This window comes from Girardinichthys multiradiatus, chromosome 14, assembly GCF_021462225.1.
Source record: "Girardinichthys multiradiatus isolate DD_20200921_A chromosome 14, DD_fGirMul_XY1, whole genome shotgun sequence".
In the NCBI taxonomy this organism is placed as follows: Eukaryota; Metazoa; Chordata; class Actinopteri; order Cyprinodontiformes; family Goodeidae; genus Girardinichthys; species Girardinichthys multiradiatus.
The window spans coordinates 20,957,460-21,074,209 of record NC_061807.1 but is presented as its reverse complement, the minus strand read 5'-3'; the positions used below and the strand labels follow the sequence as shown (position 1 = coordinate 21,074,209).

Below are 116,750 nucleotides of genomic sequence, written 5' to 3'. Positions count from 1 at the left end.
ACTTTCCCAGTAGCCCACAGATATCTGTTACCCAGCCAGGAGGGCTGGCTCGCCGCCCAGATCACCTAACTGTCTCAGAGGGCACAATGGAGTTGATGGATCTCCAGCCCCTAGGGTACAGACTCTGCTGCACCCTCTGTTCCAGCTGCACACCGGCAGAACCCTCAGGAAACCGGCTGATAAAAACAGATTATACTTGACTGCATTTCCTTTCATTGTTCAATGGTCTGTAGCAAAGGAGCAAGAGACTAATCTGTTCCTCAATGTGTTTCACCTTAAAAAGCATCTGCATATCTAAACCTCCTGAGATCTAGACAGCCAGTGGGTCATCTCCAAGATCAGCGATGAACCCGCTTACCTTAGTATTGTAGTGACCATCTTGCATCTAAGAGGTAGGAGTACTGCAAAACTAACATTTGTGTCCAAAAGGTTTAAAAGATGAGTAACCTATGTAGCTGTTTGCAGAAACTGGCAACTTTGGCTCCATCTACTGGATTAAACTTGAAAGTACTATACTTTACGCTACAGCTTTGCTTTATTTGAATACCATATATATTAAAAGCTCTGTATAAATTTGTATAAAAACTAACTTAATTCTAGTCAGAAAGAAGAGGTTTTATGTTCTGTCCCACAGGCTCACATATTCCAGCTCTTGTTTTTTTTAATTTTATTTTAAATGTCTGGTGTAGTGGCAGACAACTTGAAAAGGGTTGTTTTTTGTGCACATCACAGAGTCTACCAAAGGAATCCATGTGCTGCAAATCTGATGCACTGAGAACTGAGGCACAAGTTAATGTCCTTCTGCTGGCCTGTGGCAATGTTGGCGTGATTTAAAGGAAGTCAATCGGGGACAGTGAACCAAGTACCCTAGATGATGTGACTGAGTTGTATTTACTCAAGGTGGAAAGTCAAACAACTTTGACTTCAGTCTGCATGAAAATGTTTCACAACCAAGGATCAGGAGATATAAAACATCCTCACATTCTGCGAAACTGAAATATGGTGCAAACCAGCTTTTACAAAGTGATGAAGAAATAAGAGCAACCAAACAATCCAACAGCTTTGGAAGCAAATGTTTAAAGACAAAGGTCTGCATTATGCTTCGCAACTCAACTTCAGTGAAAAATCAGCCAGTATTCAACTCTTTAACCTCAAAACGTTCATACACCCCCATGAAAATGCCAGGTTTTTGTGTTATAAAAAAATTAGATCATGATAAATTATTTCCACGTATAGTATACTGCGAATTTATCTTGTAAAATTCAACTAAAAAACAAGCAAATATGTTTGGAACAAAAAAAAAAGAGATAAAAAGAAAAGCTGCAATATCTTGGTTGTATTAGTGTACACACTCTTAAACCAAAACTTTGTTGAAACACCTTTTAATCAAATTTCAGTATTTTTTGGTGACATTCTATCAGTAACCTATATCTTGTCTTGGTAGTATCTGCCCACTCTGCCTTGCAAAAGGTCTCCAAATCTCTCAGACTGTGAGGACATCGCTTGTCCACAGCCCTCTTCAGACAAACCTCAGATTTTCTGTCAGATTTCTGGCTCTGCTATTCAAAAACCTGGAATTTTCTCTTTTTCAGTAATGTTTGTGTTGATTTGGATGTATGTTTGGACTCACTGTCATCCTGACAAATAAAACCGGTCTTTATCTTCAGATTTTGTAGCACGCAGCTGAAGGTTTTCATCCAAAACTATATTTGGAACAGTTAATATTTTTTTCCACTTTCACAAAAACTGAAAAATATTCAACATCATAAATGAACATGGAAGTGTTTTCAGGTAGAAAGAAGAACAACTCAGTTTATCAGAACAACAAAGGCTAGATGTCATGTAATGTGTGGTTGAGAGCAGGACCAAAATGTAGACAGGAACTTGGGACGATCATGGTGGAGGTTTAATGAAGGAAACAGAAAACTTACAGATCTTGCACGAGGAGAACAGGACATGGACTAACACGAGGAACCAGGAAAGAACAATGGAAACTAGTGAACATATATACTGAGGTGAGAGTGGAGAATGACATTGAATTCAGGTGAGATAATCAGGGAATTAAGAACAGCTGTGGAGGAGAGCAAACAAGTAGATTGAGAGAAGGTGAATGATTAACACAAAGGAAGCTGAACTAGACGATAAAAACTACAAACCAAGAGGAAAAAGACTGACCCAAGACAAATAAATCGTAATGCACAAGAACAGAACACAAAAATAAACTAAGAAACTAAACATAAAGGAATGAACTAATATGGCAACACCACTCTAGCAACAATGAACACAGAATTTGTTTTTATTTAATACAGCAATACCTCTTAAACATCAATAAATAACTCAGAAGTAACACAAACACAAATGAAAACCAAAACCCAAACACAAGGGATCATAACATCAGGTTGAAGTCAGACAAAAGCTTTTGAACTAAAACATTCAGGGACATTCATCTTTTGTTGCAAGTCCCAGCAGAAGGTCCTCAGAAGTTCCAAAAGTTGAGAAAACCTATTCAAGGCTTTTCTGAATTAGCTGCAGATTAGCTCCAAGATCAAACAACTGTAGGTAAGGTAAACTTGGAGAAAAGTGTTTTGATTTTAAGATTGAGCTTTTTGGTCACAAAAAGTAATTATTTCAGATCGAAGAAATTTAACAACTGTCAAGCACGGTAGTGGCAGCATCATGCTGTAAGGCTTGTTTTGCTTGTGTAAAGAATTAAATTTGTCTACAAATTATTTTTCAAATCAACAGCTAGATAAGACATTTAACCCAAAAACATATCAAAACTGGTCTTGAAATGAATGAAGCAGGTTAATAAACGTCTTGAATGGCCTTCCCAAAGCCCTAACAGCAAACACACTGGAAATCTGTAGAAAACGTTTAAAGGCGGCATCAGGAAACCAGGAAACCAATTAACAGAAATCAGTTTTACCAGTTCTGCCAGAACAATCTTCAAACGTTCAGCCACTTTTATGACAGATGATTGATGGAGGCTTTGAATCAACATATTATTGAAAACCCACATGCAAAGGCATATCTATCCCAATATTAGTAGGGCTGTTACGTACATGTTTGAGACTGTATGTACAGTACTGGGCAAACATTTTAGGCAGGTGTGAAAAAATGCTGTATACAAAGAATGCTCTCAGAAATATAAATGATGATTGTTTATTTTTATCAATTTACAAAATGCTGAGCGAACCCAAACATACAGCCAAAGTCATTAAGAACTATCTTCAGCGTAAAGAAGAACAAGACTTATTGGAAGTGATGGTATGGCCCCCACAGAGCCCTGATCTCTATATCATGGAGTTTCTCTTTTGTTCATTCACTGCATTTTGTTGATTGATGAAAATAAATGATTAACACTTCCATTTATGAAAGCATTCTTTGTTTACAACATTTTTTCATACCTGCCTGAAACTTTTGCACAGTACTGTATGTAAGTGAAAAAAAGAAAGTTCACAATTTATTCAAACGTATGCATCCAGTCCCTGTTTTTAACACTGACTCAAGTCATCATGATGGCCCTCACATTTCTCAGACCTGGAAAGCTTTGGAAAAATTAAGCACTCACAGCAAAGCTAAATAACTGCTGCATGTCTAACATGTGCAGATCATTTCATCAGTGACATCAGTATAAAAGTCAAAGTAAGAAAAAAAAAACTTGACTGAATATTAGAGCTCTGAACTTTTCAAGATCTCTTCTCGCCATGCAGTCACAATCAAGTGGTTGCTCTTTGGTTCACATTTAAATTGGTCTGGGCCATAAAGTGACGTACACAATAAAATATGATCCGATCAATGTCCAATCCAACGTGGAGTCGGAGTGTGCATGACCTGCAACATGTTCATCAATGAGACAGGAGTTCTGCTTTGGATCGTACAGAATGAGAACCAACTTTAAACCTTTGATTCTGACAGAGTTTCTGGGGTTTATTGTAGCCAACATTTTCATAAGGGATTGATTTGATCCACTTAAAGCCTAATAAATCGAGCCCAGTGGTCTAGTGCGTTCGCCAGCTGGTGAATCTAAAATGCAAACACGTGTTTTATCATCTGGCCTCCCAATGCAAAGCATCCAATGATTCTGCATACATACTCAACTCAAATTTAATTAAAGTGTATGAAAACAGAAATATGCATAGCAAAGAGGAAAGAAATTAAGCCGTTTTCAGCGGCGCTACTTGTACTACATTAATATGTCCAGAAATCATTTTTACAATGTGGTTCACAGTGCATCACTGTCCGTTCACTTCTCTGTAAGGTCCTAACTACGCTGAACTCCCTCCATTCTCAGCAACTAATCATGACCTGAAATAACTCTGGTAAACTCTAGTCTGTACAGGATGTTATACATCTTCAGTCATTGAGAAATAAAAGATAAGCTTAACCCTTAGACCCTTAGACCTGGAGCATGAATCATGCTGTCATGTGTTTTATATTGCACCAGCTAACCTGCTGTCATTCTGGCACACAGCTAACTGGGCCACATGGACAAGAAAAGGTCATCTTTCAAAAACTTTGTAGCCGCTGTCCCTTTTACTGCAGCGTGACTGAAAGGCAAAGGTCTCAAAATCCTTTTTTGCACACTTGACTATGGGACTTGGACTTTATACATTTTTTGATACATTATAACCCCCCTTTACTCTGCTACCCCTAAATCAAATCTAGTGTAGACAACTGCGTTGTGAAATCATTAGTGATCAGACGCAACCTGTGTGTCATGTAATTTCAGAAAGAATCCAAAGAAAATATATCAGACAGGTCAGGGAGAGAGATTGGGTGATGTGTGAAGCAGGGTTAGGTCGTAAAACAATATGCCCAGGTTTGAACATCTTCCAGAGGTCTGTCCAGTTCATCATCTGAAAAGAGAAAGAGTATGGCACAACTGCAAACCTGCCTAAACTGATATGCCGATATGCAAGGAAAACATAAATCAGAGAAAGCCCCATATTAACTCTGGAAGAGCTGCAGAAGTCCACAGCTCATGTGGAAAAATTTCAGTCTCCAGATGTGCAAAGAGACACCCCAAAACACTTGCAGATGTAATTGCAGGAAAGATGCTATGACAAGGTATTGACTTGGGGGGTATAAATACAAATGCACAGCACATTTTCAGATTTTCTTTTTTTTTTTTTTTGCTATTTCCCTTTCACTTCAATGGTTGCTTAAGGCATTTTGACCATAAGTGTTAAAACAAATAAAAACTGTGGGGGAAAACAGATTTTTTTTTAGAGCTGTGGAGATGAGTTTGAGCTTTTTAAGTTATTAGCAGTATTTGCATGATTCAAACCAGCAATACATGGTATCTAGTTTTTCTTTCTATTATTCTTATTGGTCAAAGGAAGAAACATTTGGAAACCAAACTATTATTCTTAGAGCATTGTGTCTTAAGGCTTTGTATTTGGAGATTTTCGTCTGAAACTTGTGGAATTAGGAAGCTCTCAAGCTCAAGGAGGAAAACTAAATCCCTAAAGAAAAAGTTTCTAGAACCTTTACTTGTTTACACAAGTACAGCATCCCAGACCAAAATCCTTTGTTACAATTAGAACTCAGTCAGGAGGAGAATGAGCCAATGACGGCCTTGACAATGAAAATGTTTAATTGTTTGAGTCTATTAGATTTTATTTATGATTAATTATTAAAATATATTGGACAAATGAATAGGGGCAGTGATTTGTAATTCTTAACTGAACCCACCTGTTCCGTTGTCTGAGGAGAGAGTGGGTCCCCATTTTTTTTTTGACCGCCTCTCATTATGATTGCTGTGATTATTTTCGATCAAGTCATATTTTGTGAGTTCTTTATTTTTACTTTAATAAAGTTACTAAAAGATTTTTTGGGACCTCAGGAAATCTTTTAACCAGTGCGTTAGACAATAGGAACGGCCTGACTTCTGCCTCTCAGCTCCCTTTTGTTTTTCTCCTGAAGTCACTATGGTCAGCATAAGATCAAACAATAAGCAACCATTAATAATCATGAGACCACCCAGCTCCAGTATGGCACACAGTAATAAGAAAGAGCTTCAAAGCTTCATGCTCCATAGCAGATAAAATTTACAGTGTGTCGGCAATGTGAAGAAGCAAGCATATAAATACCATAATCATAATTCAATAGAAATGCAAAAGCTCTTTTCTAGGGTCAGCAGAAGGACATCTTAGTAACTAACATTAGCTCATTATATTCCATATTGTATAAATTTAACCTCATCCTAGTTGCAATGCGAGTGGCTGTCTGATATTTTTCAAAATACAAAGATTGTTTCCACAGAGCACCGTATCAACAGAATAACATGTAGTAAGATCTAGGCCTACACTTAATAATATATAAGAGACGAAATTAAAAAATGAAAGCATGCAAGCAAAAGGGATGAGGAAGAAATGAATTCGTAGTTCATTATTGCTTATGAGGGTCTTCAACGTGGAGTAGTTTTTAGGGTCTGTGCTTAAATCCCATTTTGGGCTCTGTCTGCATAGAGCTGGTATGTGCTTCCTGTAAATTCTGTGTCCGCTGCCTTTTCCTCCAACAGTTAAAAAATATGCATGATAAATTGGTCTACATTTGCTTTGAGAGGTGTAATGTAGTTGCATGATTGTTTGTCCTGTGTCAACCTGATGATGGACTGGCAACTTGTCCAGGGAGACCCCTATTCTACCACATGAAGGCTGGAGCAAGGCGACAGTGGTTAAAGTGAATCAAAGATCTTGAGACATCTGCACATTTTTGTCTTTGTCTATTATAACATAACTTGTTAGAAGTTGAGAAAACAAAGGATGTCCAAATATTTCTAGGCTATAGTACTTCATTTAATTGATTGTGCGTAGTAGTGTTTTTGTTAAAGTGTTTATTGCATATATTTTATATAAGCAGGGGCTCTAAAAAGTGTACACACCTGTGTTAAAATGGCATAATTTTGTGATGTACAAAAATTAGACCATTATAAATAATATTCAACATTTTTCCACAATAATGTGATATTTATTCTGCACAATTCAATTCAATTAAACCCAACGAGACTGAATGCAAATATTGAATCAAAAGGTGCTTCAACAGTGTTTGTTAACAGTAAAACTTTATAAATCTAACATAAAATATTTTACAACCAGGGTATCACAACATTTTTATCTGTTTGTTTTTGTTTATTTCTTCTAAAAGATTTAATTTAAGAAAATCAAATTCTTGAACCATGGTTTTAAATTTCTTACATCATTAAAGTCTGTTATTTTAACAGGGTTGTGATCACTTTTCGAAATGATATGTGGTGACTTCATTGACTTTGATTTTAAACATAGAAAATACAATTTAAAACAAAAAGGAAAAAAAAACTAATTTCTGAATGTCCCTCCAATGACACTTCAGGGTTGGAATTTCAAATGTATTCTGTCAAAATATTTCATTATGTGCCTTAAAAAAGGGGGAAAACACTTTAAACGTCAAAGGAAGTCCCTCACTGGTGTAAATTTATGAAAACAACCTGCTGAATCGCCAGCGCTTCAGAGGAAATCCCCGACCACACTTTGAACTTTCACCTTCTTTCCTTCACCTCTGTTCTAGAATCATTACGTCACAGCACCACGCCTCATCTCGCGAGATATTTGTATCTTCGAGCGAATAAATACAGCAGCCGTTGGCTCCCTCACATCATCGGTGAAGTCACTGACAGTTGGGTTTTATCTCTCCATTACTCGGTAAATGTTTTAGGAATATCTGCTGAACATTTAACGAGAAACAACCTGTTTGTGGCCGTGGTGTCTGTAACTATAGGTACCGGAACTACTTAATAAGTGCTCTATTACGGAAGTAACTGCTTATTCACTATATCTTTGCTTTTCTATATTTCTTCTGAAGGAAAGTTGATACAGTGCCTCTAAATGTGTTTTCTTCATGTCTTTCATAGGTTTTGTTTTGAGCAGAGATGGCAGCAGCTGAAGTTATGCCAAATCAGGTGAGTTTAGTAAAGACTGTAATGATGCTTCTGCTGTAAAATAATAAGGCAGTTGATTTAACTGCTGTTTGTATACTTGCTCACAGAGTGTGGTGGAGAGGGTAACCAGCCTCCCTCTGGTGAGCTCCACCTACAGCCTGGTGTTCAGTGTGTACTCAAACACCAAGGACAACCACCCTTACATCAGGAGCATGTGTGAGGCTGCAGAGCAAGGGGTCCGCACCATCACCTCTGTGGCCCTCACCACAGCCTCGCCCATCATCGGCAAGCTGGAACCTCAGAGTAAGACCCCTGCCCGAGCTTACTTCGTCCTACACCTCTGTCGGCCTTTGGATCACCCCTTGGAGAAGGGTGACAGAGATTAGAGGAAATGCAACACGTACTGAAACCTTCAGGGTCACTATGTGCTGTTCAGCTGAGTCACGTCACTGGAATTTGAAACAGGAAGGTTAACCCAGACTGCTGACGCTTCAGCCACTCGGTCTTTCACCTAATTATGAGTCACCAAATCAACTTGCCTTTAAATTCGGTGTCTCGCATAAGTATTTACACCCCTAGAATTTCTTAGCATTTTGGATTTTATTTGGATTTTTGTGATGAAACACAAAGTGGACGGTTTTTCAAAATATTTTACAAGTTTTCTTGAGTATTTAGCTCCACCCAGCTTCCGTGTCACTACCAAGGAAAAGCATCCCCACAGCATGATGCAGCCACCACCATATTCAACCTTGGGGATTGAGCATGGAGTGCAGTGTTAGTCTAATCAAGTAGTTGATTTTATTTTGGGGTATGAAAGTGAACAAATGCATGTGACACCTTTCAGATTTAATTTCTAAGAAATTTTGAAAACCCTGTAAAGTTTTGCTTCCACTTCTCAGTTATACAGTACTTTGTGCTACACATATACATTAAAGTCTGTGGTTGTAATGTTACAAAATGTGAAAAGTTAAAGGGTTACTTAAGTAATTTTGACTTTTTTTTTTCGCTTCAGGACGTCTCACATTTAATAAATTGTCTCTTTGTTCCATTGACAGTTGCCATTGCCAATGACCTGGCCTGCAAAGGTTTGGACAAGATCGAGAAAACCCTGCCAATCCTCCATCAGCCTTCTGACCAGGTATGGCACCAAGCCCAGTTTCACAATACTGATGTAAGCTAATCTCCCAAAAAAAAAAAACATCCATCATGTTGACCCACGCCCCATCTTCCGTAAACCTTCCACTTTTGGCTTCAATAGTAAAGAAAAAAAAAAAACATTCCCCATTTCTCTTTTCCCCCAGATTGTTTCCAGCGCCAAGGATGTTGTAACCACCGCTAAAGATGTTATGACGGGGAAAGTGTCTGGAGCCAAGGGCACCGTCTCTGACACTCTGAGCACCGTCGTGGGGAAGACCCGGGGTGCGGTCCAGGACGGGATGGAGAGGACCAAAGCAGCTGTCAGCGGGAGCGTGAACACGGTGCTGGACAGCAGAGTGGTGCAACTGGTCAGCAGTGGAGTGGACACGGCCCTCAGTACATCTGAGAGTCTAGTGGAGCAGTATCTGCCTCTGTCAGAGGAGGAGCTTGGTGAGTGGAGACAGGGGAAATAAGATGCTATTGGGGCAGTTATTGTGGTAAAGAAAACAATATGCAGACTTCCAGTTACATTACAACCAAAAACCTAAATCTATTTTTTGGGGATTTTATGTGATAGATCAACACAAAGTCTTTCCTGAGTTATTTTTACAACTATTCCTGAAACATGCATCTGTATTCAACCCCCTTTCACTCTGATGCCTCCAAATACAATCTAGTAAAACAAATCGCCTTCACAAGTCGCCTAATCAGTAACGTCCAGCAGTGAGGAAGTCATTTTCAATATAAATGCAGCTTTTCTGTGAAGGCCTCCGAGGTTTCTTAAAGAACATCAGCAAACAAAATGGCACCATAAAGACCAGGGAACCCAGCAGACAGGTCGCTAAATCAGAGTTAGGTTATAAAACAATGATGAAGGTCTCCAATTTCCAATGACTGTTCAGTCAGTCGTTGGAAATTAGAACAAGTATGGCACAACTGCAACAATGGAAGCATCATGCTGTGGGGATGCTTTATTTCCAGAGCAGTTAGATGGAGTAAAATACAGGGTAATTCTGGAAGAAAAGCTCTGAACCTGATAAACTGTGAAAAAGTTACCTTTACAAGGCAGAGTATATTATAATGCACATTTTCATTCTCCAAATACGTACGTGAAATAAAAGAAGTCTTACTTTTTATTTAAGTAAGTTGTCAAATATGAGTAATAAAGCTTAGAAGTTGCATAAAGCTGTATCATGGGTCAGATGTGAACAGGCGGTTGAAATCAGTTCCCAGAAAACTTGGCTTATCAGATTATGGATTTTTAAAATCTTAATTAAGAAGAGTTGTTCAGACCGATACACGGCTACTGATGGATTACAAGCTCAGACTTTCCTGCTATTCCAACAGATTTTCTTATTCTCATGCCTAAAAACATCACATACGCAGTTCCTCGTGACACGTACACCATCTAAATATACCCTGTTTTTGTTTCCCCTTGCCTTGTGACAGAGCTGGAGGCAAAAGCAGTGAAAGGCTTTGATAACAAAGAGACGAGCTACTACGTTCGCCTGGGCTGTCTCTCCACCAAGCTCCGAAAGAGAGCTTACACCAGGGCCGTGGCAAGGATACAAGAGGGCAAGGAACGCAGCATGGGAGTCATCTCGGAGCTCAACTCCACTGTTGACCTGGTGAGTCGAACGGCTTTTACTGTAAGATCCTAAGAGAATCGATGTAAATGATTCCCTCAAAGTGTTCAGTGTCAAAATGCTCCTCCTAAAAGGAAATCTTTGCTCTTCCTAGATTGAATATGGCAGAAAGAACATCAACAGTGCTAACCAGGTGGTGAACAACAAGCTGAACACCTTGGTGCCATGGAAATCTGGTGGTCCAACCCAGGAGAACGGTCACCATGCCGAGGTAAACACCAGAAGAGGGTCAAGGAGCCACCCAATTATGATCCCTGTTTTGATTCGAATACATTCCTTTAAATGTAACCAATTTAAGCCAGCGTGCTGACAGGAGCGGCCTTCAGAAAACATTTGTTCTGCGTTGGCTGCTCACCACTGGATGTCTGTTAATATAGGACTTCATGTTAAAAAAAAAAAACTCTACCCTACTCAACGGTCTGTCCCTGAAACAGTTCATTATGCTAGTCATTCCAAAAGGATTTAGGTCCAGAACGGGATGCAGAGCCAACTCCCTCAGAGCCTTTAAATATAACATAAAATCCTGCTTGAAGGGGTTATATTTAATTAGACACTGAATTTATTGCTGCTCCTGGTAAAGATGTGTAAAAAAAAAAAACTAAAATATATTATTGTAGTAACGTAATCTAACACTGGAAATTAAGAAAAATCACTAATGGTTATATTAGTGCTGTTAGGAAAGAAAATTATTTTTTTCCAACATACAAATAGGGTCTAATAGTTATTAAGGACACTTTGTGACCCCAGTAGGCCACTGTAGTTCTCTAACGGTGAGCTTCGGAGAATGTTTTTGTCTTCTTACCATCTTGCTCTCTCTATATGAGGAAAGATAAATATGGGTCCTCATCCAGCCTACTGTTTAGGGCTTCAGAGAAATGACCCTCTGTCACACACACATTATATTGCCAAAATGATTTAAGTCACTTCTCTTTACACACCTGAACTTTAAGGACGTCCCATTTAATACAAATGCTTTAATGTGATGTCAGTCCACCCTTTACGGCTAAAGCAGCTTCATCTTTTCTGAGAAGGCTGTTTTCAGCGCTTAGATTTTTTTTTACCATTCTTCCAGGACAAAAATTGTGAGGTCAAACACTGATGTTGGCCGAGTAGGCCTGGCTTGCAGTCTTAACTTGAGGGTTCCTTTTACTGAAACTTAGAAGCAGAGCAGAACTCCCGATGAACAGCTCTACACCATAATCTCCTCTGCATCAACCTTTACACTAAACACAATGCAGATAATCAAGTGATGTTCTACTATAAAACCCAGACTGATCCACTGGATTACGAGGCAGAGAGGAACGCTTCGTCGCTACAGAGGACACGTCTCCCTGCTCCTCTACAGTCCAGTAACAGCGTGTTTTACACCACTGCATCCGATGCTTTTCACTGCTCTATGTGATGTAAGGCTTGGATGCAGCAACTCAGCCATAAAAGTCAGTTCCCTGAAGCTCTCTACACAATGCTTTGGAGCTAACGTGAAGGCCAGGGGAAGTTTGGTGGTCTGCAGCTGTTAAACTTTGCAGACAGTGGTGACTTCATCACACTGTGCGCCTCAGCATGCCCTGCCGCCGTTCCTTTTCCTTCATGACTGGATGTTTTGCACAGGTGATGTCCTTCACGGTACCACGCTGGAATTTACTGAGCACCTGAGGGAAAAGGTGGTAGAAGCAATCTTAATGCTGGATTTTATACGCCTCTGGCCAAGGAAGTGGCTGAAAAACACCAGAACTCAGTGATTTGGGGGGTGGCCCGGTACAGTTAAAGTCATCAAATTCTAATTCAAAGTTCCTAAAACTTATGAAAAGCTAAAATAAAAGATCCACAGTTACAATGAGCTGAAAGTGATTGTTGGTACTATTTGTTTTGGGATTTGGTAAAAAAAAACAAAAAAAACTCAAACATTGTGTTTCTGCAGTTAAAGATTATGTTAAGGCTTCTACACATCTCTGCCACGGCTGTCAACAACTGTTTCCATTTCTTTAACTCCTGCTATTTAAGCAGCACCTTTCTTACTCCCAGTTCAATATTTCACATGGTCTTACTCATTTGCAAATATTCGTTCTATCCTTTTTTAATTTTAGGCATTCTTATTTAAAAATTATAAACTAAATAAAATGGAAGTTAATAGCTCAGAAGACTGATTTTAAATGTCCATCGTCTTGCTGCAGGTAATTGAGTCTCGCACCTTGGTCCTCGCACGTTCCCTCACCCAGCAGCTCCAGACAACCTGCCTAGTCCTTGTCTCTGGCCTGAAGGGACTCCCCAACCACATCCAGCAGGAGGCGCTGTCCCTTAGCCACTTGGCAGCGCAAATCTACAGCAATTTCAGCAGAGCCAAGGTGCTGGGAGACATGCCGGACAGCGTGTTAGCCGGCAGCAGGGTCCAGCTGGGCAAGATGAAGGAGTCCCTGGACAACGTCATGGATTACCTGGTCAACAACACACCACTCAACTGGCTGGTGGGTCCCTTCTACCCAAGGATGACCTCTCACACGGAGTCCTCCGTCATCAGCAGTAAACAGCCCGAAAAGAGAAGCTCCCCGCTCAGTCAGCCGCAAACAGAGGGGCCCATGGAGGTGGAGATGGAGTCACTACATTCCCAACATCAGTGCACCTCAGATTTAGATTCTGAGCTGTAATTTTACTACTATGTCCGTTATTGATTCTAAATGCTTCATGTCAGTGTTTAGGTTAAACAAAATACACAATTGCTTTTTTTAAATTCTTGCAGAAATCTGATATTTTTACCCACATGAATGCCTTTATTATGCCACTGAAGTTAAAGTAATCCTAATCCGTTTATACCTTCATAAACTGGACCCATGAATATGTGTCTTTCCACTCAACATAATTAAAAATAAAATTTTTAGGAACTTTTACTGAAAAAGATTCAACTTTTTATCCTGTGAAGATGTGTACGATTAAACACTCGACCATTACGACAATGTCATGGTGTCTGACCATAAAACATTACATTCATTAAAAATGGTTTGTTATGGTATGTTTGATACAGGAAAACCTGCGGTTTAGCAGGTCCCACAGCATGATATTACCATCACCTGCATTATTACACAAATCACTAAAGATCTTTTACATTTTACAGCACTGCCTTTATGCAGTCTTTCACACAAAAAAACAAAGACATTTCTGTATCGCTACTTTTTAGGCTATTTTCTTGAGCCTTGTAGATTAAAAGGTTCTAAACTGGACTACAGGTTCCTAAAACTGGATCTGGGTGAGGGGCCAAACAAAGTTCTGAAACAGTTTGATGAATACATACATCAAAGATCATCACCTCTATTTTAAAGAATGTGAACCACAACATAATCCAGTCGTTTGGATTATCTGACCTCATTGTACAGTTGATGCAAGAACCCGCAGGTCTAGAAGCCCCACATCATGCCCGAACTTCTACCCTGCAATGCTGTGCATTTCATAAAAAATAAATAAATAAAAAATCTGTTACTCTGATTGAATTATTTGATACCAGAACAGTCCTTGAGGCAACTCATCAGTCCCACAGCATGATATCACCACCATCATGCATTAATAAACAGTCTGTAAAACGTTAAAATTGAAAATGAGACACTGCAGCTTATAGCATATCACCCTCCACCTTGCATTACAAGATGCATGCTTAATACTAGGGATGCACCAATATAAAAATTGGGCCGATACCGATAGATGCATTCCCCGACCCGTTCAACAATGTGAAAAAGAAACCACACCGCTGACATTCCTTCTCTGCCGCAACCCTGCGCTGCATCACTATTATTGTCACATGTCCAAACAAATACCACATTGCCATTGTATATTAACTTTTATTTAATCAAATAATTTCTAACAAATATAAGATACTAATTAAATGGTAAAACATTTAGAACAAAAAAAAATTAAACATTTCCATTTAGACAGGACAGATTTAACAATCATATAACACTAGTAAACTTTATTACATAAAAAAAAAACACCATGATATTTATATTTCTTAATATTACACATTTTGTTATAACTCATCTTGAACAAATTACTAAATATAAAAAGCGAAGCAGGTGAGCAGGCTCAGTCCAGGTCAAAAGTGGACGTTGAGACATTTTTATCGCTGAGAGCGACTCCGCTGAGATAAATACTCCATGAGACCCTGAAATTCCCAAATCCAGGAATAAAGAATCATTACTAATGCACAGGGTTTCAATGTGATCTCACAGAGTGGAATTTGCTTCTGTCATTTTTCCCCAGATAAATAAATTAAAAGTGTTACAGATTTTTAACTTGAGTGGACTTAAGTTAGCTAAAATGCCAAAAAATAGAAAAAAATATAAGTGAACTTTAGCATCGAGTCATTTCAGAATCAACCAACTGGTCAGAAAAATCAAGAAACGTGAGTCTGGAAAAATGTGGAACTTTGAAATGGAAAATGTCTAGAAACCCTGAATGCATTTTTCATTAAATGAGCTTACCGTAAGCTTCTGAATCTGGCACCAAGCAACGTCATCAAGCAACTCCAAGTTTATTTCATCCTTTTTCTCTTCAGAAAAACTTAACATCTAGAAAAAAGAAAAGGTTTCTATACAAGTGCCACACCTTTTAATAGCTATTACAAAATTTCTAAAGAATTACATGCTGAAAACAAAAACAAGCCATTTCATCTGAAAGAGCATTTTACAGAGTTCAAGTACTGATAATATCATCTATGCTGGTTATAAATGAAGACAGCTGCAGCATTTAAACATCCAAAATACTGGAACCTTAAAACAAAAGATAAATGTTACGTAACTGACATGGTCCTTTATTCCAGCATGTTTTCACCATTTAAAAAACAGCTACAGAAAATAGAGTTACTGATAGCAACATACCTACTTTTACAGTTTACTCAAGTTTGACTTTTTCTTCCATTGAAAGGAAGACTAAACCAACAAGCAGTCTGGATTCAGGTACACCAGGTTAACAAGTTACCATACGTCTTCCTCTACAGCTCAAACTATTTTACTTTTACCTCTCCCTGCGCGGTGGTCACAGTGATGTGGGCTGTGGATTCTCCCATTGAACAATGCAGATCACCAGCAGACACAACAGACCTGCAAAAAAACAAGGCTCCCTCCATTAATCATCTTGTTTTGTGGTATGGCTCAGCCTGCAGGAAGACCTTTCTTTATAAATTGTGATTTGACAAAAAGAAGCCTTGTTCACACTGATTTCATCTTTTTTAGATGCCAACCACAACAGGTCCAGCTATTCAGCCCCAAAGCATGATATTGTCTCCACTGTGCATTACTACACATATGCTCATTACATTTAAAAACGATAAACTTGACAATATTTTATTTTATTGCTAATTTGATGCAAGAACACGCAGGTCTAGATGTTATGGCATGTTATTGCCGCCACCATGCATTATTATGTGCTTGCTTATAATAAAAACAAACACCTTGGTTTGGTCTAGAGGCAGCTAATCATCCCCACACCACCATGCATTACTATACGCTGGCTTCTCTCTGTCTTACAAACCATATTTTATCATCTATGCAGCACTGTAACAAAGAAGAATCCTTTGGATCCAATAGATGTGGCCAATCACTGGTAGATTTGTTTTCCTACTATTGCTATATTGATAACATGGACGGACCTGAGTTTACGCGTTTTCTGGATCTGTACCGGCTGTTCAGCAGTTTTGCGACTCATCAAACAGCTCTGGGGTCGTTTGGCCGTCACCGAGGAACCCCTGCAGGAAAAGGAAACAGATGTGACTCCATGACCTTTATTCTTAATCAGGTTTACAGAACTTCACGTAGATGTCCGGTCTTACATGAGATTTCCAGTGCTGTTGCTTCCAACCAATTGTCTAGTCCTTGTTTTGGCTTTACCGGTCTAAAGATAGAGAAACCAAAAAAAAAAACCTTGTTTGAACGTACACTTTTACATTTGATCCTCCATATGTTACCTTTGGATTCCTGGTAGAAGACCTCTGGCTTGGGGTGGACAACACTGGTGGAGAGTCAGTTGATTTTACTTAGAAATAAAAAACATTATTAAAATGCAGCAATTAGCGCACCATCTGTCATGCTTTAAAAAGAATAAACAATTACATTTTTTACTGGGGATTCGCCTGAGCGGCTGAGCCATTTCACGGGACTCGCTCTGTGAAAGTTGAGAATTTAAGTCATTTAAAACGAAATAAAGGATCCTTCCCTATCAAGCATAGAGTGGGGAATAAAAACTCACCATTATGGCAATAGACACCTCACTGGCTGAGACTTCCTCCTCTAACACAAAAGACACAATTAAAAACAAAAAAATCTATTAAAAAGGTTTTTTGTCACCCTGCAAAATAAGGGCATGACATCAGGATGTAAAAATAGTTTGTGTGGTTGAGCATCTTAAACTTTTTTTTTTTCCCCAAAAAAAAATGCCAAATCGCTGTGTAACCCAGCTCTCTGTGGAAATACTCAAGCATGGTTTGACTAGAGATGCTTTCCAAAAGACACCCTGCTCCAACTTTAAGAAGACTTTAGCAAAACCGAGGCACTACTTGTTGGCACAACTCACCAGATCACCAACTGCTTCATATCCAAGCTCTCCTTTGACAGCCAGGTCATTGCTCTCTCCCCCTCAGTAATTACCTATGAGGCAGGTTTGACCAACAACTCACCTTTGACGACCACATCAAGAATCTATCAAAGACCTCGTTCCACCTCCTTCTCCACATCTCTATAATCTATCCACTTCTTTTCTGACGCAGAATAACTTATCCATGCCTTTGTTTCCTCCAGACTGGAATACTGCAATAGACCTTTTAATGGGTATCTCCTTCAAAAATCACACTATATTCAAAACAGTGCTGCAAGAGTCTTCATGCAAGTATGAGCATATCACATCCATCCTATACTCCCTCCACTGGCTCCCGGTCCCATTCCAGATCCAATTTAAAATTCTCCTGCTCCCCCATCAATGGATCAGCAGCCATGGTCCATCTTATCTACTGGAACTCATTCCACTCCAAACCTCCAACCTCAGGTCGTCCAGCGGCCGGCTCCTCCAGGTCCCCCTCTACCAGGCTCAGAACCATGGGGGACACAGCCTTTTGCTCAGCTGCACCCCAGCTCTGGAATAGACTCCCTCCAGAACTGGGAGAAGAGCAGAGTCTGGATTCTTTTAAAGTTGGACTTAAGACATTCCTGTTTAGGAAAGCTTTCAACTGCTAAATATCTCTATTTTACTCTAGTGTTGTTTTATTCTTGTGTTTTAATTGTAGAACTCTGAGATTCATTGGAATGAAAAGTGCATTAAAAATAAAATGTATTATTTTTATTAATAAAACAAAACGTGGGAAGGTGACACCATCTGGGTCCAACATATTCAAATATTGTGCTAAACAAAATTAACTCGCATTCCACAACATTCGTATCTGTTCAGCTATATCTGGTCTACCTCCATTTATTTTAATAAAATCAGCCAAACTCACTTTAAAAAGGGTTGCATATGGCGAGATTTAAATGTTAAACTTGAGACTCAAACACTCACCGCTGATCAGATCCCTGATGAGAGTGTTTTGAAGAGAAGGAGGCATCTTCATCAGCTCCACTTTAAACACTTTGTCCACTGTTGCCAACAGGCTCTCCAATTTGAACTCCAAGTAGTTAATGCGGTCTTGTGCTGTGAAGAAAAGTTTAAAAAATGATGATCTATGTAGGTGTTTACCTTTAACCCCGCCCCCCCTTTTTATTACATCTACCTTCTTTCTCAAACTGTTGGATAAATAGCGTCAGTCTCTTGTGTCGCATTTCCTGACTCAGCTGGTGTTTATTTTCAATATTTCCTTCCAGTTTGGTCCGTCGGCTCGGCATTTTGTCTTCTTTTACCGTTAAAATTGCAATAAAATCCCAAACAAGCAAACCTGACGTCAGGTACGCACACCTGTGGGTCCTGCAGATTTAATCTATTCACGCTGACGTCAGGTACGCACACCTGTGGCTCCTGCAGATTTAATCTATTCACGCACAAAGCGTAACTGTATGGAGGACCAGGAGAGTCACTGAAAAAGAAATACAACCATTTAAAATTTAACATTTAAATGATTCCGTTAGAAATCCAATTTGAAAAGAATTTTGTAATTACCTTTTTAAATGTTTGATAAGGAAAGGTATTTATAATCAGATTTATGAATTTTGCTTTTTAAATCTCCATTTAGAAATAGGATTTCAAAATATATTTTCAAATTGCAGTATTTAATAATGGATCAATAAATACAATTTACAATTCCTCTTTAATAATTAAATTTAAAATGTGCAATTACAAAACGCTTTTCAGATTAGATTTCTAATTGTATCATTTAAATGTAAAATTTTAAATGGTTGTATTACTTTTTCAGTGACTCTCCTGGTCCTCCATATACTTGAGGTGATGAGGCTAGCCAGCGGAAGGACACAGCTGCAATAAACCAATGACTTGCTTTTCATATAATTTATATTTTGATTTCAATTGTTACAGCAAATAAAAATCAATTAGCCACAGATCACAATTTATTGCTTCCAAGTTTGAAACACTGTCGGTGGGATTTGCTGGGTGATAGCTTTCTGATACTGGCTAATAAATTTGCCAAATTTAATATGCTAATTATTAATTTTCTTGTATCATGGCAGATGATTTGACTTCATTAATACACCTGTGTGTTTTTTCCTCATTCAGGTGAAATGTTTATACTGGATTTAAGTTCAAAGTGGGGTTAAGATCTCCTGGCTGTGGAGCAAAAATCTTGGTGGAATAAGACACTTCTTTATCACTTTAGCCTTGTTACGCAATGCTGGAAAATACTCACATCATCCCTAAACTGAGCTTGGATTGCTGGAAGAAGTCCTTCCTGGAGCACATTTTGATCGTCTACACAAGGCAGTGCTTTCTGGCAGGATTGGGAGTAGGCCCACTCTCTTGGATGAGAAGCAACTCCACACACAGTGTATCAGGAGGCTTTACTGCTGGCGCAACACACAACATGGTTTTACTTTTCCTTCTACAGAAAAATGATTTTTCCAGATGTTCCAAAGAACCAGAGGACCTGAGAAAATATCTTTGCACCATTCTGTATGGGGGTATTTATGGGGTGTAAACTGAAATACTAATGTGTGATTTCTCACTGGTAAAGTTCTTACAAAGAACTCAAAATTTTCCAAAAGTTGATAAAATGTGTGATTAAAAGAAATTACATTCACTTTCTGCAGAATTTGAGTCAATCACTTAAATTTTGTTTGGGCAGAAGTTACTTCTCTGCTATCCTTGTGGCCATGAGACTGTTTTTCACCTTACTGTGTCTGGAGATGAACCCACAAACACACACACATCCTGCTACTGCAGAGCAAGCTATGCACTGGTGGCAACTGTGGCTCATTCCACAGAGGGAGACCGTTTGAGCTTTCAAGACATGTTTGGCCTTTTACAGTCATTGGCCACTAGATCCTCTTCAGTTTGCCCATTAGGCAGGCAGTGGTGGTGTGAAGGACGCAGCTTTGTCTTTAAGAAACCTCTTAGTGAAGCATCCACAGGTCCCTAGGACACATGCAAGGGAACTGTTTGTAGATTTTCTTTTGTCTGCATTTTAGACCATCAGCCCCATTTTGCAGCAAAACATTTGTCACGGTTTTATTTGAATTCAAATCATGTTGGTTGTTACACTTTGTCAGATCAGTCACAATGTGTGTGAGTTGATGGTGTGCTGTCATCCAAGTCATTTTATAATAGGTCGTTTAAACAACGCTGAAACTGAGCATGTTGCTGTAGTTGATGACTTTATAACTTGGTACAATGAATGTATCAAAAACTAAAGATATGCTTATTGGATTTAGGAAATCCCAATCTAGCAGCACCTCTTGCACAATCATTCAGAAACACAAACAAGTCGAAATTGTAACTGAGTTTTGAATCAAACATGGATGCAGTGTACAAAAAGATCACTGCTGGACCATTTTTCTTTTTTTTTTTTCTTTTTGAGAAAACTAACTTTTGTGGCTTGGTTTGGTTTCCTTGCCTTGTCTAGCAAAAATAGGCAAATGAGGCTTATTAATGTGGCAAGCAAGGTCATTGCAGTGCAGCAAGCCCAGCTCCAGAACATATATACTCGAGTAAGAACTAAGGCTAAATTAATCCTGAACTGTCCTGAACACCCACTGTGTAGGTACTTTGACCTCCTTCCATTTGGCCGCTGTTTTGTGATGCCTAAGATGAGAACAAGACGTGCCATGGGTTCTTTCATTCCTGCTGCCCTCTCCCTGGCTAGGACTGCACTACCCAGACCAAATCACCTCTCAGGTCTTTTGAACTGTAATGCACTCTACTGTTCATGTTATTCTTGAAGCACTATGCACTTAATGCATTATGTGCAATGCCTTTAGTTTACTGTGTGCCAAGATGTTTCAACAGCCTCTGAAAGTGATATGTCCTCATGATCGTTGGAACTTGTAATTGTGTTCTGCTAAGGGAGTGATTGTTGATGTGATCGTGTTTGCTTTATGTCTATGATGTCTGCTGCAAATCAAATCTCCTTCAGGATACCAATAAAAACTGAACTGGATGCACTGAAACCTCAGTCATTAGAACCGAACCTCTCCACTTGAGGTTCTGAACATACCATTTACCAAGTGATGCACACACTATAAGCAGATTGTTGAGACAGATTTATGCAGCCAAAACTCCAAATATTGTCAGACTCAAATCTGCAAATTTCTTTGTACTTTTTAGACATTTTTAGGGTAAAAACAAAAAGTACATCATGATGTTATGGGAGATATTTCTACAATGGTAAGGCTTTGAATATGCAGCCTGCATAAACTGATGGATGGATGGGTGTAGAAACAGATCAAGGGGCACATGTATGGTAAAATGGAAAGACAAATGGATGGATTGATAGATGGAGGGAAGGAAGGAAGGACACATGGACCAATGGATGGAGGATGGATGGATGGATGGACAAACGGATGTTCACACAGCGTGAATCTGTAGTCAAAGATGAGTGATTTTCTTTCTTTTCCAGACAGCGCATGAACCGTGGCTTTATTCTAAAAGTGTAAAACACTTTTTACATGTAATTTTAAACATGTACTTGTAAAACAAACTTTAAACCATCTAAAAAAAAAGGAAAAAGGAAAGTGATTACCTTATTTCTTCATATACAGTTTGTGATTGTTATAGTGTTAATGGCAATGATAGAATATATATATATATATATATATATAACATTTATGGAAATTCTAGGCAGAAAATGTGTGTGTGAAGTGTTAAATGCGTAGGAACCGTGGCATTAACGAAGCAGACAATTTTATTTCCAGTCAGTTCACAAACTCATTTATTGCAGCGCTTTTAAGGACAGATATTAATTTCTATTCCTCATTTCCACAGGATGGTAAGAGATCAATTCATCTTTTATTTAAAAAAAAGTCTTCTCTGTACAACCAAGAAAATCTAATTTACAAAGTCAGTACAGGATGGAATCCCTTAAGACCCATTTAAAGGGAACAGGACGCTGTTAGTTATAAAAATTCTACATAACCAAACCGTCTGCAATCCAAATGTGAATAATACAAAAATAAATAATCGAGAATTTCTTTTTGTTTGCTCTACAATGTGGCTTAATCTTATAGTCACACTGGATTAAGTCCAGATCCTACTCTATGCAGTGCAAATGGAATATTTTACATTATTTCATCTGTACAAGTCATGCTCCCAACTTACATCTAAAAATAGCTCAATCTACGACCCATTCGCCAACGGGTTGTTGCAGCACTAACCTGGTTTACCTTGTGCTTCAGTGTTTAGTGGAATGTCACTTCAAATTCCCCTTGCAGAGTATCAGCAGAATTTAACAAGGCCTGGTTTCTGCAGCTAGTTTCAAAACAGACTAATGTTAAAATGACTCCGAGTCTATGTGTGCTACAGCGCCTTGCAAAGTATGCAGAACCCTTCGACCGTGGTCCTCTTACAACCACAAACATCGAACTGTTTCTGTGAAATGTTATGTGATAGACCTACACAAAGTGGTACATATGTGAAGTGGAAGGAAAAGGATAGTTTCAAAATGTTCGTACAAATAAAAATCTGAAAGGTGTGGCATGCATTTGTATTCAGCCCCCTTTTCTCCAATAAAACAAAATCCATCTCCCTTCAGAAGCTGCCCATTTAGTTAATAGAGTAACAAAAACAAAATGCTACGAGTAGCCGAAAACTTCACATAGCTCTGATCACACCACCCCAGAGTGAAGCACAGTGGTGGCTGCATCATGCTGTGAGGGAAGCTGGATAGAATTTAATGCAGGGCAATCCTGGGATAAAACCCATTAGAGGCAGCCAGAGCTGCAGTGGAACGGTTTAGATCAAAGCATATTCATCTGTTAGAATGGCCCAGTCAAAGATCAGACCTAAAGAAAACTAAGAATTGGTGGTGCTCTCCAACCAATCGGACTGGGTTAGAGCTGCAGTTCACAAAGAAGAATCGGGGGGAAAAAAATCAGTCTCTGAATGTGCAAAGCTGGTACAGACACACCCCAAAAGACTTGGTGATCCTACAAAGTACTGATCGAGGAGGGCGGAATACAAATGCAGGACTTTAAAGAATTTAAACTGGAAATATGTTGAAAAACCCACGTATCTTTTTCCTTCCACTTTCCACTGAAAATCACTATATTTTTATTTTAAAAACATCTGACGAGGTTTAGTTTGATGCAAGAAAAAAAAAAAAAAAAAAAAAGAATAGCCCAAGTAGATGTAAGCTCCATCACAACAAGGCCTGTTAGCATAAGGAGAGCAGCAGGCTACTGCTAAAAAAGGCAGATATTAAAAGCAAACCGAGCTGCTGTTTAGCTTTTCTTGCATTAACATGCTTGTATTGTTTATGTCTGGAAATCAGTAGTGTGGCACTCCCGCTTTCAGGTGTGTTAGGTGTTGTTGCAGAGATCAGAACTCATGTAAGACATGCTCTTGCCGCAAGGCAATCTGGAATGTTGCGAGTCCATTTTAGCCATGGCCCGTAGCCTCAGTCACTGAAACAGACATGAGCTTGTATATTTACACTTGAACATCTCGAGTATTCGTTAAGACTTGGAAGGACCTAAAAAGAAGAGGCAACTCTGGCTTCAGATTTCTCACTTGAATGAAAAAAAAATGTACAAACAGTTGGTGAAACTCAGTATGTATGTTATTCTCAGGTTTAGAAAGAGTGCATACAGAACAGTCCGGTTCTGTACCCTGGGACATATCCCACTGATCTGATCTGATCTGATCTGGGAAACGTTACAAGACAAACCAAGTGACTGCAGAGGTGGCCGACAAAACATTCTGTTCGATAGACGAATGTTTCTCAACACCACATATTAAGGAATGAGGCTCATGTTGTCTCAGGAGGAAAAGACATTTCCGACTGAAAGGCACGGCTCGGAAATATTCAAGAAAAAGCAGACGACCAGCAGCTTTAAAGTACCATGATTAGCTATGGGAGAACTTTTAAAAGGTCCACTGTTTTCTGCCCCTCCACCCTCTGCTGCAAAAGGACCAGTGAGAACGCTACAAGCTGCAGCCGTGCTCAGATGATGGGGGCCCCGAAACATTTAAGACACCACTGGATGCTGGGGCTGGGCGGGTGATCCATGCGGTGCAGAAACCCGAGCTGCTCCTGGCTCAGCTGGTCGTAGGCCTGCCGGTACTCCCTGTCGAAGGCCTCTGCAGGCGCCAAAGAGAGGTGGAACAAAACAGAGAAAATGTCAGTGTACAAAAAAACATTTTTTCAATGCAAAACCAAAATCTCAAAGAAACATTTTCAAAAATCCAACCTCTGATTCAAGTACATTTGAGTGGGGAAAAATAAAAAGACATGCTATGAAATAATTGTTTTTAACAACAAAAACAAGTGGAACAAATAGTCTGCATAAAAAAAAATCTGTTCAAAATAAATGTAAATTGGACATTTCTAAGTTTTCCTAAGTGCATCCTGCAGTATAAATATAAAGAATATGGATGCCCATATCTTATATAATGGGAAATGGGAAAGACAAGAGTATATGCCATTTAAATAAGACAGATGTGTGTTCATCTTCATAATTCAGACAATGGCTGTCATAGACATATTCATTCATCAGATATGTAATATGCAGCACTCTCTTGTTAATTACGTTTGTAAGCGTCCGTGTGAATAGTATTTGTTTAGGTATGTGAATTCATAATTTCCTTGGTGGATTAAAATCATTTAACAAATTACAGCAAAGTGGAAGAGTGGAACAGAGGACCAACATGTGTTTGTTCAACGTTAATCAGCCAATAACGTAACTACTTATAAATGTATTATGCTAATGTAATTAGCTCAAACACTGTTACATTATTGGGAGGTCGAGAGATATCGACTAGAAATAGTCAGGCTCGCCTCCGTGCACAGCGTGTTCTCTGGAACCCATCTCCTTGAGAGGGGTTGGAGTCTTTCCTATTCTGGAGTGGCCCCCCGGGGAGAGGCGTGATCGGGAGGAATGGCCTCCCCGATCTGAATCCGAATGGTGTTTTGTTATTGGACTTCTGTGCTAGTCACAGATTGTCCATAATGAACACCATGTTCAAACATAAGGGTGTCCATCAGTGCACTTGGCACCAGGACACCCTAGGCAGGAGGTCGATGATCGACTTTGTTGTTGTATCATCAGACCTTCGGCCGCATGTTTTGGACACTCGGGTGAAGAGAGGGGCTGAGCTGTCCACTGATCACCACCTGGTGGTGAGTTGGATCCGAAAGCCGGACAGACTTGGCGGGCCCAAGCGCATAGTGAGGGTCTGCTGGGAATGTCTGGCGGAGCCCTCGGCCAGAGATGTATTCAACTCCCACCTCCGGGAGAGCTTTGACCAGATCCCGGGGGATGTTGGAGACATAGAGTCCGAATGGACCATGTTCTCCACATCTATTGTCGATGCTGCTGACCGTAGCTGTGGCCGTAAGGTCTGAGGTGCCTGTTGCGGCGGCAATCCCAGAACCCAGTGGTGGACACCAGCAGTAAGGGATGCTGTCGAGCTGAAGGAGTCCTATCGGCTGTGGTTGGCTTGTGGGACTCCTGAAGTGGCTGACAGGTACCGTGAGGCCAAGCGTGCCGCGGCCCGGGCTGTGGCAGAGGCAAAAACTCGGGCCTGGTAGGAGTTTGGTGAGGCCATGGAGAAGGACTACTGGTTGGCCTCGAAGCGATTCTGGCAAACCGTCCGGCGCCTCATGAGGAGGAAGCAGTGCTTCGCCAACACTGTTTATAGTGGGGGTGGGAGGCTGCTGACCTCGACTGGGGACATTATCGGGCGGTGGAAGGAGTACTTCGAGGATCTCCTCAATCCTGCCATCACGCATTCCCTGGTGGAAACAGAGGCTGGGGACTCGGGGTTGGACTCTTTCATCACCCAGGCTGAAGTCACCGAGGTGGTTAAAAAGCTCCGCGGTGGCAAGGCTTCGGGGTTGGATGAGATCCGCCCTGAGTACCTCAAGTCTCTGGATGTTGTAAGGCTGTCATGGTTGACACGCCTCTTCAACATTGCATTGCGGTTGGGGACAGTGCCTCTGGACTGGCAGACTGGGGTGGTGGTCCCCCTTCATAAGGGGGACCGGAGGTTGTGTTCCAACTACAGGGGGATCACACTCCTCAGCCTCCCTGGTAAGGCCTACACCAGGGTATTGGAGAGGAGAGTCCGACCGATAGTCGAACCTCGGCTTCAGGAGGAGCAGTGTGGTTTTCGTCCCGCCCGTGGAACACTGGACCAGCTCTATACCCTCTACAGGGTACTTGAGGGTTCATGGGAGTTTGCCCAACCGGTCCACATAGTGTTTTGTGGACCCGGAGAAGGCATTTGACTGTGTCCCTCGTGATGCCCTGTGGGGGGTGCTCCAGGAGTATGGAGTTGGGGGCCCTTTATTAGGGGCCATCCGGTCCCTGTATGAGCGGAGCAGGAGTTTGGTCCGCATGTCTCTCAGCTGGCCTGGGAACGCCTTGGGCTCCACCCGGAGGAGTTGGAGGAGGTGTCTGGGGAGAGGGACGTCTGGGCGTCTTTGCTGAGTGTGCTGCCCCCGCAACCCGGTGCCGGATAAGCGGAAGACGACGAGTACGAGTGCTCAAACTGAAGGTTGGGTTTTTCTAAAACATTCAGAGTGAGATCCACAGCAGTGAAACATCTTTACCCAGCGTGTCAATTAAAGGTGCTACACCTAATGTAATCGTTAGTAGAAAGTAAAACTACGACTCTTTCTCTTAAAGGATTCACTCACCTATGTCAATGTTCTCCCGTCCCAAGGCCACCAGTGAAAGAAACAGTATTTCTCTATAAATACTCCTGAATGAAATTCAGAGAAGAGATAAACAGTCAGCAAACAAACAACTCGGAACCCTAATGAGAAGAGCAACGAGGCCGACCTCTGTCGTTTAACGCCGTCTGGACGGCGTTTGATCTCCCGTAGGAGCAAGTTGATGGGAGTGTAGACGTCGTTGGTCTGGATGCTCCGGACGATGGTGTTGAGGAGGGTACGGATCTCCTGGTGATCTGTTGGAGCCAAAGTCCCCTTTTTCTCCACTATGAACAACAAACATGAGCATCTTTTAGAAAAGGGACTTCTTACCTCTTTGGATCATTGTCATTGTTGCAGGACATTAAACATGAACATTTTATTTGTCCACATAAGGCCTTTAAATTTTATAGTACCGTTGGTTTAAATTCAGACACTGTCCAGGAAATTCTAACTGGGAATTTAAACCAATATAGTTGTCTTTTGGTGCTCTCTAGTGGAAGCTGTACATTTCTACAAACAATAAGGTGCATCATGAAACTTTGCAGGCACTCACAGAAGGACCTCCAGAGGAGATAGAGTGGTTCTTCAGGTTCCTGATGCAGGTTGATGTTGTCCCACAGCAGCTGGACGAAGACGTGCTTGCTATCCTGAGACAGTGACGTCAGAGGAAGCTGCAAAGACGACATATTCTTGTTGTATAAATAACAGCGCTTTCAGAAAGTATTCATTCCCTTTCAGCTTTCGCACATTAGGTCACATAACCACAAACGTTATTTTATAGGGATTTTTCTGACTCTGACACCCCTTAAATAAAATCCAGTGCAACCAACTAGCTTTAGAAATGACCTGTGTGATCTCCATACAACCTATTAAAATATGAAAAGGCTGAAAGGGTTTAAATACGTTTTTAAGGTGGTCTACTCAGGCATTCGTGTGGTTAAACTGTGAGAGTTTAATCAGTTCTGTGTGAGACTGATGACAAGAAAGTGGAGTAGTTTTTAACCTGTACTCCATTGTTGCAGTGTTCGGAGGTGAGGATGAGGCCAGGCAGGTGAGACGGGAGGTCCAGGCGGCGGAAGTACCACACCAGGTTCCAGAAAATGATTGGATGCTGACTGAGGAACTTGTGGGTGTAGATGACCTGGTCAGACAACATCCCGAACGTTTTAGAATCAAATGTCATTTCAAGATAGAGGACATGTGAAACATACTGTTAGGTCTTATTTGCACCTGGTCTCCTTCATTCTCCAACAGGGTCTCCAGCTCCTTGCGCAGGACTAAAGGGCTGAGGTATGGTACAGACACCGGCTTGGGATTTGGACGTTTTTTGCCTATACCATCCTGATGAACACAGAAAGATCCAATCAATAAATTCCAGTGCAAAAAAGGAGGGAAAATGCTACCTTTAGCTGCGTGTTTTCATCATCACAGGCCAGTGATGAGCACTGACCGACACTTCTTGCAGGCTGCAGGGCAGGCTGGTGGTGGAGACACCATGTCCAGGTCTCAGGGAGTAGTCCAGGCTCTGCAGGGGACCTCCAACACTGTTGCTGCGAGTCAGTGAAGTCCCGGTGCATCTCTCCTGTTTCCCTGCTGCCTGGTGCTCCAGGAGACCCAGTGGGTCTGACTGGACTGGTTTTGGAATCAGACTGGAAACGGAACAAGGATAAAAGGAGTCAGGTGGAGGGATCTGCAGTCCATCAGTCATTTTTCACAGGACACCTCTACTTTTTAATGATGTTTAAACACATAATATCTACACGAATGTACTACAGATGTTCCTATAGAGGTCAGAATTCAAACTGAAAAAAACAGGATGGATGGATACAACGTTTGTAAGTCTGGAAAAATAATTTCCAGACTGTGCATTTTCCAAGCTTTTTCAGGAAACGAAAATACAATTTCCAGAATCTTTTGTGATCTCCAGACCAAGCAGGAACCCTGATTGAATATATAATGTTGCATAGATGTATTCCAGATTATGTTGTACCTTTTGTGAGTACCAGGGAGACTGTCTGGATTCTCATTTGACTCCTCCTTGGAGAAGGTGATGAGGTCTGGGGTCTTTATATCAGCGAAGCTGCTAGCTGTGGGCTGAGTACTGCTGCTGTGAAGACTTTCTCCCGAGGCACTCGGATTCATATAAAAACTGAAAGAAAAAAGGCCTTTCGAATTCAGCTTTTTACATTCAAAAAGAAAAAAGCTGATGATCTGCATCAAGGAATTATTCTGAGGGAGTCGTACTCGGGCATCGTGCGGAGGTCATGAAACTCTATGTGGAGTAACGGGAGGAAGGCTGTTCGGCAGAACGGACAGTTTGTGTTCAGATTGGAGTCGTCGGCTGTCCAACCTGCCATGATCTCCTCATCATACACCAGGGCCTCACAAGAGCGGCACTGGGAGCAGCTGGACATCAGCACCTGAGGAGGGGGGGGAAGTTTAGCAATTACCACAGAGAGCAGAACATCATCCAAGAGGGGGTTTGCTCGTGTGGGCCCAACCTCCAGTGCACAGTTCTGGTAGATGCTCGAGGAGGAGGCGTGATGTGAGGAACTTTGCTCAGAATCAGGACCTCTCCCTGCACGCCCTGGAGTTGCATCTGCAAACACAAACGAACAGCGTCAATGGAAACCTCCGAATGAATATGGAATCTGTATTTTCACATCGTTTTCGGAGATGAGCGCTTACGTGTTTGCTGTGTCCCTCGGCCTCTATCGCTACTGCCGCTGCTGCTGCCTAAACTGGTGCTGCTCTGGTTTAGACCATTAGCTACCAAACCAGGGATGGTTCTTTTCTCAGGACTCTCATCCAAGTCGTGTGCAGACAGCACATGTTCACCCAGACGTCCTGGGAAGCCGCCTGCACCCTGAGGTTGTTCATCCTGCAGCAAAACGTCAAAATTAGGATAACATTTCCTAAAGTTGCTTCTCATGCTGCCATTAGAGATGGTTTTTATTCAGAAACATTTATTCCCACAGCTGCTAAAATAATATAACGCATTGATCCACATCACCTCAGCAAGGAGTGATGGGTGGTTCTCCTTTACTTTCCACAGCATGACTGTCTGGTTTTTTGTAACCAGAAATATTGTCAAACAGCAGAAATTGTTGTTCTTTTGGAGAAAAAAAAAAAAGTGTAGCAGCTTTTTTTTAAGCCAGCTGACCAGCAGTACATAGCAACGTATAGGGTAGGGGGAGGGCTGAGTTACTGCACTCCCCTCAAGCAGGAGGAAACTCTGGTCACATGGGTACCTTGTCTGGCATCTCAATTGAATGACTTTAACCTGTAGAAACGTTATAAAACTTTTTAAGACCTCAGTCTAACTTTGATACCAGTAACATGCCCATGCCTCATCTACCACTGGATAAAACCAATATGCTGGTTGCTAATGTTTGTCATTTTCTACCCCTGTTTTACTGACTTCCTAGCAATGTTCATCACTCAACCGTTAGTCGGGGTCATAGGTCTCTTCCCTCGTTATTTTCCAGGACGGAACCTAAAAAGTTTTGGAACAACTGTCCTGGGGGAATACAGATCTTTACCCAACTCCAAGATTTCCAAAAGGCTGCCAACTCTAGCCGAATCCAGCATGTTCCATAATACACCGGTTGAAAATTCAAAAGAATAACGTAGAGCAACTTTGATGTGATCCATTAAGCCTTCCTGTTTGCTGAAACTCTTGCTCTCTCTAGGAGCCAAAACAGCAGACATGTCTCAACATGTCGTAGGAAATTCACTTTCCTTTTGAATAGCTTCTTGCATCTCTGCCTTAATTTTCAAACCCCTCGGTTAAACTGAAAATGGCTCACATTTAGTCTTCTTCCCACAATAACAGCTTCCACACCGAAGAATGTTGTGGCCAACATGACCTATTAGAGCTTAGGTTTGGTATATTCACTAAGAAATAGGCGGATCTTATTTTTCATTGCTGATTGGCCAGGCTAATCAAGCTGAAAATCCCGTCAGCAACTGATTTTTCAGAGCTACTCTAATTTTAATGCATCAGAATGAAGCAGACTCCAACATAAAGGCATGGATACCAAAAAAAAGTTTAAAAAGATTGTTTATCGGCACTCACCTCATCATCAGAATAAGTGAAAGCTGATGCCACGGCCCCCCACATTTTACTGCCCACGTTCGCTGCCTGCTTCATGCTCGACTTGAGCACATCAATTTTAGCTCCAGACAGCAAAGAGTCCATTTTGATGCCTGAAATGGTGTTAATGACTGAGCCCAGTGATCCTGCCTGCGAGGACTTGACCAGCGCCGTTAGTGAGGAGGATTTAGGAGCGGGGCTTGCTGTGGTGCTCGAAGAGGTTTTTGTCTTCACTGCGAAAGTCTTGGAGCGAGTGATGGTGTTCGGGCTGCGTTTAGGGGTGTCGGCTGGCGAGCTGCCTGCACTTTTGGCAGGAGGTACTGGGAGACTGGACCTCCGTTCCAGAAGCTGTTTGGACTGATTGCCATCAGTGGAGTCTTCCTTGCCCTGCTGCAGCTCCATGCTGGAGGATTTTGATCCCAGTGGACTCTTCAGACTCATGTACATTTCGATTTCCTCGGCCAGGTTGCGGGATACAACAGTAGGCACAGAGCGCGGCGGATCTTGACTGCTAACAGAAGCAGACTCTTCATGCTCTGACACCAAGATGGAGAGCGGGTCAGCCCCCACCTCCACATCGGCCCTCTCTAGTGTAGCTCCTCGGACTCCAGACTCCTCCTCATGTGATTCAGTGCGCTTCCGCTCACGTTTCTCCTTGTTTACCTCAGCAACCTTCTTCTCCTCTGCTTTACTTTCCTCAGACTCTCTGTGGGCCTCTTCCTTTGAAGGCTTTTTCTCCTCCCCAGCCTCCTCCTCCAGGTCTTCAAAAAGTGCTTTGGACTTGCCGTGAGGCGGTGGACTCTGAGCTCCAGAGAGCGCTGCGGTCAGAATACGAGCGTCTGCGCCCATTTGGCTGGCCATGTGGTCCACACCTTTCTCCAGGAGCATCCCAGCGCGGGTTTCAGCACTGAAGCTGCAGCTGCGCTCCGAGAAGGCTTTCTGGCGCTGAGGCTGAGACTGGTGAGATGCATCTACGGCTTCCGGCGAGTCGTCACGATCACGAAGGGACACACTATCATTCTTACTGAGACTCCGGAACAGCTGTCCTGTTTCTGGAGAGTGTGAACGAATGCACAGTTGGTCAACTGAAGTTGCAACAATTAAATCAAATACATTTTTTTTTTTAGGCCTCAAAGATTGCAATAATTACTAAAGTTGGACTTTTGACTTACTCGTTTCCCTGCCACCATCAAAGCTTCCTGTGGACAGCCTAACAATACTGGGGACAGGTGAATGGACATCAACAGGACTCGGGGGCTCTACCACTGCTACTGCACTGTTCACTGAGCCTGCAATGTCGCCTCCTGGTGGTAAAAAGAAACACTGACTGTACAGAAAATCAGCCTGGAGCATAGACATCCTCTTGATGTTATGAACTGGGTGGCGTTCTTACAGGTCAAAATTCTATACTTCCTCTGATTTAAATGTACAGACGTCTCAGTCCTTTGTGTCCCATTTTTAAGGTAGAATGGACGGATGAACAGGTGGACAGATTGACAATAAAACCAAATTGCCACCTGTTCACTAATTTGTGGAGTAAAAGTCACTGAGTTCGCCCTACTTTTTTAACCATGAGATTTTTAGATGTTGGAGGAGGAAGAACCTTTGGTTTTACAGTCAGTAACTTAAAACACCAGAATAGTTCTGCCTGACATGATAAACTGAAGACCTGTGGAGGTCGATGAAGGTAAGACACAGCTGACGGTACTGTGACTGTGTGTATCTTTTGTATTAAGGTTGGTGTAAAATGAACAAATCTGAAATATCTCCCTTAAAAAGGTTCCTTATATTAACAATGATGCCATAAGAATCTATAAAAACAAGTATTTCGTCCTACTCTATTTTGCTTCTCCATTCTCACTCAGACCAGGAAAGCAGATTCAATCCAGATTGCAGCATGTGAGAGAAGAAGTAGCTTCTCTTACCATTACGGTCCATTTTATCAGCGTTTCTCTGGTCTGCTGAATGCTCATCTGTAGGTGAAGGCTCTGCCAGCTCCTGGTGTAGCTCATCCTTGGACCCGTATCCTTGATCCGACTGTCTTCCTGTAGGAAAAAACACCAGGCTGTTGTCAAAACTTACTTGTTTTTGCTGTTCTATTTTTAACACAGTGATAAGGGGATGGAGAGTCCTTTCTTTCTTCAGATTAGGTGAATCTGTACCCGTGTTGCAGCTCTCTGCTGTGTCCTCATTGGGCTCCTCGCCGTTAACTTCGCTGGAGCTGTGAGCGCTTCCGTGACTCACATTATCAGCATCTGTGGCTACGGACCCCTCTCCTGATGCTCCTAGAGGAGGACACAGAGAGAAGCATGATCATAAAAAACTTTTCCAGACTCGAATTTATGGATTTTTTAAAGCATTTTTGCACAAACTCTGTCCGTTTTAGTATAAAACACCACTAAACCTTTTGAAAAGTGGTTTGGTTTTATTATCTGCAGGTCCCACAATAATGAAATAACTGCTTTAGTTGCGTACAAACAAACTTAAAATAGCAGTTTTAGAGTATGTTTAGCATATTAGCTCCAGCTTAAGAACCACAAGTAGAGTGCAATTTAAATTTGAAAAAAAGACAAAAAATAGGTAGAAAGATTACCCTTTTTTTGATTTTAGAATGAGCATTCAATCAGTAAGTCTGAAACCAACTAAACAATAAAACACAAAATGGTTGGTTGTGTAAAATGTTACAATCCAGGTGTGATTCAACAATGTAAAGATAATGCATCCCAAATCAATAACTCCAAGTGGAAACTATTGGATTTATTAAACTTTGATTTTTGACATTTAGAAAATGGAAAAGGGGACAACTCTGGAAAATCAAACATTTATCCATTTTCAATTTTCATTTTTCCATACTTTTCCAGCCCTGGAAAATGACTGAAGCAGATTCCAGACTTTTCAAGGCTGTGGAAATCCTGAGAGCAGACAGAGCGGAAGAGAAATGTCCCGCCTTTCTCACCTGTGGTCGTTATCGTGGGGGTCTTCATCTGGGATGATGTGTGGGTCTGAATTTGCTTGAACTGGGCCACTCCACGGACTACGTTGCGCAACTTTGTCCACATGAAGAGACCACTGCGGTTCCGACTCGGCCAAGGGCTCTCTAAGACAGCCTGCAGTCAGAGGGATGAGGATGCTTTGTTTTGTCTGAATATAACGAGCCAGGAAAACCAGAAGAGAGATTTGTGCAACATATGAACGGTTTTCAGGAATAAAAAACCTTGTTGTAGTATCCGTATGTGATGGCGTTGGGATGAACTCCAGCTTTCTTCATCTCCACCAGGACTCGTACAGCCATAACAGGAAGACCCCACACACCACAGAGCTGCATCACCACTCTATAACACACCTAACGCACAAACACACAAAATCAATCTGCAGCATCTGATTTCAATCAAATATTTACCAAAAACACCAGAACGTTGGAGCGCACCTCATCCAGTATCTCCACCTCTGTGGCCCGCATCTTAAGCAGCACGTTGTAGGCCTGCTGCATGGCTCGGCTCTTAGACTTGGCCAGTCGCACGCCTGCAGGCAGGCAGATGAACCACATACTGTAGCAGTGGCTGAACAGGCATCGCGCCCACAGCGGCGGGTTGGTGTAGAAACGCTTAGCCTGCTTGTAGGCTTGTTTGACCTCCTGTTAAATAAAAAAAACCAAAAAAGCATACCAAGTTGGGTTTCAATCAAAACAATGTAATAAAAAGTACTTCAGGGTTTGTAGTACAAGTACCTGCTTGGTTCTCTTAGCCAGCAGTGCAGGGCTGCTGGACAGACTCGCCCCCGCTGCTCTGGTGCTCAGCGCAGGACGCAACTCTCTGGGACGGTCAAACAGATCCAGCTGCAGCTGGGGGAAGCCTTTATAGCTGGAAAATATGAAAGTGAGCAGGAGGGGAAACGTATTTCAGAGTGAATTAAAGTTAACAATGGGTGGATTTCCAGCTTCAAAAGTTACACTTTTAAAACCAATAAAACTTTCTCATACTGCTCCTATAAAGCCTAGTTCTTCCAATGATTTGCTACAAAGTGATGGAGTGGCTGGAGTGTTCTCCAGTTGTATATAATGCAGAGTAGCATTCCCCCTCCCCCACCTGCTGCTGTGCACTGTCAGTTGGATGGCTGAACAAAGAAAATTCTAAAAAGACTGGGAATATAACTGGTTTCTAAAAAGCAGTCAGTGATGGCTTTAATATTAGACACGAAACAGCATTTCGTCCTTTTTAAGCAACACTTTTGAAACTAATGCTATGAGTGTTGGCATGTCTCTCTGTAAAATAAACAGTTTACTGCAGTCTCGCTGATGCTGTGGATAACACGAGCTTGTCTGGTTCCCAAAATTAACCCTGAAATGAATGAAAAGAAAGAAATGAATTGAATTTGTAATAATATTTTGCACAATGAGCACATTTACTATAGCACACTTCTATTTATCTGGTGTTTACTTGACAAATGTGTATAAATGTACAGTGGGGGTCAGGATTCAAAATAAAGGAACCTGGAAAATCTGAAGAAATGAAGGATGGATGCAAGGATGGATGGATGCATGGATGGATGGATGGATGGATGCATGGATGGATGCATGGATGGATGGATGGACTGATGTATGCAAGGATGGATGGATGCAAGGATGGATGGATGCAAGGATGGATGGATGCAAGGATGGATGCATGGACTGATGTATGCAAGGATGGATGGATGCAAGGATGGATGGATGGATGCATGGATGCAAGGATGGATGTATGCATGGATGGATGGATGCATGCAAGGATGGATGGATGCAAGGATGGATGGATGCATGAATGAATGGATGTATGGATGGATGCAAGGATGGATGGATGGGTGCAAGGATGGATGGATGCAAGGATGGATGGATAGATGGATGGATGGATGCAAGGATGGATGGATGCAAGGATGGATGGATAGATGGATGGATGGATGCAAGGATGGATGGATGCATGGATGGATGGATGGATGGATGCAAGGATGGATGGGTGCAAGGATGGATGCATGGATGGATGGATGCAAGGATGGATGGATAGATGGATGGATGGATGCAAGGATGGATGCAAGGATGGATGGATAGATGGATGGATGGATGCAAGGATGGATGGATGCATGGGTGGATGGATGCAGGGATGGATGGATAGATGGATGGATGGATGCAAGGATGGATGGATGCAAGGATGGATGGATGCAAGGATGGATGGATAGATGGATGGATGCAAGGATGGATGGATGTATGCAAGGATAGATGGATGTATGCAAGGATGGATGGATGGATGCAAGGATGGATGGATGGATGCAAGGATGGATGGATAGATGGATGGATGCAAGGATGGATGGATGGATGCAAGGATGGATGGATAGATGGATGGATGCAAGGATGGATGGATGCAAGGATGGATGGATAGATGGATGGATGCAAGGATGGATGGATGGATGCAAGGATGGATGGATAGATGGATGGATGCAAGGATAGATGGATGTATGCAAGGATGGATGGATGGATGCAAGGGTGGATGGATGGATGCAAGGATGGATGGATGGATGCAAGGATGGATGGATAGATGGATGGATGCAAGGATGGATGGATGCAAGGATGGATGGATAGATGGATGGATGCAAGGATGGATGGATGGATGCAAGGATGGATGGATAGATGGATGGATGCAAGGATGGATGGATGGATGCAAGGATGGATGGATAGATGGATGGATGCACAAACAAATATAATAAAAAACTGTCATCTATTGAATGGATATGGAATGAAATTGAGAATAAAGTCCATAATCCATTTTCTTTTGCCCTAACCCAGACTTCATGGTAACCTTGGATTCAATACTTTGGTTAGGTCTTCAACCATCTATGTACAACTGGTTATAACCAGCCTGGTGTTTTTGCTGAGAGCCAATTTAAATTTAATCTTATTAATGTGGACTCAGAGTTCCGCTTTGATCTTCAAAATATTTTGATTTTAGCCCGACTTTCAGTCCTCAACCGTGCTTTCTACTTTAAAACACGCCTGCATCAAAATTCAATAACTACAAATAAACATTTTAAAGAATATTATTGTAACTATAATACAGTACAGCATCATGTGGGCATTGTTTTAGCAGCAAAACCAGAAGCTGCTGATCATATCATGTCAACATGTTTGTCTTTGGTTTTAGTGAAGCTGTGATATTTTTGTATAAGGTTATCACTGTTAAAATCTCATACCGACATGTGCCCAATTACAGCTCAGAGTAACTTACGTGTACCGAGGAGCGGGTTCAGATCCGGTGTCAGCTGGAGGTTCTGGAGGCATTACGAAGACTGTGTGCTCGCTTTTTTGAGACTCATCCAGCTCCAGCAGCTTGGTGTCCTCGGATGAATCTCCTTCAACCTGCAGCCAAAACCACAACCAGATCAGAACCAAGACCTCTGCATGTTCAGTTCTTTGCAGAAATTAAACATCATTCAGCACTGCAAAAATCGATCTTATTAATTTCGCATTCGATGACCCAGCGTTATCTTTTAAAGTGATCTTCAGATCAGTTCTCCAGACTTTCTGAAGCAGTCAATGTTTTTGGACTTTGGCTGCTTTCTCAGTAATCTTTTATTCCCTTTATCATAGTAACATATCTAATCGTAGGTATAACAATCCTTCTGACAAACGACTTCAAAATTACAATAAAGTCTGAAGCCTTACAGGCAAGAATTAAACAGAAATGAGGAATGACAAGATTTCTGTACTGTACTGTTGGACAGAATGCTTTTCTGATCAGTCAGTAAAATGATAGTTAGGATTAAAGGATAAGGAGAAAAGCAGGAAATGTCCATGCCCCTTGTTGTAAACATTCATCAAAGAAGGAAACGTTAAAACTAGCTTTTAAATGCAAAACCCGCTGCGGAAAATATGATTAAATATTACCTTGGTACCCTTGTCGGTGATTTTATCAGAGAGAAAAAGCTGCAAGAAGAGGAAAAAGAGCAAAGGCAACAGAATGAATCAGAGGAAGCTTGTTCTCCCCGCCCCTCCAAACGTCCCAATGTTATTTGGTCAATAAAGCAACGTAAAATAAAGGCATTCTGGAAGGAAAGGAAAATAATAGCGGCTGGTGATTACCTTCTCCACACAGTCATCAAAAAAGGCCAGGCCGGTGTCCTTGTCGCTGACAAAGGTGCACTCCTCAATGAAACGGATGAATATCTGGGTCTTCGTGAGCTGGGAGTAAAACTTCTGATGGGCGCGGTCTCTGCTTTTCAAGAAACCTACAAGGAGACATCATGGAGTCGGTTTCATGATCATTTCCCAAGTAATTGTCTCGAGGCTTGTTGTTCTGTAACATCCATGATTTCTTCATAAATACAAAACGCCCTCACTAAAATGTCGCTTTTTATTTTACATGAGCGAGCGTCAATGATGAATGATAGGGGAGCTATTTAGAGAGTTGCTTAAAAAAGCAGACGTGAGAGGATTCTGTTCGATGTTTGGGAATAGAGAGCCAACTGGGAATCATTTTCCCAGCAACAAGAATTAATGAACTTTTATGACACCTGATCAGACAGGCTTGCTGAAGGTCCTTTGCTTACCTTGCAGGTCATAAAGGGAGTCTGCAGCCGTGGCCTTCTCAGAAGGCGCCTGGGTGATGGGTTTGAGGTAAGAGCGGTAGCCCTTCAGGATGGAGGCCATGAACCGAAGGAAGGCTTCCTGGATCTCCATCTCCAGGGACATCTTTTTCTTGTGCCACGTGAAGTCCGCTTCGATGGGGGTCAGATCCAAAGCAGAGTCCTCATGTGGAGCTTGGCAAGCTACCACTGAAACAGCAGCAGGAAACAGATGGCTGAACGTGTTTGTACTCACCTTGAGTCAGAAGGTTCACCTCCACAGTTAGGTTGAGCTTTCCTTGGCCTCTTTATTTCAGGGATTTTAAGATTCCTAAACATTTTTCATTTCAAAATTCTGGACCATCCAGGCTCAAATTTCACCAAAAAACACCGAACTATGAATTTAATTAACATTAAAATAATTAAAAACAAGGCGTTAACAGGCGAAATGTGATTTCGGCTTTGCTTTCTGTTAATGTCATAATACATGTATTTGTTTGAACTCTGTGAATTTGGCTCCGGATGTTGATGTTGTGAACTAGAAACATAAATTCATTCAGTTTTAACCAGTGATCTGAACAAGAACTACGAACTACAAACTTTGTCCAGAGGAGTTTAGGTTTGACTGTGTGATCTGCTGCACTAATGTTATTTGTTATATAACTTTTGAGCAATACAATGCAATACAGAACTTAAAACCTGCAGTCCTTAAAATACAACAAAATCAAAATCCAAGTTTCAAAAGCTTGTTTTTGCCCAGTTTCTGTCGCTTCATCTTTGATCAGCAGGTAAATGAGTGGCATTGGGATGTTGTTTGTACCTGTGACCAGCTGGTGGTGCAAGTGGCTCAGAGAGCTAATCAGACTCTTGCAGGGCTTCTTTGGGAGGTACTTCCAGTTGCTGTGTTTCTTCTCATCAGACCTGTGACATAAAATACCACAGAGTCAGTCACCTGGAAGTAACATGAAAAGCTCCATGAACATCTGAACTGGGCTCTGGCTTTGGGAAATTGTTTGCTTCAGGCCTTTCTAAGAGCTGTAAATGACAGTGTGGAATCAAAGCACCACATACAGATAGATGGTGTTGGTGTCCAGGTCCACACAGACAACATCTGGCGGAGGGTCGTACAGGTCAAAGTAACGAGAGTCGACACCCACAATGAATGGACACGGGGCGTTGAGGACGCCTGCCAGAGACAGCGGGCACAGGGGGATGTAGGGACACTGCCACTGGAAGGGGAAAATCATCTGAAGACACACAGAGCACAGCTGGCGGTTAGGAAAACAGCATCTGGATGTATAAATATTTACATGCTACACTCATGACATGTGTTTTTCAACAGGGATCCACTATAGTGCATCAATGATTTCTAAAGACCATTAGATCACATTCTCATTTTCGCAGCCATAGAAAATATATATGATATGACGTGTGGCTGAGGTAGAGAAGTCCTTTTTGATGTAACCGATTTATAGCAGCAGGTGGATTTTTGAGGATTGCGACAGTGCTGAGAGTTTAACATGACGACACACTTAAGTCCTGGAAGTAGAAAGGTAAAAAAAAGCTGACATTAGAGAAAAAATAACAGGTTAAAAGAGCTAAAATACTACCAGAACATTTTATTGTTTTATCTTTGAGCACCGTTTGTTTCCCAACAACATTCCACCATGAGAACAAGATGGAGCAGGTCAACAAGTCAGCTCATATGGTGGTTAAAACTACTTTATAAATGCAGACAAACAAGGCTGATATTTAACTTGCTTGTGAAACATCAGAGGCAGCTGAAAGAAAACGTTTACTGGGTGGGTTAAGCAACAAAAGCGCTCCGTTTGATTTTCAGAGTATTTGAGCTCAAATTAAATATTCTCTCTACTTAGAAATGCCAGGAATAACAAAACAAATGTATATGGCATTTAGTACTTACTGCTGACAGAGTGAGAAATGAAAACATCTTCTCGAGCATAAAATGTAACTTGCGGGATGCTAAAGCCCACAGTGAGTGGTGCAGACAGCGTGATGACGGAAACCAGGAGAAGAGCTAAATCGGATTTAACTGCAACTGGTATCACAGCTGGAGGTTTTCCCTTGTACTGTGCTACTGAGGACCCAGAATATTCTTCAATTTTCTAAGTGGTATTGAGCAATGGCTCAAAAAGCTGTTTGAGTCTTTTCTTCAAGTCCTCGTATTTTAACATTTTCAAATTAATTTATCTGCTGGTTAAACTGCTTAGAACAATATTGAAGTTTAAAATTAACCGTCCATGAAACAAGAAAACACATCTGTGAATAAAAATGCTCTCTAAAGTGGTGATCCACTAATTTTGTGACCATTTCGGCCAACAGAAAGTGGGTTCTTTAGGCTTACTTAGTTTTTCCCCTCCTCTTTAACCTGTTTTCATTGATTTAGTGCACGCAGGAATCCTCCCTTCCCTCGGACATCCGTTTACTCTAAATGCTGGACGTGCAGTTCAAAACATTTGGAGAGAATTACTGAATGTATTTAACTTTTTGTATACCTTCCATATGTAACAATCAATCTGTCATTTATGTGCTAAGTGGAAGGAAAAGGACAGACGGTACTTTTGTTTACACATGAAAAAAAAATCTGAAAAGTGTGGCGTGCAATTGTATTAAAACCCCTTTAATCTGATACCTCTAAATAAACTGCAGTGCAACCAATTGTCTTCTCTCTTTGTTTATTAGTCTAGCAGTTCTGTGAAGGCCTCAGAGGATTGTATGAGATGATTGGTGAACAAGCAGCACCCATGAAGACCAAATAACACAGCAGACAAGTCAAGAATGAAGATGTGGAGAAGTTTAAAGCAAGGTTAGGTTATAAAATATTATCCCAGGCTTCGAACATTTCACTCAGCATTGTTCAATCCATCATCTGAAAACGGAAAGAGTATGGTGTAACGGCAAAGCCGACAGGTCGGGGATAAGAGCTGCCAAGAGGCTCATGGCAACTCTGGAGGAGCTGGAGAGATCCACAGCTCGGTTTGAGAGAATCTGTCGACATCACATCTATTAGCTGGGAACTCCACAAACCTGGCCCTGCTGGAAGGGTGTCAAGAAGAAAGCCACTGTTGAAAGAAACATGTAAGAGGTGTAAGGGACACAACAAACATGGAAGAAAGGGCTCTGGAAAACTAAAGCTGCACAATAAATATAGCTAAATATAGGACATTCCAGAAAGAAAACCCATCAGAGGCTGGAAAACACTTGAGACTGGACTAGAGGTCCCCCCTCCTGCAGGAGAAAGACCCTAGAAAGAAATGGTTTAGATCAAAGCACATTCATCTGTTAGAAAGGACCAGACCTGATAAGTTGAAGCCTACAACCAAAACAGAGTATACTTTCTTTTAGCCATTACTGTATTTTCCAACCCATATATACAGTAGAGCTTATGATAGCTATAACTCATGCGACTCAAACAATCTCTGATACATCAGCAATGACACATCAGACACAACATCACACAGGAAGTTTCCATTTACTGTTACACTTTAGTTCTCTTCATTTCCTTGGGTAAATAACCAAACAATATCAGAGTTTACTCACAGCCACCACTGCCTCAGCCACTCCGGTAAGCACGGCCGGCCTCAGCGAGTGCAGCAGGATCTTGCTCTCCAGTAGGACAAAGTGCAGCAGCGTGGCACAGTTTTCTGCGCCCAGATTCATCAGCAGAGTGCCGTAATCTGCCCCACTGACAGACAGGGAGAGAGCCGAGGTTCAGGCGGTGAAAAGGAAACAAAACAAAGAGAACAGGAGTGGAAACATGAAAGGTGGAAGGAATGAGGGGAGAGTCTACAACTGGGCATTAATTAAAACAGTCAGTCAGTCAGTCATTTTCTACCGCTTATTCCATAGTGGGTCGCGGGGGAGCTGGTGCCTATCTCCAGCAGTCTATGGGCGAGAGGCGGGGTACACCCTGGACAGGTCGCCAGTCCATCACAGGGCAACACACAAACAACCACGCACACACTCATTCATACACCTAAGGGCAATTTAGAGTTACCAATTAACCTAACAGTCATGTCTTTGGACTGTGGGAGGAAGCCGGAGTACCCGGTGAGAACCCACACATGCACGGGGAGAACATGCAAACTCCATGCAGAAAGACCCCCGGCCAGGAATCGAACCCAGGACCTTCTTGCTGGAAGGCAACAGTGCTACCAACTGTGCCACCGTGCAGCCATTAATTAAAACAAGAAGTCATTTTTTTTTATTTTGCACTATTGTCCTAAAAAAAAAAGAAAAAAGACCCATTTTAGTCTAGAACATAATCCAACATTTTGTGTAGAACAGCACGTAGGGCGCTGTTCAGTTCAAACTGAATAAAAACTTGAATATTTTTTTATTTATTGTAAATTGAATTTGCCAATCCAATAATCTTGCCATGTCATACACAACCTGCTACCTTTGAGCTCCTTCACTGAAAATAATAGTTTTGCTTTTCTGTCCTGTCTGTCTTTTTCTGTGAGTGCATCTATTTTTTTATTTTTTTTTTTATTTCAGACAATGATTTCAGACAATGACAAACAACAGTAAATAAATAAATCAATTTCAGAAATGCTTATAACAAACAAACAAATATCTAAATACCATACAAAGAAGTGTTTGGTAAACATTAAATTAAATTAAATTTCCAGTTCCAAATAAATTAAATTAACTTAAACACAAATAGAAACCAGTAAAATAAACATTTTCCAACAAGCAAACTTGTCAGTATATTTAACCTGAGATCTGACATTGATTATTAATTAATATAAATTGTCTGAAAAGGGGTATGAAGAAGTAAAACTTATTTTTCATACCCCTTCTCCCTCTAATTGCACTTAAATTAACTTTGAGTAACCTTCCTAATTAACATCTATGTTTTTGATCCAGAATTCACAAACCAAAAACTAATAAATAAATATATATACACAATTATTTATATATATACACATACATACATATACACATATATATATCTACATATATACACATACACACATATACATACATACACATACAGACAAACATGTACCTCCACATATGTACATGTAACTGCACACATGCATACCTACACACACAGAAACACAAAACACATTAGGCCTAAATCCACATTCTTGTATATCGGCACTTAGAGACCCCCCCCCCCCCAAATCATCAGAGCCACAATCCAACACCACAGCTCCACCACCAATCCCAACCCCCCACCCCACAGCGCAAAGAGGCGGACAAGATCCCCAGGACCCCCCTGAACTACCAAGCCGTCCACAAGAGTCCCCTGAACCCCGACCTGCCCCCCACCACCACGAGGCAAATAGATAATTGATATGTAGTACCTGAGGGGTAAAGGAGTACACACGGGCTGAGAGAGTATCAAAGTGTCATGTGCTGAGAGCTGCAAAGGAAATGTCAATATTAGGAAAGTATAGAAAAAACATTCAAAACATATTTCTCTTTGTGATCAAACAAGCTGATAATATTTAAATACACTTCATTCAGGAAAAGAAAAATTTTCTACTTCTAGATACACTTTTGTACACATTTGTACAACAGCAAAGAAGTTACCAAAACTGTAGAAATATGGCAACTTACAGTAAACACATGGTAAGACAATAATATATTTTGTTAATCTGATTTCTCTTCACCGGTCTATTAACATGCCTTACATAGGTGCCTTTAGGTCACACTGACAACACTCTTCAGTGTGGATGTACAGGGTTTGGACAATGAAACTGAAACACCTGTCATTATAGTGTGGGAGGTTTCATGGCTAAATTGGACCAGCCTGGTAGCCAGTCTTCATTGATTGCACATTGCACCAGTAAGAGCAGAGTGTGAAGGTTCAATCAGCAGGGTAAGAGCACAGTTTTGCTCAAAATATTTAAATGCACACAACATTATGGGTGACATACCAGAGTTCAAAAGAGGACAAATTGTTGGTGCACGTCTTGCTGGCGCATCTGTGACCAAGACAGCAAGTCTTTGTGATGTATCAAGAGCCACGGTATCCAGGGTAATGTCAGCATACCACCAAGAAGGACGAACCACATCCAACAGGATTAACTCTGGATGCAAGAGGAAGCTGTCTGAAAGGGATGTTCGGGTGCTAACCCGGATTGTATCCAAAAAAACATAAAACCACGGCTGCCCAAATCACGGCAGAATTAAATGTGCACCTCAACTCTCCTGTTTCCACCAGAACTGTCCGTCAGGAGCTCCACAGGGTCAATATACACGGCCGGGCTGCCATAGCCAAACCTTTGGTCACTCATGCCAATGCCAATCGTTGGTTTCAATGGTGCAAGGAGCGCAAATCTTGGGCTGTGGACAATGTGAAACATGTATTGTTCTCTGATGAGTCCACCTTTACTGTTTTCCCCACATCCGGGAGAGTTACGGTGTGGAGAAGCCCCAAAGAAGCGTACCACCCAGACTGTTGCATGCCCAGAGTGAAGCATGGGGGTGGATCAGTGATGGTTTGGGCTGCCATATCATGGCATTCCCTTGACCCAATACTTGTACTAGATGGGCGCGTCACTGCAAGGACTACCGAACCATTCCTGAGGACCATGTGGATCCAATGGTTCAAACATTGTATCCTGAAGGTGGTGCCGTGTATCAGGATGACAATGCACCAATACACACATCAAGACTGGTGAAAGATTGGTTTGATGAACATGAAAGTGAAGTTGAACATCTCCCATGGCCTGCACAGTCACCAGATCTAAATATTATTGAGCCACTTTGGGGTGTTTTGGAGGAGCGAGTCAGGAAACGTTTTCCTCCACCAGTATCACGTAGTGACCTGGTCACTATCCTGCAAGAAGAATGGCTTAAAATCCCTCTGACCACTGTGCATGACTTGTATATGTCATTCCCAAGACGAATTGATGCTGTATGCCTAAGTAGCAGTTAAAACGAAGGCCATGTTTTCTGGGGGACTGAGATTACCCTCACTCACACAGTGTGACATCTCTTCTGGTCCTGATATAAATAATTATTGATTGTTTACAACAGAAAGGCCACTCGAGCCTCCTTTATATGTATACACAATAAATCAGTGGATCATTTAACAATCTGAAGAACAACAGTAAATCATAGCTTTCCTCCAACATTAAATTAGCAAAAAATAAAATCTTAACAGGAACCACAATCAGTGCTTGAAGATCGAAAACTGGCCACAAAATCTCTGATTGGTGCATCTCTACCGAAGAGCATCACAAATCTAACTACAGGTAACACTTCTCCGAATTCTGGTTGCTTGTCCACAAAAAACATTGGGAATGTTTGCTGGGATAAACATGGGGAAACTTAGCTCACTTTTTTCATGGTAGTACTTGCATGATAGAACGCAAACCCTTCTTTAGCTGCATGTTCCCAGTGTGAACAGTGGTCTGATAACAGCTCTAGCGTTATAAGCGCAGCTTAGTTTTTGTCTATTCCTTGATGGCCTATATGTGTTTAAAAAAAAAAAAAAAAACAATGTAAGGAAACGACTCACCTGGACAAGGATTCTGGGCCTTTGAGGGGAAGGAAACGACACGTTGTGCATGAAGTGTGAGATGTGCCTGTGGAGAGGAACATGCTTAAAGTAAAAAGATTTGCTCTGCTATGATGTGGCTGACAATGCCTAACAAATTAGAAACAAGATTCCTACTTTTCAATGGGCAGTGGGTGCGGGCCAGAGACTGAGAGCTTGTAGATAAACATCAGGAACTTGCGGAAGGACTCAAAGAAGGGCCAGCGAGAGAGCAGACAGATGCATTTGTTGGTGTTTACAAAGCGGTTGGGGATCATCTTCTTGTCCACGACGGTGAGTAGACCCAGCTGGATCTTCTGCTTCTCACTCAGAAGATCGACAGAGTACGGTTCGAAGAACTGGATAGCTGATCCGTAAACCTGGCATTACAAATGAACAAATCAGTAACAGAATCTGGTGGATTTTTCTTACAGAGTTATTGCTGTTCCTCTGTCTCACCTTTTCACCAGAAGAAATTGTTAGGACAAATGTAGAGAAGACCGGCAAAGGGTCACGGGTGTTTGGGGCCCAGCATTCGATCTTGGCACCCATGGGCAAACAGAAAAGAGGAACAGACTTCGACAAAGGAAAAGACTCATAGTCCTCTTCTGGGTAACGAAAAATTAAACCTGCAGAACAAAAGAAATACAAAGGTAATACCTACGATGTGATCTTACGATACAATAACATCATAACATAGATCAGGTCTGACGAGGTTCCCTCATTTCCTTACCTGAGCTCAAATAACTTTCAGAAAATAGAAATTCATATTTTAAAAGATCAAATTTCTGTATCGTGAGTCATCAGATCAAATACTCTCGTTGGTTTACAGGATATTACCAATGAGGTCAACTTAAGTGCTGGTTAAGACACCATTATGACAAGACAAACCTCCGTGTGCCGACATGCATACGCACAAACAGACCTGCAGGCACACAGATTATGGGCGTGGAAGGAAGTGCAGTTGTCTGAGAAGAATCAACAGCTCCTTCACAGGAAGACAGCGGGCCCAAAAAGATAAAGCCGGGCTGCATGGGTGTGTTTGTGTGTCAACAGTCTTTATACGAGTGTCGCACAATATAGCGTTTCAAAGGCCAAGCCGTTCAGGAAGCATTCAGTCAGTGAAAATGTCACATGGCGGAGGAAAACAAAAGCAGTAACGAAGAGTTATGATGCAGATAAACAGTGAAAGAAAAAAAAGCATCAGTGTGGTTTAATGTAAAAGACAAGGCAGTTTTAAACTAAAATACATTTTTCATTTATACATTTTTTTTTTTAACAGGAAATGCAAAAATATTTTTATTTGTTTTGCATTATTCTCAAAAATGTTTTGCACCAAGTTGCCCTATTTATATTTTTAAAAGCACAAATAATGTTTGCAAAGAATTTACCTGTACTAGGTGGAAACACACCAATTTAAATTTCCTGGACCAGTTCCAATTTCTGAAAAGCTCTGACCAGCCAATTCCACAATTGTTTCTCTCTGAAGAATTCATCTTTAGCAGCAGAAAAATCTAATTCTGCAAACTGTGGCAATTCAGTGTGCTTACAGATGAAAAATTAAAAGCACAAAAATAAAATTATTCCAGCCACCTGGAATTGTTTTGGAAAAACCTGTGCTTTGATGCTGCAAATCAACAATAAAGGAAGTCTTCTAAAACGTAATTTAGTAGATAATAGGATTTTTATCTTTCAGATAATAGAACAACATCTGGAAACTCAAATCATTTTCCACACTCAATAATCTTTTTGCATATTTATCCAGATCTTTCAAGACTATAAAAGGAACCATGTAATCAGTATAAATAAGACATACTGAATGAAACTGAAACAATCAGTTTACAGTTACTCACCTGCTGTGTAGCCTATAGAATTGGACGCAGATACTGATTTCTTGTAACAAAGGAACACATTGGAGCCCCACTGAAAGATTTTAAAACAAAGTTTTATCCATCCACTCAGAGCTTATTAGAAAATGATGGCTGAGGAGAAAGTTTGTCACCCACCATGCCGCAGTTGAGGTTCCTGTCCACTTTGCAGAAGGTGTGTGGCGGCGTCTCTCCCTTGCTGGTGATGATCACACAGATGTCCGTCACCGCCAGGGAATACTGAGGCTGGACCGGAGGGGCTCGGCGGAGAGTGACGAAGATGCGCTGTGAGGTGGCGGAGCTGTTGTTGACGTTGGCGCAGCGGCCGTACGGTGTGGCATGGATGACCTCGCAGCCCTGGATCAGACGGTCCTTACCCTCATACAGCACACTGTGAGAAAAAAAACAAAGAAATCACAATGATGCTGGGATTTATGGGCCATTTTTGTTGACAATGAAGGTGCACAAGAAAAGGTAGGAGGTGACTGAAATAAACTGCGGAGGATGTTTGGCATCCTCCCCAACAGGGCTGTTTTCAGGGTAGATTCGATTTGGCCCTTGTTCCTGCAACAGAAACACAGGGAGGGGGGGGGACCTACCCTGGTTACTAACAAAAGGTTATTTTTCAGCCTAAATGAGTGGTAGAAATGTCTTAAAATATTTCATTCTGTATCTTAGTAAATTAACCTTTCCTCACTCGTTGATTTAGGCCATTTTATTTCACTGACTCATTCAAATAAGAGTTAAGAGATCCTCCAATTCATAACAAATTGAAAACTTTAAAACCTCCTTCATAAATACTGTGTGTCTCGCTGCTGAACATCTTGGATGCAGTCAGGAAAGTAATCGATGCCCCACCCAGTTAGATTTTTTACATGACTCTAGGGCTTCTATAGCAGCATGCTTCATGTCCTCTCCTTCCATCTGGACAATAGCACGTGGGAGGCCAAAAGATCTTACAGCAGCCCTCTACACCAAGAATAAAACACACTTTTTATGTAACCGTAAGCCAGCATGAAAGCCCGCCTTGGCAGATATAAAAGTCCTGAAACACCCCATTTATTCTGAAAAGAGTGCAGGACAAACCTAAAGAGGCCAGGAAGGAACAGTTGCCAACAAATTCTCATTTAGGCAACAAAAATGTGCTCCTAATGGGCAGGCAGAATGAGATTCTCCGAAGCCTTGGGGCTGGGAATGCTTCACTGAAAGGAGGGGTAGCAGACGGAGGAATTAATCATTCAGTCTGCTAAATTTTTATGTATTCTTTTACAGAAGAACTAGTAGAAGGTTTAACAATTGTCAGCAGATGATAAAGAACTATCAAGTAGAAAATGTATAGCCCCTTTATAAGTCCACCATTGACTGGTAATCTACTAAATTCTATCCTAACAGATCGAATAGTTATTGTTGATCCAAACTCTGTCGTTCCAGCAGCTTCAGAGATAAGAGAAGCTCGTTCCTCCCCACAGGCTTCTCAGCTTGTTTCACAGCGGTTACAGTTTAAAACCAAAGCACTGTCACTCCACAATGTAACAGTTTTAAATAAACTGCATGGATCAGGACAGCTTTTAAACTGTGAAGTATCAGACCAACCCAACACTGATCTCAGATGGTTCTGTAGGTCTTACAATCTACAGGGCTCTCACCAATGCAGACTCTGTTTCTACTTTATCAAGATAAGCAAAGAATTGTTAGCATCCTTCCTTCACATAACGGTAAATCAAAAAGCACCACCTCCTTACCAATGGATTTTTTGGAGTAAATTTCTACCCTGGTAATCTGTAGCCCAGTGGTATCCAAACTTTGTTCTGCAGGGGCCAAAATCACCAAGATAAAACTATAACATAACATAAAAGGGGTTTCTAACATTTGTCTTATTTGAAGACATTAAGTTTTAAATGTTTTGTAGATATTTTTTTATTTTGTTGATCTCCAAAACAAATAAAATAAAATAAAACAAAATCTGTCTATTCTTAGCAACAAAGATGTGAGTCACTGCCTTTAAAAACACTGCTACATTTAGCCAAGTTTAATGGATGAATGCACCCAGATCTGCTTTTAAAAAAGTCACTATAAAATAAAAGTTAAAGCAAAAAACAAGTTAATAAAACAAATATCTAGTGCATGCCTGGGTGATAAACTGAAAATTTACCGACACCGAAATTTACGACAATGACCGACGTCATTTTGCCCATGTCGGTATTTGGAAAAAAATCAAAAGAAAAGGTCGGTTTTTCTTCTTTAGCTGTGTATAGGTAGGCTATGCTCATGTCTCTTTAAAGACGCTGCGCTACATGTACAGTCTGTAGTCACATGACTCCACCCAGTCTGAAACAAGAAGTGACGGAGACTGTGAGGTTGAGAAAATGGAGGAAATTTCAAATATTGAAGTGGCGGCGGTAGAGCTGGTCGAGGAGGAATAGGAGGAAAGTTAAGTTATTTTATACTTCTAAACTTGTCCAGTCGTTCTTATTTGTTCAATTAATCTTAAAATCTAAAAGTACACATGGTTACAGATGCTGGGTGGTGGTGGTGATTAGTGTTATCGTCTATTGATCGTTATCGAGGTTAACGGCTCAATACGTCATGATATTGATTTTAGGCCATATCGCCCAGCCCTAGTGTAGTGGTGTATCTAACACTTTCCATTTAATACAATTTTTATTTGTCAGTAAAAATTTTAAGTGTCTATCTGCTTCAAAATTTTAAGTGGCTATCTGCTTCAAGTCAATATTAACATTGTTGACAAGTTTTTTCTGAATGAATATACATGATGTTGGACCAAATTTGTCATTGGGGATCTCGCAAAAACATTCAAAAGGCCCTGGGGCTGCACCTTGGACAGCCCTGCTGTAAAACATTAACAAAACATTTCTGTCATAGACCCACGCAGACCAGATGAAATCCCACAGTTTAAACGAAACAAAGACAATGTCAGACAACAGGAGGGGTTGAGCGCGATCTACGCAGCACTACGTATTAAAATCTGCTTCCTAAGCCTCCCAATAGAGTTCTTCTCAAAACAATAACGGCAGACGAACTCAATGTAGTGATCCTGTTAGGTGAGCAAATGCTTTAAAATTAGATATATTTCACATTCCTACACCCTCGTCTAATATGATTTCAGAGTCTGGTTTGTGCTTTCAAATCCTGCTGCTGGCTGGTCGAACAAATCAAACGTCATCCCTGCATCACTTTCTCGACCCGTGAAGTTGGCTCACCCCTACAGAGGTCAGCCGATGTGTGCCTATGACTACAGACTAAAACATACTCCGCAAGAACAGGGAAATTTGCTCTATTACTCTCCACAGAATAAAACATTATAAAGTACCTGCTTTTGCCTCTATTTTTTCCCCATTGTACAACTTTACACAGCAAAAATGGTTTCACAATTCCTGAAAGCAAACATGGCATACGATGTTTGGCTTACAGCAACTGCAGGTCTAAGGTAGAAGGGAAGTCTGAAATGTCACAATGGCTGAGCACCATGCCGCCATCCCTAACTGGAAACTCCAGTTTTTGTTAGTGGGACAAACAAGCAGTCTTGAGGCAAAGTCTTAGGTGTGGAGAACTTGGACGCCTCAAACTGTTGTATTAATGTTCGAAATGTTCTAAATTGGCATGCAACTATCATTCATACAACTAGAATGCTACATTTGATACACAGCGTTTATGATTAAAGGTGTAGTACATTCCTTCTCCTTTGTGGGTGGAACTCAATATTAATTAATGTGATTAAGTCAACCGCAAAGTTCCCTTTAAAAAGGCAGATGGACAAAGACATAAAGAGGCATGGCTGAGAAGGAAAAACCTTGGATAAAATAGCAGAAAGGAAATACCAACCTCCCCACAGCACTTTAACCTGAATGTGAAAAAAAACTGCTTTGCTGTGTCATCACACTCGGGTTTTTCCATAAACTAAACGTCAGCCATTGAAACAACCCTAACAAAAGCACATAGTTATTTTCTGAATGCAGAAAAGATGAGGATTTTAGATCAGGATGTTATCTAGGGCTATAAGAGTAAATGAAAAGTCAGGTAAATAAAAATTCACACCACTCTTTTCATATTCTTATTTGTAAAATATTTTGCACATAGAGTACAGACCAAACGTTTGGACACACCTTCTCATTCAAAGAGTTTTCTTTATTTTCATGACTATGAATATTGTAGCTTCACACTGAAGGCATTAAAACTATGAATTAACACATGTGGAATTATATACTGAACAAAAAAGTGTGAAACAACAGAAAATATGTCTTATATTCTAGGTTCTTCAAAGTAGCCACCTTTTGCTTTGATTACTGCTCCACACACTCTTGGTATTCTGTTGATGAGCTTCAAGAGGTAGTCACCTGAAATGGTTTTCACTTCATAGGTGTGCCCTGTCAGGTTTAATAAGTGGGATTTCAAGCCTTATAACCATCGGCTGTGTTGTGCAGGAGGTGGATACAGTACACAGCTGATAGTCCTACTGAATAGACTGTTAGAATTTGTATTATGGCAAGAAAAAAGCAGCTAAGTAAAGAAAAATGCGTGGTCATCATTACTTTAAGAAATGAAGGTCAGTCAGTCTGAACAATTGGGAAAACTTTGAAAGTGTCCCCAAGTGCAGTCGCAAAAACCATCAAGCGCTACAAAGAAACTGGCTCACACGAGGACCGCCCCAGGAAAGGAAGACCAAGAGTCACCTCTGCTGCGGACGATAAGTTCATCCGAGTCACCAGCCTCAGAAATCGCAGGTTAACAGCAGCTCAGATTAGAGAACAGGTCAATGCCACACAGAGTTCTAGTAGCAGACACATCTCTAGAACAACTGTTAAGAGGAGACTGTGTGAATCAGGCCTTCATGGTAAAATAGCTGCTAGGAAACCACTGCTGAGGACAGGCAACAAGCAGAAGAGACTTGTTTGGGCTAAAGAACACAAGGAATGGACATTAGACCAGTGGAAATCTGTGCTTTGGTCTGATGAGTCCAAGTTTGAGATCTTTGGTTCCAACCACCGTGTCTTTGTGCGGCGCAGAAGAGGTGAACGGATGGACTCTACATGCCTGGTTCCCACCGTGAAGCATGGAGGAGGAGGTGTGATGGTGCTTTACTGGTGACACTGTTGGGGATTTATTCACAATTGAAGACATACTGAACCAGCATGGCTACCACAGCATCTTCCAGCGGCATGCTATTGCATCCGGTTTGCGTTTAGTTGGACCATCATTTATTTTTCAACAGGACAATGACCCCAAACACACCTCCAGGCTGTGTAAGGACTATTTGACCAAGAAGGAGAGTGATGGGGTGCTGCGCCAGATGACCTGGCCTCCACAGTCACCGGACCTGAACCCAATCGAGATGGTTTGGGGTGAGCTGGACCGCAGAGTGAAGGCAAAAGGGCCAACAAGTGCTAAGCATCTCTGGGAACTCCTTCAAGACTGTTGGAAAACCATTTCAGGTGACTACCTCTTGAAGCTCATCAACAGAATGGCAAGAGTGTGTGGAGCAGTAATCAAAGCAAAAGGTGGCTACTTTGAAGAACCTAGAATATAAGACATATTTTCAGTTGTTTCACACTTTTTTGTTTAGTATATAATTCCACATGTGTTAATTCATAGTTTTGATGCCTTCAGTGTGAAGCTACAATATTCATAGTCATGAAAATAAAGACAACTCTTTGAATGAGAAGGTGTGTCCAAACCTTTGGTCTGTACTGTATATGCACATACCAGTTGTCTAGGGCCGGTGTCCTGACACTTTTCAAGTCCTTGGTCCAACACACCTGAATGAAATGGCTGAATTACCTCTTCAGTAAGCAGTCCTGTTAATTATTGCATTTGATTCAGGTGTGATAAAGCCGAGACACATCTAAAAGCTGCAGGACACCTGGGAGTTGCGCAACCCTGTTTTAGGGACGTACAACACATTTCAGACTCACCCGATGTCAATCAGCGGAGATTTCCCCCGACCCCTTTTGTAGCACAGGAAGAGCTCGGGACTCTTGAGGCTGCCATGGTTGAGGTTGGCTGGCTGGCCGCTATAAGTGGTCTCGATACAGGTAAAGCCCTCAGGGACAGTTTCACCGGCTGACCTGTTGATGACAGCCAGGTCGGTGATGGGTGCTTTGGGCCCACTGGACTTGGTTTCTGACAGATCCTGCTCCAGGGGCGTTGACTCGTCAGTCAGGCCTGCAACTACGAAGTAGTCGGTGACACGGTGACCCTTGTCCTCGATCATGGCTGGGCGTACCTGTGATTTGAAAATAAGAAATTAGTTTGGTGTGACATTTACATAGCAAAGTTTTGTCTTTCTAATGAGTTAAAACCTCCTTTGCCACAATCCCGGGAAATATTTAAATATGTATTAAACATTCTAATGTTGGTAAAGCTGCTTGCACATCACAGAGCAGTACATCCATCTACATAGATACCATTTATCCATAACACAGATGAAGGTATAACCAAGAACCCAACAATATGTGAAACATAAGAAGCAATGTTCTCAGACCTCACATGGACACAAACACAGAATGATAAATACTGTGGCTAGGGAAATTAAAAGGAGTCTTGCACATCAACGAAGTAAACAAACCAGAGCAACAAAAGCAGTGACGGGAGGCCTGGATGTGCAAACACCCACACACACACACACACACACACACACACACACACACACACACACACACACACACACACACACACAGTTGTCAGTGTATGTCACGGAGCTGCACCAAAGCAGTTAAAGCTCTGGTGGCAGCAGAGAGCCAAGGAAGAGTCATCAAACCAGGAGGAATGCTGAGAAACTTTACCAAGACTTTGAATCAAACACACTCTAAAGACTAAAAAGCTATAATACACTCCTGAATGTGGCTCAAAATATCAGAAACAAAAAGGTTATGGTTTGATTTAGAGAAAAGAGTAGCTACAACAGGCCTCTAGCTGTGAAGCAGTGAATATTTTAGTTAACTTCTATAGGAGGTTCCTTGTTCTTAGTTAAAACTTCTGAGTCATGAGATGAAGCAGATCACCCCGCCAGCAGTCATGAACCAATTGGCCTTAAAAGCAGGATGTTTAGGAGTTCCTTAAATATGAGAAAACATTGTAATCTAAGCCAATTAAATCCTTTTCTATGGCCAGAAGCAGCACAGTTGTAATTCCCAGCATACTGAGAATTATTTTTTTTTTTTAGTTGAGACACAAAACTGTCAGCCAAACAACATGGAAGGGTGGTAAAAAACAGCTTCTAGGACTGAAACGCAGGAAACTCATCACAAATGGAAATGTGTCTTTATTGTTAATGTTGTGACCACAGGGAAACATTTCAATGATCCCCGTCATGGTATTGACCATGATACCAAAAAAATAAATTAATAAAACTTAAATCTACAATTTGGGAGCATTTCAAGCAAAATACAATCAGAAAATACTAAATTAATTCATTATAACAGACAAAGCATCAATGATCAGCACCTCAGAGCAGACAGAAGAAAAACTTATTGAAGACAAAACCAAATTCAGCTGAAATTATTCTAAATTCATTCAGCTGAAATCCAATTACATACCATCCAATCAAGGTCTAGTATTGCAGGAAAGCACTTCAAACTAGATTTAAAAAAAACTAAATTCACTCTTTAAAGCCGAAGGTTCTCAACATAATGACGAGGAATGGGACGGTTTCAAAAGTTTAGCTTTAAAAAGTGCTGAAATGATCTGTCGCCTCCTACCGTTTAAAATTCTTTCATGAGACTTCAGAGAACGTGCTGGAGCGACTGGAGGTTTCTCCAGCTGTAAGGGGCGTAGAGTAATGCCTCTGATCACAATCTGTGATTAAAAAATTACAGTTTGTGTATTTATTTAGCAAAGCTTATCCCAGAATGCAGAAGCATTGTATGAACAGCTAAGAATAGACTTAAAGAAAGTCCTCAAAGACCTCTCTAATTATTCTTCCTCTTTGTTAAAGTACTTCCTCTCCAGTTATTAAATTTATTTAAAACAACAGACGCCTCTTAATTTGTCTGTTCATCTGCCTTTTCTGACAGGTTCTAATTCTCCTTTTGTCCGGGATACTTTCAATTCTTCTTATTGGTGCGAGACATTACAGACATAAATGTACATTTCTGCACCGTTATTGACAGTGAACTCACCTCTGAGGTGAATTGTGAAGCTGTTTATAAAAAACGGAACCAGCGCCTGTTTTGCCTCAGAAAAGTGTCCTCCTTTCACCTCGACAAAACTATCTTGACTCATCTTGACTTGTTTCATCTGGCTTTTATTCAAATCCATTTTATCTTTCTGCTTAGTGTCCTGGTTTGGCAATCTCTGTCGAAAAACAAGAACCGCCTAAATTTTGAAGAGGTCCAGTAAGCTGAGGGGTGAGATGCAACTAAATCCAGAATCTTTGTATTTCAGGCAGGTACAGGGGATATCTGGATCCATTTTAAAAGAGGAGTCTTATCCTCTGCACGGCGAGTTCAGGCCCTGCCGTCGGAGCACAGGAATCTAGTATCAAAATGTAAAACAAAGTGCTTTAATACCAGCTTTGTTCAATCTTTGAAATTTGATATAGCATTGTCTTGACATTGTTTATTCCTTAATTATTTTTATCTTGTCTTATTTTATTTTTTCCCAATGTTTGTTACTTTTACCGTTTTTAAGGCGGGTATCGAGCACCTGGTCACTTATAATTACTGTATGCCTTGTCTAATGTATGTCTATGTCTTGTTTTTTGGAAACAAAGCAGACTCACCTCGCTGTAATCAATTCTACCTACATGTATAAATAAAGCTGATTGATTGATTGATTGAGGAAATGTGAATTTCCACGCACTGGAACTCAATGAAAATCAAGGTGCAGATGAAACCTCATTAATACCAGTCGATACAACAGAATTGCAATAAAACCGTTTCCCACTGCACTAATTAAGCCAAATGTAAACAGGTAACATGAAAATATCCACAATTTAAAAACAAGCTTCAGAGTTCAAGAAGTAAAACGTGGGGAAAATATTGCTGTATGGCATTTTCATGCTATATTGATAAATGTGAGTATGGCACACTTTTCTCAACCTGTTAAACCCTTGTAGGGTTGTGATCTCCAGTGTTGGAGGGAGGTACACCCTAGACCACTCACCAATTATTCCAACACTAATGTCTCTGGACTGTGGGAGGACTACAAAGATCTAGAGAGAACTCAAACATGCAAACTCCAGAATGAAAGACCCTGGAAAAGATTCAAACCCAGGACCTCTTTGCTACAAGGTAAACTGTACACTGCACGATTTTTGCCCAAAGCATTTGGCCTAAATCACAAAAGTAGTAGTCTATGTTTAATGCAAAATAAGCAACAGTGTATATTAAACAATATAGATTATGTTAAAATGATTTAAACGATATAAAAATTTCCTTAGCCACAAGAGCTGCTTAGCTATTTGTAGATGGCAACAGAATATGCAAGAAGGAAGCTTTTAGAAACTATGATAAAAAGTACAGAGTATTACATAAATTGTGCAATAACCCCCAAAAAAACAAAACAAAAAAACAACCATCACTGTGTATAAACTCAGTATAGACAAGTGGTCGACTAATGAAAGCCGGCAACCAGAAAATAAAATGTCAACGTTTATTCAAAAGTAAGAACACAAGTGGAGCAGCTCTTGAAAGAGCTTTCAGAACCACCGCAGGAAGTTCATTTTTTCCACTGGTGAGTCAGCTGCACCAGGAGGACAAAAAAGGAAAGAGATTTGGAACGGCCACAGCAAGCTGGACGCCACAGACGTCTGGATGTACAATCAAGTAAGTGTGACATTTGGAAAGGTGACTTAGCTGATAGCATAAATAAGTAAATAATGAAGGAGTCACGAGTAACTACTAATGTTTCGATAGTGTTGCCTTTAAGCTGGGGACAAGAATGAAGGGGAGGATTCCACTGCCTGATGTTTGCAAACAGCTTTTCACTTTTTAGCCTTCAGTCCCTGACTCTTACATCAGTGTTTCTTGCCTTCGATCTAGAGTCGACCCCTTGCCTGTACGTGCCGGCCAGATGGGTTAAATTAAAGCCGGCTCTATTGTCCTTCCAACAATTACCAACCTTGGAGTTTCTGCCCAGAATTAAGCACCTGTTTCTTTCCAAATCAAAGAAACAAACCCATAAAAGAGTGCAACAGAGTTGTAACTGTGTCATTAAAAGTAAACAAAAGCCCCACTTAGCGCTGCTGAAAGTGGAACGGATCACCGGATCACTTTCAGACATATCTGATGCATTTGCATGAAAGTCCATTATTTAAATGACATCCCGTCATCTCTTAACCGGGTGCTTGTTCTGAATCCTGCCTTTGTTTTTTTGCATGTCTTCTTCTAATTGACTCCAGATGTTCTTTTCCACGACACAATGAAGAACCCTCTCAGCCACACGCTAGTTCTGAATGGCTCCAGCTTTCATTTTATCATGATGCACAAGTGCCGTCTGAGAGCAAAGACTTGCTCCCCTGAAGAGATTTACTGCAGTATATCCATGGTAACAGCTCACCGGTCAAACCCCAGTCAAAGGCAGGCTGCTTGTTAGACCAGATTTTCTCTGGAATAAACAGTCCTGTTGAATGTCCTTTAACCAAAGCTAGATATTTAATGCACATCTGATGATATGAGCAATGAATGTTGGGTCTTCTATATGTTGGTGCATAAAACAGTCAGTCAGTAAAACAGAAACGGGCAACCAAGTCTATTCTCATCAGATTCTGAATTACGACAGGCAGGAAGAAAATCATTTTTCAAAGCCTCGATAAGTTCTCCCCATATACAAATTTGACAGAAATGCACAGAAAGATTATGACCAGAGCCACACAACTTTCAGCTTGACCCACCCCTTCCAATCAACCGAGTGGAAATTCAAAGGTCTTATCGTTTTAAAAATCGGTAAAAAGCACCAAATCGAGCTGAAAATGCTTGACTTTGATGAGGAAGTTGTTACTGTAGAAAGAAAGTTTGAAGTTTTGCCAGTTAGAGGAGCACATAAGGTTTGGGAAACTGACAAGAGGCACATCAGCAGTTCATTGAGGCTGCTTCAACTGAGAGCTAGGCTTTGGCGGGGGCTAGTCAATTTTTTGCTTTTTGCAGCTTTGGTTGTTTAGTATCTGATATCTTCTGCCACAGAACATGAATTACTCACTGGGTTGGGGACTTTTTATCCAATTAGCAAAGGGCTGAATACATTCAAACCAAACTTTAGTAGATAGCAGGAAGGCTAAAAGGCGCACAGCAAGCTTCAACCTCTGTCATGGAACATGTTTTATTTTGGGAAAGTTGGCATATTTTTGGAAATCTCAAGAGTTAAAGTAGGGTCTACATTCTTGAAAGAACAAGAATGACATTTACAGCGTAATTCGCTAATCATGCTAATATAAGATGGTAAAGATGCCTTAAACATTCAATCTAGTTTTGGTTTTAAAATAACCAAGATTCATTCTAGAGCTATTATTTTCTCAAATACACAAACGGAGGAAAGCTACCTCTATTCCCAATATATTCTGATAGGCAATTATTTACAGTAGGAAGGCCGGAACACTGTAAATTTTTAGCACTGATAGAGAAATCCAAAATGGCAAAAAAATCTGCATTGACATATCAGAACTTTACTAAACCTATACTTAGAAATAGACCATAAATACCCATGAACCCATGGCACAAGGAACCCAATAGCATTTAACAGTGTTGTACAGCAGAATAACATTAAACTGAAAGGGCACAGAGTATCAAACCAGCCAAGGCTAGTGTCTTATAGCGCTGTACGACAGGGCACTGTGCACAGAAAACTGCATCTTTCCAGAGCTTTTAGTTTTCTAATAACATGGTGTTATTCTGCTGCTAAAAAGGATGCACCAAAATCAATGAAAGACTGGCTAGGAGCATTTCTAAACAAGTAAAAAGCATGTATATTGTCATCACTGTTGTTCTGGAAACAAGACATATGCTCTTTTTTTTTTTTTATAATCAAGCAAAACTATAACCGAGATGCTTATTAATGTCAAATGGAAAGTTGCAGGAACCTGTAATCTGTACAAAACCTGTATTGAGCAGCAATATTAGTAGCAACATTTCACCTTCCCCAGAATGGTAATGACAGTATGAGAAAACATCCGGACAGTGAGTCATACAGCTTTCTCAAAGCAGGAACGCAGCTGACCACAAAGCACCACGACAGGGGAACAACGTACAGTTGGCAGGAGAAAAAAAGATCTTTCACTGGGCAGTGGACATTTCTGTTGCCTTGAGGACTGAAAGCCAACAAGTGTTCAGAAAAACAATAAAACAGAACATACTTAACAAGAGGACATTAAGCAAACCACAAAACTGATTAATGTAGCATTTTAATTATATAAGCAAAGCAGAACTAATTGATTTTATCATGCAATTAAGGGATTATGTTTACATAGGCTGAAAAAGATGTAAATAATGAAATGTCAGCAATGAGCTAGACATGTCATTACACTTACGACGGATGTTTTTGCCTCATATTCAGCACCCTCCACAATGATAGACACCCTGATAAAAGAGGAATAAAGAGCCAGTAGAGAACAACAATGAGTTTTTGAGCAACAAACTCTCATCCCCACTGTTATGTATGGTGGAAGATCTGTGATGCTTGTTAGGAGGTCTGGCATCAGAAACTCTTTGAAATACCAGAATGTTTTAAAAAAAGAAAAATCTGGTGGAATCTAGCAAAAAGCTGAAAATGGTCCATCACTGGGTCTCTCAACTGGATCATGATCCAAAACATATGGCCTAATCAAATCACAGTTTTAATTTAATAAATAACATGCATTTCCCACTCATGACAGATAAGCTGAAGATGATTGATGGATGGAAGTTTGATTTTTTTACATTTTCATAGTAAGATTAAGCTACACCAATAAATCAAAAAATTATTAAAAATACATTTTACACATCTCTTCCATGTGTGTTCTAGATTTGCTGAAAAAAAAAATGCAGATTTAATAATCCGAAGACAGGACGTAAAGTAGAGCTACCTACCCTTTGTGAAAGCTGCAACTAGCAACATCATTGGTAAAACACACATTAATGACTCGCATTTTACAAACTAAAGCTACATTTTCCTTCTTACTGTCTTTCTCTTCCGTCATTGTGATGCTCAAACACCAACGAAATCAGGTTAGTGCAGTGAAGGTCCATCTGATAGGCCAAATATATTACAGCACATCACGTAATACAAAACATTTCGTTTTACAAAACATTGTGTTTGATATTAAAATGAGAGAAATGTGTTTTAAAAAATGCCACAAAGAAGCTTATTATCATTGCATTATTTTGTGCTTTTCAAGGAAGAAAATTTTGACTCTTTGCTGAAGACGGAACATCAGCAGGGACAACCCAGACGTGGTGAACTAAGGAATAGATCATCTGTCATTTGATTCAAATTGGCAGTATTTTTTAATGGTAAATGGACTGAACTTAAAGAGAGCTTTCTAATTATTACTCAAAGTGCCCTTCAACTACAGCCACGCTCACCCAGCCGCACTTACATTCACATGCACCCATTTGCAGATCGGCAGGTTGTGGTGTTGTGGGCCTTGCTCAATGGCACAGATGACAGGAGGAGGAAGCTGGAATCAAAACCTAAAACTTTCTGATTGCCTGACTCTTCCCAGTGAGCCCCAGCGGCCCACAATAAGGTCTACTATCCAATACATCAGTAATTACCTCCACTACTAATGAAGTACATTATAAACCTCTTATGGGCTTCACGAACAGACACCCAGTTGAAACCATGTGACAGCCCCTTGAGTCTCCACCAGACCCCCCACAACCACAAAAAGCTCTCTCTCTGAGGCAGCCCATGACAAATAAACACTGGCGCTGCCATAGCAACCTGGCTCCAACAATGCCAGGCTGCTCGGCCCTGAGCAGCGACTAGTGTTACCCTATCTCAGGAAATCGATCTCAAAGTTTACCCTTAGCGTAGCTGGCGTTCTCAGCAGTGTGCTCTCAGACTCCAAGGACATTTAGACGCACTTAAGTTGCAGCTTTAGATGTACAATAAATAAAATAGTAGACATGGCTTCCATTGGCTGCCCACTTTAATGGGGACAGGAGCAAATAAACCACAGTTGTTCCCAGAAACGGAATGGGAAATTAGACCTAAAAGCTTTAAAGGGGATTGTAAACAGAAGCGCAAGCATAGGGAATCATTTTCAAGCCAAAACTAGGTTGAAGGGTAAAAGAAACCGAGCCAAACTAGCTCATTACATTTCACCGATATAAATGTCTGTGGTGTAACTTGAGCCACGGCCTCTAAAAGTTGTGTTGTGCGCCCCCTTTGCAACCTGTTCCAGTGTAGCTGGTCAGGCCTGATGATCGAGTGTCACCCTCTTTGTCTGGGCTGCACTCAGCGTTGCTGGGTCAGGACAAACGACCACAAGATACACAATACAGCTTTCATTGACAAGTACTCGGGCCAGACATTTTCCTAGATATTAAGAGGAAATGTTTGATGGGATACTGATGCAGTTATATCTGCCATAACACAACAATGATTAGGTTGTTTAATTCAGTTCCCTGCCTGAGCATTTATTGAGAAAACAGTTGTTTCTTTGTAAAACAAATTTATACAGAAAATGAATCCTTGAAAAAAGTAGACATGCATACGTACTTTCAGAATTAGAAGAAATCTTTCATGTGAAAATTTAATACTTGCTCAGTCAATCCGTTTTTAATGTTTGGATCCAAAAGTTCACTATGAGGCACTTTGGCCCAGCACTGACTGTTGTAAAGTGCTTTACAAATAAAATTCGATTGATAAACGTTTGGTAGATATGTCTGCAGTGGTCAGACTGTAAATATGGAGCCTGTAAAACCATAACCTGTGAAGGACAGGTGGACAGAAAACTGAAGGATGAATGGAAAGATGGGTGGACAGACAAATGGATGAACGGAAGGACAGGAGGATGGAAAACTGGGTTTTGTGGACAAATGGAGATACTGATTGACACGGGATGGACAAACACATCAATGATAAAACAGATCAAAAATGGATGGATAGACAGATAAAAGTATTGGATACAAATACAAATATTTTTCTATGCCGAGCCTCCATTATTGCATATTAATCCAGCCCTTAATAAATTTCTAAACTTTTCCAGACTTCCTATCAGCCCTGTATTTAAATAATCAGCAGGCCAATAAAATCAGCTTATATGCTATAATCCCCTGAATCTAGCTTTACAATTTCTCCATTCAAATTAAGAAACTATTATTTTTAAACAATAATTTTCTAGATCAATTAAGATTTTAAATTGAATTGTTATTTCTCTGCAAGATCCAGGCTATGATCTCAGCCAGTTGAAGCCAAGTGCTGAGGAGACCACGCTCAGTTGATGTTGCACTATTTTACTCATATGTAAATATCTGGACAAATAATGCAAAAATATGTCCAAGATGTGTCTTAAAATCAATGATTTGTAGAAAACTGTGGAAGCCAAAATATTTGAAGACCAATGGGTTTGCAAAAATAGCAGCTGGAGTTTCATGCCTAAGCAGACAGGAAAAAAACATCTAAAGAAACTTGAAATAAAAACATTTAGGCTGGTCCATGAGCAGTTAAAGGACAACTCAACAGGACAAGACGTGTCTGGATATCTTAAGATGAAACTAGAGAAGTTGTAATGGGAGACAGCAACATGAAATGAATCATAACTTCCAGTATAATCAGCCTTTCAGCACCAAAACCTGGAACTGGTACAGAGAAAAGGGTGAGGAAAACAAATTAAAGCAGTTCAGCAAAAAGGAAAACCACCTGACATTTAGGCTGTAGGAGTCATAGGAGTGATCAAACCCTCTGTCCAAGATGTTTCAGAACCGCTCCCGGAATGTGGTGCTGTTTATTGTCTGAGACCCCTCATACCTGCTCCAGGGCCGGAAATCAGACCCCACTACTGGCCAAATGTGGGTAAATTTGTGAATTGGCAAGCACATTTCACCAAGCTACAGTGATGGGTTTAAAATGTGAACCGGACCACAACGTTCAATTTCAAATACTGACCTAATCTCTGGTATAAAACCGTTAGGGGAACCACCAACCATTCATGAAGAGTCAAGGGATGAACCTTAAATGTAAAGTCTGATATTTTAACAGTAAAAACACATACCAGTGAAGAGCATTCAGTCAATACTTTGTTGAAAATGCTGCCTTTGCCATTCCATACCGTCGCAGTTTTAGTCATTTTACACCCAACCTTTTCAAAAACATTTTGCACCTGCTTTGATAACCAATGAAAGTATTTTATAATCCATTAATGTCTACTGTAAGGGGATGTTTTCATTTGACTTCAGTAAACAGGACTTAGCAGAAAGCCACTGAGGGTCATTTTAGTTTAACCAGGGGTTGTAATCTGTCACATTTCGTAAGAGTCAATTGTGGTAATCAGGGATCAGAATAGAATCGCCCAACTTAAAATAACTAGTTTCAGCACAATTATTCATTTTCTAGTTTCTTTAAATAATACGTAACTAGCTAGCTAAATATCCTGGTATACAATGTGAAGATACATTGGAACAAACTGGTTTGTTTACAGCTATGAGATGGCAACACGTGGACAAAAGTCGGTGCAGAAAATGTCAACGTGCGCAGCATGACAATTATGGTACATTTTTGTATTTCTTTTACACTAAAGTGCTTTTTTAGATAAGCTTTTTATTTAAAAAAAAAAACATACCCTGACCATGACCTTCTATAACTTTCTGAACTGCTGCCATCAGGCGAATGGTTCCACGACATCAGCAGAACCACCAGTCTACTAAACAGCTATTGAAATACTGAACTGGTCTTAGGATTATGCATTTTACATTACTGAATTTATTTGATCTGTTTTCTATTTTACCATCTTTCCCACTCAAATGGACCCCTGAGAAATGCTGTCCCATTTTGCTACATGCTGTAAGTTGTGGAGAGTAATGACAATAAATTGATATGAATGACTGAAATCCTGACTGAAGGATACATCACATCAATTTCTTTCTGCCCTAGAAAGTTTTAATTCGTTGTCACACCACTCTTGACTTGCTTGAAAGCATTTCGAAGGCTGGCTGTGGAGCCCTGCAAACCTTGAGGGCAGGCTGCCATCTTTAAAACTGATGATCTCATCCGTTTCACACAAAAGAGCCTGGAGGCTCGTTCCCCAGGGGTGAAAGACGCTCCCTCTGTGTGTCAGCGTGCAAGCAACAGATGACGGCATGTTTACGTTATTTCTGCAGGAGCTCCGCCATGAACATCTGATCTCCTGCAACAGCTGCTGAAGATGACATTCAGCGAATGAAAACAATGCAGATACTGTAAATACGCTGCTGATCCATCGCTGATCCTACAACCTTTGGCAAAAATGATCGAATCACCAGTCTTGAAGGTTGCACTTTCAGTTGTTTAATTGTGTCCAGAAAAAAAGCAATCACAGACATGACACAAAACTACAGTCATTCTAAGTGGCAACTTTCTGGCTTTAAGAAACACTAACAGAAATCAAGAAAAACATTAGGGTAGTCAGTAACAGTCACGTTTTTAGCTCAGAGAGACAAAATTATGGAATCATAACAAAAGAACACTTCAACATATCACTTGTACTTTGTTGCACCACCTCTGGCTTTTACAGCTTGCAGTCTCTGAGGCTTGGACTTAATGAGTGACAAACAGTAGACTTCATCAATCTGGTTCCAACTCTCTGATTACTGTTGTCATTTTCTTCAACTTCCACCACAGATTTTTATTGGATTTAGATCCAGACTATTTACAGGCCATGACATTGACCTATGTGTCTTTCTTCGTTGAATGTTTTCAGTATTTTCTCTCTAGCAAGATGCATTATCTTGAAAAATGATTTCATCAACCCCAAACATTCTTTCAATTGATGGGATAAGAAAAGTGTTCAAAATGTCAATGTAAACTTGTGCATTTATTGAAGATGTAATGACAGCCATCTCCTCGGTGCCTTTACCTGACATGTGGCCCCATATCATCAATGACTGGAAATTTGAATGTTTTCTTCAAGCAGTTGTCTTTATTAATCTTGTTGTTTTCTTCTGTTTAGGTGTTAATAATGGTTTACATTTAGCTTTTCTGTATGTGAATCCTATTTCCTTTAGGCAGTTTCTAACAGTTCGGTCATTTGTTTTGCTGTACATATTCTGTTTTCAAGACATTGCTTTAAGTTTTCCATCTTGCTGTTTTGATGTCTTCCTTGGTCTACCAGTATGCTTGCCTTCAACAACCTTCCCATGTTGTTTGTACTTGGTCCAGATTGTGGACACTGAACAACCAACATCTTTTGCAACACTGCGTGATGATTTACCTTCTTTAAGAAGTTTGATAATCCTCTTCATTGTTTCAATTGACATCTCTTGTGTTGGTGCCATGATTCATGTCAGTCCACTTGGTGCAACAGCTCTTTGAGATGTTACCACTCCTTTTTAACTGCAGACTAATGAGCACATCTAATCTGATGTAGGTGTTAGTTTTGGGAATTAAAACTTCCAGGGTGATTCCATATATTTTTACCTCTGCTTTAGCTAAAGAAGTGACTGTTACTAACTACCACAATGTTTTTTCTTGATTTCTTTTAGTGTTTCTTAAAGCTAGAAAATTGCCACTTAGAATGATTGTAATTGTGTGTCATGTCATTGATCTGCTTTTTTTTTTGGGACAAAATTAAACAACTGAAAGTACATCCTCCAAGACTGGTGATTCCATAATGTTTGCCAGAGGTTGCATGTAGAGCCCTGACAGCTCTACATAAATATGCACCCACAATTATTTCTGGAGGACCGTATTAATGTTTCAGGTTTGTCTCTGCAGACCCAGAGTCTGCTTCAAGTGGCACTTTGCAGCTTTGGGCTTCAGAGGATCTGAAGAACAAAGTGGCACTCCCTGCCACCTGTCAACACAATATGGTGTCAGCAGTGGTGGTCCGATTCAGTGCAAGCTGCCAGTGAGGCGGCAAAACGCAGAGAGAACAGACAGGCTTGAGCTCTAACAGGGTGGGAAAGGGATCTAAGGAGGAAAAAAGCTAAAACTGTAGATGTTGCAGCCATGTGGTGAACCAAGAGCTCAGGTTGGTGGAAGAACCTCATAGCTATATGTGTTACTGAGGCACTAAAGACAGCATGAGACGGGAAGCATGTGCTGTGTGTTTGCCGGGTGATAAAGTTGAGCGATACCCTGATGTTATCATATCTATCTGTTAAAAGCATTTAACATTTTGCAGCGTTGAGCAAAGGAAATGTTTCTGCTATCCACAGCAGGTCTTTATCTCGGCAGTTTTTTTTTTTAGACCCTGGCAGCTATTTTACCCACACATATTGGTATATGACCATTTATTTGAAATGGAAGTGGCTGTAATGGTCAAAACGCTTTCTGTGTTAAACAGATAAATTGACACTTTTCCTACAGATGAGGTATTAAAAAATACCTCGCAAAAGTATATTTTGGTTTGGACTTTGACTAGACCATTCTGCAACATGAATATGCTTTGATCTGAGCAAGGCCATTGTAACTCTGGGTGTAAGTTTAGGGTTGCTGTCCTGCTGGAAAGTCTTTTGCAGCCTCTAAACAGGTTTCATTCATTATATTTAGCTCCAACCATTTCCCCTGCTGAAGTAAAGCCTCCCCATAGTATTATGCCCCCACCACCATGCTTCACTGTGTGGGTAGTCTTTCAGAGTGATGTGCAGTGTTAGGTTGGTGTCAAACTTTGGATGTAGGCCAAAAATAGTTACATTGTGGTCTAATCTGACCAGAGAACCTTCCTCCACATATTTGCTGTGTCCCCTACATGGTTTGCAGCAGACAATGTAGGGGACTTATTTGGGCTTACTTTCAACAATGATTTAAAGCTTTCTAGTCTCCCATAAAGGCCATTAGTTGTGTGAAGTGCATGCCTCATAGTTGTCCTTGCAACAGATTCTTCAGAATCAGAAAAGCTTTATTGCCAAGTACGTTTTTGGACATACAAGGAATTTGTTTTGGCATAGTCTCTACAAGAAATGTGGATCTCTGCAGCTCCTCCAGGGTTACATGGTTCCATCTCTTGCCTGCTTCTGAGTTTAATGCTCTCCTTGTCCACCAGTTTAGATAGACGGCCAGTACAGATCGAAATGTTCAAATGCTGGGATTTTGTCTTAGAACTTTACCCTGCTTTAAACCTCTGAGGCCTTCACAGAAACGCTGGATCTACACTGTAATTACACATATATGGACCATCAAGTGACTTCTGGAGGCAATTGCTTGAACTGGATTTTATTCAGGGGTGTCGGTGAAGGTGGCTGAACACATATGCATGTCACACTTCAAATTTTTATTTGAAAAAGACAACAATTTATTTGAAATACTTTCAAATCTGTGGTAGTAATGTGGAAACAATTTGGAAAGCAATTTCATCATGTGACCAACAAATACTATCCTAATATTTCCAAGGCAGAACTTTATTTAAACAAAAATGTAAAAAACAAAATATTAAAGCTGTAATAAAGAAGATTTATTCATCTCTTCTGCAGTATGACAAACATTCCAGACCCTTTGCCAACAGTTTTTGCTCCCCTCTGTTATGAGTCTAAGGTTAGTCCAACAGCAGGTTTAACATAATAGCAACAAAGCTAAGCGCAGCGTCTAAAAGCCAACCATGTTTGATGCCTGCGGTCAAGCTGCACAAGCACATGTTTCAGGGATAGGTGTGGTTATTAAACAGGAAAGTGACGCACTTCAAGTGTTCCGTTGATTTATATCAACATCCAACAGCTACCGGTAGGCTAAGCTTGGCAGCAGATGACTCCACCAGGACGGGGGCCCAACTCTGTGATTACAGGTAAATATGAGGTTTTGAAGTGGAGCGACAATGCACCAGGAGCTGCAGCTAAGAGCAGAAACTCCATAAGACGGCCTCCTTCTTAAAGCGTGACAACCCCAGCAGACAGAGAGCATTCTTTCCACTGCGAGCAGAAGAGCCTTGCTAACTAGCTTTACTCCTTCCAGCTCAGACAGCACTGCAAGAAAATAACTGGCATGCCACCGCAAGGGCCAGAGGAGGGAAACCGGTGGGCTAAAGGATGTTTTTTCTGTTTCCTTTCCCCGATCACAAGATCCACCTTGTTGATCTCTGACTAGACGCAGTCTCCCTGAAGTTCATACGTATTAGGACAGGCAAACAGGTGGTTGAACCTTACGCACTGAGCGGTTTCAGGCACATAATGACAGCAGAATCACAAAGCCTGCACTGCAGCATCAAATCTGTAATCTATTTAATCATTTAAGGGTTGCAGAATCTGATAAAAGGCTCTTAAAGGAGCCTTAAGTGGAACACCTCATCTCTACAGACCTCGGTACTCAATGTTGTGGAAAATGTTTCCCGACAGTAGTAAGAAATTAGTGCATTTCTCTGGAAAAACATATAAAACTTCCCTGTTTAAAACAATAACAGAACAAACGAGCAATTACAGCTAAAATACAAATAAAGACCCAATTAATACAATAAAAAATAGCTTCTTTCTACAAGGCGCCGAGTAACCAGAGGATGTTTCAGAGGCAAATGTCAGGAGTGACGTTCTCAGCTTGGAGTCGGTACAGGTGCAATTTGCATATTTACAGCAAACGTAATAATCAGTTCAACGTCTACAAAAACAAAAGGACTTCACAGTACAGACAGAAACTGGCAATTGCCCAGCATAAGCTGAACAAAACAGTGGCATAAGTAAAACTATTAGATCATATTTAACTGCTGTAAATATCAAAGAAGAATATATCATATTACTGCTATATTGGAGAAAAACTACAAAAAACGGCTTCAAAGCAATCTTCAAAAAATAATTCAGATTTGATGATTTGGTGGAAATAACTAATGGACACGCCGTCAGCTTTGTGAAGCCTGTAAATCTGGGTGTAATACCTGATGAGCACCCATCGTCTTCAACCGTTGAGAAACGGCATGATCAACTCAGACAGAAATGAACAACAACGGTGCTACAAAATCAAAAAGGAAAACATTTAACCTTATGTGCACCAAACTTATGAGCTGAGGAGATATTTGATTGTAGGGAACAAGATCGTTTTCCTGCTGATGAAGACCCTGGATCCACATTACGAGAACTCCTCTTCCACCAAAACTGGTTCCAGTGCTAAACCACTTCTGGTGTTTGCTTATTTACCAGTTCTTTGTTTTTTGTTAACAATCAGAAAAATGTGGCTTCAGATTCCCCCCATGCTGGACAGATTTTGACGTCACAATGCATGGATTGGCAGGACCAGAAAACCTGCATCTGTGGTCAGATACTTCTTGTTTCCAATACCAAAGCACAGACTCTGGCACTGAAACGCTGAACTTTGATTGGCAACTAGCTACGTTCTGCTTTCGTCAGGAGTTGAAGGGGAAAACCAGACGCCTGCTGGATCACAGTGCCTTATAAATGTATTCATACCTCTCTGATACCCCTAGATAAAATTCATTGTGATCAACTGTATTCTCAAGTCTCCTAATTAGTAAACAGCCGTCGCCTGACCAAGGAACACAGTAGACAGGTCAGGGAGAAGGTTTTGGCAACTCTGAAGGAGCTGCAGCTGTACTGACACAGTTATTACTAAAAAGAAAAATACCCCTGCTTGCCATTTTCCTGTCATTTTCCTGCTTTGTGTTGGTCTATCATGGAAATCCAAAATATTTGACTGATGTTTGTGGTTTAAACATAATAAAATATGGAAACCTTCAGGAATTTGAATTACTGGTGACATGAGTTCTACAAAAAGGGCTGTTTTTGAACAAAAATAAAAAAGGAGAGACTGACATATTTTCACAATAGAAAATGAACAAAGTGCTTAAGAATTCAAAACAGTGAAATGCATCAAGATTAATCAGATTTGTTAACAAATTTATCATAAATTGAATCACATAAGGAGTTTGGTTTCTTTTCACACATCATGAAACCATTAGAGCAGCCAGTGGTTTGAAAGCCCCTTTACAAGCACATGTTTTCTTGGTAAAAACCATGCTTAGTAAAAGCAATATCCGCTAAACTACTTACCATTAGATGGTCTTGTTCTGAAAGGGTTAATATAGGTGGGTTTTATTCTTTTTAAACCTGTAGAGGCTAATTTGGTCTTGAACTCAGTGGTTTGCAACTTTTATCCTCCAGAATTCTCACCTGCTTTAAATGGAAATAAAATCAAAAGAAAATATAATAAAATATGAGGAATCCCTTTACAGAACAATTTCTTTAAGCCAGCTTCAGCTTGGATCAAGTATTTCATCTCCACTGCGACCTGTTTCGGACTTCTGATTTAAAGATCTCACCCACCTTTACAAAATATCTTTACTGTTTGTTAATCTGGCGGGTTTGAACTGCTGGTGTAAACTTAAACTTCCATACCAGATGTTAGGATATCTGTCGATGCTTTTTGCCATTTGAGGGACAATATCTGAGATCTGACAGTTATTGCAACAAAGATTGAAATGTGAAGTAAAAATTAAAATCAAACACTTGTAAAATCTAATTTTCCTCTCTTTATCAAAGGATTGGCAGACACCTCTGAAGCTTTAACAGAAACGCTCCTCTCACCTCCCCTCCAACAATGACCTCAGGTGTTTCTCACATTCATTGAAATCCTTATTTGACTTGGCAACTAGTCAGTCCTCCAGCTTGATCCTGTTGCTTCATTAGCCAGCCCGCATCATTTCCTTAGTCACCTGACAGAGGCTTGGGACAAGCAGTGGTGGTGACAAAGTGCAAGTTCAATGTACACAAAGCGACAGCTCAGCCACAGTTGACCCACTTTATGTCTGCAGCCTGTAGCAGAACGTAGGAGCAAAACCTTCCCTGCGTCCACTCCTTGTTTCCATCTCCTGTCGAGCCAAGCCGAGGTCAGCCGACAAGTTACTGCTGTGTGTCTTTCTACGTGGCAAGGACTCTGAATTCTGCCGGAGCAATTTCCAGCATTCCTCACACTCCAAATGCCCCGATTTATCCAGTTAGGATGCAACATTCCTGCAGCCACCTCACACTACCCAATTAGAAAAATAAGAACGCTTAATGCACAATATGTAAGGAGGTGCCACGCACAGCAGTAACGATGCGCACACACGAATCAGCAAAGCCGTGATGGGAAGATCAGGAAGGAATTTACCCTTGGGACTTACACTCCTGCCGGGTGGCATAAACTCAGTGCTGAGGCATAGATATGTGAGCACCTTGGCTCTGGATTCAATAGCATTTGTCCTCATTATACACCCACACAGCCACAAAAGGGGAAAAAAGCTTCACATACTCATGTGATTACACAAACTCCCTTCTGTCAGGCTATGTGCATTAACAGTACAAATCAGAAGCCTACACCTACCAGCGTGAATGGCATGTTAACTAATGAGGCCCTTGAACCCTTTTCTCAAGGTGGAAGGATGAAAATAAACAAGTCATAAATAATTCACCCAGGGTTGGGTATATACATTGACTCCAGCTAATATTAGGATAAATGTCTCCCAAGTTGTAAAAGAATCTCACCGTTTTTGTGGAAAGCAACAAATTCCTGTTATATTTCTGGCTGGATACTTGGCCACTCAATGGTGGATCTCATTTAAAATGACTTTTTTCCTGGCATAAAGCTGCCCTTTAAGCATTGCTCAGACTTTTTAAATAGAATTGAGGTCTGAGTCGCTCCTGAAGCTTGACATTTGCCTGCATTGTCCATTCTAAAACCCATTTTAATCAGCGTTAGTTATGGTTGTGTTGCCGGAACCATTAACTACTCAAGCTTCAATCACCAAGCTATTCATTTGAGATAAAGCCAAATTGAAAACAACAAATTGATGGTAATCCCTCAGCATGATGCTGCCACCACCATGCTGGAAGATTGATGCAGTGTTGTTAAGTTTAAAACCTTCATCTTTACTCCTTTAAACATTCTTCTTCTCACTGTAGCCAAAAGGCTCATTGGTTGTCTCACATAAATTGGGTGTTTCTTTGTCAAGAGGATGGCTTTTGAGCATATTGTTCTGTGTTTAGGATAACTGTCCGGTTGGATCTCATCACTGTGCCCAAAGTCTCAACCATCCGATCCAAATTCTTACTCTAAAAGCAAAGGAAGCTAATCAGGATGTTCAGGAACAACAGAAGAACCAACTTCTGAACACCATTGCCACTATAAAGCGAGTTTAACATCAATGTGGACTCAGAGGGTGCTGACCAAATTAAAAAGTCAAAATCAACACCTTCAAGCAGCATCAAAAATTTCAAGCTGCCCACACTGACAAGCCAAATGCCTTCTGGAGAAAATGTCTATGGTTAATTCCCAATAAATGACAAGAAGTCCATTTGGGGTAGTATATGCAATGATTTAAAACTCAAGAACATTGTACTAACTATCAGACATGGAAGTGGCAGCATCATGCTAAGGATCTGATAGCGCTAACTGGTCAAAACTGCAAGTAGTATGTTTGGAGGCATAAAGATGAGGACTTGCAACCTAAAAACACTGCACCAAGTGTCAAATATGGTTGTAGCATTATCATACTATGTGTTTGTTTGATTGAGCTGATTTTTCAGAATGACACCGTAAAATGTCAAGGATGGTTGTGGCTGCATTATGCTGTGGGGCTGTTTGACTTCCAGTTGTACTGGTGCAATGAAGGAGGAGCACATACACTTTCTTCAACATCACCTGAAATCGACATCTTGATTGGAAAGTTAACAGATTATTGGCTTTTGAAAATGGATAATTATGCCAAACACACAGCAGAAGGGTTTTTTAAGATGGGATGGATAAAGCGGACCAACATTAAGCTTTTGGAATGACTGCAATGTCAACCTTATTGGTTAAAGTGTGTGATTTCTCAGCAACATGCTGGGCATTTCTAAATATTACTGGGTGGGTTGAGCTTATCGGTATATTTTTAGCCATGTGTAGATTTGAAAATAAAAAATACAAACAAACTTATATACGTCAGCATTTGTTCCAGAACACTGACAGTGCAACAATTACCTGGAAAAGCTAGCCGGCTAACTTAAAAGGAAGTCGGGTTAACAGTTCCTCATCTTGTGCTCAGTCTCTACCAGAGTTAAACATCAACGCCTCCCTGATATAAATGCTATGTTTTACAAGATTGCATTCAAATTCAAGCAGGAAGTTCAGAGGGCGATCGCGCCTGAGAGCAGACACCTGCGGAGGTTCAGCCAAGCTGACTATCAGGCGTCAAGGAGGGCCCAAACAGGAGGAGGAGGAAAGGAGGGCTCCTGTGTTCCCAACTGTTGCATCCGAACCCACAACTAGGTCAACGTCGATGCGGGAAACACACACCACCGCTGCCACAACAAAGCCAGTCTCCTCGCCCCCCAGTGATCCGCCCGAGCGGAGATACGTGGCTCTGCCTGCCTCTCTCTCTCTCTCTCTTTCCGCGGTCAGTTAACAGCTCCGCGGTGAAAAGTGCAGACGCAACACCCGAAGTCTGTCGACACGCAGCTACAGTCTTCATAAAACACTTTCATTACAATGTATAATCCCCACAACTTACTCCGTTTAGTCATCAGTTTCGCCATATTGTAAAACGTGAGAACTCACCAGCTGTTTACGCTGCAACAGGAGACTATGTTGACATGAAGGCAACTTGCTGTTTCACCGCTTTGTGTATTCCGTTTCGACGAGCACTTTGCGCGCAGAGAAAAGCGGCGGCTGGTTCTTTTACGCCTCTTGTCAAACTTCAGGCCACTTCTTCTCACACTTTCATCTGAAGTTGTCGGCGGAGGCAGGCGCCATGTTTTGTGTCTGCGCTGATAGTTTTGTAGGAGATCTAAACCTCTCTCTCTTAGCCTGGAACCGCCCAGCGAAGAGGAGCGGCCACAGCTTGCCCCCTCTTTAACTGACACGGGCTGGCTGCCAACGCCGTTAGTAAGCCGGAATGCGTACTTCCGGGTGCTTCCGGAAGCTCTTTTCAAAATAAAACTTAGACTGTATAGCGGTTTATAAAATAAAAGCACCATGGATCTGGAGGAATTTTTTTTCAGTAACCCAATTTTTATTTAAACATTCTTCATGGGTTTCATCTCACAGAACTTTTAAAAGTTTTATTTTTAAATATAATTTTTTTTTTAACATCTGTCCTTTGTAGTGTACCAAGGGACAAAGTTGACACAGTCCAATAAATTGTTAAATATTAATTTTACCTAAAATTAAAATGTGTCGAATGCATTGAATACATTTCTTAAATTATATTATCGTGTTAGTAATTGATTATCTAATTACATGTCACAATTACTCATTAAAGCATGAATTCCCATTATGTGTTTAAATCAAACATGAATTATAAAAAAGCATAAGAAATAATAACATAGGTGTACCTCAGTTGTGGAAGTCTTTTAGAGCCGTCTCCAAAGAAGTACAGGTTCCAAGATCTTCAGTAATAAGGTTTGAAAGAAAGCCAAAATGTTCTCCCACAGGTAAAAGGAAGTTTGTTACGATGTTCAGGAACGAACCAGGAACCACCAACACTCAATCCCACCATTTACTGGAAACTTCTGGAACACTAGTATCAGTATCACGGTGAAGCAAGAATATTGTTGTTATAAATGAGAGGGTACTGACCATGAAAAGAAACCCATGTTCCAAAAATCAACGCTTGTAAATTCTACTGATATTTGAAGGTGCCCACATGGACAAACTAAATTGCTTCTGGAGAAAAATCATATGATCAGATGAGACAAAGCCTTGGCTATTTGGGTAAATCACTGTAAGGCAGTTGAACCTAATTACACTGTGCTAACTGCCAAGCAAGGTGGTAGCACCATCATGCTGTGGGACTGCTTTGCTGCAAGTGGGACTGTTGCATTGCATAAATAGAAATCATGACGAAATAACTCCAAATTCTTCAGCTCGACAGTCAAATTAACTTTTACACAGTTGGGTAAACATACAAACTGGTTTTGAAATAAATTAAACGGCAACTCTAGCATTTCTGCCAAGCAGAGCAATCAAATATCCAGCCAGAATCATGCCTGAAGCTTGTTGGTAGCTAAAGAAAAGGGTGTTATTGGATAACTTGTAAGTGTAATTTAAACAAATATTTGTTATCTTTCCAACCTAGGAAAGCAATAATTAAAAAGCTCATTAACTCATAGTTGTGCGTCCTCTGAGCTTTTGTCTACTAATCTTTTGCCCTAAATTCGAGTTCCTATGAATTGTTCATCATTTCCCTACTCCACCAGGGCAGTTTCTGCTTCCTGAGCTTTGGGGGGAAAAAAATTTAAATTGGGATTTTGCGAGTCTTGACGTCCACTAATGTGGCCGTTAAATTAAAAAGAAACTTTCAATAGGTTAAAATTATGGAACATTTGTGATATCCTACTAAATTTTAAATTAGGATTACAGTTTTTAATCATTTCTAAACAGAGAAATTGCCTTGTGGTTAAATGTGAAAAAAAAAAAAGCAGAACCATCAGAAATAAAGTTCTCATGCTCATCTGGACCCAACAAATCAAACATCACCAGAAAGTCCATGGTCCTGTTCCATTACATCAGCTAAGTCTGACTAAATAATTTGAAGTCTCAGTAAAATATCCTTCACTTGCACACGTTTAATAGTTCTCATGCAAATTTATAAACAGTCGAAGAATACCTTTTGCATATGTCCTGTTCCGATTAAAATAGCTAAAAAGCAAACTAAGGCCCAATAAAGCGGTGTAAATGTACCTACTTCCTGTTTTCTCTCGGTTTTAGCGCCACCTTGACTGATTTAAATGCTGCACTTTGTTTCTGCAGCTTCTTACGCCCCCTGTCATCAAGAGGATGAAACTACAACGTTTCAAGGCTTGTTAAAGTAGCTTTATAAACGAGTTTAACCTTGAAACAGTTTTGTTTTGAGATTTAAAATTTAAGACTTATGACAAGCCATCCAAGCTTCAGGTATGAAAAAAAGTGCTGATTGGTTGGCTGATGTTCCAGCTTCCTGACTACAGATGAGCCTCCATATTTGTTCCTTTATAACTAGGGATTTACACAACCTGAACCCATGTTTTGCTTTGCAAAGCTTACTTTATTCAAGTTTACCTCCATAGTGAGCTACACAGGATTAGACAAGTTAAAATTTATAAACAGTGACAATCTTTATTTTAATAAACCAGTTTATGGATTATTCACATAAATCTAAATCAGAACTAACCCAGAGTGCAACAGATGTGGTTTATTTTCCACAGTTATATACATTTGTTACATATTTTAAGCACAACACAAATTAGACTCCAAAATAAAAAAAATAAAAAAGAAAGATTCCCTTCAATGCAGCTAACATTTCATGTCATCTATATAGGGGAGAAGGTGATCAGTGTCGGCAGGCTGTACTCTTGGTTCTTTGGAGGTGAATCCAGTGAATCCAGATCCAGTGAAAACGCCTTGGTATTCTCTTCTGATGTTGCAGGTTCAAGCAACCAGCTTTTCTCCATACTAGAGTCCCTGTAGCCTGACAAACCTTCAGCTGTCCCGACGCTTTCCATCAGGGGGACTTTGTTGCTCCCTCGATGAGGTGAGGTCAGTAGGGTCTGCTTTAACTTGGCCTTTAAGGAGGGGATGAGCACCTCTTCCTCTTCCTCGCTTGTCATATCTACAGCTTCGTCCTCGAGGTTCAAACTGTCGCAGCTCGGCATTTCAGGCAGGGTTTCGTGGTCTAGGCTAAACTGAAGGGCGCTCATGCCACTGGGGTTGTCATGGGCCTCAGTGTTGAAGGTATCCCATAAAAGAGAAGACTTGAGGAAGACTCGCTGTTGGCAGACAGAGGAGCTGTTCTGAGCCGTGAGAGTGGGGGCAGGCGTGTGGGATGCAGTCTGGGAGGGAGCATCAGGGCTGATATTTTGCAGCTGATTGTCAGGGCAGAGTCGCCCAGTTATGCTGTCGTTCAACTCAGTTGACAGGCACCTTTCTTTGGCTTCATCCTCTTGGACGGCCTTTCTCCAGGAGCTTTTCACATCCATTACTTCAGAAAAGCAGAAGAAATGTTTGATTAAATATTTTTAAAAAAGACCATCTCAGAGATAGACATGTTAACAGAATCTAGATGTAGATAACCGCATTGGTCAAGTATTTTTAGTTTCATAACACCTTAACATTTTGTCATGTCATTAACTTCAATGCATTTTTTTGGGCACTTTATATAATGGACAATAAACAGTGGTGCATAATAGTAAAGTGGAAGGAAAACATCGTTTTCAAATCTATAAAACTGGTTTTCTAGTCAGATCTCTGTACACCAATAGCTGCGAATAAAATCTAGTGCAAAGGCAGATTTCAGGGGTCATCCGATTAGTCAATAAGTCCATCTGTACAAATCACAGCAGCACTCTAAAGGCCTCAGATCTGTTAGGGAACATTAACTACATCAAGTCCAAAGATGACACCATCCCCATAAAAAAAAAAAAAACATAGGTGGTGGCAGCATCATGTTGTGGACAGTGTTCTTTTTTAGCAAGGACAAACCTAATGGGAAGATTGGATTTAAAGTCAAGGCAGAGGTTCACCTTCCAGTGGGACAGTGACCTAAACATACAGGCAGAGCTACAATAGAATGGCCTAGAGTAGAGCATATGTGTTAGAATGGCCCAGTCAAAGTCCAGACATAAAGCCAATTGTTAAGTGGCAAGATTTGAGCTACTTTCCAACAAATAGGCTAAAATGTCCACCTGTACATGCAGCAGTACAGTAGCAACAGACCTACAGATTCAACTGTATTGACTCAGGGCGCTGAACACGAATGCATGTCACTCGTTTGGCATCTTAATTTCTAAATAAACCTTTTAAAAAAAAATAACATCCATTTCCTTGGTAATTTGTCACAAAAGGCCCAGTTAAATACGTTGAAGTCTTTAATATTTTCCATTGCAATCAAAGATCATGAGGTGTGAATACGTTTCACAAGGCGCTTTAACTCACTCAAGCTCTCAGGTGTACGAGGCAGCTGCTTTCTAGCAGAGAAGGGATCCTTCTGAAGGGTGCCGAGAAGACCCTGCAGATCCAGACCTTTCCCTCGGATCTCAGAAGGACCAGTCGCAGTTATAGCGTCTGCAAACTAATGAGAAATTCTTACTTGTACAGCCATTACCCCAAATTACTCATTATAATTAGCATTTCTGAGAACAGCCATCAAACTACCTGATCAGCAAGGTTTTCATATTCCAAATCTAAAATCTCCGTTTCTGTCTTCAGTGGAGCCGTCTTCTGATGGGCTGTCTTGCGAACGCTGGCCTAGGGTGAATACATACACACACACACACACATATGAAACACACCAAGTAAATCCAATAATGCGTAGCTTTAAGCAGCAGTTACCTGAAGTGGTGGTTCAGCTGTGGCCTTCCGAGGAGGGGATGGCAGCGTGTCAAAAAGCCAGTCCAGAGATGTATTTGCTCTTGATACTTCAGGGACAACAGGATGTTCAGTTGTGCTGGACACCGTAGGACAACTGAAATAATCATAAAAATTAAACAAAATTGATAAACTTTGAACAGCAATTTCCCCAAACCATTTTTAAGCAATTGCATTCCAGCTCAGGAGGAGTCTACCTGCATTAAGGTAGCAATATACCAGAAGAAGGCAATTATTCATAATTATTTGAGATACAATGTCAAATTGCCTACATTTTAATGACATCTTTATCATTTCAAAGAATTGATTTGATGAAGTGTACATCTGCTTGTTAAAATGAGATCTTGCATTTTCCCAGACATTTGTCCTTCAAAGTCCAAATAAAAATCAGAATCTGTTGCAGGGGCGAAGCAAAAAAGACCAAGTGGCATTTTAGGAACTGAAAGTTTCTCCTAAATGTATGAAAAATGTTTCAAGACAGAAAAAATCCAACCCTGGCTAACATCTCCCAAATCCTTCAGGGAGGTGGTGTTCTGGTCTGACAAGGTCAATCCTCAGCTGTGGGCTCACAATTCCAGTAGACATGTTTGGCACATAACCAAAAGAAAAGCCATAACACAGGTGACACTAGGCAGGGAGAGCATCTTGCAGTTGACTTTTATCCTTTTCTGATTTCTAAATCGTTTCCAAATAGCATTCGGTTTTGACGCAAAACCCTTCTGGTTGCGTTGTAGAAACCTGAAGATTCAGCATCACCGAGCATACAATACAGAAGAACGTCATCAGAATAAAATCTATCAGTTTTAGAACAGCCTCAGCAGAGTTTTAGAACCAAATCTGACAACCATGAACAGGACTGAACAACAGATGCTCTCACAATCTGACCAAGTTGGAGCAGATTTTCTGAGGTAGATTACCAAATATAACCAAGTCCAGATGTAGGATGCTGAAAGATTTCTGTGAACACATTTTAATGTTTCTCTCACCGATTTGTTCGTATTTTAGTTTAGCCGGATATACTGTATGGCGCATTAAAAGGAGGGGAACGTATTGAAACGATTTGTGCAAATTTTTTTTTTTTTTTAAATATAGAATCACAGCATTTTAAAACAGGTATGTGTACACGTTTGGGATCTCTGCATCTAAAACTATTCACCACAAAGAAATTTAAATAAAATGTAAAAAAAATAAATAAATAAAAAAGGGGACATCATGCTTTTAAATCCTTCCTTTTAACCCTTAAATCACTCAGTTGTGGTCTATATAAAGTACAACTGCAATGCTTTGGCCTAAACTGCTTATTTCAGCTTCATAGGCCCCTCTTTTACCCCTGTTCTGAGACCAACTAATTTTGGTGCAGTCTCTTTAAAAGCTACGGAGGAAGTTCACACCTCACACCCCCTCCAGGTCAAAGAGCGCTCCACTTTAACCCATTCAGCCATTGTTGTAGTTTTATAGAAAGTATCTAGGCACATGGAAACAAGACGAAACTGCAAAAACAATGCTAAACTGTTTATGTAATAATAATCATAATATTCAAAACACTCAGTACGGTTCTGTCCTCAAGAAGCTAAAAGCAGCACCCAGCGCTAACATAAGCAGAAACCAACAATGCTACTGCTATCAGAACAATGGCTACGACATGTCAACACAATAAATTCAGGTCTAAAATAAAAGTTTGCTGTCATTGTAGCATTATTTGCAGCTTACTGCTTTGCTGCCTCCATCGTTTTTAAGACAGAAGGAACTGACCCCTTAATCAGATGAAGTCTTTCAGCAAATCCTTCTTAATGCTGGCGAATGGTGCTCAAGGCTCTTGTCCTTGAATTCAGGAAAATAGGAATTTCCCCAATGATGTGGGAACATTTCCATAAAAACAACCGAACTTATCCTCTTTCAGCGTAGGCATGACTTGAGCTTGGACTACAAAATCGCATCGAGAAATAAATATGGTGGATACACAAAATTGATTGAATTATTTAGCTGTTCCGCAGCAAAAACTGACGTAACTTAGAGAAAGCCGAACGGAATGAAAAATATGACCCAAACAATATAAACATCTCTGCAACACCTGGAGAGACTAAATTCAACTTTTCTGCCCTCCTACATACACCATGTGCACAGCAAAATTTATTTAAGGGCTAAAAAAAGTGGATTTTGCATGATATATCCCCTTTAAATGATCAAAGTGTCTGCTTCGTATCTGTCCGTGGCGATTTCTCTCAATTCGCCGCGGTCATCAGAAAGCAGGGATGCTCTCGGGAGGACCAGTGACGGGCAGACCACTGCTTTGGACTGTCCAGGTATCTGCCTCCCGTCAGGAACCAAAACACCAACCACACAGACTTATCTTCATATAAAAAGATATTGATGTTAAGGTTCAAGCTTCCCTCAATAGCTGCTCCAAGAGATTACCTTCTGATATGAAGACGTGTGTTCACACTTTCTGCTGACTCCATCTCTGCAGGCTTTTCTTCTTTAAGAGGAAAAAGCATCATTGATTAGAACACATGCAGAGAATTAGAAAGCAAAAATAAATTTAAAAAAACAGCAGTCCAACTCTGCTCACCAAGGAGTTTTGCAGGAAACTGAGCAAAGATACTATGCCTGTATGTAGCTTCAGGAGCCGGTTCGAAAGACAGTGGAGCCATTGGTGAGAGGAAACCAAGAGCCTAGAAGACAAAAAAAACAAACAAATCAAGCTACAGGTTCAGTTTAACTTAATAAAATGCTTGTTTAATCCTGACTAAAAGGGCCAACTCACAGGATCTTCATTCAGGAAGGACACAAGGGGCTTTTCTTTCAGAGTATGCATCCACCTCCGGTCCCAGTCCGCCTGAAGCTCTCTGATGGCTCTCCTGACTTCTGGAATTTCCTCCTTGGAAAGTTTCTGCCTGAAGAAACAACAACAAAGTAGAATGATGTTTAACCTTTAGATGCGGAAACACACAAACAAAGTTAAAATGAACTACAAAAGTCATTCCGTGGTAGTGTCAGTGCAAATTTATTTATACGGCAAGTAAAAAACAGAAGCTGACCAAAGTGCTTTACAACTCAGTCAAGCACGATCAGTTAAACAGTGAGCTAGGCTAATGGTCTACCTGACGAGGTGGAGCTCCTGCAGCACCCGGGACATCTGGTGGCACTTTTCCTGAAGGTGCTGAGCACCAGGCTGGGACTTGGGGGCAGCAGAGACCTGACAACGTTCCTCTTTCAGAAGCTGCAGCGCATGAGTCAACAACTCCATCACACAGAGGAGGTTCAGCTGGCCAGCCTCATACACGTTCCCTGAATTTAACTGGGAAAACAAAACAAAAAACCTTGTAAAATCTGACAAGACTGGTTAAAAGACGTGCAAATTAATAAACAAGTACATCTCAGCATAAAACATGTCTTAAACTTGCAGGCAATAGGACAGATACTGTTTGAAAAGTTAAAGCAACTTTTTTTTTTTTTTTAAACGTGTGTTGGCTTTGAGTGACATCTGCCATGTTTGTCAAGTAAAATGTTCATTTCTGTTTATGCCATATATAATCAACACACTCCTGCGGTTTGACATTAAATCAAACGTTCCTGTTTTTGCTCTGCTAGGATTACCAATATTGTTTTTATTTACTAAAAGGTTCTCTTTTCTTATCCATAGATTTTGGTAGAATTAACCTTTAAACTGTCTGACTTGGGTCAAACATTTTTTTGGTATTGTTTCACAAGCTTCTCAAGGTGAGGTTAAAACTTTGGTCCATTCACCCCAACAGAACTGCTGTAACTGAGTCAGTTTTGTAGGCCACTTTCTCACGCAGTTTTAGCTCCGTTTATTCATTTTCTATGGGACGAGATCGGGGCTACGTGACGGTTGCTCCAGAACAACCGACTGGTTGTCCCCATTTAGTAACCAATTTAGCGGTGCGCTGCAGGTTATTGTCCATTTTAAAGACCCATTTGTTCCCACGCTTCAACTTCTCCATTGATCTCTTAAGATGTTGCTTCAATATAGTCCTTCCTCTACGTTGTGATGTGCACCTGTCCTTCCTGTAGAAACATCCCAATAGGTTTGCTGTTCTCAGGCATCCAGCCTCTTTCCTCCTAATATAATTATGATCATTATGGACACATGACCAAAATTAAAAGATCTTTGTCTCCCAAGTGAATCTGCAAACTGTAACATATTGCCTATGCTGCTTTGATGAATTCATCGCTCTCACCTGATGTGGAAGATGCTCGATTCTGTCCAGTAGACAACGAGGAAGTTTGAGGACGCGATTTGTCCCATCCAGGATGTGCTGATCTACTTCCCCTTTTAAGACACTTTCCACTGCAGTTTGCTCCTCCTTGATAGCAGATAGCATTCCTTCAATGGCTGACCACAAAGTACGCACCTTACAGACAAGAATGAGGGGAAAAAAAAATAATTGCTTCAGTACAATTTTATTAATAGCACTATTCATACAGTGAAATGTAAAAATGCTCAACAGAATTAAAAATAAAATCAAAAGTGTGCAATCAAAGAAAATGCTCAACTAATAAAATAGATTTAATCATGGAAATGCATTCACAAATGAGCCCCAGAGACAAATAAAAATTGTAAGACATTAAAAACAAATGTAATTCAACCATAAGGTTATAAAATACAATTCCTGCTTAGATAAAAGTAAAAACTCCAAAAACAAAAAACAGAATTTGTGTATTAAGTTTTTTTAAATAACTTCTTGGAAAACTGAATCCCACAGGCTTCTATTAACACACTTTATATCTGGAAACATTATGACCAGATTCAGAAAGGCAGCGTTTGCACCAACATGCTCCAACTGTGCCAAACACCACAAACCTTCCTGATCTTCTCAGAGAGAGAATCTGCATCCTGATCAGCTTCAGAAACGTGACGCCTGAAAGCATAAAATGCTGCTGATCAGCGTGATGCAGGAAATTAGTACAAAATATCAAGGAAACCAGTTCAACATACTTGAGGAGCTGATCGTACTTGGCACCATCCGCTTTGATGTCTCTCATGGACTTAACCAGAGCCCTACAAAGACGAAAACATAAAGTAAATAACGCAGTAAATAATATCTTGCATGTACAATCAAATGTATCTAAAGCGAGTCAATGGTTTAAAAGCAAATAATAGATTAGAAAACAGTTTCAAGGCAACAAAGGAATAGATTTTCTTGTTGGTTAAGCATCACTGACTTCTCCTAAATTTGATTCTCCTTCCCTGCTCCTGCTGATGGTGAATCAAAATGTCTGCTGTAAAAGAGCAGGTGGGTGGGGTTTGCTGATTGAAAACAGCTTCAGCTGCGACAAAGTGACTCAGCTAACTCATGTGAAACAGGCGAGGCATGGAAGAAAAAGTAAATCTAGTCAAATTTATATGACTAACTTCTCTAATGCGAGTGGGAAAAGACTTACTGAGCTCGTCTTTGGTAGTCATGGAGAAAACGGTCCTGATCCACTGCAGCTTTCAAGAACCTGCTACGGGCGAGATTTAGCCTTACCACTGCCATATCCGAGGTGGATGCAGGCGTGGCTGCAGCCTCCGGAACCCAACTCCTATCTGACAACAACGAGAAAGGAAGTTATTCTAAGAGGAAGCTTTGTGGCAGATCTGATTTAATGGAAGGAAAACTGCAAACTGTATGACTTCCTGTGTCAAGGTTCTTCAACGGGAGGCTAATTGTTGACAAGCTACAGGAACTGAAAATAAATAGAGTTCTCCTCAAGCCCCACCTGTGGTGAATGTTTTCATGTCCTGCAACATCACATGGCTGGCTAAATGAAGCATCAAGCCGATGAACTTGGGACCACCGGGGGACAGGAACAATGACATCACCACTTTAGATCCAGCATTGGCGGTTTCATCCTGGAACAAAGCATAAAAGCAAGGAAATGAGAAGACATTTTTATCCCTGTGCAACATCAAGTCAAGGCAACTGGCCCTATGCCGCGATAAACTACCCTAGACATGATTTATGACGTATCTATATCTAACTTGCACCTGTAAAAATATTTCATTGGTCCATGACATAAAACCCTGATAAAATGCAGCGAGACAAAATATGAAAAAGCTCAAAGTGTACAAGTTCTTTCTTTCTGAAAGAGCTGTATGAAATAACCTTGCTTTCCTTGCAGCCACCAGTTAAAATAGAAAGGCATTAAAAAGTGAAGATCAAGTGAATAAAAGGTTCTCAGTTTAAAATGTTCTTTGCTAGTGGAAAAAGAAAACATTTTGAACAAGGACTGAATGCTAATTTAGCTAACATTTGTCAATGTCCAATATTGAAGGAAATAAAGCTCCAAACCCAAGAACTGCCATTATTTAAATGTTTCACCATATGAGGGAAAAAAGGAGAGGAACAAAGAAAGGTTGAATGAGACCATGATTTTTTTCTTCTCTAAGAAAATGTTAGGTTCACATTAGTACACTAGAAATATATCACAAAACTACAGGTCTTACCATGATTTCCCGCAGCCAGGTACAGGTAACCTTGCGGAACTCAGCATCTGCTTTGTGGTCCAAAACCGGCCAGCAGTGCCTACAACAAAATATGCAATGCTGCAGAAAATCTGACGAATCGTGAGTATCAATAACTGAGCACACGATCTACCTTTACCTGTATGCTTCATGAAAGCGACCAGGATTGAGTTTCTCCAACAGGAAGTGGGTTACCAAGTAGAAGGCGTCTTTGTTTGGTTTGTCGAACATATTCCTGCTCACCACAAAGACAAATCATTATAAACATGACGAGAACTGTTAAAGAGCCCACTTAGCATCATATTCAGAGTTGTTTTACTGCTTTTAAGAAATTCTTTAAATCAGTGCCTAGTTTGAATCTAACCTGGACTGAGTTATCCTACAGTACTGTGACTGATTTGTAAAATGTTTATTCTATTTGTAAAAACAAAAACCATTTGATTTGACTGTGTTTGAGGGATTTTAGACCACCTTAGAATGTGAATAGTTAATGTTACACACACCGCAAACTGTGTTTTAAGCAGCATTCCTCCAGTTCGAAGATATTAAAAACTATTATTTTCCATCTAATGTGGTCTACATAAAAAAATATAATTGAAATAAGAGTAAAGACTAGGGCTGCAACTAACGATTATTTTACTAATCAATTAATCTGTTGACTATTTTCTCAAATAATCGATTAATAATCAGATAGCAATAGGTGCTTTGCAGGATTTGTACCAGGTGAAGCTAAAGCTTTGTCACCTGAGTAATTCTGGATAGAGCATATTTATAGACAAAGAAGGGTTTTCATCTTAAATGCTCATATATATATAGTACAGTTTTGGCCCAATTACTGCTCTGAGTGCGTGGTTGTTCTTTCAGTTTGCATGTTCTAACGATTATTTTATTACTAAATTAGTTGACGATTATTTCAGTAATTGACTAATCCGATTAACTGTTTCATAATACATAAACTGTGTTCAAACAGCCCATCTCTCTGGTGTAAATGTAGAAAAAAGTACAGAAATCGTGACAAATGAAAGCATTTTAAAATATCTTAACACAGTATAGAACTATTCAGTCCAGGTTTGAGCGAGCTAAGTATTTTTATATTTAAAACTAGAGCTGGGCAAAGGTAGACTAGAGTAGTTAAAAACAGCGAAATAGCCCTTTATTCAACCATTGATCCCGAGGCTGATGAGCAACTTAATCTAAAGGGAAAACAGTTCCATCTGCGGAAGTCTAACCGTGTTATGCTAAAACATTCATAAACGCTGGTTCTGATAACCAACAACAATAAACTCACGGTCCAAGGCTGAGATGTTTGATGTTGGTTTTGCCTGCTAGTGAAGCAGCCGCAGCTTCCGGTTGGAAGCCCTGACCGAGGAGAGCAAACCACAGATACTGTCCGTTCTTCTTCTGCATCAGAGTCGGGTTCGCCATAACTCAAGAGCTGGAAGACTCTCCGTTTTGTCTTCTTCTGTAAGCACCAGCGAGCTGAGGGGCTAGCTTCCCTGCTAGCTAGCTATGACTTAAACGTTTACTCCCACGGTAGCTGCTGGAAGTGCGGTGAAAACATTTAACACCACCATCAAAAAGACAATAAAAGCCGGAAAACAACAGAGTTGTGCCCTGTAAGAGTCATAACCACTTAATAAAGTGACGTCTAAAGAGCCGTTTGTTTCGATATTTATCGGACAGAAGCAGGAAAAGGACAGCAGCACGAACACAAACCGCCAATTTTTCCAACAGTGACCTGGATGTTGATCAAAAATACATCCGGTAGTGGAAGAATTTCTAAAATAAGAGCATCCAACTTTTTTGTTGCACAAATTAAAATGTACTTAATTATATTTCATTAGGAAAATTTCTAATTGAAAACGTTTAAAAATCAAACGTTTATTTTGAGTATAATTATTCAGCATGGAAATATAGAATAAGGATAAAATAGCTACTTATGAAACATGTCCATATCAACAATCAGTGCAATACTAATCAGGTTTAAAACAACTGGAACTAAGGAAAGAAAATCAAAAGATTTCCAAGGCACACATGTTGAGACATTCGGCAAAGTCTGGCATCTTGGGGTCAAGTTGCTATAAAACAATTTATTTTAAGTTAGCTGTAGACATCTTTACCAGGGGTAGCAATAAGTGTGAAGGGTGATGAGTGTGTGCCCTTCTTCTTCAGGCTAATCCTTTTTGAGACGCCACATAGGATCATCTGGATTCATCACACTCCCTCGTATCTTACTCAAGCCGAGTGGGTCCTAACTTGGCCTGGAGCCACATTGAGTTTCTTATATGGAATCTACTAGGGTTGACTAGTACAAACCATGTTAACTAAATCAGTCGGCACCCTAGGAAGATTTTACCTGGATTTTAAATTGAGTATTGACAAAATTAATTTAACTTGGACAGTGGATCTAGTATCCATTTGGGTCCCGGTTTTATGCAGTTTTCCTGCATAAAAACCATTAACTAACTTGGGGCTATTACATACTCCAGACAATCCCATTTGGGAACCCATTTTTAGCACATTTTCTACCTATATGGGCATCATATGATAATGTTGACTGGGATAATATCCCCAGCATCCTCCTCTGCATGCATGTCCCTCATTACATCTAAGAATGTTCTCTTTGGTCTTTTCTCCCAACCTAGCAGTTTCTTATTCAGTACTATTTGTTCAGTATGTTGCTCATGTTCACATCATGTTAGTCCATCCTCTCCAACCGTGTTTCTAAAAAAAACGTAATTGTCCTACTAATACAATTAATTCTACTTCTTTTCATTCTACCCATGGGGGCCTTGCCTGAGCTCATCTGTCAACCTGCCAGCCACTATTACAAATAATGAGGGGCTTAGAGCAGATGAACTCCTGACCTACCCTCATATACTTCTGATACACCTGACTTCCTCAAGCAGCAGTTTATCTACAGTTCCTTTGCCAAGTCCTCCCATCATGTTCAGATTCACAGGGGTAAAAGACATTCTCTACATACAGATCACATCTGTTGTGCTCTTTTTCTAAGCTTTATACTGCAGTACTTCACCTCTCTTTTTAGCCTAGCTTTAACGACTTCCAATAAGAAAATTAAATGGCTTACATATCTCTCCGTAGTTACTACACATTTTATATCCCCTTTGTTAAAACAAATGATGGCAATGGACATCTCCATTCTTCAGACAGCCTCTTTACTCTCGAGGATTGTGTAAAAGTACACTTCTCTCAGTCCCAGGCATTTCCATCCCTCCAGTCACGTACTGCACCACAGAAGAAGACGGTGACAAAGGGCAGCAATTACAACATTCAGGTGACTCAGTGGACTTCAACTCCACTAAAAATCAGCATTTTCCTTGTGCTGCATGTATGTGTGATCAAAGTTAAAGTTTAGCAGGATAAGTGAGGTGGCTTACAACAGATTTGAACTTCATGAAGTATATCTTTATATTTATACATATTACTATAAATAAAACAGGCAGGGGGGGGGTGGCGCATGAATAAAACACAGACTAAGCACTTAAAGAAAGTTTGTCGTTTTTATTGCAAACCTTACAAGTGTAATATTTCTGTTTCAATCAGACTGTTTAAGGACAAGAGTAGTAGAAAGACGTGCTCATCTTATCTCTAGTTATTCACATCAGTGTAGTGCTTTTAAAACCAGCTGGCAACACTCGCCCACCTTTGACGGCTCAGACACTGTGGAGTACCTGGAAATCTGTGAGCCGACACCTAGGGAGCGTGCCAAGTCCTGGGCTGTCTGGTCCGAGGCCACAGTGGTTCCCAAGGCCACCAGCAGCCTAAATATAGCCTCCTTGTCCTGTACCGTCTCCAGAGCCCTGCTGGCCACAGACAGACACTGAGCCTTGGCCTCGAGGTCGGGCTGGCTGTGAAGGCAGCCTGCGTAGTTCAGCACCAAAGTTGCTAGGGCGATGTGGATGTTCTTGTTGCAGACGGCGGCCAGGTCGGCAGCGCGCGACAGTATCGTTTCACGCTGGGACATGAGGAGAGCCCGACCGTGTCTGCCGCTGAAGCAGTTGCACAGAGTGCGCAGCGCCAGCAACTGGTTGGCAGGGCGGCCCTCGGGCCTCATCAGGCTCAGCAGGTGGTTGCACAGCTGGACTCCTTCTGCCTCACCGCAGAGGCTCTCGTTAACCTGCGGGTGGCGCACTGCCAGCCTCAGGATGTCCAGGACAGGAAATACAATTTCTATAATGTACAAAAAAGTACAAGATAGTTTTGTTTTTAAGGAAAAATAAATCAAAGGGGAATAAAAACTAGAAAGAAGATGTTTTTTTTTGTACCTTCAGGCCAGTGCGAGACCTTCCAGAGGAGGCTGATCTGCTGAATGGTTGGTGGAGGCTCAGGTGAGTTGGCTTCACACACCACCTGCAACAGTCCCTCAAGACTTTCCATGGTTTCCTCAGAGAGCTTGTGCTCCTGAGGGGCACCTTCATTCAGCTCCTTTAACTTGGCTTTGGAAACAGCAATACAATCGACACTCAGAAAGGTAAAAACAAGTCTCTCCTATGAAACAAGAGGTGATTTTTAAGGACTGAATAGTTTTATAAATCCTGGGAGACTTCTAAGGCCATGAAGAATAAATATTCCACTTGAACCTCAATAATTCTGGTGTGATTGGCTGGTATAGTGTAAATATATCATTGTTAAAGTTATCAACTACATGCTTTATAAGATTCTAGCCAAAAGATTAAATAAGCCCTGACCAGTGCATGCAATTTCCTTAAACAAGCATCATATAAAACTGGAAAATCAAACACATAAGCAATTTAAGCTTTCATGGTAAACTCACATTTTGATACAGAAAATTCAACTCTCTAAAATCCCAAATTAGGCAATGAAGTTACTGTTCCAAGTTTTGACTTGATTCACAAATGACAACAAAATTTTTAAAATCTACTCAGCGATGGACATTTTCACATCTGTGTTCAGGTATCTCACCAATAATCTGAGGGGCGTTGGCTTGCTCAAAGGTTACAGCATCGGTTTTAGGGAAGTAGACGTTAGTTTGGGTCTGCCTCTGGGCGGCTGAGGAGTAGGCGCCTTTTCCTGCATGGTAGAGAGATGGATTCGGTAAATGCAACATCAAACTTTAAATCTAGCTTTCAGACTTGTCCTAAATTATGCCAAAGCTGAGTTAGATTCACATTACTGCAGCTGTGAAGCATTCTTTCCGCATTGGCTAAAGTGATGATGTTTTCCATGAGTCTGTTTGTTTTTAAAAAGTAATTCAGCAAACAGAGAGCCCTGTGAACGTATTTATGGCCCTTTAACTGTTTTGCATTCTGTCACGGAAGAACAAATGACCAACACAAAGCAGACTACGACTGTCAATTGCAAAGAAATGTTAAATAAGTCTCAAAGTTTTTACAAATAAAAACTGAAAAATGTGGTGCATATTCAGCACCCTTCTCACCAACGTCCCCCAAATAAAATCCAGTGCAGCAAATTGCCTTCAGACGTTCTCCAAATAGTAAATAGTTACATGTAATTTAACCTCAGTGTAAATCCAGATGTTCTGCGAAGGCCTCAGGGGTTTGTTAGACAACATCAGTGAACAAAAAGCTTCGTGAAGACCAAGAAGCACAGTAGACAGGGCTGGGATGAAGCTGTGGAGAATCCTAAAGCAGGATGAGGTTATACAACAATAGCCCAGGGATAGAACAGCTCATGGAGCACGATTCAATCCATTATGTGATCATGTAAACGCTTAACTCCAAACCTACAAAGATGTGGCTGTCCACCTAAACTAACAGGCCAGTAAATAACCAGAGAAGCAGCCAAGAGGCCCATGGTAACCCTGGAGGAACTGCAGTGAACGGCAGCTCAGGTGGGAGAATCTGGACGATTAGTTGTGCACTAAAATAGGCAAGAGGAGAACCAATGTTGAAAGAAAGCCACCAGCAGCAGAATGCAGCAAACGTGGAAGGAGTTCTGGTCGGTTGAGACCAGAACTGAACTTTTCAACCTGCTGGCAAAGAGGTGAGAGCAGCAGACATCCCCATGATTTGGATGACTTTTTTCACTTCATGAATTAAATAACTGCATTTTTGATTTTCTCAGGTCACCTTTGATAATACATTTTGTTTAATGATCTAAAAAGTAGAAGTATGACAAATCTAACTTTATTTTAAAAGCATCCCTATTCATTTTATTCTATACCAAAATAAACTAAAATGAAGGAAACCTCTCAGTGATTTTCCAGCCATAGAAAAACGCTTACATTTAGTGAGCGTTACACTGGTGACCTGCTCATTTCTTTTGTTTCTCATATTGTTTCTTTGTGCGGTGCAGTGAGTAACTCACCAGTAAATGGATCTGCCATGCCCGATGGAGCGCTTTCGTTGGAACTTGAGCCTGGGATGTAGCGACCAGCGCCTGTGAGAGTGGGAAAACATGGCTGAGGATCCACTTTCTCGTGTAATGCTCATGCTGTGAAAAGCCCATCAGTAAACAGTCTGACCTGTAAAGGGATCTGCTCCGAAGCCCGAGTCATCATTACCTAAGCCAGGAACATATCGAGATCCTCCTGTCACAAGAATAAACAAACAGCTTATAGGGATTTCTGTAATAATAAGTGAACCAGTCCAAGACATTGGGCCTCATTTAAAAAACAGACATAGATTGATGTGAAAAGTTTTGCTTGAGATTTATGAAACCATGTGGACCGGGCAATCCCTCAGAACCACTCGTTAGGGATCGATAAATCTGACAGCTGGACAAAAACCTCATTTCGTTTAGTCTTCGTTCACTCGGCTTGTCCACAAAACCTTCAATATTGATGATAAAATGGCGGTTAAAAAAAAATAAAAAATTTAAACCTGAAACACAGTTTGGAACACTAAAGTCTCTACAAATGTTTAAAGTATTTTTAGGATAATGGCATACTTCACAACAACAAATATTTAGCAGTCACATTTTGGAAAAAGCAGATGAGGTCTTGTCTTCGTCAGACAGCACCACATTTCCTCTCCATGAATAGGCACAGTTGCCTTTAAACTGACTTCATCTCAACTCATCTGTTAGCCCCATTTGTTCGATCGCAAAAAAACCCCCGAAAATAATCCTTCTAGGGTTAAGCAGAGGTTCTCTTATAGAGCCATTGATAATGTTCTTATTTATTTAAGCGTCTAACCTAACACTCTGTGTTCCAGAGCTCAGTCGCAGATGTTTATAAATACTTCCTAAGTCAGGTTGATTTTTTCTATATCTTCCACCCTGTCAAATTTTCTGCTTCAATCTGCCATATTTAGGTTACTGTAGTGACACACCTCGGCACAAGATGAACAAATAAAAGATGAGAAACGGCTTGATTTTCTCTGCTCTTTGACAAGTCCACACCGGCGTAAATTTACACACATGATGTGAGAAGTAGGACGGTATTTGAATGTATCCTACTCTGACGTCCAAAAAGAAAAAGCTTGACATCGTACTCGTAGTCTTCCGTTTATCCGGGACCGGGTCGCGCGGGCAGCAGACTCAGCAGAGATGCCCAGACGTCTATCTCTCCAGACACCTCCTCCAGCTCCTCCAGGGGGAGCCCAAGGCGTTCCCAGGCCAGCCGAGAGACATAGTCCCTCCAGCGTGTCCTGGGCCGTCCCCTGGGCCTCCTCCCGGTGGGACGTGCCTGGAACACCTCCCGAAGAAGGCGTCCAGGAGGCATCCGGTATAGATGCCCGAGCCACCTCAACTGGCTCCTCTCAATGTGGAGGAGCAGCGGCTCTACTCCGGGCCCCTCCCGGATGGCCGAGCTCCTCACCCTATCTCTAAGGGAGTGCCCGGCCACCCTACGGAGGAAGCTCATTTCAGCTGCTTGTATCCGGGATCTCGTTCTTTCGGTCATGACCCAAAGTTCATGGCCATAGGTGAGGGTAGGAACGTAGACCGACCGGTAAATTGAGAGCTTTGTTTTTCGGCTCAGCTCTCTTCACCACAACGGACCGGCACAGCGCCCCCATTACTGTGGCAGCCGCACCGATCTGTCTGTCGATCTCCCGCTCCATTCATCCCTCACTCGTGAACAAGACCCCGAGATACTTGAACTCCTCCACTTGAGGTAAGAACTCCCCTCCAACCTGAAGAGGACAAGCCACCCTTTTCCGGTCGAGTACCATGGCCTCGGACTTGGAGGAGCTGATCTTCATCCCAGCCACTTCACACTCGACTGCGAACCGCCACAGCGCATGCTGTAGGTCTTGGCTAGAGGGGGCCAGCAGGACAACGTCATCTGCAAAAAGAAGAGACAAAATCCACTGGTCCCCAAACCAGACCTCCTCCGGCCCTTGGCTGCGTCTAGAAATCCTGTCCATAAAAGTTATGAACAGGACCGGTGACAAAGGGCAGCCCTGCCGGAGTCCAACATGCACCTGGAACAGGTCCGACTTAGTGCCGGCAATGTGGACCAAACTCCTGCTCCGCTTGTACAGAGACCGGATGGCCCCTAATAAAGGGCCCCCGATTCCATACTCCTGGAGCACCCCCCACAGGGCATCACGAGGGACACAGTGGAATGCTTTCTCCAGGTCCACAAAACACATGTGAACCGGTTGGGCAAACTCCCATGAACCCTCAAGTACCCTGTAGAGGGTATAGAGCTGGTCCAGTGTTCCACGGCCGGGACGAAAACCACACTGCTCCACCTGAAGCCGGGGTTCGACTATCGGTCGGACTCTCCTCTCCAATACCCTGGCGTAGGCCTTACCAGGGAGGCTGAGGCTCTGTTTCCACCACGGAATGCGTGATGGCAGGATTGAGGAGATCCTCGAAGTACTCCTTCCACCGCCCGATAATGTCCTCAGTCGAGGTCAGCAGTCTCCCACCCCGACTATAAACAGTGTTGGCGAAGCACTGCTTCCCCCTCCTGAGGCGCCGGACGGTTTGTCAGAATCGCTTTGAGGCCAACCGGTAGTCCTTCTCCATAGCCACACCAAACTCCTCCCAGGCCCTAGTTTTTGCCTCTGCCACAGCCCAGGCCGCAGCACGCTTGGCCTCACGGTACCCGTCAACCGCCTGAGGAGTCCCACAAGCCAACCACAGCCAATAGGACTCCTTCCTCAGCTTGACAGCATCCCTTACTGCCGGTGTCCACCACCGGGTTCTAGGATTGCCGCCACGACAGGCACCTCAGACCTTATGGCCGCAGCTACGGGCAGCAGCATCGACACTGATGGACACACTTATGTTTGAACATGGTGTTCGTCATGGACAATCCGTGACTAGCACAGAAGTCCAATAACAAAACACCATTCGGATTCAGATCGGGGAGGCCATTCCTCCCGATCACGCCTCTCCAGGTGTCACTGTCATTTCCCACGTGGGCGTTGGAAGTCCCCCAGCAGAATAATGGAGTCCCAGGGAGGGGCACTATCCAGCACCCCCAACAGGGACACCAAGAAGGCCGGGTACTCCGCACTACCACTCGGCCCGTATGCTGAAATGATAGTTAGAGACCTGTCCCCAACCCGAAGGCGCAGGGATACGACCCTCTCATCCACTGGGGTAAACCCCAACACGAGACGGCTGAGCTGGGGGGCAACAAGCAAACTCACACCAGCCCGCCACCTCTCCCGGGGGGCCACTCCAGAATAGGAAAGACTCCAACCCCTCTCAAGGAGATGGGTTCCAGAGCCCACGCTGTGCATGGAGGCGAGCCCGACTATTTCTAGTCGATATCTCTCGACCTCCCGCATAAGCTCAGGCTCCTTCCCCCCCAGCGAGGTGACATTCCACGTCCCTAGAGCCAGCCTAAGCATCCGGGGATCGGGCCGCTGAGGTCTCCACCTTCGTCTGCCACCCAATCCTCTTTGCACCGGTCCCTCACGGTTCCCCCTGCAGGTGGTGGGCCTACTGGGGGATGGCCTCGCGACTCTCGTTCGGGCTTGGCCCGGCCGGGTCCCGCGAGGAGCAACCCGGCCACGAGGCGCTCTCCGGCGAGTCGCGACCCCAGGCCTGGCTCCAGGGTGTAACCCTGGCTCCGCCATACCGGGCGACGTCACGTGCCTCGATATTTTAGTCCTCATGAAGGATCCTTGAACTGGCCAAATATATTATTAATGTGTGGAGCGTCAGTGGGTGACATCTGAAATTTACAATCATGCCAAATATTGTATTAACTCTATCCTTTGCGATCACGATACAGCACCTACCGTTGTCCGTTTTATGCTTTTGAGCTTTCAACACCTTTGTGTTAAGGAACATGTTGGATTTGGAAATTCTGGCAGCTTTTTGGAAATCTCAGATATGGCAAAGATCTACATTCTCGAGGGAAAACACACAGGGACTGTTGTTCCCAACAAAATGATCAAACATAATGGTTTTGTGTTTGTTTTACAGCAATTGTAAATCACTCTCTCACAAAAACAGTGTGAGGGTCACTGAGTTCCAGTTCAACATAATGGCCTCACCTGTGAGCGGATCACCACTGCTGGGCTGAGCAGGACCCACCTCGTGTCCTTTAGTGTTCTCAATTATAAACTTAGCAACTTGGTCGAGGAACATGGGGCTGAGATCATTTTTCTGCAGGAAGTTGTGCGCCGCCAGCCAGGGGTCATCTGACACGTTATAAGGCAGCTTCATGGATGGTCCTCCCTCGTTCACATCGATGGTGAAGACGTAATCGTACTCCTGAGGCCAGATAATGACTCGCTAGTGAGAGCTCTGGTGCAGCATTCCTCTCAGCAGCGCTGAGCTTGTCGTCTTACCTTTCCTTCATACACCACACTCTTAGAGGTCTGTTGGTTCGAGCCTCCGACCACATCCCCGATTTTCATCCAGCGGCCATCGCTGACGCTCCACTGATACGCCTCCACCTTCTGTCCATCTTTGATCAAACGCGTTTGACCGTCGCGATTCCCTGCATGACAACAATAAAGCACCGTTAACTACACGTAGGTTCAACATATGCACCGATGTGATCTGATAAAAATGTTATTAACCAGGCTCATTGAGGTGCTCTCTTCCAGGCAGGTCTTCCAGTTTGATGTCCCCAAGGTCCCCCGTTTTAGGGTCTATGGTAGCTTTGGAGAGCTCGTCTTCAAAAGCCTGTAGGTCTTCGGCGCTGGCCATGCGGTCCTCAGCTTCCGTAAAGATACGAATAATGCCATCACTGCGGGCAAAGGGGAAGCATTGTTTGTTTAAATTTTATTGTAAGATTCATAAAATAAAACAAACAGATGCGCAGTACTGAAAAAAAAAACGTGTGCATTTGCTTTACCTGGCACCAACAGCTATATCGCCGTTGGGTAGAAGACAGCAGCACCAGACTGACTGGGCAGGGAGACGGATGGTCTGGCAGCACTCTCCTTTCCTCCATATCCTCAAACTCCTGTCCTCTCCTGTGCTTATGAAATCTGAGACGAAACCACATCAGCACCAGTCAGGGTCAGATAGATAACATCCTCCCAAGTGCTCCTGGTTTTGTGCTTCTGCTTTATCTGTTTCTCTTCTGTGGACAGTTCTACTGACGACACATTTGATGTCAATAACTGTGTATTCTCTTTGGTGTTTTCCCCCCTATAGAAAGTACTCCTAGCCCAGAATTACTGTATTTTGTTCCGTGTTTCCTTCCCGTCCTTTCAACCCCCAGTTGGTCAAGACAGAGAACCGCTCATACTGAGCCTGGTCCTGCTGGTCGTCCTGTTAAAAAAGGAGTCGTTCCTCTCCACTGTCACCACATGCTTGAACAGAGCAGGAGATTGCTTCAAACTCAATGACTAGAAAAAAAATCGCCTGGCATTCCGTAGATTCTTATAATCCAATTCGGTCCAAATCATGAAACAATATCAAAGAAAGGAGATGAATTAGGGCCAGTTTGTATGTGAACGGACCTGAATCTGCTTACATGATTGGACTATACTGCAGTGAAGTATATTTGGAATCTTTTTAATTTGACATGAATTTGACCTGTTTGTCTTGTAAAGATGAGATTTGTTGTGTATTAGGTACATCTGATGCTAGTTCATTAAAAGCGCCAATAATGAGCCACATAAAGCTTACTAAGCATAAATCTAGTGAACAAACCTTGACTATTGGGGAAGACAGCTAAGCTGTAGATGTAGTTGGTGTGACTGTAGTAGACCTGTACACATTCGCCTGTCACCAGCCACCTTCTGATACTGGTGTCATTGCTGCAGGAGAAGAACTCTGTGCTGCTGATCACTGCCAGTCCTCTTACACAATCCTCGTGCCCTAAAGTGAAAAAAGATTAGTGTGCTTGGAGAAAAGCTTGTAAACATTAAACCCGCTAAGCACTATTAAAATAGATACATGATGACTTTATCGATTACCTAGATCAGTCCATTTATTCAGAAAGCAACATGTACATCTACCTTACTTTTATTTTCAATAGAATCGTTTTCTTTTCTTAAAATTGACAAACATAATTTGCCTTTTGCTGCTAGTTTTAACAAAAACTGGGAAATATAGTTTATAAAATATAGTCATTTACGACAAAACAGCAGTAATTACCTGTAATAGGAAGTTAACTTTCCAAAAACCTTCATTTTCTTAACAGTTTTTTTAAATCAACTACATCCAGTTTGTACCTTTCCTATCTTGCAGTAATATTATATGGTTCAGCTGGAATAGTTTGGAAAGTTAATGTCACTATATATATATATATATATATATATATACATGAACCACGGAAGAAAGGAAAATTAACCTGGAAGTAATCTGTAAATATTTCATTTGTAGCCAAAAATGTGGCAGGTTAAAAAAGCACCAGCACTAATTAATTATGTAATTATTAATGTAATTTCACGTTTAACTATGCTGTTGTGAGATAAAAAAAGAAAAAAAAGAAAAGATATATAATGCAATTAGTAAAAGAAAGAGAGATCAAACCAAAGAAAGATGGTTACATAAAAAAATACTCACCTGTAAACGTCCTCTCACATCGGCCAGCCTTCCAAAGCTTTATGGTCTTATCTGCTGATCCAGAGAGCATCAAGCCTTGCTCAGGTAAGATGATTACTGCCCACACAGCTGCAGTGTGCCCCTGTAGTGAAATCAGCAAGCACATAATAGGCTCCATGGACCGATAAAATAAAATTGTTTAAACAAAGTCACTTTTACACATCGTCAACAGGATTTTAAACAGGGAGTTAAATCTGTGCTTGAATCTTTCAATATTCCAATCAAAAGGAAATTGAGGAAAACAATTGTTTGTTTTATGAAATATCTCCTCTAGTACTAAATATTCGAACCCTTTAATCAACTGGGTTGTTACAGCGAAATATTTGCCTGCTTTTGTCTTCTTGCTTTGTTTTTTTTTTTAGAACTCTGCAACCCACCTTCTTATTTACATATAATTAATTTGATTGAGATGAAATTCTTCTTTAATCTACATAAACACAAACTTAATTAAATCTTCTGTTTTTCGAGCACATGTGCACAGCTCAAGCAGAGTTCCAAAAACATCATCTACATAGCACTGAAACTGCATCGATGAGGATATTAAATGATATCCTTTAAATAAATGATTCTGGAAGCTCTGTGATGCAGACCCAACTGCATCATCTGACACCGTAGAACATGATATTCTTATCGCTTGTCCAGAGCACTGGGTTGAAATAAAAGGTGCAGCACTGAATTGGCTTTGTTCGTACCTCAGAGTGTCTGAGTTAGTATCGAAAACCGTAGGTCAATTAAATGTCTCTTTCCATTAGAGTTCCTCAGGGTTTGGTCCTCAAACGTCTTCTTTTTTTTTTTTTTTTACTGTACCTGCTTCCTTACAGGTGTTTTCTGAGAAAACATGTTATCTCCTTCCACAATGCAAATCATTTAACATGCATTTAACACCATGTAATTCATCCACCTAGACCCTACAACATCCAGGAATAGATGCCACTGAGTTTTCTGTGCTTCGATGAAAGGAAAACTGAAGTTTATTATTTAGCCCTAACAGTGTCTTACAAATCCTTTCTGGCCATACTTGGTTCTCCAGAGTTGTAGCTCAACAACAATCTGAGGGTGATTCTGGATCCAGATATTAAATTTACTAAAGAGAGCAACTCTGTTTTGCAGAAATGCTTCCTTAAGCTAAGGTGGACAGTAAACCCTAAGCCAGTTCCATACAGCACAGGTTTAACAATTTTACTACTAAAGTACTAAATAATGATTCTTTCAAGCATAGTTTGTGATCTTTGATACCCCTCCATAAACACAGAAAATACCCCTTTTTATGTTTTGGTGAGCATTTAAAACCAGACCCACTTAAAGAACCACAGATGTACTTTTTTTTTCATTTTCAGGCGTGTAAGTACTCAAAGATTTTACACTGGGAGGTGTCTCCCAGTGTAAAATCTGGAAACTAGAAACTAAAACCTGCTTTTCACACTCAGTTGCATTTTTAAACCTATTCATACCTGGGAAATAATAAAGGCACATTTCACACTCTTCCAGAAATGTTAAGATCTTGTGGGAACCCTATTAAAACCACTGACCAGGATAGTACACTGCACCAACAATGATGCTTCTGCATACCTGCAAAGTCATCATGCACTTCTCGTTGAGCCAAATTTTGGCCGTCGTGTCCCAGGAGCCACTTAAAAGCGTTCCAAATTTCCCAGAGGACAAAGTGCAAACTGTAAAAAGAAAAAATATTCCGAAGCTGAAGTCGGATGCATGGTCAACATGTTTGATGCGAACAGATGAGCAAAACCTTACCTGTATTTTTGTGACCTTGCAAGGTGTAGAGGGGCTGCGGTTGGTCCAGAGTAAAAACACAAATGTTGTTATCATTCCCACCAGTGGCAATCAGACCCCGGGGGTACGTTTCATTGGGTGCAATGACGCATACACAAGATACAAAATTTGAGTGTCCAGACATACAGTGCATCTCAGTGAATCCTTTATCCGGGCTGTTTAGAGGTGGGGACAGAAAGACATTATTTGTAAATAAACCCGATTACAGAACTTGCAGCACCAATAATTACTTAAATATCTATTACATAAATCTCATGAAAACTTTTTGGATGATCTAAGAAAGTACTTATCTAGAGGGCCATTCATGGATCTGTTGGGCGAATACATAAGACGGGTTTTGCACATTTTTTGAGACCCACAACAGACCATTTGACACGGCTGTGGGAAAGCAGGAGTCCCTTACGCAGGAAACGCTCAAGCCAAGCATGAGACACCTTGTGAGTATCTCAGTGTAACTTGAGTTAAGAACTGCGGAGACAGGGGTGGACTGAATTTACAGATGACAAATCGAAACAGTTCTAAATGAAATGTTCAAAGCTTGAAATACTGATATGTAACCTAACCCTGCTATAAACTTCTCAAAAAAACTTTGTCACCTGACCTGTCTGCTGTGTTCCTTGGTCTTAGTGATGATGTTTGTTCTCTAACAAAACTCTGAGGCCTTCACAGAACATCCGGATTGGTACTGAGATAAAGTTACACGCAGATGGACTCTATGTACTAATTAGGTAAGGTCCAAAAACATTTGGATGAACTGGAATTTCTTTAAGTGTATCGAGGAAAGGGGGCTGAAAACAAATGCAAGCCACACTTTACAGATTTATTTTGTTGCATGAAATACGGAAAACCATGTTTCGATTCTCTTTGACTTTCTAATTATGTGTTACTCTGTTTCGTTCTGTCATATCTTAATATTTTTGCAAGGCACTGTCATTTCATGAGTGGAACCTAGCATTCATTTGATTCTTTTAATTTCTACATTAATACATATTTTTAAAAGCCTTTTATATGCATAATCCGGATAAGATGAAAAGTTGCTTTTAGATGGAATATACAAATACCTGGAGGTAAGTACACAGCAAGTCTTCAACTCTTTTTAACCCCTTTAACGCCAAGTGTCATTGCCCGAATAATCAAAATCTTAGATCATGTCAAGTTTGTTTGTAACAGATGTCAAAACACATCAAAATCAAGTTTTAAGACTAATTTCAGAGATTCTTGAAAGGGTTGAAACTTAATGTTATGGCATTCCTACTATTTTGTCTGCCTTTTGGGAGCAATAACGCAAGTTATATTCCCCATTTTTTTTTCTTTGTGCAAAATGATGTTTTAATGGACCAAAACAGACTACTAAGATTAATTAATAAATCTGCTATCAGAGTTTTAAATCTCGGGATCACCCACTGTAAGACCAAACGTCTCCATCGATCTTCTAGAACACAGACAGGTGAAGCGGAATGAATGACAAAGCTAATTTGAGAGAGCGTTAGCTTCCACGCTAACCGTTCCTGAACAAAGAGGGCGAGAACATGAATGCTTATGTGTGGAGGTTCTTTTGAATGCTGTTTTTAAGTCTCGACACGATCCCTGACCCTAAGATGACTTGTTAGGGGCGTAAAGTGTTAAGTTGGCACCATAGTTGGCCAACAGGAAGCTAAGGGCTACTGCTAGCTACCTGCAGTTCGGTACCCAAACTCTTCCGGTTCGGTCTCTGGACACGGAGACGAAAGCTCCCTCTGGGAAAACAGCGGCCGCCAGTCCTCTCACGTCCATCTCGTGGCCTGGGATGGAGCATCTGAGTTTGTACGAGTTGGATGATGCCATCTTTTTTTTTTACCACAGCAACAAAAAATGAAACTACTACACCAGCGTTAGAGCTAAGCGGTGTCGCTGTCAACATCCGCCGGTAATGATTCCGGAAGTGGAGTTGTGTCACACGCCAACAACTTAGCATTTCAAAATAAAAGTATTTTGTTTTGTTTTATTTGGTAAATCAAGTATGGTGACTTTAAAATATAACGCCCAAAAGAGTAGCACTGTTTAATTTATTTAAAAAAACAAAACATAGCTTTTAAATGTTTGATTAGAAGAAGCAGACTGATATTTGTGTATACATTTATTAGCAGATAAAAATCTTTTAGGCTATATTTCAAAAACAGTTCTCTAATTCATATTATTTTTAAAGCTTCTCTCGACTACAGCAGTACGATAATATTGACTTATAGAATAACAATTTCTCTCTCATAATAGGCTGAAGTCATAAAAACTGTTCTTCAATGTGGATAAAATAATGGCAATTGTTAACAGGAGCCTATTCTGTTTATGTAGCCATCTTAATCTGCCAGACAGACATAGCGCGGAACATTTTTATGTGAGGTAAAGATCTACTGGGTCACCAGATTTGCTACATGGGGGGAAATTGTGTTTCTGAATATAAAATGAAAGTAGGTAGGAATTAAATATGGCACTATGCAGATATTAAATAGTGATACAAATGGGCCAAAAGGAGCAAATTGACCTGGAGAAGTCTTTAATGCAATGATTGTGTTACCATTTTTTTTAATTCTGTTTTGTTTGATCGTTTGTTAACTATGCTGTATTTTTTTCTCCAAAAACAACACTGCCTCTATATGACAACACAATACAACTCCTGAAACAAGACTTGTGTTATGGCCCCCATTAGACCACCCCTTTGAAAAAAATTCTAGAGTCGCCAATGTACAAATGATGTGGATACAAAAATAAATAAATAAAAATGTTAATTTATTTAAAAACGAAAGCCCGAATGTCGCACAAAAGGTCAAATCAGTCTTCATTGAATCCATTTTTCCAAAAACAATCTCTTGCCCTTTTATTTTTCCGAAACCGGAAACAGTATTATGATTGCAGGTAACCAGGTCCCGTCCAGCCCACAGAGGGTCGGATGAGGAAGAAGCCGCTGCCTCGGTACATGCACTCACCAGCACGGCGTTAATAAAAAAAAAAAAAAAAGTAAGTTGTATTTCGCTGTATACAATAATACGATCACTAACACCTTATGTGTTTAATTGCGTTTATTTTAGGTTCTTATAACTGAATGAAATACCGCTGGGCCGCAGATGTTAGCTAACATTGTTGAGGCTGTATGGAGCCGAGCCCATCACGGCTGTCAGATGTATGAATGACGGAGCCGGCGAGGCTTTACTTTAACGACACCTCCTCTTCTCAGGCTAAAAATCCGGCATTTTCAGGCGTAACTCATCGTCAACTGTATTTAGTTGTTATTGTGTGCCTCTGGTGTGGTTTTATTCTCTGATCTGAAAACGTGACATGAGATGCATTTGTAAATATGTCTGTGGTATCCCCAATTTTCTTTTTTTGGGACCTCTGCCGTTATTTGTTTATAATTCTTAAAGCTGTCTGATTTGTTGTAAATAGATCACTTCCGGAAACTGGAGACCAGTTGATGGATTCTGACTCTCATGCAGGTATAATAACAGCTGTATTGAAACATTGATGCCAAGTCTGTCAGTCAGGTAACAGCGGATAAAACCGGCCATGATAAAAACAATCAAATGAAATGTAATTAAAATGTGGTCAATTGTTGTCTATCTATAAAAGGATCCTCGTTATGGGCTAAATAATCAGTTAGTTTGTCTAAAACAGTAAAAAAGCATAGGAGGCTCAGACCTTACAATGCAGATCCAACTCTTCTCCCTGGATAGTTTCACAGTACTTTGCATTTTAAATGGCGTGAATACTACATCTCTACCAAATGGTGACAATGACCAAAGATCCCAGGGTTTGGGTGGGTGGGTCAGTGAGACTCATGTCTTCAGAGCTTTTCATGTATTTAAAAACCTGAAACATTTAACATAATAGAACCAGAGAAACCTTTCTAATAACATATGAAGCACCTTTAGGAAGCAGAGAAAGTGATCTAGTTCCCTTTTGTTTCGGTCTGATCTGTCGGGGCATTATGATCTGATTTTAGAGCCCCCACCACAGGGAAACTAAATGGTTTGTTCAGGTATGATATAAGAAAGAAATGTGGTTTGGATTTGTCTCCACAGGCAGTGAGGATCCAGTGACCTGGAGCATCAGCAGCAATGAAGCTTCGACTTCACTTTGTAGTGGATCCCATGGGATGGCTCTGCATCAGCTTGGTGTTTGGGATCTGGCTCTATAACACTTTCTTCATTCCCAAACTGGTGCTGTTCCCACACTATGATGAAGGGCACATCCCTTGGGCTTTAGTTGTTTGTGAGTATCACTGTTGTTCCTGAGAAAATACGTAACAGTCCAGTGAATGCCTCAGGCTCATTAAGCCTTGTTTTTATATGTATCTAAAGGTTATTACATAGCATCGGCTCTCTGTGTAGTGGCGCTGTTCAGAGCTTCCACTGCGGATCCTGGCCGTCTTCCTGTGGACCCACATATACCTCACTCTGGTAAGGGAAAGCAGAAAATCCCTTTTGCCTGTTGCTTCCTTCCTTTGTCATCTTATTTAAACCCTTTTGTAAATCTTTTAGTCCATCATGAAATATCTGCTGCTATAAATTATAGATGTCATTGTTGTGCCGCACTGGCTGATGTTGTGTTTGTGCCACAGAAAGAGAACACTGGGAGTTGTGCAATAAGTGCAACTTAATGAGACCTAAAAGGTCGCACCACTGCAGCCGCTGTGGCCACTGTGTGCGCAGGATGGATCACCACTGCCCCTGGTGGGTATACAGTGACTCCCATGGAGTTCCTTACTGTGATTTATCCACGTTAATTGATTGTTTCACTGTGTTTGATGTGTGTTATTGAGAGCAGTAGGATGTACAGAAATCTGCCGAATATATTGTCTGACTGAAACAGTGATAGTGCTTTGCAAATGTATGAACGCCATCTTGAAATTTCTTACCTTTTTTTCACGTTCCAACCATGTTGCACTTATTATTTTACAAATAAAAACCTGAATGAGGCTTGCATTTGTATTCAGCATCCATCTACCAGCTCTGCCTACCAGCAGACTGAGATTGCTGTCCAATCTTCTTAAATAACTCGGACTCAGTCAGATTGGATAGAGAGCGTCTTGCGGAAAATCAGTTTGTAAGTCTTTTCACAGATTCTCAACTTGTTTTGGCTCTGGACCTTGATTGGACCGTTCTAATTCATGAATATAATTTGAGTTAAATCTTTCTGTTGTAGCTCTGGCTGTATGTTCAGAGTCATTGTGAACCTTTGCTCCAGTCAGAAGACTCCATCTATGTTTCCATTAACTATAACTGGCTTCCTTGTCCCTGCTGAAGAACAGTATCCCCACAGCATGATGCTACCACCACCGTGTTTCAGGATGGGAGTGGTGTGTTTCGGGGGATGTGCATTGTTAGTTTTCTGCTACTGAGAGCATTTTGCATTTAGGCCAAAAAATCAGCTTCTCTCACATGTTTACTGCTTCCCCTACATGGCTTGTGGCTGACTTAAAGCTGGACTTCTTATGGCTTCCCTTGAACAATAGCTATCTTTTGACCACTCTTTGTTAAAGGCCAGATTCACAGAGGGCAGGACTAATAGCTGTCAGCAGATTCTCTCATGTGAGCTGTGGACTTCTGCAGCTCCTCCAGAGTTACCTTGGTCCTCCTGGCTCCTGCTCTGATTAATGCTCTCCTTGCCAAGTCTTAGTTAAGGTAGACAGCCATTTCTTGTTAGGTTTGTAGTTGTCTTTCCATATTCAAATGATGGAGTAAACAAAGCTCTGTGAGATGTCCAAAGCTTGAGATGTTTTATAACTTAACTTTGCTTGAAATCTGTCCACAACTTTCTCCCTGACCTGTCTGCTGTGTCCTTGGTCTTCATGGTGTTGTTTGTTCACTAATGTTCTCTAAAACTTCTGAGATCTTCACAGAACAGCAGGACTCTGTTTACTAATTAGGGGACTTCTGATAATAACTTTAAGGATAACGGAGTAAACAGGACTTGAAAACAAACACATGACAAACTTTTCAGATTTGTCTATAAAATCTCAAGAAATTACATCAAAGTTTGTGTTTCTATTGTGAGAAAATGTGAAAACATTCAGGAGTATGAAGAATTTTGCAAGACACCATAGACTCTCAGAATGAGGGATCCGATTCAGAACCAGAGATGCCTTATAGATGCTCCGGACAGCATTACCAGCACTTCACAAAGTATAGCAGGGGTCACATTTACCCAACATGCAACACCACCTTCCTCTGGGCCTGGCGACTTGTAATCATCGTTTGACTGTCGGACGCTCCCTCTTGATGATCCCACTCATACCCTATGTCACCCTATGTCACCCAATTTAAAGGTTTCAGATCCTTTCGAGTTGGATCGTTGACGTTCTGCATGTATATTCAGTTCCATTGGTTTTTGTTTGTGTGTGTAGTTTGTGGACTCTTTTTGATAATACTTTCATTTTCCCCCAAAAGATCTGGAAAGCTGATATTTAAACTTTAGACTTTTTTCCTATTTAAATGCCAGAGTGTTGACCAGCCTCACTGTCTCTGTGATGACTACATCCAGGAAAACATCCAGCCTGATATTATGAAAACGTAATAAAAGATCAAATTCTTACTCAAGCTTTCTTTCTTTCAGGATCAATAACTGTGTGGGAGAAGACAACCACTGGCTCTTCCTGCAGCTGTGTTTTTACGCCCAGGTCCTCAGCTTATTCACTCTGGTGCTGGACTTTTGCCAGTACTATTATTTCCAGCCACTGAGGAGACCAGACCAGGTGAATTAACATGTCTGCATTCGTGCTTTTACTACATTTGTGTTGTTTCCTCCATGAATCATCACCAGAAATAGTTTAATATTGTACAATAAAGTATAATCAAACCCGGCTTTAAGAAGAAAAAACCCTTAAAAACTGGAGTTTATTGTATGTCCTGTTTTTTTTTTTTTTTTTTCTTTCCAGGAAAGGTTTACAACACGTCATGAACTGGCTCTGCTGCGAATCTCAGCTCTGATGGGTGTGGTCATGTTCGGTGGCATGTCGAGCTTGTTTTACACACAAATGAATGGCATCCTCTCTGTGAGTTCTCTGACAGTCACTGACAACATAAGGGACATTAAACCACTGCTGCTCTGACGTTATTTTGTCTTTATTATGTTACTGTATATACAGCGCCCTGCACTATTAATGGCATCCAGATGTGTACATAGAGACTTAATGGTCCCAACAGGCCTTTGTTTGCTGCAGTGAGTTTAGTTTCATTGTAATATATGTGCTGACATGACAGAATAATGTTGGTTCAAGCCAAAACAAACCCTGGATCAAATTATTGTCACGGTCACGTTCTAAAATAACATGCTGATGCTGAATTTAAAAGTACCGTAGCATAAATAAAAAAAAAAGAAGGTTAACTGTGCCTTCTGCACCATGTTCATCAAAGACACGTTTTTAATTATTTTTAGAAGTTTATTTCGCTTTTGCACAACTTATTTTGTATTTCAGTGGGGTTTCTTTTTTATCAATGCCATTTCTGTGCTCTGTTTTAAATGTCCATATCTGCAATATTATGAATGATTATAAATAACTTTTTTTTTAAATTATTTTTACAGGACATGACCACCATTGAGAAAATGTCTCAGTTCTCCAGTGAAACGTGAGTCTGTTTTTATTTCGTCTGACGGATCTTTACTGCTTGAAATTTGTGCAAATAAAAATAGGCTCGCCTTAAGAATATGAATAGCAGACAGACGGAAAGACAATTTCCCCCAAATACAGTAAATTGTTTTACAAATCAGAAAATGTGCTTTAAAGCATCTGCAAAAAAAAAAAAAAAAAAAATATATATATATATATATATATATATATTCTGTTTAGGTTTGATGAGGTATACATTGTGCTTTTATCACTTGTCCAACTTTACAGTGGCCTCATTGCTAAACAAACTAAAAATGCGCAGTTATTTCAAGTTAACAGCTAGAATAAAGGTTTCATTAAAGTGTTGGTTTTTATGAAATAATCTTTGTTTTAGAGAAACAATTTGAACAACTTAGTTCAAGTTTTTCCAGTCTAAATATTTATTACGAGGTTTCCAATCAGATACCAACTCCAGCGTCATTAGCCAGCTTTGGTTTAAGGCCGTATTAGATTGTGCGCAATACAGCAAGGGGCCCACTCCTCCTTAAACATGCAATAGAAAATACATTTTTGGTTTCAACTGACATGACTGTTTCGGTTTATTTGTTTGTTTTTTTTCTAAAAAATGTTCCTGCTGCCCCAGAGGCATCCCGACCTGACTATATGTTTAAAAAATACATTTTAAATGCTTTAGGGTGAAATATTTTCCTGTTTTTTCTGTCCAGATATGGATCAAAAAGATCGTGGCAGTGGGCGCTTGCCGAAGTTTGTGGCACTCGCTGGAAACTTCTGTGGCTCCTGCCGCTGCGCAGCAGACAGCCTCTCCAGGCCAGCCACCACTACCGCAGCCACGTGTAGCTCTGTGGTATTCCCTCTGCTGCCTGCACTTTCAGTAGAAGCTGCTACAGTTAAACACTCCACATACTCCTAAAACAAATCTGTCTGCTCACCCTCACCGTCCTCTGCTGGGATACAGGAGCTGGCCTTCAGTTATGGTTTGTCAGCAGATACTTTACTTTAACTTTTTTTTTATTTGCTTAGATTTATTGAGTTTTTCCAAAAACAGGGTAACAAACACCTTTTGGAATGATGGGGAAATGTTTTGTCACTAGCCAGTGCTATTTACAGTATATGGAAACCATCTTTAATGGTCATTTACATTATGGGGATGGAAGCAGTGGGACATCTCTCAGGTTATGTCATAAAGAGCCTTTAGTAGTAATCAACTATAGATAGAACAACAGCAGATCTGTTAGAAATGTTTTATTTTTGTATAAAGTTCGTGCCTTGTTTTGTTTTCTGTACTTTTTATTTATCACATTTACAAAAAAAGTGGTTGTGAGGTATGCTCACCCCATAATGATTCATTAATGCTTTCTTCGATTGTTTAATTAGGATTTTATCTATAATGTGTTGTTTTTAGGAGCATAATGCCACTAAGCAAAGTTAATACCTTGTATACAGAGATGTTATGTATCTGCAGAGAGCAGTAAAGCAAGAGCAGGCTAATATAATCACTCATAAATAGTGGCTTTCAAAGTTAATCATACTGTAAAACATGTGTTTAATATTCACTGATCAGAAGTTGATGTTTACTTTATAATTTTTATTAAATTAGGCTGTTGGAGACACGTTGAGTTAGCTGTTGATCCTGAAGAGTTCAAGGTACATTCATGAGAGAGAAAAAATCCATCTCTGTCTTATATGGTTATGGGAAAAAACTAAGTACACTACATCATTTGCCTATTTGCCACCACAGCGTTAACATTAGGTGACTGCCGATACTTTGACTAGACTGTTTTAGACCAATTTCTGGAAACCTTTAGCTGTTGGACAGATAGTCTTACATTTGACTCTAGAATACTATGATACACAGAGCAGTTTAGGATCAACTAAATGACAGAAAGGGGTCCAGGGTTCTTTGTCTAACAAACAAGCCCAAACCATTGCCTATTCAACACCATGCTTCTCAGTTTATATGAGGTGTTTGTGCTGATAAACTTGGTTTTGGTTTTTACCAACATTGCACTATGCATTATGGCCAAACATCTCTACTTTGGTCTCGTTTGGGAAAATGACTTGTTCCTAGGACTCTCGTGGTTAATACAAATGCAACTTTGAGGTTTTCTCCTGACAGCTCTTCCAAACATGCCAAACTTGTTGAGTCTCTTTTAATTGTCCTGACATAAACGTTAATATTTAACATATATCTGGGGCTTGGAGAGTCTGAGAAGGAGCTCTTGAGTTTTTGGCAATTTCTCTGAGAGTGGCAGTGAACTTCTAATATATTTTCTGGAATAGCCACTACCAGGAGGATTGCTAAATCTCTTAAATGTTTTCCTCGTGGGAATAATCTTTATCTTTGTTGAATGACGGACTTCAAATTGTTTGGATGTGTCTTTATAATCCATATGAGGTTGATGGGTTGCAACAATTGCTTCTCCCCACATACTTGCTGATGCCATTGTTCCTTGTCATTGTGTAAACACACACCAAACAAACAAGCTGCCAAAGCTCATGCTTTTATAGAGGTGGTCACACTTGCTGAAACAGCAAATAATGCTTAGTTTTTCCCATGACTGTATTGACAGTCATGGAAACTTTATTTTTCCGCATGTGAAGGTTCAATTAGTATAACAAGTCAGTCTGCTGCTAAATAGACCTCAGAATTACTCTAGTTTCTTCATTCAACAAATAAATATACCAGCCACATTGGTAATCTGTTCTTTTATATCAATCTGCTGTATTAACCATAGCACTTAGAAAACAGAGTTTGGTACAAATACTGTGGCTTTTTTGTGGGTTTTGAGACATTGCATTTGAGTCATGTAGCTGCCATTTAGGTCTATGTATCTTAATATTTAAATTTATAAGTGCATATTTATATCTCAAATAGAAAAGCTAGCAGACTAGTATTGTGGAAACATACAGAGACAAAGCTGTACCTACATGTGTTTCTAGAAACAGACAAACAGGAAAGAGAAAAATAAATCCAAATTAGCAGAGCAAATCTCAACAAACGGTCTAAAATACAAAAAGTATTCATTTTCAACATTTTGATATTAGAGTTTCAGGAAATAACCTTTTATTCATTAAGAGTAAAGGACTGTCAACTCAATTTATATTGTGCCAATTCACAACAAATAATATCCCAGTACACCTGACATGTAATTCAATTATATACAATCCAAACCCACTCAACTCAATCTAAATATTTTCACTAAAACCCATTTGGTTTTTAGTAGGCTAGGAGTTGTTAGTAAAATAAATTTTTTTTTCATTATTTACTTGCTGTATAGATCAATTCAATTCAAAAATACTTTATTAATCCCAAAGGGAAATTAAATGTTGTAGCTCATTATGAAGGTTTCCTCAAAGAGCCGTTGTAGATGCTGATGGCTGTGGGCAGGAAGGATCTCCTGTAGCGCTCCGTCTTACAGCAGATCTGAAGAAGCCTCTGACTGAAGACACTCTGTTGTTGTAGGACAGTCTCATGAAGAGGATGCTCAGGGTTCTCCATAATGTTCTTCATTTTATGAAGAATCCATCTTTCCACAATGATCTCCAGAGGTTCCAGAGGAGTCCCCAGAACAGAGCCAGCTTTCTTTATCAGCTTGTTGAGCTTTTTTAAGTCCCTGGCTCTGATGCTGCTTCCCCAGGAGATGAAGGCAGAAGAGATCACACTCTCCACAACAGACTTATAGAAGATATGCAGCATCTTGCTGCAAACACCAAAGGACCTAAGCTTCCTCAAGAAGTACAGTCTGCTCTGTCCCTTCTTGTAGATGGCTTCACAGTTGCATCTCCACTCTAGTCTGTTGTCCAGGTGAACACTGAGGTATTTATACTCCTCCACCACCTCCACTTCTTCTCCCATGATAGAAATAGTGTTTTGACTTATTCCTGTTTCTCTTAAAATCTACAATTATCTCCTTTGTTTTAGTCACGTTCAAAATGAGATGATTGTTTCCACACCATGCCACAAAGCGGTCCACCACCTTCCTGTACTCAGCTTCTTGTCCATCTCTGATCCACCCCACGACTGCAGAATCATCCGAGTATTTCTGCAGATGACAGGAGTCTGTCTTGTACTGGAAGTCTGAGGTGTACAGAGTGAAAAGGAATGGTGAGAGTACAGTCCCCTGTGGTGCTCCTGTGCTGCTGACTACCTGGTTAGACTCACAACCCTTCAGTCTCACAAACTGTGGTCTGTTTGTCAGGTAGTCTTTGATCCAGGAGATTGTTGAGGCCTCCACCTGAGTCTTCTGGAGTTTCTGACAAAGCAAATCAGGTTGGATTGTATTAAATGCACTGCAGAAATCAAAGAACATGATCCTCACAGTGCTGCTGGCTTTGTCCAGATGACAGTGGCTTTGTTGAATCAGGTGTATGATGGCATCTTCAACTCCAACTCCACAGCAATAAGCAAACTGAAGGGGGTCCTGATGGTTTACTGTTTGCTTACTCAGGTGGGCCAACAGGAGTCTCTCTAGGACCTTCATGATGTGAGATGTCAGGGCAACAGGTCTATAGTCATTGAGGACTGATGGGTGAGTTTTCTTTGGTACCGGAACAAGACAGGAGGTCTTCCACAACACCGGAACCTTCTTCTGGGCCAGGCTAAGGTTGAAGAGGTGCTGCAGAATCCCACAGAGCTGCTCTGCACAGACCTTCAGGACTCTAGGGCTGACATGATCTGGACCTGCAGCCTTATTCCTATTCAGTCTCTCCAGTTGCATCTTCACTTGACTTCTTGAGACACACAGGTGGAATGGGGAAGCAAAGGAAGCATCAGCATCTTCTGATATCATTGAAGGCAAACATGTAGAAGCAGAAGGGTCAAGGGCTGAGGTGGAAGATAAAAAATGTGAGGTGTTACTGGACAGCTGTGGGTCCTGTGGGTCAAAGGAGGGTGGAATATCTGTTTCGCTGTGAGCAGGAGAGGAGGATGCGAAGCTTGTTTCTGAACTGAACCTATTGAAGAATGTGTTCAGTTAATTGGCTCTGTCCAGACCTCCATCGGTCATCATCCTTCTGCTTGAAGCCTGTGATCTTCTTCATCCCTGTCCACACATCTCTGATATTGTTTTGCTGGAGCTTGCTCTCCAGCATCTTCTTGTACACCTCCTTGCTGTCTCTTATCTTGACTTTAAGTTGCTTCTGTATAATCCTCAATAATTCTCTGTCTCCCTTTCTGAAGGCTCTTTTTTTTCTTGTTAAGCAGGTCCTTCAGGTCACTGGTGATCCAAGGTTTGTTATTGGGGAAGCATCTCACGGTTCTGGTGGGGATGATGTTATCCACACAGAAGTTTATATAGTCGGTTACACACTCAGTCATGGCATTGATGTTCTCTCCATGTGGCTGGCACAGTGCGTCCCAGTCTGTAGCCTCAAAGCAACCTTGCAGAGCTTCTTCAGCTTCCTGTGACCATTTTCTTACAGTCCTCTTTATTACAGGTTGTCTCTGAACAAGGGGCTTATATTTCGAGCAGAGAAAAACAAGATTGTGATCTGATTTGCCTAGAGGAGGTCTTGCTGTAGAGATGTATGAGTCCTTGACATTTGCATAAAACAAATCCAATGTTTTGTTTTCTCTGGTAGAGCAGCTGACAAATTGTTGAAACGTTGGAAGTGTAGCAGAGAGTGAAGCATGGTTAAAATCACCAGAAATTGCCACAAAAGCATTGGGGTTTTGTGTCTGTAGCTTAGCAACAACTGAGCTGATGGCATCACATGCAGTGTCAGCAACAGCGGAAGGTGGAACGTAAACTGTTGCCAAAATAACACTGGTGAACTCTCTGGGTAAATAATATGGACGAAAACTTACTGCCAACAGTTCAATATCTGGACTGCAGAGATGACACTTCACAGTTACATGTCCTGGATTACACCATCTGTTGTTCACAAGTACTGCCAGTCCACCTCCTTTACATTTGCCGCTCCTCTTTAAATCTCTGTCTGCTCGTATGGTTAAAAAGCCCGGCAGAGAGACGCTGGATTCGGGGATATGATCCTGCAGCCATGTCTCAGTAAAACACATAATACTGCATGCCCGGTACTCTGGCTGGGTCCTTTGTAGGACTTGGAGTTCATCTAACTTGTTTCCCAACGATCTCACATTGCCCATCATAATCGACGGAAGAGATGGTTTGAACTTCCTCCGTCTCTCTCTTCTCTTAGCTCCTGCTTTGCATCCACGGCGTCTCCTTTTCAACTAATCAGGGATTAGGGGTTGTAGTTGAAGTATCATTTGAGCTTTTGAGATATTAATCAGCTGCTCCCGGTTGTAAGAAACAACCCTGTTGCCATGGCAATGCATCATAACAAATGTCCAAAAATATTAAGTATTAAGAAAAATCCTCCAATCTGCACAGCATCCGACACCGGAGTGGACAGTCGTCCAAAAAAAATCAACTGTATCCACCACAAGAGGAATAGTTCCCAAAAAAGAATAAATCAGAATCAAAAGTAACAGAGCTACTCCAACCTGCTGCCACCTTGAGCGGCGCAATTCTATAATTAACCCAATCTTATCCCTGGAAATATACATTTAAACTGTTTTCTACTACCTAGTCACAATTGTACATTATTGTGTTATAGAGATCGTAATCACAGAATTATTACAGTCACATTTGAAAATAGGACATTGTGATTGTCAGAAAATTGTTGCCCCTTTCTGAGGCTAAAAGAGAACAGCCAGATGTTCTGTGCCAACATTTAGCTAACTTATCTGTTCACACAGTTTGCTAACTGTGCAGTGCTAACATAATGCTGTTCTATGCTTACACCTACCTAACTGTTCTTTGCTAACACTTAGGTAACTGTTGGTCAACACTTAGCTAACAGATCTCTGCTAACATTTGGCTAACATTTGCTTTCTAACATAGAGCTAACAGTTTTTTGCTAACATTTGTGTTCTAACAGAGCTAACTGTTCATTGCAAACCATAAACTTGCTCTTGTGGGCTAACAGTTTGTAAGTTGTTGCATTTTAAAACTTAGCTAACTAATCCATGTTACTTAGTAATCTGTTTCTTGCTAACAGCTTGCATCGAAACATTGCAAATGCATGTTTTTTGCAGTTTAGGCAGTGAAGTTTGCTCTGCTAACAAAATTAAATTATAATTGTTTTATTATATTTCTCTGAAATTACTGGAGATTTTACTGAATTATTTCCAAGAATACTTAAGGTAATACTAGCTTTGTGTTATCAAATCTATTTGCTAAACCTGTATGTAAATAAAGCCTATAGTGTGTGGAGCGAATATTACAATATCCAAGTAGTTTTAAGTGCCTGTCTAGGTCACCCTATTTACCTTATTAAGTTTTTTCACTGTCACTGTACACTCCACACTGACCAAAGATCTTGGAAAAGGTTGCATTACTCGGCAAGAATTTATTAAAAGCATGTTTTACCACATTTTTGGTAGTAGCGGTTTAATATTATGCACTGAATTTCATGCTAGCACACGGTCTGTTTTAATATCAAGACTTCATTTTGAAAGGAAGATCCTCTTTTAAAAAGAAGTTCTCTATAAAGATTGACATGTATCTACTTAATTCAGGTTGTTTGAATTTGCATGGGCGTGGGTTCATGTTTCCTGATTGATTTTATTTATTTTTTGTATATTGTGTTCAGGTTATTGGAAGTTTGTGAGGTTTTTTTATCCTTAGTTTTTGGTGTTTGGGGGATGCAATGCAATGCAAGAGAAAATTTATGATTTTTATATTGAAAAAGTTAGTCTCTTTTCTTAATAATTTCTTTGGTTGAAAATTCCTGAAAGCAATAAGCATTGTTTGTTCTTAATTTTGTTTTTACCATTAACATTTGTTTGTATCATGAAGTTTACAAGCTGGCGGACAATTTTGAACTGGTGTCTGAACTTTTAATGGCTGCCAAGTTTAACACTACATGTCACCGCCTTGCACTGCATTGCTGGAAACTGTAGCTGTGAACATTTGCTTGAGGCAGCTGTTACTTGGCATCCCACAGGGATAGGAGTTTGGACCTTTTGCAATTCTTGACTTCGTTCTTTTTATGTACAGGGGTTGGACAGTGAAACTGAAACACCTGTCATTTTAGTGTGGGAGGTTTCATGGATAAATTGGACCAGCCTGGTAGCCAGTCTTCATTGATTGCACATTGCACCAGTAAGAGCAGAGTGTGAAGGTTCAATCAGCAGGGTAAGAGCACAGTCTTGCTCAAAATATTGAAATGCACACAACATTATGGGTGACATACCAGAGTTCAAAAGAGGACAAATTGTTGGTGCACATCTTGCTGGCGCATCTGTGACCAAGACAGCAAGTCTTTGTGATGTATCAAGAGCCACAGTATCCAGGGTAATGTCAGCATACCACCAAGAAGGACGAACCACATCCAACAGGATTAACTGTGGAGGCAAGAGGAAGCTGTCTGAAAGGGATGTTCAGGTGCTAACCCGGACGGTATCCAAAAAACATAAAACCACGGCTGCCCAAATCACGGCAGAATTAAATGTGCACCTCAACTCTCCTGTTTCTACGAGAACTGTCCGTCGGGAGGTCCACAGGGTGAATATACACGGCCGGGCTGCTAT

General features: G+C 40.9%; 6 protein-coding genes and 1 non-coding gene across 13 annotated transcripts; 2 read left to right on the top strand and 5 right to left on the bottom strand.

Annotated features, from left to right (window-relative positions):
- Positions 1-7,581: 7,581 nt before the first annotated feature.
- On the top strand, positions 7,582-14,167 carry plin2 (perilipin 2). Of its 3 annotated transcripts, none has more exons than XM_047386917.1 (8): positions 7,582-7,685; positions 7,895-7,942; positions 8,029-8,224; positions 8,977-9,059; positions 9,223-9,508; positions 10,508-10,686; positions 10,799-10,915; positions 12,876-14,167. In XM_047386917.1, the coding sequence occupies exons 2-8, from the start codon at positions 7,913-7,915 to the stop codon at positions 13,344-13,346; spliced, it is 1,362 nt and encodes a 453-aa protein (XP_047242873.1). In that variant the 5' UTR covers positions 7,582-7,685; positions 7,895-7,912; the 3' UTR covers positions 13,347-14,167. The 3 variants fall into 3 exon arrangements, with proteins under 3 accessions (XP_047242873.1, XP_047242872.1, XP_047242874.1); XM_047386916.1 differs by having other exon boundaries at positions 7,618-7,761; XM_047386918.1 differs by lacking the exon at positions 7,582-7,685 and adding an exon at positions 7,706-7,797.
- Positions 14,168-14,512: 345 nt separating this feature from the next.
- Positions 14,513-18,668, bottom strand: cdca9 (cell division cycle associated 9). The gene is made up of 10 exons (XM_047386919.1): positions 18,440-18,668; positions 18,229-18,360; positions 16,930-16,970; positions 16,794-16,845; positions 16,649-16,716; positions 16,514-16,575; positions 16,334-16,429; positions 15,704-15,785; positions 15,168-15,254; positions 14,513-14,848 (listed from the first exon to the last, which is right to left on the bottom strand). The coding sequence occupies exons 1-10, from the start codon at positions 18,549-18,551 to the stop codon at positions 14,804-14,806; spliced, it is 777 nt and encodes a 258-aa protein (XP_047242875.1). The 5' UTR covers positions 18,552-18,668; the 3' UTR covers positions 14,513-14,803.
- A 3,347-nt stretch (positions 18,669-22,015) lies between these two features.
- Positions 22,016-74,920, bottom strand: dennd4c (DENN/MADD domain containing 4C). 2 transcript variants are annotated; one of them, XM_047385687.1, is made up of 34 exons: positions 74,628-74,920; positions 53,978-54,288; positions 48,186-48,438; positions 48,033-48,102; positions 46,639-46,808; positions 46,318-46,559; positions 46,162-46,228; positions 43,997-44,055; positions 42,225-42,369; positions 39,735-39,910; positions 39,484-39,584; positions 38,649-38,873; positions 38,182-38,327; positions 37,987-38,025; positions 37,328-37,458; positions 34,807-34,939; positions 34,507-34,713; positions 34,294-34,422; positions 34,036-34,186; positions 33,242-33,364; positions 33,005-33,124; positions 32,252-32,383; positions 31,062-32,131; positions 29,672-29,864; positions 29,485-29,582; positions 29,228-29,403; positions 28,974-29,132; positions 28,434-28,632; positions 28,214-28,324; positions 27,987-28,124; positions 27,537-27,654; positions 27,111-27,267; positions 26,966-27,030; positions 22,016-24,405 (listed from the first exon to the last, which is right to left on the bottom strand). In XM_047385687.1, the coding sequence occupies exons 2-34, from the start codon at positions 54,274-54,276 to the stop codon at positions 24,269-24,271; spliced, it is 5,739 nt and encodes a 1,912-aa protein (XP_047241643.1). In that variant the 5' UTR covers positions 54,277-54,288; positions 74,628-74,920; the 3' UTR covers positions 22,016-24,268. The 2 variants fall into 2 exon arrangements, with proteins under 2 accessions (XP_047241643.1, XP_047241644.1); XM_047385688.1 differs by lacking the exon at positions 37,987-38,025.
- Positions 74,921-77,073: 2,153 nt separating this feature from the next.
- On the bottom strand, positions 77,074-89,121 carry haus6 (HAUS augmin-like complex, subunit 6). 3 transcript variants are annotated; one of them, XM_047386933.1, is made up of 17 exons: positions 88,973-89,121; positions 87,170-87,421; positions 86,021-86,116; positions 85,864-85,942; positions 85,137-85,269; positions 84,819-84,963; positions 84,373-84,435; positions 84,238-84,295; positions 83,615-83,788; positions 82,514-82,710; positions 82,177-82,306; positions 81,982-82,084; positions 81,828-81,888; positions 79,377-79,509; positions 79,200-79,292; positions 78,981-79,116; positions 77,074-78,027 (listed from the first exon to the last, which is right to left on the bottom strand). In XM_047386933.1, exons 2-17 carry the CDS (start codon positions 87,304-87,306, stop codon positions 77,360-77,362), a joined length of 2,406 nt encoding a protein of 801 aa, XP_047242889.1. In that variant the 5' UTR covers positions 87,307-87,421; positions 88,973-89,121; the 3' UTR covers positions 77,074-77,359. The 3 variants fall into 3 exon arrangements, with proteins under 3 accessions (XP_047242889.1, XP_047242890.1, XP_047242888.1); XM_047386934.1 differs by lacking the exon at positions 87,170-87,421 and having other exon boundaries at positions 88,973-89,110; XM_047386932.1 differs by lacking the exon at positions 88,973-89,121 and having other exon boundaries at positions 87,170-88,928.
- On the bottom strand, positions 81,599-81,729 carry LOC124881407. Its single transcript, XR_007041657.1, has one exon. It is a non-coding gene; the product is annotated as a small Cajal body-specific RNA 8 (non-coding RNA).
- Positions 89,122-89,386: 265 nt separating the features above from the next.
- Positions 89,387-102,519, bottom strand: plaa (phospholipase A2-activating protein). The gene is made up of 14 exons (XM_047386780.1): positions 102,269-102,519; positions 100,555-100,748; positions 100,372-100,472; positions 98,764-98,884; positions 97,906-98,073; positions 97,100-97,235; positions 96,822-96,991; positions 96,588-96,739; positions 96,291-96,510; positions 92,351-92,416; positions 92,194-92,265; positions 90,829-90,936; positions 90,171-90,341; positions 89,387-90,075 (listed from the first exon to the last, which is right to left on the bottom strand). The coding sequence occupies exons 1-14, from the start codon at positions 102,415-102,417 to the stop codon at positions 89,507-89,509; spliced, it is 2,397 nt and encodes a 798-aa protein (XP_047242736.1). The 5' UTR covers positions 102,418-102,519; the 3' UTR covers positions 89,387-89,506.
- A 971-nt stretch (positions 102,520-103,490) lies between these two features.
- Positions 103,491-111,551, top strand: zdhhc21 (zinc finger DHHC-type palmitoyltransferase 21). 2 transcript variants are annotated; one of them, XM_047386326.1, is made up of 9 exons: positions 103,496-103,584; positions 104,011-104,060; positions 104,646-104,835; positions 104,925-105,023; positions 105,185-105,296; positions 107,179-107,317; positions 107,501-107,617; positions 108,148-108,191; positions 108,898-111,551. In XM_047386326.1, exons 3-9 carry the CDS (start codon positions 104,682-104,684, stop codon positions 109,028-109,030), a joined length of 798 nt encoding a protein of 265 aa, XP_047242282.1. In that variant the 5' UTR covers positions 103,496-103,584; positions 104,011-104,060; positions 104,646-104,681; the 3' UTR covers positions 109,031-111,551. The 2 variants fall into 2 exon arrangements, with proteins under 2 accessions (XP_047242283.1, XP_047242282.1); XM_047386327.1 differs by lacking the exon at positions 104,011-104,060 and having other exon boundaries at positions 103,491-103,584.
- The last annotated feature ends 5,199 nt before the right edge of the window (positions 111,552-116,750 follow it).

Bases quoted from the DNA above. Each gene is read 5' to 3' on its own strand.
- zdhhc21 (XM_047386327.1), top strand. From the start codon at position 104,682: ATGAAGCTTCGACTTCACTTTGTAGTGGATCCCATGGGATGGCTCTGC. The intron at 105,297-107,178 runs GTGGGTATACAG...TCTTTCTTTCAG, and splicing joins ATGGATCACCACTGCCCCTG to GATCAATAACTGTGTGGGAG. The intron at 107,618-108,147 runs GTGAGTTCTCTG...TTATTTTTACAG, and splicing joins AAATGAATGGCATCCTCTCT to GACATGACCACCATTGAGAA.
- plaa (XM_047386780.1), bottom strand. From the start codon at position 102,417: ATGGCATCATCCAACTCGTACAAACTCAGATGCTCCATCCCAGGCCAC. The intron at 98,885-100,371 runs GTATGCAGAAGC...ATTTCACTACAG, and splicing joins AGTGCATGATGACTTTGCAG to GGGCACACTGCAGCTGTGTG. The intron at 98,074-98,763 runs GTGAGTATTTTT...TTTTCACTTTAG, and splicing joins ATGTGAGAGGACGTTTACAG to GGCACGAGGATTGTGTAAGA.
- cdca9 (XM_047386919.1), bottom strand. From the start codon at position 18,551: ATGCCGAGCCGACGGACCAAACTGGAAGGAAATATTGAAAATAAACAC. The intron at 16,717-16,793 runs GTAATTGTTTAT...TTTATTTCTAAG, and splicing joins GCGAATCCCCAGTAAAAAAT to TAAAATCAACTGACTCTCCA. The intron at 15,255-15,703 runs GTAAAAGTAAAA...TCTTTTTTCTAG, and splicing joins TGACCACCGCGCAGGGAGAG to ATGTTAAGTTTTTCTGAAGA.
- plin2 (XM_047386917.1), top strand. From the start codon at position 7,913: ATGGCAGCAGCTGAAGTTATGCCAAATCAG. The intron at 9,509-10,507 runs GTGAGTGGAGAC...GCCTTGTGACAG, and splicing joins TCTGTCAGAGGAGGAGCTTG to AGCTGGAGGCAAAAGCAGTG. The intron at 10,916-12,875 runs GTAAACACCAGA...GTCTTGCTGCAG, and splicing joins AGAACGGTCACCATGCCGAG to GTAATTGAGTCTCGCACCTT.
- dennd4c (XM_047385687.1), bottom strand. From the start codon at position 54,276: ATGATCGAGGACAAGGGTCACCGTGTCACCGACTACTTCGTAGTTGCA. The intron at 38,874-39,483 runs GTACAAACAACA...CTGCTGTTTCAG, and splicing joins GCACCACCAGCTGGTCACAG to TGGTAGCTTGCCAAGCTCCA. The intron at 28,125-28,213 runs GTGCAAATAAGA...TTGTCTGACCAG, and splicing joins TGGAGAATGAAGGAGACCAG to GTCATCTACACCCACAAGTT.
- haus6 (XM_047386933.1), bottom strand. From the start codon at position 87,306: ATGGCGAACCCGACTCTGATGCAGAAGAAGAACGGACAGTATCTGTGG. The intron at 86,117-87,169 runs GTGAGTTTATTG...TGTGGTGAGCAG, and splicing joins AAACATCTCAGCCTTGGACC to GAATATGTTCGACAAACCAA. The intron at 84,964-85,136 runs GTGGGGCTTGAG...CGTTGTTGTCAG, and splicing joins CATGAAAACATTCACCACAG to ATAGGAGTTGGGTTCCGGAG.